General features: G+C 41.5%; 1 protein-coding gene across 1 annotated transcript; it reads right to left on the bottom strand.

The window, feature by feature from the left end:
• Positions 1 to 26564: 26564 nt before the first annotated feature.
• On the bottom strand, positions 26565 to 122013 carry bahcc1b (BAH domain and coiled-coil containing 1b). Its single transcript, XM_066666584.1, is given in 30 exon segments — positions 26565 to 27286; positions 27373 to 27609; positions 27703 to 28883; positions 29471 to 29623; positions 29770 to 29886; positions 30086 to 30194; positions 32500 to 32575; positions 32748 to 32865; positions 33319 to 33487; positions 34317 to 34394; positions 34522 to 34754; positions 34843 to 35007; positions 35866 to 36075; positions 36411 to 36594; positions 36852 to 36972; positions 43852 to 43959; positions 44353 to 44489; positions 44834 to 44852; positions 44854 to 44986; positions 48987 to 49835; positions 51833 to 52187; positions 53450 to 53646; positions 56476 to 56628; positions 57410 to 57600; positions 57709 to 57823; positions 58361 to 60418; positions 60554 to 60676; positions 71325 to 71501; positions 119080 to 119365; positions 121902 to 122013. Coding segments are annotated over 29 exon segments (8103 nt in total). The 5' UTR covers positions 119207 to 119365; positions 121902 to 122013; the 3' UTR covers positions 26565 to 27076.
• Between the last annotated feature and the right edge of the window lie 22166 nt (positions 122014 to 144179).

The raw sequence follows: 144179 nt of genomic DNA, 5'->3' as shown, positions 1-144179 counted from the left end.
CCGCCACACTTTGTCTGTCTCCCTCTCTCTTTCTCTCTCTCTCTCTGGGGCTCTGTCTCACTCCTTCCCCTGTTTCTCTCTTTCTCTTGTTCGCCTTCTCCCCATTGCTGGATTTGCCCCCTCCCTCCCTCAGCTCTGTTGTTCTTGCTATCTCACTCCCCCCTCCACATCTATCTCTCTTTCTTCTCATTCCTTCCCCCATGTCACCAACACCTCCACTCCCTCAGCTCCCCACACTGTCACCTCTCTCTCTCTCTCTCTTTCTCTCTCTCTCTCTCTCTCTCTCTCTCTCTCTCACACTGTGTGAACAGCTCATAATGAAAGTCCAATAGAAAATATAATTCTTAAAATATATATATATTTTTAAATAATATTTATTGGGTTAGTATTTACATCCAATGGTAGATTGCACTGTTTTTTCCCTCTAATCCTTTAAAGTGGCCATTTTAGAATTCACAAGGTTTAGTTCCAATAAAGCATCCAAGTTTGAGTGTTTATTTTGACCAATTTGTGGTGCAGTTTTATGATGTGCATAAATAACTTGAATCAATCACATTGCAATTGAATGCATTGATGCTCTTATACTATAGCACGTTATGCAAATGTCATAGCTTAATTATGTACGAGTCATTGTGCTAAATAGCCTATTGTCTGTCACTTTTGTAGCACACCATTTGATTTTATTTGATTTCATGTTCCGATTCTGAAATACTTGCTCTTGGCACTTGATTAATTTGGTGAGAAGCTCTAGAAATGTACTAGAGTTCTCCATGCATTCATTTATCCCGCATTTTTCTTTTTTCTTCCCAAGTTACTAAAGTCAATTAGAAATAAGCTAAAGGCCAAATGGCTGTAAAGAATTTGGTTGCCTATAAAAGTTGCTGCACCTTTAATATGTACATATACAACAGGAATTTGTAAACGTAACCCTAACCTTGACCTCAGTAACATTTATGAAATGATTTTGGCCTTTTAGCTTTAAAAGTATAAAAATTTAATTTTTAGAACTTTAAAATGTCAGGGTCATTTTCCTGTCCTAACCAGGAAGGTTAGATCTGATTTTCTCGGTCACTCTGACAAAGTCAAGATATATTTCTCCTAAAGAACGTAAGAAAAAGCTAACACACACACACACACACACACACACACACACACACACAGTCACACCCACAAACATACAATACCCAGCAGGCAGGGCAAGCCATATAAGTTCCATTAATGACATTGCTACAATCTATCTTTATATACAGCAGCACTATGCCTCTCAGTCATCCAAGCACAACCACTGCTAGATGGCCAGCTGTCCAACCCCCAGTGGATGGCATGTCGAATCAATCAATGCTACATGGGGCTAAATGAAATATTTCAGAAGCAGCTTTGAATTTAAATGATTAGTAATTAGATTTATTTGCTAATTTTATGTCATTGATTGCCCCATGAACACACTTACAAATATAATCTTGATTTATAAGATAACAATGCTGGCTTATACAGGGGGAAAAAAAACCCACTGCTTTGACCCCAGGTGTGCTGACATTACAGGCTTTTGTGTGCATCTGTAGAAGGCCGGCTGACTGAAGGCTGTGAGGAGAATCACGTGAGGGGATACTGTCTCTGAGCAGAAGTGATATTTTAAAAGCAGGGTGGCATAAACGCTGAGTTGGTGGAGGAACTATTTGATTTAGATGTGTTTAAGGGCTTGGCAGAGCGGCGTGCTGCGCTGGGCTTGGCCGCTTCAGCGATGGCGCGAGGGATCAGCAGCTGGCGGGGGGTCTCATTTACACCCCCTCGGGAGGACTTGATTGACAGCTTAACATACTCCCATTATAAAAGCGCTGTGACATGTTCCACATGCTTTCGAAAGGCAGAAGGGTTGGCGAGGCAAAAGGGGAACTGTACCTCGGGGATAACGAACAGAGTGGGAGAGAGTTACAGGGGTGCAGAATATGCCCCTTAGGTGAGACCCCCTCTCGCAGCCCCAAGGCTGCATTGGAGAAGGTCAGACAGACACACACACACACACACACACACACAATTAAAATGGTGGTAAATCAACCTGTGAAAGAAGGAGAATAAAAGTCCCATAGATTTTGTGAGATTTTATTGCTCAGGACTGGGTTTTTTCTGCACTTACATTCTGAGTTTATGGTAAAATCATGGTAGAATAAATTGCAAAAGAAATAACTGTTAAACCTTGTATTCTGCCTTGCGCAGTATTTCAGCTTTTTTATCTGAAACACTGCATTAACGGTGTTTTGAAAGCTGAGGAGAATACAGCAGCTCTCTGGTATAGGCTCGAGTTTTGCAACTCCCCAGGGAGTGATGCTCTATTCAGTGTTTTTAGCGCAACATAAAAATGATCCCCAGTGCACACCCCACCCCCACCCCCGTCAATTTCAGCAACATGCTCTTAATGTGCCGAGTGGGAAGTTGCAGTAAAATCCAAACTGAAATGGATGTCCTTGTCTGAGGAGATCATCTTGTAATCAATTGCTTAATGTTGTTGTGCAAACCTGTCAGTGAATGTCTGAATGCGCGGAGGACTCTTGTGTGAGCAAAGGAATGACTGCATACAGAAGCAAAGCCCAACCTGCATAAAGGAAGTGACTCAGGGACAGTTAGTGTTAAAATATTTGCGTGCGAGATATGATACAGCAGCTTGCCACTGATGACAGCCTCGCCCTCTCATAATAACCCAGGCTCGCTGACAAACAAGAGCCTTATGAGGATTGTAATGATTACAGAGAATGAAGGCTTTACGTGAAGATAGAGGTTTAACTCTATTGACAGTAGATTTACTGAATTCTCTTTTTACTATTGGGTTAGTCTAAGTCTAGTCATATTACACTGTGTAATCAAATGATAAAATATACACTATATGGCCAAATGTTTGAGGACACCTTCTTATTCACAAGTATTTTTTAATGAAGGGTAATTATAGGGAGTATTCTTTCTTTACTGCAGTAATACCTTCAGCTCTTCTGGGAATTCTTTACACACAAACACACACACACAATGAAGTTGTAAAGAGTGTTTCAACCACTCCTAAAATGTATAATGAAACAAAATGTCTTTATATGTGATGCCATATAAGAACCGTGTTTTGTTACCTAAAGAACCTTTTGATTCCAAGTAATTCACACACTCTGGAAGAAACTTTTAAAAGGTGTCTCAGATCATTTTACCAAACATGATATTTTTAGGGACCTTACTACATTTAATTACAATTGAGGCATCTTTTTTATCTTTTGGAATGAGATCAATTTCAGTGAATCACTATGTAATTGTACAAATATTAGTCGCTGTGATAGATACTCTTTTAAATCCTAAGTGCATCAGAGATGATCCCAAATGATAATGTAATTAGAAACATAGGCTCTTTTTAAAATCACATAAAAACGTGGACTGAAAGGAAAAACAAAAACAATAGATATGTGGTCCTTTAAGGAGTTTTTAAAATGCAAAAAGTGTAAAAATGCAGGTGCTGTCTCTCCACTGTCTCTCAGTCTCATATTGAGGCTGGAGCTAACTCCGGTATAATCTGTGAATAATAGTATGATGATAGTAGGCATGGTGCATGAAGTCGCCCAGATCAGTCTGAGCCCATGGAAGTGAAATCCCCACCACAGTCATCAGACAGTTTCTGATTGTGCTTCCTCCAGGAGGTCCAGGATGGCCAGACCCCTGCAAGGGCTTCCTCTGTCATCAGTGTTTGCTGGTGGGTTGCCATGGAAACTGCTCACAGTGATGGCCACTGCTGTGTGGGACTTTAATGAAAGATGTGGTGGGGGTGGGGAAGTGGTGGAATGGCTTTTTCCCATGCATTAGAATGCCACCATCATAACAACAGCATGAAGAGACTCACTCCCCAGCAGCACTGGTGTGAATGTGCATGTGCGTGTGGATAGATTTTATCATTTAAAGTAGGATCCTTTGTTGAGTACACCATCAGGAAGAATGATTGATGGGATCGGGAGTGATTCATTGGGATGAAAGGATGGAGAGCCATCACTTGCAACATGAACACACATGCGTGCACACACACACACACACACAAATGCATTAGTGCTGACAGATAAAGTCAATACTTCAACAGTGTTTTATATATATAATTCACTATATATAGTATTAACTACATGGTTTCTCATTTTTCTTAATTACTCTGTATACTTTTATTTATTTATTTTCTTTACTGTATTTCAGTTATTTTGTAAGTTGTTCTTATATATTTTCTCTTATATTTTATAATTATATTTAATAATTAAAGAGTTTAATTTAAGGACATTGGGCTGCATTTATTTTTTAAAGTAACACATAAAATGTATTATTATTATTATTATTATAATTATTATTATTATTACTCATTAATGCAATACATATACCAGTACTGAAGATGTACATTTAACATTTTGAAGTGTTGTATGCTTAAAGTAATTGCTTTTTCCAATAGTTTATTATTATCATGCAATGAAAGGTATCATAGATACGTTTAATAAGGTTTTAAACATGGTAATGACTTTTATTGTTAATAGATATTTATAAAAAAAAACATAATCCGTTATTAATAACTCTCTGTGACAGATAATTATAACAATGTGTATTTACTCATTTTATATTATACACGTTCATATCAATTTTAGTATTTATATTATCCAAACATTTTGTGAGGTCTGGGCTCTAAAATCACTATCGGCTTCTGTGTGTAATTAGCTATTGTTCTTTTTGTCTATTTTATGTTTCTCTATGATGTTTTTGTCATAGCTGCACAGCCTTTCAGACGTATATAGTGTTGGGTTGTCTACTCTCAGTGGAATGATGAATACTTGTGGGTTTTATCGGATCTGCAGCATCTCCCAAAGATGAAAATCCTACCTTGTGAGAGTTATGGTGGTCTGTCAGGTCCTGCATGGTTGTTAGGGGTCCTGCTTTCTCCACATGTTACAAGATGATGTTTTCTTTGAATGTCTCCTTGCTTATGTGGAGTATCATATGTATCTCCTCATTAATGCACTCTGAAAATATTCTACATTTTTATATTCTCTCTCTCTCTCTCTCTCTCTCTCTCTCTCTCTCTCGCTCGCTCAAGCTATTTCTCTCTCCATACACATACACATGCATAAACACACTGTCATCTGTCATCGTAGATTTGATTGATTACCTGCCCAGGGTGTGTGTCTGTCAGCAGCAGAAAAAGAGAATGGAACTGAATGGCTGGGGGCTCCTGTCGCTTTCCTGACTCAGCAAGCCAAACACACACACAAACACACACACACACACACAGAGACAGCCATTCCCCCATGGGATGGGAAAGAGCTGAAGGGTGTCTAGCCACTGCTGATGCTGCCCCCAGTCTCCTCACTGAAGAAAGCTGATGCTGTTTTAACCCACTTTCACTTGTGTCTTCTTTCTCTGAAAGTACTGTACATATACATATGGTCAGGGATTAGTATAGGATTGAATGATTTATATACAGCTTTAAACTTGCTCATCTGCTGAGAAGTACGGGATGAGTGCTGTATGATGATGGGATGGGGGAATTGTGACACACTCTGCTGATAAAAGCCTCTTTGATGTTATGCAGCGCACCCTCCCTTAATTTACCTCTGTGTGTAATCTATACTTATAAGAGAGCGAAACACGCACACACACACACACACACAGAAAGCTCCAGCTGGCATTACGCCTAGATGACATGTCCAGACCAGCCACCCCATTGACTGGCCTTCAATTGTGCCTTCAGCATTGCTGATGGGGAATGATGGACATGATGACAGAACCTCTAGGGTTTGGAAGAGCAGAGAGAACAGATAGAATTAGAAGAAATAGAAAGGTCAAAAAGATGAATAAGGAAGAGAAGAGAACAGAAGAGAGATTCCATATATACTGGCCATAATTCTGGCCACACCTCTGTTGATGAGGAGAGGAGAGGAAATAAAGTGGGGGGGGGGGATTTAATCACTCAGCATCACAGCATTCTAAGTCATCAGTTTGTCTACACTCTCCTCACTCTTCCTTACTGCTGTCCAAGCCAGATGTTCTGCATATCTGTTCTCTGTTTCCATAGATTATTCTCTCTCTCTCTTTTTCAACTTTGGCACTAGCCATCTGTTTTTGGGGAGTGGTTTCCTGAAAAAAAGGCATAGAGTAGGAAAGGAGCAGCAGATAAAACAAAGTGAGCCGAGTTACAGACATACGTGTGGATTAGTAGCCATGTAAACAGAGGCATCCAGAAAAAAAACACGCATTGAACACATCCCAGATGCGGTAGACTTGCGAGTAGCACTGGTGTGTGGAGGCGGTGAGTAAACCAGCATATCACTGACTGGAAACTGCTATCCATTATCATGCTCTATTGCAAAAGAACAATCACTCGTCAGCCTATGATGAGTGTTTACAGCCAGAAGCAGTGGCACACACAGATGTCCAGAAACCTTTCATCTGTCTGTCGTTGCAATGCAAAGTTTTTACAATAATCCAATATATTACGTATTGTTCTGAGCACTCTCTCATTACTCTTTTATTATACATTCCCATTGCCAGTCGTAAAAAACAGATTTAACCAGATATAATAATATCTTATTAAAAACAGCACACTTCAAAGCCTAGTGACTACAGGCTTCCTACTCAATTTGTATTGTATACTACAAGCATGAGTCAGTTGTGTAGAAGTTTTTAGCTTTGGTGGTGAAGGGTAGGCAGGAGTGTGGATACCTCGCTTTGATGAGGGAGATGCCTGGGAAAGCCACTCTGGGCCAATTTGTCTGCGGTTGCAAGACACGCTGAAGAAAGCATAGCCCTCGCCCTCCCAGAGCGGCAGCCTGGCATTGCAGGGGGAGGTGGGTGGGGGTTTGGGGGTGGCAGGCAGAACCTGCCAGTCTGTGCCAACATGTGTGAGTGGTTACACAGATCAACCACCACCAGATGAGCTCAGCACAGGCAACTCTGATGTCAGATAAACACACAAACACACACACACACATTTAACCCAATTCTATGCACTCTCTCTTTTTCTCCTTCATGCTCCCAAATTGTCTTTTTCTCAACTCAAGTTGAAAGGATGTTCCCAGCACAAAGGGAGAGGACTAGAGTGCATGTCGAAACACTAATTCAAACACACATGCACACGTTCTGTGCAAATTAATTCAAATGTACTATTGCAATTAGCCTAAAGAGCTTTTCCCCCCTTCACATCCATTTACACTAAGTAGAATAAAACTGCCTCGTACAAGGAAATGCATTAGATAGCAACCACATCTGTTGCAAGCCCTGCTTTCTCTTTAGGACAAAGAAAATTCTGAATATCAGAGAGATGCTGGTGCTGAGAGGTCTCCTTATTTCTTGCCTGTGGTTTCTTTGGCAGAGTCATCTTCCAGTCTTAGTTTACAGTAAATATATTTTTAGTTGTTGGGCTGGGCGGTGGTGGGTCATGGGGCTGAATGGTGTTAACGGAGCTGCAAACATGACCATCCCCAGGGTGACGGTGCTGAGTTAGTGTTGCACAAGCAGTGTGTGAGAGATCAAATATTCATCTGTGATAAATCTACAGGGGCTGAAGCCTCCTCCCATTAAAAACAGCTTCCGTCTGGACTCTCTCGGCTAAACCTGGTGGGAGGAAGCCATCCGTCAGCACACGTGCATGCACACATGCTGCATGCTCAGTAAAGAGGAACGTACTAAACATAAGGTTAGAATGCCCGTTCTTGAATATCCAACTGTCTGTATCCTGACAGGGAGTAATATCATACTACTCATTTTGTGGACAGATCTTGTGGACATGAGAAAATTCCAACTTTGCTTTCTATCTTTGTGTTCTATTTTAAACCGTCTGAGCCAATGCTCTGTACTTACTGTGCACAAGAGCTGAGAAGAGAAAAAAAAAAAAAAATATGAGAACGAGGGGAAGGGGGAGTGAGAGAGGAGCAGGGGTGAGGAGAAGAATGGCAGTCAAGGGAGCTGTAAGAGAGGTCCAAAAGACAGCAAGCAGAGTAATGCTAGTTAGAAATATAACTATGAGGTCCACAATAGGCAGAGCAAAGCACAATGAATCCTGTGCAAGGGTCATGATCTTGAAAAAAACAAAGTCCTGCAGTGAGAGCATGTGTGATTCTGCCAAAAGTATTCCACTTGTACAAAAGAGGTCCTCAAGGAATTGTTATTCAGGTTCAGAGTGACTGACATTTTTGGTGGCGACTTGGAACTTACACTCACAATGATTCAGCTCGTATTGTATCTATAAGTAACAGTTTGTGTAATTCCTTCTGACTCTCAGAGCCTATATGAGGCATGATGGATGACAGAATACTAATAAAGTCATAAAATGAATAAATAAATAACCTGAGATAAAATGGAGGTAGTCCTTGGTAGAAACCAGTGACAGAGGGCAGAAAGATGACCAAAGAACTACTGCCCTGTCATCCATGTTTGTAGCCACTGACAAACACACCACAGACTTATAACCCACTCAAACTCTTACGATAAACAAGATGGAAATATTATACTTGGTGTGCATCACTAGATCACACGTCTCGTGTCTGCATAGCCCATAAGTTTTGTGCTGAGAAACGTGTTTCCACAAGCTCTGGTGTCTCATCATAGAGCCAGTTTGCTTTCCGTAGCAGTGGGAGTAAGCCAGGGAACATTGGTCATTTAGTGAAAGGAGTGTGAATCCAATGTTGGCCTGGTGCTGCTGCCCAGCTGGGTACAGAGCTGGTGGCAAGTTTTTTTGTTTTTGTTTTTTTTCTAGACACGGTATCTACACCCATCAGGATGTTGTTATGGTTAAATTGGACTGAAGCAAAACTCAATGGCATTATGTCAAGTAATAAAATTTAAATAAATGTACTAAAATATTCTGGTAGCTGGCTCTATGTGCACAGATCAGAGCAGAGAGTTCAGTGTGGTTATCACAGTATGCTGCAATACCAATGACCTTAACAAGGGCCTTGCCTGTGTGCCTACATTCAGCAAACTCTGCAGCATTTGGAGGTGAGGGACCCTTTGGAAGAGGCATCCAAGTATACACAGCTTTGCAGGTTTCCATAATGTCTGTTACTCTTGCTTATATGCTAGCTCCACTCTTTAAAATTAAAATGTAATTGTAAGACAATTATGCTAAGTTTAGAGGACAGGGAATGCCTGACTAGGCTTGATTCTTCTCTTTTCCTTATGATGTGCTACTCACTGAAAACACAGCAAGAGTGGAGCTTCTGCTATAGCCAGTAGGCGAGCTACGATGCTACATAATGCTTTTAAAGTAATAAAATACAAGGTGGGGCTTCTGACATTTGTGTGAACCCACAACAAAACATAAAACACATACAGAGAAAAAAGTTAAAAGGGTCTGTCCAGGTGTTGTGCCGGATGGAGGACTCGGAGCTGAAAATCTGGATTGTCCATAGCCAGTCATCTGGCCACCTGACACATTGGTCATTTGGCAAAGGCAAGTAGATTTACATGTGTGATTACACTTTGTAAGAATGACTTCAAAGTGTTGGTTAGAAACCAGAAAAGTGCTCTTGGATTTTGATGCTACAATCCATGCACCACTTGACCAGTGACTCATGAAAGCATAATGAGCATAATGAGTTAAACATTGACTGAAACATGTGACTGTAACAGCACAAACTAGCACACGAGTGGTAGCTTGAGCTAGCTTTACCAGGACAAGCATGAATTCATTTAGACAATAGTTTGTTGTAGCTGCCCAAGCTAATGTTAAGCCCACGAGCATATGTCCTTCTCTGAATATCCTAAGGCAGCAACCTGACCTAGAGATATTCAAATAACCCGAGCATGTTACCAGGTCTCACAGCAAGCCTAGGACAGAGTGGGATCTTGAAACTATGAGAGTGTAGCAGATTTGTAGGAGAGCCATTCAAACTGTCAGCATCTGTCACTGTGGAAAGAGAAAAGAATGTTCTCCCAGTGAGAAAGAAGGGCATTTGTATTAATGGCACTGTCCTTTTGACATCTTCAAGCCTTCCATTTCATCCTGGATGAAGAAGCATGATCTGCTGTGTTTTGCACAAACTGTGGCAATAAGTTCATTCATTCATTCATTCATTCATTATCTGTAACCCTTATCCAGTTCAGTGTCGGCGGTGGGTCCAGAGCCTACCTGGAATCATTGGGTGCAAGGTGGGAATACACCCTGGAGGGGGCGCCAGTCCTTCACAGGGCAACACACACACACACTGACGGACACTTTTGAGTCGCCAATCCACCTACCAACGTGTGTTTTTGGACTGTGGGAGGAAACCGGAGCACCCAGAGGAAACCCACGCGGACACAGGGAGAACACACCAACTCCTCACAGACAGTCACCTGGAACGGGAATCGAACCCACTACCTCCAGGCCCCTGGAGCTGTGTGACTGCGCCACTACCTGCTGCGCGACCGTGCTGCCCTGTGGCAATAAGTACACTCTCATAAATAACATATTGCACAGGTAGGTTCTTAGTTCATAAAGTATAAAGTTAGAATAATGGGCTTAAGGTTTAATCATGCATGTCAACAAATCACTACATTCAGATTCAAATATATTTATAAAGAGAAACACCTGGCATCACGTCCATTCATACATCTTCAGTAACTGCTCCTTCCTGATCAGTGTAGCAGTGGATCTGGAGCCTACTTGGAATCATTGGCGTAAGTCAGGAACACATCCTGGCACCTGTCCATCACAGGGCACACACTCACCAAGTCACTCACACTCAGAAAATTTTGCATAGCCACCTATCAGCGATTTCAATGCTATCAAGTTTTTCAACTGTGGAGGAAGCAGGAGCAGGTGGAGTAAAATTACATAGTGACCCAGGTCCAGAATTGAAAGCACGACACCGGCCATAAGTGTCATAATCAGGAAAACAAATATATATATATATATATATATATATATATATATATATATATATATATATATATATATCACAATTATATTTGGAATGTAGAAAAGTTAATTAAAGTTGAAGGTTAATTACCATTGAAGGTACCCCTCTAGTGAGAGTTCAGTACGTTATCTAAGTATGTTGGAATAAAACAACAGCACATTTATGATGCCAAAACCCATTTCAGCTCTCCTACTGTGAGATTTTAGTGTTCTGTATTTTTCTCTACACATTTTATTCTCTCACTTTCTCCCTGTCCCCACCCCAGCTGAATTAAATGTGAGAAAGCGCAGTAACACACCTGAATGTTTTCTGTCTCTGACTGTGACGGTACACCAGTGGGGAGAGGGCTCTCAGTGGTGGGTCTAGGGCAGTGAGAGTGGGGAATGGGCAGGTTGCAACAGGCCAGAGGTGGAGGTGCCGGGCCATCCTGGGGCGGGGTTACAGGATGCTTTAGTGCTGTGATGAATCACCTGTGTGCAGATGGAGGAGGCTGGAGCAGAGGCTACAGCCTTCAGACAGGGACTATGATGGATGAAGTAAAGAAAAGTCTTTTCCCTCACACACACTTTATGTCACACACCTCCTGTACTCACAGGGCACTCTCATGACTGGCCACACACACACTTGAAAAAAAAAAGCAGAATACACACAACAATGCAGAAATTACATGTACACAAATCATACCTTCCCCAAGGTTTCTCATCTTTCCCAAATGTAAGATGAGAGCTGTATGACATTAAGTGTCATGGTCATATGTGTATGAGGCAGACTTTTAACAATGTGAAATTTGGAGGAAAATACATGAAAAAAAACAAAAGTGAAATAAAAAAATTCGAAATGAAATGGAACTCCTAACATGACAGACCCCCAAAACTCTTACCATGAGATAAATTGTAAGCTTTCATCCAAAGGATGACAAGGAATGACAAAATTAGACACACAAAATATTAGAAGAAACTCATTCATTATCTGTAACTGCTTATCCAGTTCAGGGTCGCAGTGGGACCAGAGCCTACCTGGAGTCATTGGGTGCAAGGCAGGAATACACCCTGGAGGGGGCACCAGTCCTTCACAGGGCAACACAGACACACACATTCACTCACACACTCATACATTTTTTTGAGTCACCAATGCACCTACCAACGTGTGTTTTTGGGAGGAAACCGGAGCACCCGGAGGAAACCCACTTGGACACAGGGAGAACACACCAACTCCTCACAGACAGTCACCCGGAGCAGGAATCGAACCCACAACCTCCAGGTCCCTGGAGCTGTGTGACTGCGACACTCCCTGCTGCGCCACCGTGCCGACCTTTTACAAGATACGAATATATTTATTTATTAAATATACCTTGGTATTGAAATGTGTTTAGAATTTGAAAAGAAAGTTGCTTATCTTTTTTCCCAAAATGCTGAAAAATGAATAATTAATAATAATTTGGCTGTTAAAAGCAGATTTGGATGGAAATTAATGACTGTATATTAACAGTCAAACAGAAACATAGACATACCTTTCATCTGCGCCCAGCAAGATAAAGTGATCATGGTTGCTCTGTCCTGTAAGACCAATGTGAAGATGCTGCTTGCCCCATAATCTCACAATGATACTTTCCTTTATTACCTCTTACTGCTGTTCCCAGAGAAACCTCCCTCCAGTTTCAGCCCTATGCAGCTTCCCTGGGCTGGAGACCCCCTGCCTGGGGACATGAGTCAATTTGCATAGTGGGCTTGTCAGACAAGTCTAGAGTGTGTTGTTTGGCTGGGGGAGTCATAGACAGGATCTGGAGCACTATGCCATGACTGGGCTGTTGCTGCCCCACTGTGCCAGCTCTACCCCTGCTGCCCGGCTGATTTACTGCCCACCACAGGGGTCCCACAGCTCCAGCCACCAGCCTCACACATTTCAGAACTGGGTGGGAAGAAACATGGTGAGGAAGACAGCAAGAGCTTGAGTTTTATAGCAGTACATACATACATCTCTCATGAAACACACACACACACACATACACACGTTGCATGAAAGTTGTATGTATTTGCATGTTTATCCCTCATTTTCACAAGAATGGCATTTTATTTTATTTAACATTTATTTATTTATTTTTTGTCTGAGAGAAGTACAAAGAAATGATTTACAATGCTTTCACTGACCAGTGTGATTGTGTTTTTTAAAATATGAACACATTTTAAATGTTGCCTGCAACACACACCAAAATGTTGGGACAGAGACAAAACACTGTGACTGAAAAGTTTATAGAAAATAATGTTAAACTGTTCTGAAGCCTTACACACTTCTAAAAGGAGCATTCAACCGAAGGCTTAGTCTTTGTGAGCAAAAACAGGCCATTGCTATAGTTATCTATCTAGTTATCTATATATAGATAGTTCAAGTAGAACATTTTTTAATTCAAGATTGCAAAAAAATGTGTTTTATCATTTACCCCTCCCAATATATTAAAATGAATCAGGAAATCTGGACAAATACTAGCCAATGTAGAGTAAGGCTGGCCACTAATATTAAGCGTGACCTCAGATGGCGCTGCATAAGAAGCTGTCAATTGCATGCAAATCCGTTAACAAGTTCTCTAGGCCCAAGCTCATCTGAGATGGTAAAAAAATGTGCTGTGGTCAGAGGAGCATATGATTTAGCTTCTATTCATGAAAAGCTTATGTTGTGTTTTCCTTGCTAATAATGAAGTGGACCATCCATAGTGTTATCAGCAATTGGTGCTGATGTTTTGTAGCATCTCGTGGGCATCAACAATCAGTTCATTCATTGAAAACATTGGAAATCTTTTCTTCACCAAGTGAATCAACAAATCACAGATTCTTGTTTTTATTGCATTAAATATATTCATGTTGCATGAAATTTGTCAGCATGTGGCACATGTAGTGTCATGTAGAGGGAGGCAATAACAGTAAGGATGGATTACTGTAAGGTTTATATTAATGACCAGGTATTGGTTTCTTCATGGATTTTAATGCATGTAAGAACTGATCTAGTGTCTTGGGCAAAATTATATATCACCACCATCACACAAAATACCTTGCATCTCCAAAATAACTTCAAAAGAGGAGGATAAAACATAGTGCATTTTAAGAGTGAGTCACAAGTGAAAGCATTGTATTCTACACAGATCGCAAATTATACAATGACAACTGGGGGGAGTCAACCTTTTCTCCAGGTCATAATGGGAAATCAGTACAGCGCAGATACGTTTTTCAGTAAACTGAAGTCTTACAATCCTTACAGAGTGTTTACTGTAATGTCTGCAGTACAGTAATGATAAATACATTACACCAGCTAATGTGTCACATACCACACAACAACCTTTACACTCGGGGGCACCAACAATATATTATAGAGCAATGTAAAAATATTATATAATTACAGCAACATGTTCAGTGTATTTTTTATTAGAACAGCCCCTAAACTCTTTTAGTTAATCACGTTAAATTAAACAAGTTATTAAAAAAGTAACATTTTGACCAATGTACAATGTTCTTCAAGTTTATCTATCAATGTATTGCTTCACTGCAGTATTATTTGTGTTTACTGTAGAACTTCACAGCAACAACTAGTAGCGTAGGGAACCCAAGTTCCAGCCACTTGAAAATGAAATATCAGGAATCCTAGCTAACTGTAAATAAATATAAGAACTTTACTCATTCAAATAAACGTTTTTCAGGAGACATATGTGTGTAGATTAATGTCCAAGGCCTGTTTGACTTTGACAGTTTATATGTTTTTATATAAAGACGTTTTTGTTTAAGTAGGTGCCAATACTGCTAAGATTATTGGCGCCCCCTAACTGCGGTCACCTCCCCTGCTTGTGACAGTCAAACGAGACAATTGCTACCACATTCAGTGGTTTTGAGAGGTTCACAATGAGATCATGTTTGTCCTGTGTTAGTATCCGTACTCTACATGTAAGGATTACAATGGCGGTAGATTTTCCCCTCAGAGAAAAGGAAGCTAACCGCTAAGCAAACTTTTACACTGAGGGAAATATCTGTCGTAAAATGGAAATGTGTTGTGTTCCACATGCAGTTTTGCAGACAACGAATTACAACACTGTTAGAGATACTTAAATATTGTTTAGATATGTGATTTCTTGCAAGACTGATGTTTAAATGCCCTACTAAGGCTTGATCTTATGTTTTATTGTTTTACCCAATGCGATTGGCGAAGAGAGAGAAGAAGAGACCAGAATTGCACCATATACAGCAGTGACCGGAAATAGGGGACAGTCGGAGTTACGTTCAAAGCACCTAAAACACATCTTCAACCTGAAAGCTGTTTGTCACCACTGCAGTGGTAAAATGGAACATTCTAACATCTTCATGTGAGTGATTTACTGAAGGCAATAAAATGTTTTTAAAAAGCTATATAGCTACTTACACATAATGCCTTCTCTGGCAATATGCGTGAGGCAAACTTAACATAGATAGGTATGGTCCAGTGTAGGGGTGTTTTAAATTGTATTTTAAGATCTTTCCAGGCATGGATAATGTAAATTTTTTGTAATATTTAACATTATATGTAAGAAGGATATATAAATGTTTTGACCCCCCCCCCCCCTCCCAAAACTATTGCTTTTACCCTCTTTTATGGGGTGCAGTTCTTAATTAGGGGGTCAGACCTCCCCCAAATCCACCTGCAATTTAAATGTTGTGATGAGCGAAAATATAGAAATGACTGAGTTTTTTTGTTGTTGTAATATAAAGAGGCTTCTGTTTCAGCTGCTATTTTCTTAATTCAAGTAGGTTGATTACATGAATAAATTCACAAAATTTGATAAAATATATGAGCAAACAAACAAACCACCTCCCAAGTTAACAATCTTAGTATGATACAGTGGTGGTCTTGCCAGAAGCCCCACTCTGCCCTGGAGACAGCAGGTGAGGAGATATTTATATTTAACACACACACCAAACCGCAGCCCCCCCCCCCCCACACACACACACACACCACCCCCATCTCATACTAACACATTCCCCAGCAACATCTCAACAGGATTTACAAGGTGTGGAATCAAATACACTCCCATAAAAATGTCCACAGTATTCAAAAGCATATCTCAGAAGGGCCATTGCAGAAAACAGTATCTCGCTGTCCTGCTTAACACACTTCAGATTAAGTCCTTCTGTACAGATCAGCTGGACAGAACCAGACAAGACAAGTGGCAAGATCTGAACAGTTTTTTTTCTCCCCATGCCCCGAATGGTCAGATAACCTTCACTAAACCACTAAAGCAAAGACCATGGAATCATCTGAGAGATAAGAACCTAAACCCAAAAGGAAGACCAGGAAAAATTTGTAGAGAAAAATAGACCAACACATGCTGTGTTACGAATGAGCAATGTATACTGCAGCTTGCAATATAATACTGCAGCATGCAGCACATTATGCACATTGAGTTGAATGTGCTGAGGATGGATATGCTGTGTGTGCAGGCCAGAGGAGCTCGGGTTGAGGATGGATGTATGGGGTGAGCTGGAGGCCTTCCATGCTTTATACCCCACCCTCCCCTTTATACATGCTCTCTCTCTCTCACTCTCTCTCTCTCTCTCTATGTCTCCCCCCCCTCTCACCCTCTCGCCTCGCCAGAGTTGGTCTGGATCACCATGTCCGGCACGTATGTGCAGCTGACAGCCATTCATTCACACATGTGACTCATAGAGCGGGGGGAGCCAAGGTTTTTGGATGGCTCCTTCACAGGAGAAGGCGAGAAGGAAACATAAGGAAAGGAGAAGCAACAAGTCACAGTCCCTTCCTCTTGGAAAAGAAAGTGCAAAGCCGAAATGTCCAGCGCCATGTTTTTAAACATTAGAAATGTAAGAAGGGAGGTGGTGAGAGTATGTTTCACATACAGTTCAAATGTCAGGAACTATTATTTGTGTTTTTGTACGATTGCTGACACAAACCAGATACACTGTGAACAAAGTTTTGCTTTAACCTACCAGCTCACTGCTTCTCTAGGAAAGACATTTAAACATTGCTGTGAGGATTTGGTGTGTTCAGATAAAGGTAGGGATATTGGATGGTTCATTCTGGATCACAGATGCTTTCAACACTGGACTGTGGAGCAGTGGGGCACTGATGTTTGATGATTTGTTCAGAAAAGCCACTTCAACACACCTCTGTACTGACTGGTCAGCACTACAGAGAAAACTTAATGCAGTTCTGTGTCGATTATATAAGCTGTGTGCACGCAGTATCTGTATCAGGAAATGAGTGCAACAAAGGGGGCTGATTATAAGAGGTATCCACAAAAGGACTTAAATGAAAACTGATTTCTTCATTACATTTCTTCTGCGCAAAGTAATCTGAATTTGTACATAAAGTGCTATTGTTCAGAACGAGAAATGAATTTAGTAAAAGAAAAAGCCACTCCAAAAGCTGGGCTTTGTGAACTCGTTGACACAGTGTATAGATTAGACACTTCTTCCATTTAATGCCAGTGACACACTTACCAAATGTAGCATATGATTCAGCGACTTTGCTTCGTTTGGTCAACATCAGTCAGCTAACTCAGTCACCCTGAAACAATGGCCCAGTTTCTTCATCCAGTGTAGGGAAAACCCAAACTATTTACTGAGTACACAATAAATATGATCACACCATCCCTTCCAAAGTATTCAGATTTCAGTGTAAAGTCCCTTGAATGATGTGCTGTAACATACAAAAACTGCTGGGACCAAACCAAAAATGTTTTTCTCATTTTTCACTGCCCTTTACATTGTGTGAAGTTATCATTATGAATGGCCCAATAGAAGAGCTCCAATCATTTATTCATTCATTCATTTTTCTCCACTAACTTCATCCTGATCAGGGTCCAGCTGGGTGTGAAACCTACCTCAGGCCCCGTTTCCTTGCAGGTTATCACACACTCACGCACTCATATTTTGGACAATATCACACAGCTAATCCACCTACCAACATGTGATTTGGGGTTGTGGGAGTCAACCAGTGCACACAGAGGAAACCCACGCAGACATGGGGAGAACTCACCAGACGCCTCACACTGTGAGCATTGAACCCAGGATCCCAATATGTTTATGGTATGTTTAAATATTTTCTATAACTTCCTGATTATCAATGATTTTCTTTCTCTTTTTGTCTTCTCTTCTATTTATCTTATTTCATGCAAATTAATATATTAATGCAAGTTTTCTCAAGACTGGATTATTTAAATAAGACTTTTGATTGTGGACCTTAGATTGAAATGACGGTAAGCATTTTAGTTTATTTGTCTATTAGCCTCTTTGTTTAGCAAATAAAAACACATATGGTCTATCCCTCAATGCAAAGTCCTTCAGCACCTGAGCTATTTCCTCTCTTTTTGTTTATATTTGTTTGTTTGGGTGTGGTTTAAACAGCAGGAACTCTACAACATCAGGAAACACAGTGGATCTGTGGAACTCCAGAAAAAAGAAAGAGCAGTTCCTTTGGCCATTGCTGTAATCAGTAAAGGTCCAGAGAGATAAGCAGAAGAAAGCCAGAGGTTTAGTTTAGCCCATTTAAATTTACAAAGTCATTAGCTTACACACCAAGACAAAAAAGCTCAATAAATAAAAACGATTTACACATAAGAATGTAATATATTTCTTATATAAAGAACTCATTTTCTTCCATCAAAATGAGAAATAGAAAGAAATTGACATCTGACAGATGAAAGGTCCTTTTCTGAGATTAAAATAGCGAGTAAATCACTTTTTATCTCATTTCAATCAAAGATACTTTGGGGCTATTCAAATGTTTATATGCCTGTGTGCATTATGTATTAGTACGTTCAGTTTCATAATCCTTGAACATTTTCAATTTTCAAATGTTCTGATTATAGGGACCTTGAAGCATAATTGCAACCATAAATCTAATTTATTTTCCCAGCATGGAATCTTTTTTCCTGTTTTATCATTATCTGTGTTATTTCTCTGGTTATCATTAGGGCCAGAACCATGTCGAGAGTGGAAGAGAGGAAGGAAGAGAGAGAGAGAGAGAAGTAAAAGAGGAGGGGAGGGTGGGGTGGGTCAGGGGCAGGACCGTGGAACATTAATAACATATTTGTGCCATTGTTCGAATGGCTACACTTGAACAGTGCTGAAATTAAGCAATGATGTTTGAAATGGGAGACATGGAATAGGCCATTACAGCCCACCTGAGGGCCTTTTCCCCTGAAAGGGGTCGGAGAGGGTCCAGGGGGCTCATGAGGTTCAGTTTTCTACTCTGATACAGGAAAGGGGAAGCAGTCTTTCTCCTCTTGCACCCCCTACATCTGTCCATTTTTCCCTCTCACTTCTGCAGATTGTGTGTCTTTGTTTTAACAGAGAATGCAGGCCTTCTGTTGAAGGATGTGGAGGTTGCTGTTTAGGTCAGCTCTCCAAATCTGTTTTCTCTCATGTTAGCACAAACATACACATGCTTTGCTTATTGTACGACTTCAGAGAGTCTTCCTCCATCTCTGTATTGTTTTAATGTTCCCTTGTCAACTTGCCATCGTCATTTCCTCTTTTGGGAAAATCCCAGATGCAGTCTTAAGAGCAGTAACATTTATAGTGTTTTAATTAAGGGAAGGTTTTTAGATGACACTTTGCAGTGAGCATTAATGTGGGCTCAGGAAGGACTTACGGAACTTACACCCAAAAGCCCAACTTACACTGAAATCTTTGATATTTCCAAAATGTAAAAATCAAACCATAAAATCATAAAAAAAAGTTTATATAATCTTTACTATATATAAACATATATAGTTTTTTAAATTATTTAAATTCTGATTAAATGCATGAAAAAACACTAATGTGCCTTTTTGAAATATCTAAATATATATTTTAAAAACATTTTTAGCAACTAAAATGCAACCTCTGGAGTGATTAAGCATCATACCATAATCATATCATTCTATTGTGAGGAGTTGGATTGACGTTTGTGAACTAAAACTCCAATACCAGTACCTGATCTCACTAATGCTCATGTGGCTAAATGCAATCAGAGCTTTACAGCAAAGTTCCCTCATGTAGTCTAAAGCCTTCCGAGAGAAGTAGAGGATGTTGCTGCAGCAACGGGGGTCTTTCTCTCTATTAATAAAATTCATTTTAGGAAATAAATCTGATAAGCAGTCATCCACAATTTTGGAAATATCATACAATTTATTCTTTTGTTCACAGTAGACAATGCTAGCTTATTATTTAGCAAACAAAGCTTTACACTGCTAGCATCAAACAAAGTGGAGCATTGCATTAGAGAGTTTGCTTAGCCAGATAATAATCTCAAACATAACTGAGGCTAAGTGTGCTCCTATTAAAAAAATATATGTTTCTTGTCTCCCTTTCACCAGCTTGTAGCATATCTACAACACAATAAAGAAGGTGAGGTCATGTTATGTGTTATGAACATAACTGAATCACAGGGTCTATGTCCTCTTTTGTCCCTCCTACTCTTAGCTCCCCCTTTATCCCATCCCTCTCTCTCTCTCTCTCTCTCTCTCTCTCTCTCTCTCCCACACACACACACACACATTCAGGTTTGGGAACTGTCAGCTGGTTATAAGCATATGATGGATGGGCTCTCAGGCCCCTTAAACCAATCCCTCCATCAGAGAGGTAGGCACCCATTCCTTACTTCACTACTTCGCTACCCTCAGCACCTCCAGTCAAACAACCCCACCCCCTTCTACCCCTCCCTCAACACCCAGAGCCCCTCATAGCACAAGCCACACAGGGTCATGGTGAGGCCACAACGTTTATGAGGTGAAGTTATTTGCCTTCTCTCACAACAGCACACTGAGAGAGAAAGAGAGAGAGAGAGAGAGAGAGAGAGAGAGAGAGAGAGAGAGAGAGAGAGAGAGAGAGAGAGAGAGAAGAGAGAGAGAGAGAGAGAGAGAGAGAGGTCATATGGGTTACCTGTCAGTGAGAGGCTAGACACACACACACACACACACACACACACACACACACACACACACACATGCTTCCCTAAAATTTCCAAAAACTGTCTAATTTTTCAGTACATCCAGCACAGATTCAAGCTACTCACGCTTTACATTTTTAAAGGTAAACAGCATTAGGATGCAGTCAACAATCAAGCCAACACTTGACTGTTGTGTTTTGACAGAATTGGATGTTTATATATGTTGAGTAACCGCGACCCTGACGTGGATAAGCGGTTGCGGATAATGTATGAATGAATATATGTTGAGTATATTGTGGAGTCTTAACTTTCACACAGTGAGCACCTGGTGGATCACTGGTTTAGTGATGGTTGCTATAGTGTAGTAACACTGCCAGAATATGAAGACTGGGGTTCAATTCCCTGCTTGGACAACCACTCAACTCTGCATCAAAAACAGTCCCCTGGGCAAAATTCCTAACATTGAAGTGTGCAGTAACATGATTAAAACTGTAAGCTACTCTGGATAAAAGCATCTGCTAAATGTCATAAATTCATTCATTCATTGATTGTATGTAACCACTTATCAATTTTATGGTTGCAGTTGGTCTGTAAAATAGTGGCACACCCTGGACAGCTCCAGTCCATCACAGGGCACAACAACGTCAAACTTATTGACAGTTTTGCATCGCCAATCCACCTTACAATGTGAAGCTCAGTGTAGTAACCTACAGAGATGATTCATCTTCAACTTACGTCATGAAATAATCAAGGTGTAATGAAGCAACAGTTAAAACAAATGACATTTCACTCTGATGTGGCATTAAAAGTCTTGCACTTTGAGCTCACAATAACCATAGTCTAACTATTCCATACCAGATGCACTTTCCTTATAGTGTTCACAAACAAAAAATCCAGACTTTTAGCAGATATTCGGTACATTTCTGATCAAAATGAACACATTAATATTGAAACTGAAATATTGTTAGCATTTTAATAAAACACTGAAAACACATTACTTCATTAATGCTGTAACTCTCCTGTCTCCTGTGATGAAAAAAATGCAACAGAAATCCAAAGGACTTATAGAAAGTGGGGACTTCCATACATTTTGTTGAGACTTAAGTACTACTAGTTTAACCCTATCCATAACCTTAACCCAACATTAAAACATCTTCACCTTAAAATGTGATCATTTACAATGTGGGGACCAGCTGGTGGTCCCCACTAGGAGTGTATAAAATGGTTTTGGTCCCCACATTGTGATATATTCCAGGTACACACACACACACACACCACCACCACACACACACACACACATTCCTATCACACCTTTAGTGGATGCTGCTTCAGACCCTTATATGAGATATGAGCTGATTAACTGAGGGGCTTCAGGTCAGTCTTTCCTTCCTGAGCTTGTGTCAGTGTGAAGTGAATTGAAAAGGTGGAGCACTCTATGGCTCTCTGTATGGCCCAGGTCTGGCTTCTTCATTTGGGTTATCTGAGTCTCCAGGGCAGAGAGATTATCTCTGTCACTCCAGATAAGCAAATAGTTTCTTTCAAATAAGAGGCTGGGCTGGACCTTCATTTGACTTCTATCCTTATTATTGTTTCTCAGAGGCCACCAGGGAAATGCTCTGCTGTGACTTAACCCATAAAATGCCAGGATTCCCTCACTGTTAAAATGGAAGACGGGAACATTTTACTGTTTACAATTTACATGCTTATTTTTACCATGCAGACAATAACTCAAACAAACAAACAAAGACCTACAGATGTATGCTACTACAATATTAGGAGTCATGCCCAAGAAGTGTGTCTGGTAGAAACCAATTTTCTTCTGCATAGGGCAGTGGTATTACTCACTACACTACACCAACCACTATTAATAATTCATTAACATGAATTGTGTTTTTCTGTAAGCAAAGCACTGGATTTTAAATTAATTTGCCATTTGTTTTTCTGATATTGTGTGAGGTATGTAAGATGAGTTGAATTTTCTGCTACTTGCTGCCAAACTAGTGTCAGACTGATGTGAATGGAGTGGAAAAAAGGTTGCTCAAAGAGGCAAAATGCATCATATAAATGCAGCCAAAATGACTACTAATGGATTTCATAGAAATAAAAGTAGACATATTCAGGAATGTGCTTTGTAATAATGACCTCACAACAAAGGCAGACTAAGATTTACACTGAATTAGTGAATGTGAGGGAGATGAAGATATGGAGGAATCATTTTGTCAAAATTATAATAATTTCAAAATGGACTAAATTAATATTCTGGTTTTTTTTTTATTCATAGGTGCCAATATATATAATTGAAAATGATCCATTAAAGTATGTATCAATTATTGGAATCAAACTAAGAAACAGAATTCTTATTCTTACCACTACTTGAAAACATCACTTTAGCTCATTTGCATTCTGACTGGATTATATTGTTATTAACATTTAAGTTTTAAACAGCATTTATTCCCTGCTGGGACACGAGGGAGGACAATGTAACACTACAGTGATATTCCATTTGACAAAGGAAAAAAGGGAATTGTTAAATGATGTTCAGCTGGAGCCATTGTGATATTGTTTTTTTAATTATTTTTTTTTTAAAGAGGAAAGCTTACTTTCCTAAATTGAGAAATAATAACGGGTGTAAATCTCATGCAGGATGTATTTAACTAAATGTTCTAATCCCCTCACATTGTTGGTGGCACTCAACTCTCTGTGGGGAGTGTATCAACTTTCCTCCACACATACAATCCCCCTGCTCCCCTGTGCTCCTGCAGTGGGTGGGAGAACATAATATGATTACATTATATACTTAATGGGTCTATTCCGTTCTAAAATTCAAACATTTATGCCACCTGCAGTGCCTGGAGGCAAACTCACATACGCTGCTTTTTCCAGCCTTGATAATTCACTTTCTGTTTTTCTCCTTACATCCAGGTCCCACTTCTAACCCTCTATTTCTGTTCCTTACACACACACACACACACACAGGCTGACCTGTATAATATATTGGCCCAAGCTACTTTAAGCACATGAAGAAATGAACTCACCCACAAAACCATAAGACATTTAAACATCCTGGACAATAAGGGTTAAATTTAAGAAACATTCCCTTCAATTATTTGTACTAGCTAGGATACACATCCTGTCTGAACACACAGCACTTTTGTGAGTCGCTCTGTATAAGAACGTCTGCTCAATGCTGTAAATGTAATTATTCAATTTTTTTAGTCAAAAATGTAATGAATTTTTCTGGAGATATTTCTTAGGAGGTTTGATCCATGAAGTTCCTAAATGATCTCAACACCCAGTCAGTCTCTGAGTTTGACCCTGTGGAGTGAAAGTGACATGTTAGGATGCGGCAACCATGCTGTCCTCACACAGTCCCTCCTCCATACCTCCAAGGAATGTAAGTGGGCAGGGCTCTAAGGAGCAGTTATCCTGTCACCCCCCACACAATAGTTAAGGGATTGTTTATGTTTCAGAAAGTTCAGGGATCAGTAAGCGTGCAAGCACTGTGTGTGTGTGTGTGTAAACACATGTCTAATATATTGTTTATTTAAGCAGAGCACTGTTGCCCTAACCTGAAAAAAAATTGGACTCCTCAAATCCATGCCTGGACCTGTAATGCCATCAAACTGTCAAAATCTGAAAGTACACGACTGAACAGAATGGAATCTGCAAACAAAACAAAGGTAGGACACACTAAATATTAAGAATGACATATTGCATCTAGCTATTGAGGATAATTCTTTATGAAAACGTTTCATATACCGTATTATATTTAATTTGTTGGTGATGAGGTAAAATGCATATATTCCACTGAAAATGTTGTGAATATAGGTCTCTGAATTTTGCACATTGTGGGTTTTGTTTATGTAAAGGCATCAATATCTTTTTGCAAATGAATCACAGTGAATTCAAGACTTTTACACACACTTCGAAGTTTATGATTTTGGAATCATTTTTTAATGAAATGCAACACAAATGCAATAAAATTAAGATAAATAACTTGTCTAAACAATGCAAACATCTTAGAGTTATATTCCCCACGATGTCAAAAAAAAAAAAAAAAAAAATTAATTCCCAGTGGGTCTCGTGGTCAGGATGTACATTTATTTCACTTTTTTCTCTGAGACTTGAGCAACTTCCTGGCACACATCTGTAGCCAGCGTCACAATATTCAGCATTGAATCCAGTGTTTATGAAAATAACATCTTTTTTTCTTTTTTATAGACCCAAAAAAAGTGACATGGATTTTCACATCTGATTTTAAAGCTTTTGCTTCTGCAGTGTAACAGCGACAAAGTCATTTAAAAAGTTAGTCATACTTAAGAACTGAAAGGCATTTCTGTCCTCTTCCAAAAACCTACACTGAACAGTCTTTACAGGCTTGCATATCAAACAAAAAATGTAAGACAAAGACGATGGAGGAAAGAAATAAAAAAGCAATTTTTGGCAAAGCAGGAATAAAAAGTGACGAGAGGCAACATTGAGATTTGATCTATTTTAAACCACCCTCTCATGCAGGTTCTGATTGTCCTTCATGATCACGTGACGTAGGCCTTCAGAAGCCTTCAAGTGCCTGAAGTGCCTGTTAATGTGCTGCATCACCCGCCCTGTTCCCAGCACTAAACCCCTGGCAGCAACAGCACACAAACATTGCAGAAATATTACTGAAACCGAAAGTTGCTTCAGCCACATTAACGCAAATGAAACTTTAACTGCACCATCATGAACATTGTCCATTTTCTGAAATACATCGGCCAATAAAATTGCAGGGCCCCCATACCTTATAAACTATTTACAGAGACTTCATTCATTTATTGCAATCTGTAACATAACCCTAAAACAGGTGCTTTGGTTTGTATTTGGGAGGCCAGGTTTGTATTTATTATAGCAATAACTTTTTACCACATATTGTATGGATCTGTATATAATGTGACCTACTGATATTCTACCTTAAAAGCATTAGTTGCCTTTGTTCTACTACCCACACAGAGGACAATGTAAGATGCAAATGAAACCTGATACAAAAGATGTGGGTTAAAAGATCATAAGCGAGTGGACACAGATAGCAGGTTCCCCGTTAGTTACCCCAACCCCAAAAGCTGTGTGGACTGTTCGGCTCCACCTTTGCAGTATGACTCCTCGTGCCCCAGTTCCCAGAGAACAGATTACATACAGTGCAGGGATGGAGTCTCCTTGATCACACATCCTCTCAAAGCAAAACAAAGATCCCAATCTAACAAGTTCTCATAATTAAAAAAATAACACATCAAGAGTAATAAAGAGGAATAGAGTTCTCTCTTCATTTATATTATATTTACAGTTTACACCTTTGAAATTCATATATATATTTATAGATTTGTATATATATACACACAGATACATACATATATATATATATATATATATATATATATATATATATATATATTTACACATGTCAAATAAAACAATTGTACAACTATACACCTGAATAAGAAGATACAGTAAGCAAGAGGTACTGAAGTGTATGGCTTGATTAAAAAAAATCTTGTTTTAAAGGGAAACAAAATATTAACTTAAAATTATTTTAACATTTAGGTATCTGGGCATTAAACAAAATCCCTGGAAAATCCCTGGATGCTGAAAAAGACATTATTACACTGGGCTGTACACATATAGCAGTGGCCATCTTCACTTGAAGTGCCATGAAAGACTTTGAGTCTCCAGGGTCACACCAAGGTCCAGCTTTCTGTGACTGATCTCCACACACACACACACACACACACACACACACACACACACACACACACCCACACACACACACACACAGCATGCCACAGTTTTGGTCCAGTTGAGATACAAAAGTCCTTGTGAAGTAAAGTTGATTATGACCAGTGTAAGGTGAACACAGTTCTTTTCAGGATTTCCAGGAGTTTCACATCTGTCTCATGAAGTCAGTATAAATATCCTGCTTAGAATACGTCCAGTGCCTCTTTTTCTGAGAACTAAAATATCATTCCTTGGCTGTTGAGTCTATGGGGTATCTCCCCGTGTTGTCATCCATTAAAGACTTTTCACTATTACTCTATTAAGTTCTGACTACCAAAGCCAAGATGAGTGAAGTGCTGCCACTAAGACAATTGAAAGCAGCTCCAGCTCCTATTCCATGGAGTGCTAGTTTAGTGTCCAATTACGGGGCTTTATTTGAAACCATTCTGAGCACAGTAAAAATCGATTGTCAGCCCTTTCAGGATCTTCCTCCAAGAAGGCAAGATTTCTCAGTAGTACATCCATATGACAGACCGCTAGCAGATGATTGATACTCCTTCAGCTGTGACCAGCTGGCCACTGGTGGGGTCATATGTTCCAGCCAGGTAGTACAGGTCCTGGTTGTTGTTGTTTGGTTTTCTCATTTGGATGAGGTGCTCATATTCAGCACGACTGACCACCTGGCACTTATGGGAGATAGTCTGGACATCATTTTCATCTTCATGGCAAGACTGGTACAGCGCGTGCTGAGAAAGCAAAAGAAAAGCGTAAGGTTAAACACGCACATACGGTAGCACAGGTTAGAAATGTTCATGGAAGGGAAGGTGCGTACCTTGCCGTCCCGGTGCCTTTTGCCCAGTTTAGTTTCCTCTGGGTGATAGAACCACTTCACCTTGACGACCATATTGCTAGCCCAGGATTCCCACAGGCTCTCAATGCGTCCGATGTAAGGGAGGTGTGGTCGGCCAGAAGAAAGAAACACTGCACAGTCACCCACCCTGATGGTGTCTTTTCCCCTCACAATGGCCTTGTAGAAGAGTTTCCGTGCCTTTCCTTTTAAGCCTCGTCTCTGATAACAAAGACATAGCACCATCTGAAGTGATGAAATCTGTATATTAATGCATAAAACAAATAAACAGTAATGCATCATTAAGACATTTACCTGAGTGGGGTTCCCAGACCATCTCCACAGCTGACGTGCTGGTAAAAACGAAGATGAATTGGGTGACCTGCCTGAAGAAGACATCTTCTGCTTTTTGGATTGTGCTGTAGACAAGGAGTTGCTGGGGATATCTTTTCTCCTTTGATTTTTGCCTGTACCGCAGTTTTCCATGGACTTTGAGCTGGTGACAACCATGGTTTTGGCACTAAAAGCATGGCGTGATGGGGCAGCTGAATGCTGCTGCTGCAGAACTCTATGCCGGGAGGACAAGCAACCCTGCAGGAGGAGTCGAGATGCCTCCTCTTCATCCGAGCTGTAAGAGGAGTCATTGTCAGAGGAGCAGACGCTAGAACTGGAGAGCGAGCCTGAACTTGATGAGCTAGAAGAACCAGAGGATGAGGAGGAGACAGAAAGACGTGAGAGGAAGCGTCCAGTGTTGCGCATGGCCGCTCTTCTAGCATCTTCTTCCTCTTCATCTTCATCCATGTCTGAGTAGGAGCTGACGCAATCACTATGACAGTTCAAGCCATAGTCTGCATATTCGCCAAGACTGAGAACCTGAGACTGCTTCCTCATGCCGGATGACCCTTTGAGAATGTGGCTGCTACTCCTCTTAGGATTTTTCACCAGTAGCATTTGTTGGGAGTAGTCCATATGAGAGGTCATCTCACCCATGCCTTTGGTCCCAGAGCCCTTTTCTACTCTTCCTGGTTTGGATTCAAATTCCGTATTTCCAAGAAGCAAGAGTGCTTTTCCATTCTTTGTCTTCGGGGAAGTAACTCCTTCATGGTCCAGTTTGACCAGGTACTCTTTCCTGTCTCCTGTCCTTTTACCCCTAATATTTGAGTTGCTCTTTGGACCAAGTGATAAGCCAGAAGATGGTTGCTGATTACCAAAAGAAGTATAACCATTGGCAATGCTGCTAAAGGAATCAACCTCAAAGGACGTGGTGAATATGCCTTTAGCTGGTGTGGCCATGGTGGAGCCAAGTGAAGGGCTAAAAATGTCAGTCTCCTTCTCTTTCAAAGTTCTCCTGGACAGCCCATTGAACTGGAACAAATCCAAGGAAGGTCTTTTTTTGGACATTGCCACTGCTGGCCAGGTGGGAAGAGAGGAGGAACTCCCAGTTACATTCTCAGACAGACATTTCTTTGTTGACACACTGACTGATTTGGGTCTTCCTGTGATGGCAGAATGGAAAAGTTAATGACATTAAATATTTTAATCAAGTCATCACATTATCACCTATTTGCATTTGTTACATTCCTTTAACCAACAAAGTTCTTTCACAGAGCTTTGGAAGAACAGGATGAAATCAATATGTCTGAGAACTTCAAATGATGGAAAACTGATTCCAGTCTTTTGTTGGGCCTTTTGAGATAAGATCTGGCAGAAATACAGGAAGTCGGACTAGCACAGTTCAGCCTTCAGTTAGTCCTAAGGCATTTCTGTGAATTCTACAGTTGAGTCACACACAGCCCCCAGGCACCTCCATTATTTTAATGCATAGAAGTTGCTTCATCAGTCACACCTTGTTCCTCTTGTTAACCAAACATCATGTGATACAGGTTTATTAACACAGTCATTAAGAAACTGGGTTACTGAGAAACTCAGAGATTAAACCTTTACACGTTGATTAATGACAGTTCACGAAAATGAGATGACACTGTGGTAGCGAGTGGAAAAACTCCACAAATTACAATTAGACTGCATGGTTTTACGAATTACCTGTGGAAGTGGGGTATTTGTCACACTTATTTCCACTCACCTGGCTTTGCCTTTAGAATAGATCTGCCTGGGTCTGTGTTGCCGCCATGCCACTCTGAAGGTGTATCAATCTGCTGTGGGTTCTTCTCCTGAGTGGAGCTCTTTCGTCTTCTACGAGTTGGAGAGGTCAAAAGGGCTGGAGATGGCTCCGCACCTGCAAATACCAGATCAAGATGAACATTTTGTAATATATATTTCATAAATTTCTGGCACAGAATTCCCCAAAGATAAACACCTTTACACTGTAAAAGGTTCTATTTTGCCGTTGAATAAGAGACTCAGAATTTATTGAAAACTTACAGTATATCTGGTAACCAGGAGGAAGAAGGCGAATGTTAGGCACAGAAATCCAACCTCGATCCCCATCATCAAACTCCACCATGACACACCCTTCTTTCTGCTCTTCTCCAGGGCCACCTGTGGACATCGTCCATGTTCAACTTCCAGTAAATGCAAAGTCATCAAATAAAAGACCTTTCATCCCTTAGAGATCACTTATAACCATTTACATATATGAAGCCTATACAAATCACAAACTGTAAACTGAATATAAAAATAATCTTCCAAATTCCAAAGGTTAAGACTGGTGTGTGTGTGAATATATGTGCATTTTTACCTCTCCGGACGTAGCCAGGATACAGACACCTCGAACGTTCACTCCAATAGGCACACACTCTTGTTCCATCAGTAAGAGCCTCCATTGTCTCCAGTCGCACATCTAAAACCTAAGAAATGCATGCAACATTAGGAGAAGACTGCAGTAATAAAACCAAGTGCTGAAATTAGTGAACTGGTGAAAGGCTGACTGAATGTACAGATGCGGACACAGTTGACTCTGTGCCATGGCACTGAAATCTAACACACAATCTCACACAGACTGCATCTCACACATCCCTCTGAGCCGCCCATGGGCAACCCTGTCTCCTGAGAGATTTTGTTTTGTGATTTTGTTCCACCGGACACTTTTTCAGTCTGAACTCAGCATCAAAAGGCAGGAAATCAGCATCAATGAATGGGCGTCTGCATGGGAACAATGAAGTAAAAGACAGGGGGAGAGCCTAAATCGATGACTTTATTGTGAAGCTGCCAGCTTCCCTCCTACTACACAGTCTGCCCTGGCACAGACAGTGGACTGAGCACTCTTTCAGGCCAGGCTCAAATGGGCTGCTGTGGCGAGGACCCTTTGACTGAGCAGGCAGGTGGGAGATTTAGTTCTTGGCCCAGATCTGCAGGTAGAGCAGTTGAAGGCAAACTGCTGATAAGAGACTAAAAGGCAGCAAAGGAATGAAGAGATACCAGGCAGTGGGAAGCAGCAAATGGGTAGAATTACGCACGCATATATAAACACATCGTCTCAAAACGTAATGGTGAATAAATCAATAAAAAATGTTCTCAAAATAACTTTGAATAAAATCTTGTTACATTTACTTGCATTGATGTCTCCAGGACATGGGCTCTATAAATACACTCAACAGTAAGTAAGTAGAATTTAAAGAGGAATGTTTGCATGGGTAAATATAGCTCTCATCCCTCTTTAATTACGAACTATTGCCAATAATGCTGACGCACTGACACAGATACACACACACACACACACACACAAACACACATTAGGCTACTGATGAGTACAATTGCAAGATTGCCAGTATGGTGAGCTGTAGGCGAAGCTTGGTATATAAAAATACATCAAATATATATATATATATATATATATATATATATATACACATTTGCACACCCATACAGAGACAAAACTAACAGCCTTATTGTAGTCACAGTCACTCTTTGTTTTGCTTTTTTGAATAATCATGTTCGGCAGCGGTGTCTGGCTTGTAGCGTGATGCGATACCTTTAGATGTTTGATGTACAATGTTGAATTTCAGCATTGCGTTTCATAATCTACTCCTGTCTCTCTAACATATCAGTGAGTGAAAATAGGGGGCTGGGAAACTGGGCTTGCGATAGGCGGTCCCTCATGTCAAAAGCTCGCTGAGGCAGTGAGATGGTCTCTTTTTCCCCCATCATGCAACAGAGACAGAGAGAGATGAATGAAAGAAGCAACGCATGTAATGTATTCAAATGAATGCGTGCCAACAAAGCGCTGTTGGTTTACGGTGTATAATCAGCTCCCCTCTCCCCCGTCGGCTTAGATAAACTATGCGTGTAAGTGTAACCCACAGTTCAACCCCAAATATGTTCATAAATAAATAGATAAATAAATAATAAAACAATAAAACAAGTTCTACTGTAAATCTCCCTGGAGGAGTGGGGCAGAACTAACGGTGAACAGTCATGTGCAGCCAGCACCTGAAACAGTATATGGAGGGGTACAGTGAACTGCTGGTCTGAATTAAGAGCAAGTCTCTAACCTGGAGAAACACACTGACAGCAGTGCCAAAACATGACCTGGGCTGTTTCAGTAAAATACAACGAAAGACACACTGCCACACACACACACACACATACACACACCAACATACTGTATCACCATAATCATTACAACCAGATGTTGGAAAGACTCTCGTTGACAAATTTGTTAGCAATGAGATTAAAAAAGTAACTGCAATAAAATGCACATATGTAAAGTGCACTGCATGCCTGAAGTCAGATTTGAACTCCTCCTGCACCAATCATGACAACTTAAGCAGTTAGCAGCCAAGTAACTGCCTCTCAGCACATGCACACCTACTGCACACTTACACAGATGTTCTAACTGCTTTTGCAGTGATGGTGTGTATGTCTGTTAGGTCTGTAAATCCTTAATTTCAAGACAATACAGCCATTATTTTTAGCATAATAAAAATATCTTCACCTAAAGATAGATTTGCTATTTAGTGGACCCTTTGCTTTAATTACACATTCCATTCTTTTGGGGAGGCTTGCTTCGAGTTGTTCAGTTTTGCATACACATTTAATGATGTAGAGGTGTGGGTTCTGGGAAAGCCAGTCTGTTGCTTTCAGAACACTAGCAGCTTCTTTGTTTGAAGACAGTGGACAGGGACTGTATTAAAAGGTTTAGCAGAGTCTCACCGCTTCCTGAAGCAACTGTTCCAGAGAGTAGATCCTTGGCCTGTTTCCTCTCTCACCTTCAATGACAATACTGTAGCTGTAATACAGAGAATCAGAGGAAGGAACAGAGAGTAAGACTACTGTAAATCTAGTATGCTTTTAATAGCATGACCATTCTTCTTTCCTTTCCATTACAGTGTATTTATAACTGGCTTTTCATTGGTTTAACAATGAAGATTAGACAGCACATGAAACCTAGAGATCCTTACATATCAGGCAGGTCCAGTGTGTGCACATAGGCAGCATAGAGCAGCTCGTCCTCCTTTGAGATCAGTACTTTCAGCCCGTCTCGCAGAGCCTCTTTGGTAAGGACACAGTTGGGCAGAGCTGAATGAAAAAACAACAACAAGACATGAAAACATATACACATGATAGTCATATCAGTCTGGAGCCTATGTGGAATCATTGGGGGCAAGGCACTTATACACGCAGAACAGTGCACCAATCCATCACAGGGCATTGCACATTCACGCATGCAAAATGTAAACAGGTACCATGTACCAGTGTTTACAAAAAGCAACAAGTACGAATGTATAAGCTTAATGGAAGGACAATGGGTGGGCAAAATTAAATAATAATAATAATAATTATTATTATTATTATTATTCTCTTAGTCCATAAAGGAACACGTTGTAGTTCTACAATCACAAGACTATTCCCTCCATTGCCTGGCATACATTGTTTGCCCCTTTCACCATATAAGTGCATAAAACTGTGAAGGACATTACAACATCCCAAACATAACAACATCATTAGTACATTGCATTTGTTCTGCCTTACCTGACACTGTATTCTTGTGTTGTTGTTTCTTCTCTCCTTCCTCCTCCTCCTCCTCCTCCTCGTCATCCTCCTCCTCCTCTCCTTCTGAGAAACTGCTGTCATCATCCATACGGAATCCCTCATCCACAGTGAAGCTCTCCAGCAGCTGGCTCATGGCTCGCCCTTTGGCCTATTAATGCCGCCACAAACCAAAGTGTGAGCCCTGAAGCATATCCCCACACTCACAGACATGCATATATGCATGAACATGCACGCCTATTTCTGTTAGCACCCCTTTAATAGACTTTAATACACTAGTTCTCAGTACTCTTCATACAGCCTTATTTATGCACAAATATATTATTGCTCCATTCCAGACACCCTTAACAGGTTTATTCTTGTGTGCAATTCTAGTTCATAGCACTGCACACAAACATACCATATATTCTACTGACAGAGGTTTCACCATTGCAGAAGATGTCTAGTCTCCATTTTACTACTGTGTCTCTAGGGCAAGGCGTAGGTGATGAATGATGTGTGTGTAGGATTATGGCTTTGTTCTTTATGCATTTCCTTGTGGGGAGCAAGAATTCCCATCTACACACCCTCTGATTGGGCAGTCAAAGTCCTCTTGCAACACCTTGATGATGACCTCACGGAGGCCGAGGGTGACAGCCTTGACGCCTCGGAGGTAAATCTTTTCAAAACTATTGACTGTTTTATTTAGACAATGCATGATTCAGCCTGTGAATTAGCAGGCGGATCCCACCTTATCTTTATTGTAGGCAGATTTATGAGAGGCCGTGATGGTTCAAAACACGCGAGGTTGCATAATCCCTCTCAGCACGATGAGTTTTTTATGGCTAGCATGAGGGCGAATCGGTGAGATATAGGCTGCTGTGGTAACAGGATGATGACGATCGCTGTGGGGTGCTGCAGCTGCGTTATTTTAAGCTGTAATCTCTGGTACAAAGACACTTAATATGCACTGAAATGCACTGAGAGTCAGCGTTTCTCACCTGTTGGTTTTTGAACTTTCGGTTCCATATGATGTCATCGCTTTGAGATGGCACAGTTTCTAGCCAGCTGTTTCTCCTCTGATGATCACATGAAATGAAATGCATCAACACAAGTTAAGTAAAAGGTCCATATAATTTAGTAATAGTCATAATTTGCTGATTTAAATACATGCATCACTTTAAATGAAGAAAGCATTTGACTGACCTTTCCGAGCATTATGGCACCCTTCCTTGTTGTCCTCTCTAGTTGACTGGGGATGGATTTGAGCACAGTGTTACAATATATGCTGCTGTCCTGTGAATCTTCTCTCCACCTGAGCCCTCCTGTCCTTTTGTCCACCTGTAAATGATTCCTGTCTGCTCTGACCAATGTTGACCTACAGGGGGCCTTCCTCCGAGACTTTGTTTCCAGCTTTGGAAGTGCCATATTCCTAGACCCTAAAGGGCAGGAGTTGGGAGAAGGGGAAAGTAACGATCTGGCCTTTGTATTCAATTTAGACATGAGCTATAATTATGCAGAATTTACCATGTCCTTGTCTCTCCTTCTTGCTCTTGACTTTCTGACCAGCTTCTAGCTCGACACTGCAGGAGAAGGATGGTCCGACAGCTCCAGACAGCTGCTCTTTAGAAGATAGATTCTTGATGTCCTCTGGCACATCGTCGCTGTCATAGACGCCATCATCTTCCTCCTCTGTGGGATGAAGGATCAATTTAATGGATTGACATCCCGAGTGGACTTCGATATTCGGAGGGCACTGGAGGCAATTACTGTAAAAGCACTGTGATGACTCTTCTCACTGTATGATTTGTTCAATACTTAGCAAAGTTCACATTATGCGAGCCAGACGTGGCTATAGTAGTCAATGTTCACAGGAACTGTTACCGTCATTGAGGCAGAGTCACTGACAGGTTTGACCACTTGGCTTTCACTGACCACTCACAACTAGCTGCCCCATCTCTGGCCCACAACCGCATACACTTACACACACACATAACCATGCTTTGGAGTCACAGATCCCTATTGGCAGTAGCCCACTGTGGACAACGTGTCTCACAGAGAGCAGAGATGGCACAGTAGCAACAGTGTCGAGTGTCAACACAGTGCCGACACACTTGTCACTTACAGGGCACTCGTCAACACTCTCACACGCCTGTGAAATGTGAAAAGGATAACTTTCAGGGTAATTAACACAGTGGCAACAACAAGGACGAGTTGAACAGCAAGCCTAGATCACATTAACATGTATTACAACTTTGGCTTTGTCCTCACTTTTTTTCATATATGATCCATTATTTCTTACAAGCACGGATTAAAACGGAACAGGTTAGTAACTTTGACCTCTCCTGGGTTTTTTTTTTCTCTCAGGGTGTGACATTCTAAAACCAGAGCAAATGGCAGCTCATATTGCAGCCCAGGTTTTGGGGAGACATGCCTGAGGAGAAGTCGTTAATATTTTTAATGGCGTGACAGATGGGCAGGGATGTCTGGGTTCACTAGTCAACATGGTGGGATACATCTCATTCCCTCTGCGGACAGGCCATAACTCACCCGGCTCGGACAACTCGCTGTCCAAAGGAGAGATGTCCTTCGCTGTCGTGTCCTGCCTACTGCTGGTCAAGGCTGCATTGGACAACATGTCTGGGGCTTGAAGCTGCAGGTGAGGAGAAGCTGGACCCAGGCTAACCTTTGACTTCCGGCCTCTTCGCATCAATATCTGCTGACTATCTACACTCTGAACGACTCCTGCCTCGGTATTCCCTGTAGGTAGAAAGCATATAAGATTAATGAGAAAAAAAACAGTGAGCAACAATCACTAATGACCAAAGAACCCCTGATATTGCTTCAGTGGGAGAAGACTTTGATTGACTGCTGCAGCAATTGTTTTGAAGGACAAATCATATCCATGGAAAATTTATGCAGCGAGGCCTATTCTGTTCACTTGAAATAATTAAAAGTATGACAATATGATAATTGCTTTTCAAACCCTTTATTACTTTGTCATGTTCATGCACTACTCCAGCATTTGTTTATGATTTCACCACCAACTGTTTGGATGTGCCATAGACAGCAGCTTGAGTGGCTGTGCTCTATACCTGCGTCACTGTGGCCTCCATTCCTGTTGCTATGGGTGCTCTCTGCAGAAGTGCCAGGAGCCGCTTTCTCTCTGTGACAAAGCATGCTCTCCACTCTGGAACCACGCTTGGCTTTGGCCTTCTGCTTAAGCTGGGCCATCTTGGAGCTCAGCAGTCTTGGCCTGCCTCTCTGCCTACAGGGAGCCTTCAAGTGTAAAAAAAAGATGAAGAAAGAGAAAACGAAGAAGAAAAGGACAAGGGGAAAGGGTGGATGAATGGAGAAGAATTGAAATTGATCACCAAAAGTGAAAAATACCCGTGGGAGTTCATTTTGAGCTTACTATACTAATATTGTGTTAATACACATACCTAATATACTTTGTTCTATAGTCCTTATTTTCAAAAAACTGACAGAACTGTAACTACTCAGGAGAACAATTCATTCAGCAGAAGTCTGCCCACCTGTGTGGTGTTGATGTGGTGGTAAGTGCTATTGGCCATCTTCTTCTTCTTCCTGTGTTTGTCCCCGCCTCCAGTCAGTTCCTCATCCACAGCCAGTGAGGCTGGCCCTGCTCCCGCCGACCTGTCCATCACAACAGAGAGAATTCATGAGCAGAGTGGGGAACGAAGGATGAAAAGGAGAGATCAGAGGGGAGCGGAGGGCTTGCCTTCCCTCTTTGTGGCTTTCTAATAACCCTCTTTTCAGCCTTTGATGAATGGAGAGGCAGGGGCCCCTTTCCCTGCTGCATGCTTGAAAAATTGGGATCTGACGGCAAACCGAGAAATATCTGAGTGAAGTGCTGGTTAAGCAACCTCCCACTCATAATTTTGTTTGTTCTTTTTTCCCTCTTGTTTCTCCCTCTGCCTATTTTCTCACTCTTTTTTTTCCATTCAGCACCGATGGTTTTAGGGCAGTGGATTCCGGCGTTACATTAATACAAGCCCCTCTCTCTCTTATTACCATATCAATGCATCTCTTCCCATACAAAGGAGCACAATTCAGTGGCCTTCGGGAGGGCTACTGAGTTTGAGCGAGTGTGTATATGTCTGCCAGCCATCTAGCAGACCTATTAAATTGAAATTGGGTTGAGCTTACACACACTCCATGCAGCCCATGGCTGGGCTCTCGTTTTGCTGTGTGCAAGTATCAGCGCTGCCCCCCCCCACCCCCACCCCCCCTGAGAGCTGCAGACAGCCACTTCAAAGGCGCCACAGGCTTGCCTTAGTCAGTGCTCATAGGGGCGGGGCTGCTGTCAGACGGCCTGTCACTCATGCTGTAATGATTGGCAGGCCAGTGTCAGAGGCTATAGTGGCGTGTGTTTGGTGAATGCCATGCCCCCATGTCCTAGCGACTGTTGGCACAGTGACAAACTGCAGCAGTGCCCGGCACAAGCGATCTATCTGTATTCTACACACTGAACATGGAGTGTGCTCTTGTACTCAACATAGAGAAGCCTAATTACAGCAGTTTATCCACTATTGCTGATTTCAAATGCTGTTGGTTAGTTGTAAATACAAACTAAAATATGGTACATGATTGTCCATATGTGTGAATTTCCAACATGTCTCTAACCCTTGATTTGTAAGCATGACACAAGAAAATACATTTGCAATTCCATTCACTTCCAACTCCTGAAGCTATATTGTTATCAGCCATGGTGTCCTAAAGTGCAGTGGTGCAGCAGGGAGTGTCACAGTCACACAGCTCCAGGGACCTGTGCTGGGTCCAAAAACATACATTGGTAGGTGGACTGGCTACTTAATAGTGTCCATAGGTGTGAGTGTGTGAGTGAAGGACTGGTGCCCCCTCCATGATGTGTTCCTGCCTTGTGCCCAGTGATTCCGGGTAGGCTCCAAATACACCACAACCCTGAACCGGATAAGCGCTTATAGACAATGAATGATGACCAAAAATAATTACATATTAGGCCACAGAAATTTTGCCTGGATCTGGAATCACTGGGTACATTTTTTTCAAAAATGTAATTGTTCAAAATTGAGGTGAAGATGCCAACATAGATTACACTGGATAACTAGCTAACCATGAACCTTTCGGGAATGTTAGGAAGACACCAAACTATATACAACTAAATAACAACTTATAGTTAACTGCCATATGTGTAACTACAGAGCCATGAAATCCAAACAACCATTAGAGGGCCCCTTAAAAAATTATTTGAAACAGAGTTCTCGGCTGGCCATAAACAACATCACAGGAGTGTACAAACAGAAATACCTCTTGTTAGAATACACGAACAAAGCCACATTTGCTCACACACAAGGCCCAAAAGAGGACAGCGTTGGCTGTGTTGCACTCCACTCTTCCGCTCAGCTGTCTTAGTGCTGGCTGGCTGCCCTTTACTTTGGCCAGTGCTGTCAGAAGGCATCAGTGTCCTGTGTACCCAGAAACCCCCATGCCCCCCAGCCCTGCTACAAAGAACCTACGCCAGTCCCCTAGAAAGGTGGTGGTGGTGGGGTGGGGGTGGGGGTGATAGGATGGAGGTGGTGGTGGGGGGGCTGGCTTGCCTGTGGAGAGAGCCAGGATATTCATGGCCAGGACAGATGGGTGGGGGGAGATGAGGGGAGGTAATGCATGGAGTGCAGTCCAAAAAAACTCAGTGGGGAAGCTTTCTTTTGCACACAAGAAACTTCTCTCTGTAAAATGTAGCCAGAGCATGTGCCCACACTAGCCGAGACTTCCACAGAAAACATACACATAATTGGGAGGTGACAATTTTTTGTACACCTTGCACAGAAGCTGTTCCATGACCAGTCTAATTCGAATCGACAGGAAAAAAAAGACCGAATATCAGGAAGGATTATTTGCATTTTTTTCATTGCTGATATGAATGTAAAAACACCCTCAAGTAATGTACACTCACACACACATTTACATACATCAGTTGCCTGACTGACAGATACACAGCCCTACCCCCACACCATGGCCCTACAGAGCAGAAAAAAATGTACTGAAAGGAAAAGTGAAAAAGAGATGTGAGAGAGATTCTTACATACAACTAGACTGTGAATGAGAGAATAAGTGAAGTGAAATAGAAGAAGATGGTACAGAGAGATAATGGGAGAGAAAAGGAAAGGGGGAAGTAAAAGGAAGTAAAAAGGAACATAAGAATGTATGTGTGTGTGTGTGTGTGTGTGTGTGTGTGAGAGAGAGAGAGAGAGAGAGAAAGAGAGAGAGAGAGAGCACTGTGTCCTGAGGGAGTCTGTTGGCTGACCTGAGCTGCAGGGCTGGATCGATAGACACTAACCTTTATCGACCCACACCGCACTCAGCATAGATGCAACCATCTCGCCCTCATACCCAAACCAAGTACCCCACCACCCCCAAACTATGCTCTTAGGAACCCTATAAAACAACTCCAATAACTACGGCCCCTACATTCCCACTACAAAAATTATTTGTTAAAATAAAGCCAAGCATTATCAACCATTAAAGCTACAGTGAAAAAAACATTGAATTTACTAAGACAAATGTGTACATCATTCCCTCATGAATAAAATATCAACCACATCAAAACTCCTAACTCTGTTATTGTACGTTTGTGTGTGTGTGTTTTAAATAAAGCTTTTATATTATTGAACATTTCATGTAATAATTCTCCAAAATTGTGCTGTTGTACATTAAATCTTTACCTTTCCAATAAAGTTCAAAGCACCAGTCACATCATACATCAGCACTGTATCTTTCTGTTTACAAACTTTGTTTTTGAATAACTGTTTTGATTTTATATATTTAATGAATGCTAAAATTTGCAAACACATCAAGATCAGGTAAATTCAGTAAATTAAACTTTCACCTTTCACTTTCTGTAGTGACATCCATTCCATATTTTTCTTTCCTTTACACATTTTCCCTATCTCTCTCTATCTCTCTCTCTCTCTCTCTCTCTCTCTCTCTCTCATGTTAGTGTACTATGCATGTTTCCATCTCTCCAGTGCAATCCCCACCTTTATTCACAGGTATGGTGGTTTCCAGTTTTGCTTCTTTTTTTATCCCCCTCTACTACACCACAGCTTCCATATTCCCTCACACAGTGGCCATTAGGGGCCAGAAAGAGGCATTTCCTTATCTAAAGGATAGAAGAAAGGAGCTTTGCTCTGTGCAATGGAGGCATTCTCTCCTTGACACAAAGTGCATCTGTATTCCACGTCTGCTGCATCTGAATACAGTGTCGAGCGTCTAAACCTCGCCCCCCCCACCCCAGTGCCACGAGAGAACAGGTCGCTGTGGAAACTCGAGCGTAACCTGACACTGGCTCTGAAGCAAGCTTGGCTGGCTGATTGTTTGGGCTCGGTGAGGACCATGGCGGGGCTGCCTATTAAAGCCCAGTGTGTGAGCGGAGCTGACAGAAACGGCCCTGCCCCCGCCCCGCCTGTCGCCACCCGATGACGACCTCCTGACCCCCTGACCCTCCACGACCCCTCCAAGTCACATTCCTGCTGTTAGCAGCCAAGCGGGGTGGGAGTGTGTGTGTGTGTGTGTGTGTATAGAGAGAGGGCGGGTGTCTCAGACACACTGCTGGAGAATTCACAGCCCCCTAATTACAAAGGCCCTTCTCCTAAGAGAGGTCAGGATTACACAGTAATGCCATTCAGAGAAGCGGATTGATTAGAGAGAGAGGGAGAGAGAGAGAGAGAGAGAGAGAGAGAGAGAGACAAGATTGGTTGAGAGAATAGTAGCAGTGGCAGCATGCACTAAAATGAGGTTTTCCCCTCCTCTTCAAGCAGGCATAATCAAAATGAGCTTTTTTTTTTACAATACTTTTTTTTTTTAAGAAAATTTTAAAAAAGTAAATCACACACACACACACACATACACACAATATATATATTTAAATGGTTCAGACATTGTACGTTCCATTTTGTTATGTTTTTTTCTATAAAAAAAAACATTATTTTGTTACAAAATTGTACAATTCTTTCTAAAATCTTTCTGCATGTTTTAAGCTAGTCTGAGCTTACCCAAATGTATCATACAACTTATTGGGGTCAAATCATGTAAGAATGGTCCATATTCATGGGTTTATTATAATTAAGCATATGAATGGAGAAGTGTGGCTGCAGCATCACACTCATATGCGAGTCACATGACAGGCCAGTTCCTCACATTTGAGCTCAGTGGCAATGGCATGACGACCTGTCAGCACTCCTAACCTCTTCCAATGATCTCTGGCCTCTTACAGCCTGTGTGTGCAACACTCTGCCTGGGGATGCATCACACCACAACAGAGAGACCGAGGGAAAATTTCATGGTAGAACATTATCATGACACAGTACAGTGAATAAATATGCCTGGCTTTCTATAATACAAAAGTACACATTGCAAGGACAGAATAAACCCTTAGATCACTTAACAGTAAAAGCATTTTTCTGACTGAAACCACCAAAAGAAAGTCAGTACTCAGTGTTTCCCTCTTTTCCCGAGGCACTGTGAAACAGGACTTTACGACTCTGATAAATTCCAGTGGCAGGAAGTTGTCATATGTTTTATTTGGTGGAGGGCATTAATAATGGCGTGGATAAATGCGGAGTGGGTAAAGCATGTGTAATTAAGCTCCAGCTCCCGCTTCTCATTAGCGCTTCGCTAATCAGCCTGGCCCATAATAAAACAGGAATTTTCTTAATCAGGTAGGGTAAACTGGTTTGACCAAGTTTATCAAAATGTCTGAAGCCCGATGTAAACAGAGGCGCATCTCAGGAGAGAAAGCACATTCATCATGCTGATAACTTCCTGCTCCGACTTTTGGAGGCATTTGGACACTTCGTTATATCAAATTAATATCGTTGGCGCGACAGGGGTTAGGAGGAGTCGCAACACTTGTAGATAATCAATGGAAGTTATAAATATGATTAATGGAGAGCTCTCTGCACTGATTAAGCACTTAGTCTGCCTCGTTTAAACTGATACCAGCATTCGAGCCTCATTTACTTACATACAATGAGTGCCAGGGACTATCCAGCGAGTGCCAGTGAACAGTGTTGACTCATGTCAAGGGAATGCCTCCATCCACACAAACACAAATACAGACACGCGCACACACACACACACACACACACTCTGATGTATGCATGTGCACATGCAGCAACCTCAAATTAAGGTAACCAGAGGTACTCTGCCCACAAGTAGACAGAGAGTCTGATGATATTTGATGCATTAAGCTGAGCTCACTGTCAGGATTCTGCCAGTTGCATTCTGATTGGCTCTCTGTACTTCTGCGCATACACACTTCTGTGTATGCTTTTGTACTGGCTCTGGTACTGATCCAATGTGAATCAAAGATGGCCTCCTTCTACACGTCATGCCAAACTAGCAGACTTGTGATTGGTCCTTTTATGAGTCAGTCCAATTTCCATTCATGCAGTAGCAGGAGGTTTTTGGCCGCCTTAAGTTTCGAAAGGTACCAGAAAGTCTGGCAACAAGAGACTAGGAATCCTAGGGTGAGTTAGTTATTACTGAACTTACTGTAGTTCAGTCAGACCTTGATTCGCTCTTTCTGCACTAATTTACTCTCACAGTCAATCTCTGGCTGCTGTTCAACACACGCTGTGTGACAATTGTTTCTCATTCAGAAACAATGCTGGCTTATAAAAATTGGCCAAAACAATCTAAAATAAAAAAAACATTTAAAATAAATATGTTTTCAGCTATGTTTAATCAGCATTTGAAATCATTTTATTAAAGAACAAGAGTACATCAAAAAAAAATAAGCATCTGTATTTTGGATCAGGATTCAAAGGGAATGTCTATGATTGTGGGCAATCACTTCTCTCTGGTTGTTTACATTCCGAAGCTAAGCATCTTTTAATGTGAAAAGGTGTGTATGAGGGAAAAAATGACTGTTCTTTGTACATGGATGAAGTTTAATGTGTCTGTAAGTTTTTATTCACTTTTTGAATTACCACAGAAACTCATTTATAACTCGTATTGTTTAGTTTTGTAGCACTTTGTGTAATGCAGTTAGCATCTGGAATTTGGGGACATTTCCACCTTATAAAGATGGAATAGAGCAATATCCTCATTTTGGTTCCTGCTTTTCAACATTTGGAGTTTTCTCTGTTGTCCAAAAATTCCCCACATGCCTCTGCCATGAGCAGAGAGGGAAAGAGAAAAAGACTAGCGTACCGGACAGAGACAGTTTATTTTTCTTCTCATTTACAGACACTGGGGGTTCATGAACATATCAGACTGGTTCCAGCACACAAACAGACTGGAGAACTAGCAAATGGTGAGGAAACATCTTCTGAATTTTATAAAAAGTGTTTTTTTTTTTGTCTTATTACAATTTTGAATTACACCTTTTTAATTTTGCTTACGTTTTACTAAAAGGGGAAGAGGAGAAATCTCAGTTAGTGATTTCCCACACTTCATTCATTCATTCATTCATTCATTCATTCACTCTCTTTTATTCATGCACAGACTGTGACACACATGCCAGACACTCACTTGACCCTCTTGAGGGTATCTGTAGGGGCAGGGGGTCCAGGGGTGGGCTTGCGTTTCCGTGGCCTTCCCGGGCCTCGACGGGCTGGGCTTCTTGAGGTGTCCTCTTTCCTATGAGAATACACACATACGCAAGACCATAGCTTGTCAATCACTCTAATTCACATTAATGATGTTGTATAGAGGGGAAACACTAAGCTGGCCTAATTGCTAGTGTGGCCAGGGGAAGGGGCTTAAGCTGGCATGGGGGTTTTAACCCACTGGTCAATGGCTTAAGTAAAGAGGACGCTGCACACACTGGGTGGTCTTAGCTGTTGAGTTTGAGTAGAGAGAAAAAGGCTTGGAAATTGTCGAGAAGAGTCTGTGTGTATGAGTGTGAGAATGTGTGTGTGTGTATGTGAAAGAAAGCGAGAGACAGAGAGAGGGCTACAGATTGGGAGGATGTTGCGTGCTCTTCTGACACTGTATGTGTGTTAGTGTGAGGGTGGCCCACAGCTCACTCACTGGTGGTCATGTTTTCTCTGTAGCTTGGCCAGCTCTTTCTGTTTCTCCTTATAGCGCCTTTGCAGCTCGGCTAGACGTACTCTCATCTCTAACTCCTCTCTGTCCAGTGTCTCCAAGATGCTCTTCACTGGACATACCTGCACAACATACCCACAAGCAGCACACAGTCAGCCAATACTCAAGACATCCACAAATCAGAGCTTGCTGTAAATAAATTAAAAAAAAAAGTTATATGTTGCCAAATTGTACCATTAACATTCAAATGAACCCCTTATCATTTACCCTAAACTTTTTTACCATTTCTTGTTCTTGCCGAAAAACTGAACCACTTGGTTGGGGTTCAAGGGGTTAGGCTGGCCGTAAACAGTGTTTATTGCCTTTTCTCTATGTCCTCATGGAAATAAATGGCAATATGACAAGGAGCTAAAGAAGCCGGTGAATAAAAACCCTAGATCCAGAAGCTTAGGAGAAGCATAGGTACCGGTTCATGGCGTGGCGTCCTTGCATTTTTTGCGCAGATTAAGTGTTCGACGTAGTGGTGGGGCTATGTCTGTCGTAGGGAGAGTCTGCTCCAGTGCCCTTGCTGCTGCCAGAGTGGCCAAACTCTCCAGGTCAAAGGTCAGCTTCTGTTCTCCTGCAGGGACATCCAATTAAAACACAGTCTATTAGGTTACTGTTGAATACTTCCATATTTGCAAATCAGGGCAGAGACAGAGAATCGGTGTGTGTGCTTGGGTACACGTGTGTGTGTGTGTGTGTGTGTGTGTGTGTATGTGGGGGGTGGGGGTGTGTTGAGTAAGAAAAGTGTGCAGAGCAAGAGGTGTTCAGGCTGGAACAAGACGGTGGCCTACAGCTGCATGAAAATGTTTGCACTTCTCTTCCTTTTTCTTTTGAACCCTCCTGCTGTCTGACAGTGGCAAAACCACTCTCCTTCCTCTCTCTCTCTCTCTCTCTCTCTCTCTCTCTCTCTCTCTCTCTTTCTCTCTCTCTCTCATACCCTCGGACAAGTGACCTGATGGGGTTGCTCTATGCCTAATGATGCAAATAAACCTAATGAGTGAAATGAATGAGTAAAATAAATACATTTATGGAGTTCTGGACTGTGTGTATGAGAGTGAGAGAGAGAGAGAGAGAGAGAGAGAGAGAGAGAGAGAACGAGAGAGAGAGAGAGAGAGGGGACACAAGAGAGAAAAGAGAGAAGAGAACAGGGAGAAACTGTATAACAGAGACAGAGACACAGATAAAGAAAGAGCAGACAGAGAGACAGAGCAAACAAGAAATATATATATATATATATATATATATATATATATATATATATATAGAGAGAGAGAGAGAGAGAGAGAGAGAGAGAGAGAGAGAGATTGTGTATGTAAGACAGAGAGCAAAATAGAGAGCAAACAGCCTCTGAGCACGTAGTTGTTTCCTACCGGCACCTTGTGCTTTCAGACGCTGAATGAGCGATGATGATAGCTATTAACCAGAGAGCTTATCTCTGTACACGAGGCCTAGACGCCAGGAGCCATGTTACACAAAGAGAGAGAGAGAAAGAGAGAGAGAGAGAGAGAGACAGAGAGAGAGAGAGAGAGAGAGAGAGAGATGAAGAAGGGGGGATTTCTCTACATTTATCTCTGTCATTAGGGCAGGCCACACGCTCACAGCCTCCACTCAGCAAATGAGCCTTGAATATTCATGACAGCCCAAGCTGGCCTGGGGACACTGAGGAGACTGCGGATGCATATTGTATGTGAGTGTGTGTAAGAGACAAAGAGAGATAGAGGGAGGAAGAAAGACAGAGAAGGAGGGAGAGAGCTTGTAGTGTTACAGTGACACAGAATCTAACAGAATTGCAATGTACTCTGCAAGCAGCTTTGTGGGCAAAGAGTGGAATTGAGAGAGAGACAGAGAGAGAGAGACAGAGAGAGAGAGAGAGAAGGAGGAAAGAGAAGGCGCGAAAGAGAGGGAGGGGAGAGAACATAAAGAGGGAGGAAAAGGAAAGGGGGGGGCAGAGGGTGGTGGGAGGGAGGCAATAAGAGGTAAAGTGTTTATTGAGCCATCTATTTATTCTCAAACATGCCCTCATTACTGACATGGAAAGAATCCAATTTCCTTTACAGAGGGGAAAAAACACACACTGCACGGGCAGGCAACTGTGCTGGTGCAGGATGGGAGCACATGGGAGTAAAGAGTGACAAAAAAAGGGGGAAACAAGGCTGGCATGGATGATACAGATGTATCCAGGACTGATGGCCTCATGAAAAATCCTGACAGTGTGAACTAAAAAAAAAAAAAAAGAAAGAAAAGAGAGGGAGAAAGAGAGAGAGGGAAAGAGCATAAGAAAGAAAGAAAGAAAGAAAGAAAGAAAGAAAGAAAGAAAGAAAGTTCTTCAATTCTAGTGGGGGTCTTAGGTTTCTCGTGGGTCTCAAGTATCCCATCCTTCTGACATCACCATGCCAGTTATAGCCCTGTGTTGGTCGTTGGTCAGACTGAAATCAATCTACAGCCCACTTTAATGAGACCAGCGGGACCCTCCATGCCAGCCATAACTTACATAGCCTCACAGAGCAGAAGACTGAGGAAGAGGGGAGGATAAGAAGACACAGAGAGGAAGAGCAGAGAGAGTCCAGAGAAGAGGATTCCCTCTGGACACACAGTCTCACAGTGCAACAACGGATTCTGGTGGAATTCTCTGAAAAGTGATATATAAAGAACTGACCGCTGTACGTTTTGTTATTGCATGGAAATTTAAATGGGGACATTCTCAATTGTAACTTTTCTTTTACAATGATAATGTGAAATCTTGTTGTAAAAATTGCTCACATTTAATCTGTGGGGACCAAACAGAAATGATGATATGAAGATTTCGGTGATGAAGGAGTGGCATAAGACAAATGGGGATGTCATGGTTTCTAGAATGACACAGTGTACACTGATTTACAAACTGTTTTCTAATCACCATTACATGCATTAGATACATATAGCCATTCAGAATGCATTACGCCTCTAATGAAAGCAAATAGTGGCATACAGTAATAATGGCAATAGAATGGGCTCCTAAATGAGTGACAATGAGCCCTGACTGTGTAAGCAAGTAGCAAGAGTCCAAATATTACCGCACTTGCTAATAGATGTTATTGCCTCTTAAATCTCCAGGAGTATGTGGTCAGGACCTGACAGCAGAATGCAGGCCATTGTGTGCATTTTTGCCTCCAGATTTATAATAATTCAGTGGCGACCTTTATTAATGGCATCTGCCCTACTGCAATAGGTTCCCTCACTCTGCTTTTATTAATCTACACACTAAGGCTTGCTCAACTTTGGGGAAAAATAGGCAGAGTAGATTATGATTTTAACCGTGGGTCAGGACACATACAAATGCTCAGACATAGGGACTAGCGCATCTACCAGAAATGCTGCTGAGAGTACAGATGACGGCTGTTTTTTTTTCATTCTGTGCCAGAGACTTTTGGGATTCCTTAGCTGCTAGAGGATGTTAGTGTAAATAAAAACATCCTTTGGCGGGGAGGTGCAAAATGCTTCATGGAAAAGCAGCAAGGCTTTCCAGCAGCTCTCACAAGAATGGAGGCTAATTTGCCAACAAAAGCAACGCAATCCTGAGAGGGAAAAGATCAGCTGTTTTTCCCATTTCAACAACTTTTCACAGAAGGATGGGGAGAGCTGTGGGAAAGCCGGGCCCTTTTTCCATCTAAAATGAGACTTATAAAAGTGATCAAACAGGTTGAGGGGCATAGGCAGGGGAGCACTCCCTCAGGATGACTCAGTGGACACGGTCCAATCCGAAAGACCCAGGGGAGCCAGCTATCATTATAGCTGCCTTTTAAGATGGGCTCAAGCCCTTTAAAAACAGCTCCCCCCTCCTTTCACTCTGTCTTAGTTTCTCCCATAGGATGCACTGGACCCCAAAAGACTGTGGAGCATTTGATCTTTGGACAGGAAAAGGCAAGAAACATTCGAAGTGCGACTGAGTGTTAGATTGTGAATGTAGATGTGTATATGTGTAACTGTGTGTATGGATTTTTGTGTGCAAGTGTATTTGTGTACAAATGTGTGTGTGTGTGTGTGTGTGTGTGTGTTTTAGAAATAAAGCTGGATGGTCATTTGGGAGTGGATCATTGTGGATATGTGCATACATGTGTGCGACTGTGTCTGTCTTCTGGTTGGAGGTATGGTAGGAGGGGGACTTTGTTATCTTTCCCTTCCACAAAGGACAGAAAGCTGGCTGGGCTGAAAAAGCCCTTTTTTCGCACCTCTTTTTGTGCAGAAAAGCAAAACAAAATGAAAGACACAGCCGTAGCACTCCCCTGCTGCCTATATCACAGCTCGACAAGACCGTGCATGCAAAGCACTGATGAGAAATTAAATCATGTGTATGATTGAGTGTGTGAGGCTGTGTTTGCTATTCTGATAAGAAGAAATGGTCTCTGCACTATACCTGGCTTCGAAAATCAATTCTGGACTGGACCAAATGGAAAAAAAAAACCTAATACGTCTTGGGGGATTACAAAAAATGCATAGTGTCTGATATATATGTGTTTGGGAATTCATGATGTAGTGTAAATATATGCACTTTATATATACTCCAGTGAAGGGGAAATGTATGTTGGTTTGACTACCTTCACTTTCCTCACTGGTGCTTCTCTCTTGCTGTCGTCTCTCCAGGTCAGCAAGTTCACTCAGAAGCTCCATTCCGCAATGAAAGGGTACAACTGGGGCAGGAGCCATTGCTGAGGAAGCCATCTGAGCATCTCGTGTAGCACAGAGGGCAGCCGCAATCAAAAGCTCCAAACTCCAGATGCATGAGCCTGGATACTGGTCACCCAGTGAAGAAGACTCAGCGCAGGGAGAAGAGGGTGATGAAGTCTGGCTGAAGTCCAGAATCTCTACTGAAGCAGCAGGTGAAGCACAGCCTTCATTAGCAGTCCTGTCATGGTCATCCTCAGTAGGCTCCATAATCTGGAGATCCTGGGAAGCAGGGGTAGAATCCTGGGGAGGTGTTGTAATCCCTTCCTCCTGCAATTTAATATCTTCAGCTGGCACTTTGGCCTCCACAACACTGACGAGCTCATGGGTGATTACACTAGCTGTGTCTGCTTGCGGTTCTGTCACTGAATCATCAGGAACCAGACTGGGGGAGCTAGATGGGAGTTGGCATGAGGCTGGACAAGGAGAGACAAGGGTGCAGGTGACATCCTCAGGTCTCTCATCCAACACGTGCTCTACCTCTGTCACAGTATTCCCTCTTTGGACTTTGTCCACTTCGTCCCCAATCGAGTCAGTAGGAGAATCCTCCTCCTGGCACTCAGGCTCCGCCCCAGTTTTGGAAAGTGGGACGGGCTGAGGTGCAGGTTCCGCAGGTTCTGCTTGCTCCGCCTCTAGGTCAGCATGCTCAGCCAACTGAACCTCTTGAGGAGAGGGTCCAGCCTTGTATCCAATGGCAGGATAAGTATAGCCTGGTGGGAGATCTAATAAATAAATAAATAAATAAAGTAATTAGTTGGTTACAGTATTCTTGCTCTCATAACGAACCCTTGTATACCACACAATGTTAAAAAAAAAAACAATGGTTAAAGAAAATAACATCTTATGGACGTACACATAACAAGACATTTATATGTCTTCCACAAGTCTACATGTCAAACGGATAAATCAAATAAAAAAATAAATATATTAATCTGCGATGTTCAAATGTCATGAACATTAAAAGAATGGAAAATTGTGACAAATTCCTGAAATCCTGAAATTTGGTCAATATATTTCCTTTGTATTAAAACCTTGAATCCTGTATCAGGCCTGGAACAGCTCCACCACTGACCAGTAACAAATCCCAGCAATGCATTATGTTTCATTTGTTACAGACATCCCAGTGTGACCTTGCCAGTTAAAGGGGCATGACTCCTGCTGCTGAAGTGTAGAGTAGTGTGATGTATATGAAGTATACTCCATCTCCTGTGACAGTGTGTACCATTCAGACACTGCGTCGCATTTATCTATTACCACTCGCACACATAATGGAGCTCGCACCATAAAGACTATGGGGCAGGCGTGAGTGAAATTTCCATGAATACTGAATTATGTTCAAGGGGTTAGGGATGTAGTGTGTGTGTGTGTGTGTGTGTGTGTGTGTGTGTGTGTGTGTGTGTGTGCTGTTTGGGTGCCAGAGATTGCACGCAGAAGTGTTTGCGTATAATTTAGTCTCTGAGTGAGCATGTGTATTCATCTCATTTGGGGTGAGAGTGAAAATGATTGTGTGAGTAGCAGTGCATGTGTGTGTGTGTGTATATGTGTGCTGCATGTGTGTGTGTGTAATCCGCAGGCATAGCAGGGTATATTGATGACAGCATGGTGTCTGGATGTGATTGCAGAGCTAGCCCTGTCACACCAGTGCTGGGTTATTGATGGTATCCATCCGCTCTCCCTGACAAAGCAGCCAGATGAATTCGTATCCTTCCGCCGGCCAGGGCTCAAGGACCCCTGAAGGATAAGAGAGCCCTGTCTCCAATCTCTCCCATGTCTGTCTGCCTCTTATAATAACACCCAGCTTTTGCTTTTCATCACACAAACATGCCCACAACTGCACTCACAAAAAGACGGCAGCTCTCACCAAGGTGTGCACACTGCTTTGTAAACAAACAGATGATATATTCACCTCAGCACAAAAGAGAAATACATTTACATAGACTTCATATTTCCATAAAAGTAAGCTGATTGTTGGTCATCAGTAATCAAAGGGCAGCGTGGCTCTTCAAAGGCTCTGTGTCTCTTATCTGAAGCTTAGAACATTTCTTCCAGTCTGACTGTCCCTGAGCCTCAAAGGAAGGCCAAAGCCTCCCCTTCATAACCTCTCTCCCCTTTCACTCCCATTCTATGGGGGCTGCAGAGCCAGTCATGTTGGCCAGGCCCTAACCTTGAGAATGATAATGCAATGCTCATTCCCCTCTATCTTCTGCAGGCTGTTTTATCCCAAAGTATGAATGGTGCAAGAGAAATGTCCCTTCCCTTGTATCCCCTCTGATCTTGAAAGACCTTTAATACACAGGAAGCATTGTACTGTGATGTTGCACTTAGGTGCAAAGAACTGGCTCATCCGTGCTCCACTAACACACATGCTCAGACGTCAACATCACTGAATATGACTGGATATAACGATTTGGGTAAAAAACAGAACCAAATTCTAAGAACACAAATTACTGATATCAGTTTGTTAGGTCTTGAGGCTTATATGTTATATTTTGCTGTTATATATGCTTCCCGTTTGTTTCTTCATGTAGGCATTTTCAAGTGTAGCATCTGACTTTTGCACAGTACTGTAATTACAATGAATTAATATCACTTCTAAAACCGGAGCGACTGAACTGAACCTGCAGAAAAGAGCAGGTTCTGTTATGGCTTCTGTGGGCAGGCATACATTTTTAACTAACCCCCCCGGCCCCCCACACCCTCCTGAAGTTACTCTACTCACCAGGCTCTAGAGACTGAGGGTAGTCCTGCGGCGGTTGGCCCTCTCCTCTCTTGTCCTGGGACTCTGCTGCTTTGGGGAGGTGATGTGGGGTAGAGTGGGAGCTGAGGGCAGGGGAGTGGGGGGCCGCTACAGCTGGACTAGGCTCTGGGCAGGGGGTGCATGGGGTACTCTTGGGATGGGGCCGCGGGGCAGGAGAATGGCAGCAGGGTGAGAGGCGGGAGGCACAGCCCCCTGGAGAGGAGGAGGAGCGCGGAGGTTTACTGGAGGAAGGGAAGGAAAAGGGCTTTGCTGGTTTTGGTGTCCGGGGCTCAGGGGATCTTCCGTCTAAGTCAATAAGGGGGTCTTCTGGTTTCATCTATAAGAATGAAAAGAAGAAAAAGAAAAGTCATGAAATGTCCAGCAGTACTCATGAAAGTTTTATAGTTATAGCCCTTAGAGCATGAAATAATTACTCAAACTATAGAGGACCTATTTATGTCATGATTGAACATTGTTACATAAATATCTTAGAGCTTGGACAGGCATTATATTCACATTTGAATTGGTCGGCTCATTTTCAGATTTTGTGTATATACCTACTATTGTTTTTAAACCTATTTTATACTTCCTATATACCTTATTATTAACCCTAAAATCCTAGGCTTACTACATTATACATTATAATGCATTATTAATTACATTAAATCAAGTTTACATGGGAGTTTAGCTCAAATATTCTGGATTTTTAACACATTCCACAATATTTAACCTGCCACATTTAACACAATGAGGTCCAGTATGAAATGCATTGGACTAGATTAAAATCTTCTAGGATGTTGCTAGAGAACACAGAATAAACACAGTGAAACATACATCTTTTTGTGATGTGATTAGATGTAATCTGACTTAAATCTGATTATCAGTAAAGGTTTAAATCAGATTTGATGATGGCTGTCACTATCATTGCTAATAAATGAACCATTTAATTCAGTCTATTAGCTGTGGTATATTTTTTGGTCAAGTTTGGATAGAATTTTGCCAAACTTGGATCAGGTTCAGATTTTAAAATAGTACTATGTGTCAGGTTAGGTTTGGACTGGATTTGGCTGAAAAGTTATGGGACTATATTCATTCCATTCAAATCTGTCATTGAATAAATCTCCACAGCAGGACATAATTTAAGAAATGTCCATGATTGCGTACATTTAACGGCTGTCTGTGTTCATCATATGAGGCAATGCTCAATCCTAAGAAAACAGCAGGGGCTTTGTGTATAGGATTCTGCTGACCCCAAATTCATTGGCATGCTTCAGTGTTTCTCATTTATTTTCTGTGCAATATGAATAAGAAAAGAACTTACATTAATACACTGCTACATTTCTTTTTTTTGGATTAGTCCAGGTTTTACAAAAGAACAATCCATTTCTCTGCTAAAAGTCAGGGCTATTGACTGGCCACTAAAGTAAGCTTTCGTATGAATTCTTTTCCTCTTAAATATCATCTTTTTGAGAGAAGCAGTAGGCTTTGCACTGTACTGTGTTCAGGGACACTGGGTGGCCTTCCAGAGACTATGAGCCATACATAAGGCTGTGTAGAGTAAGACCTAAAAAGGAAAGTCGTGTATTGTGTATATGGTACCTGAGAATGTGTGTGCCTGTGCGCTAGCTCTATTGCCTGCGCTGCTCTGTGATGTTGCTGGTGCTGATGCTGCTGGAGCACATAGAGCTCCTGTTGCCGTAGAAACTGGCGAGAGTAGACAGAGGGATGCTGCATGTGCGAGGCGGGCCCTCGAGGCCCATACACAGGGGGCCACAGTCCCTGCTGCTCCATCACATCTACAGAGAAAAAGAAAGTGAGGAGGGTAGGTGAGTAGGGTAGAAAAGATGAAGTTTTTTCACCTTAAGATAGAATGACACTTGTCACACTTTTGGACTGTATTGATTTAAGGGGCAAGAGGTATTCCTCTCCTCTTCTTCAACTTCCATATTGTCTCTTCCTTTTACTCAGATAGCATCTACAGACAGCATGAGCATATATACATGCTCATATTCAGCACATTTGTCATTTCCCGTCTACGAGGTCAAAAAAATATTGCACGTTTGACCCGAAGGCAGATCATGCATGTAAACCATTCTATTTCACATTACCAGTCACTTATCCTCACTCAGAGTCATGGCTTACCTCTGTGGATTAACTCAATGTGACGGTCACCAGTAAGCTCACCAGCTACACTTGCCTGCTCCCTACTACCACACAGAGTAATGCCAGTCAAAGCAATTCAGCCCTGCTCCCTCAAACTGTCACATGAATGTGGCTTTCTCCGTGAGCTCTTCCTGACAGGCTGCTAGAGGCGAAGAGGAAGGCTGAGTCCCAAATGCCACACTCCTTCACTTGAACCAGGATGGTCTCAAGATATAAAAGTTTTTAGGGTGAAATAAAAAGTAGCGCACTTCAAAGAGAGTGCAGATGTCTAAGGAAACAAAGGCACCGTACAGTGTTAAGACTCAGGCCACCCTGCAGCTTAAAATATATGTAAGAACTCAATTGGAACCCATGTATTCATGTTGGGTGCATTCCGGTTCAGATATACACCTATAATTTTAATTATTTTTTGTTTTCGACTTCCCAGCTATTTTTATGTTTGTGATCATTGCCATGGTGACATAGCGGATTTGAAAAATGCTGTCCTGTTCTGTCTCTGGCTTTTTCTGGTCAGTTTTCTTTAGAAGTTTTGTCAGACTTGGGTAAAATTTGAATTCAAAACGGTGCTGTGGGTCACGTTTGAACAGAATGTTCCCAGACTACATTTGGGTGCTGACCAAAATTATAGGCAGGTTTTCCAATACATGGTATGAACTTTCTACTCTGATCAGGAAAGAAAGGCACACCATGTGAGCTTGTTTTGTAGGATTGGGGTTATCTAAGGGACGAGTTTACCATATTATTTTCTGCGCTTTTAGACAGATGCCTTTGAGAGTGGGAGGGAGAGTGAGAGAAAGGAGAGGAAAAGTCATGAGGACGGATGCACAACAGCTGTGGACTTTGTCTCAGCCTTGAGATTCAGCCCACAGAAAATTTCAACACAATATGCTTCTTTTACTGCTTTTCACATGCTACTCATTCTGAGCCTCCTCCACCACCCGCTCCACCCGTTCCCTCCATCCCCAGCGTATGGAGGGGCTCTTTGTTTAGGCAGGATTACTGGGATGGGGGTAATGTTTCCCTGGGGAAGGGTCCAGTGGGTGCACTTCCCCTCTCGGTTGCAGCTCCTGCAGAGCACGGAAGGAAAAGTGCTGCACTGAAGAGCAGAGAGCTAATTAAATTTCACAGGCTGAGCTGGGAGGAGGGAGTCCACACACAGCGTAGAACGCTAAAGCAGTCTGTGCAGGCACAGGCAGCACAGAACCGCCACACTCAAAATTAGAGTGCCGGGACGGCTATGTGAGCAGGTGTAGGCCTCAGTCACATAGGCAAACTACTGAGTGTGCACTCTGTATTTTAGAGGTTAGGCTATATTACATCTAGTGTGCCAGTGTTCTTTCATCAATACATAATTTTACTTGTAGGGATATTAGAGGATAACAAAGACATGTTTAGCTAGAGTTTTTTAGTTTAGCCTAGCGGTTGAAAATCTAGTTCCTCATTAGTGTCTCATTAATATTCAGCATTTTAAATGATATTAGCTTCAGCTTGGTGTAGTTTAAGCCAAGTACAAAGGATCAAAACAAGTAATATCAGGTATATAAGACATTCTTTTAGCATAACATGCTAATAGTCACCATAGCAAAATTTTGCCATAGTAAATTTTACCAGTACAACTTAAAATACAATTCAAAGCACAGCACAGGACAAAACACAAAGCACAGAGCATGTGGCTGCACAGCTCTACAGCTCTCCACAGAACAGACAGCTTCATAGCTAACAGCTTAATCCACATTAGCACACCCTAACACCACTTCCTCTCACTCTCCCTGACTCCCACACATTCAAACATGAGGGATTAGCCTGAAGAACAACAGCTTCTTGCCCCACCTTTAAGAACACATACTATATGTGAATTCTAACTTGCTAACATTTACACATTCCCTCACAGAAATATGCAAACAATTATACATTCATTTGCACTGCACTTCCATGACAAAGACTCAAGAAAACTCCCACACATACTTAAAGCAGGCTCACTCCATTTCTCCCTTTCAGTCTCTGTCTCACACACAGTCAAGGCATGGACACCTCACCCCAAGCAAGCATTCAGTCAAACACACCAGCTACCTGCTTGAAATGATAATTTGTATGAGCGCTTTTTGGAATTCCACTCCGTGCATTCAGAGTGAGCATTAGAATTAGAATTGTGAGACCATTTCCATTAAATTGATAATAAGCTGTTCTGCAGCTGCCAGCATGGCTTAGTGAAGCATTTTACAATGATTACGGAATGATAAGGGAACAAAGTGGGGAAGGAGACACCTCGTCATATTGGTAAGACAAATGATTTGTGAGAAGATAAACATTGAGTTCTAGGGCTGTAGAAAACCATAGTGAAAGCGTAGACTGTTGAAATTTAAATAAATCAATCATCCCCAATTTTCTATTAAATCACATCCTGAGAGACCCACCTACAGTTATTTAATAAATGAAAACAGTCAAATAATTTGCCAGTGTACCTAGGTGATGAGAGGCAGGGTGGGCAACTGGTTCAGTGGGCAGGACCACCAGTGCAGCAGAGGGGTCTTGGGGAAGAGGCAGGACAGGCTGCAAGGTACTGGACATGGCAGCAGAAAAGCCAGGGGGAAGATTCTGGTGCAGGTGACTTAGACCTGATGAGAAACCACACAAAAGAGAAAGAAACAATGGAAAGTTTGCACAGGCTTTTGTAATAAAGATAAACATAATGCAGCTCCAAATAAAAAGGCCATGCAGAACTACCTTATGCAGTCTAATGTAGTCAATTACTCCAAAGCTTGCAAGTGTTTAATGAATGTTTTAGAATACAGAGACAGCCCTCTGTACAGATACAGGGAGGGTTTGTGTGTATGAATTATTTCATAGATTATTTATCATATCTAATACAATGTAGATTAAACAAAAAAGACATTAAACTGTATTACTTAGGGGAACGAATGACAAGATAAATACTCTGTATACTTTCAGTACAGGCAAAAACAGTGAACAAATGAGATACAAGGAGAACAATGCTCAAACAATGATCTGTGAAATGGTGGGAGGCTACAGTGGGGTATGCCGGATTCAGTGTGTTTATCAGCATGCAGCAAATTCATGTTTTGATTTTTGGAACTCTTGGCCTTGTATGTATAGGGAAAGCTGACTGTACATAAAAAAGACATACAGAACCATTCTGTATAATCTACTACCATCTCACTCTACGTGTCCAAATTACACATAAGAAAAAAAAAAAAAGAATTGTAGTCAAATATAATTCTAGTCTTCTTCAGACACACAGGCTTACCATGCACATTGCCAAGAGAGTCCACATGATTGTAAGGCTTTCTAGACATGGATAATGTGAGGATTTTGGTGTCAGTGGCCTGGAGGGTGGAGATTTATATTGGGCAAGTGAGAATTAACTGCTGTGTTTACCATACGAGTGGCCCATCCAGAGGGATGGACTTCCTGTCCGAGGCATCCAGTGATGATGAGCTGGGTGAGCATGTGCTGAAGGATCAGTTCCTAACTGGCTGCCACCTGGCACGATAAGGTGAGAGGTCAGATCTCCATGGCAGCTGCTGGAGGGGTGGATCCTGGCAAACTCAACTCGGTCCTTGTTTTCCCTAAACAGAGCAAGTGTTGAAAAGCCAGATCCATTGAGTGTAAAATCGTACAAGTCAACTTCTCCACTGAACAAACAGATGATTGTCATTAAAAAATAATCAAACAACCTGAGGAGAATTTCTCTTTCTCTGTCCAGTGGAGGCAGAGCCAGCTGCTCTTCACGGATCCTCTTCCTTTCCCCCTCCACCTCCTGCTCCAGTGAATACAAGGAGCGTCCAACCTCTGATACAAAGAAACAGGTCAGAAAGGCAAACCTTCAATCCAGCACTAATAATAACAACTGATGACAAACTACAGGAAGTATTTATTTACCCCTGGTTTGATTACTTTAGATCAATGTTTGGAACATTCACTTGACAAATTTAGCACTTTAGTAAAAGAGGTATGACATGAATTAAATAAACCAGTGACAGAAACTGTGGTCGACCTGTGCAAAGTAAAGCAATTTGGCAAACAATCTCCGACTGGCACTAAAATGACTAAAACACCCAATCTGGCATGTTACACTTCTGAAATGTCAGAACCAATTTGCACGTAGCTGATTACGTGATTTAGCAACCAAAAATGACTAATTGGAGATCGTTCCTGTAATCACACATTCAGCTATTCACATGTGTAGTTTCCAAAGTTCACAAGTAGCGCTGCTAAACTGGAAAATGATGCTTGTCTTGTTAGCACAAATGGACACACACACACACACACGTATAGCACACAGAACGCACATACGCACACACACAAAGCCTCCTGCTGGTGGCTTACCCTTCATGCTGGGCAGCACTCTGCCGTGGCGGCTGTGGGTGGCATGTCCGTCTGGCGGGCGGCACAGTGGCTCTCTCTGCCTGGCGACTGCCATAGCGATACCCACAGGGGGCTGCCGCACCTCCCCCTCCCTCTGCACTTCCCCCGAATCCCGGCCCACCCGTTCTAAGCGCTCACTCTCCCCAGAGGATGAGGAGGCTCTCCTTGAAGGCAACGTTTGCTTGCCCTCCTGTTGGGCACAGCTTGCACTTCCACCGTTCCTCTCGTTTCTCATGTCTCCATTTGCAATCCCCTGTTTCAGGCTGCCCAGGCCACCAAACGGGCTCCTCTGGGACAGCAGGAGTGGCTGTTGGTTGCTGTATTTCATTAGGTTCTTCATGGCACTGTTCTCTGATCCCTGAGGACCTAGCGAGGGTTCTTGGTAGGCTGAGAAAGATGGGTGAGGACCATGGTCTCCTGATGTACCCTGGGCAATAGAATCGCAAGCCTTGCGTCGCTCATTGTTATTATGAGCCTGAGGTCCTCTTACTTCCCATGATGACAACGCCCCTGCCTGATGTCCACTGTAGTCTTGTGCCACAATCTCAACATCTGTCTTCCTCTTTTCTTGAGAAGCACTATTCGAAACAGGTTCTGCATCCTGTCCATTGGTTCCGAGCCTGTTACTATGCTGCTGATGGTGTATCCTGGCCACCCTCTGGCTGTCCCGCTGGAGCGTATAGCCACTTTCACTGCTGGTCTTGCTTTCAGATGAAACCCTGTATGGAGGACCTGTGTGAGAAAAGTCCCGGAATGGCGGCGTGCTGGCATAAGGGCTACTTTTAGCCTGGCAGCCATCCTTGGCCCCCTGGGGCAAAGACGGGCGATAAGCATCACTCTCCGAGGAATTCTCTGTGGCCTCCAGGCTGCAGGAGCGAGTTGGGAGATTTGAATGTTGCTGGTGATTATGAATGTGCTGTGCCTGCTGTGATATATGAGGAAGGGGGCCCAGGGACCAGTCTGGACCCTTGTCCGCTTTTCCGTATACATGCTGCTGCTGTTGATGTGAAGGTTTTCTTTGGCAGGTACTAGGCGATGGGAGGGGAAGTGCAGGAGGAGGTGGAGCTATTCTGCTTCCATTACTTGTCTTTTCTTGACCTTTAACTTTGACGACTCCTTCCCCTCCTCCTTCTCCAACTATTCCTCCCCTTACACCCCGACACTGGGGGTTACCCAGCTGGAAGGGTGCACTGGTCTTGTCTCCTAGAGGCCCCACAGAAGGTACAAAGGTTGGCCCTGTTACCTTGGGGTCCCTACCTGCTCCTGGGGCTAGGACCTTATCCTGAGCAGAGGACATTGTAAGTGGGGCATGAGGAGGGGGACAATATAGGTCTGGATGTGGGTGATGCGGATGGTGGTGGTGAGGGTGAGTAGGGTGTAGCCATGATCCTCCAACTGCTGAGCCCAAGCCAAGAGGAGGGGGCATAGAATAGGGCACTGGGTGGGTATGACCTATCATGGCACTGTGGCGCAGGCAATCTGAGGAAGGCTCACTTATTCGCATTTCACCACTCACTGTCTCTTTGCAGCAGAGGTTACCTCCACTCCGCTGCCGACCAGTCCCTAAGATTGAGGCTCCTGGCCCTACACAACTAGGCAGAGAGTCCCTGGCTACCGTCCCTGGCTCAGACCCATTATGGGTCTTGGTGGTCAACAGGCAGGCACTGAGGTGCTTGGGGTTGTCTTTGTGTCGGGGATCCTCCTCTGACCCCAAGGAGTGAAGCTGTGGATGATGGTGAGGGTGGAGATGTTGGTGGGGGCCTGGTGAAGTTGGGCCATGGTTCGGATGCTCTTTCACCTCCTGTTTACTGCGATCCTTCTCTTTTCCCAGAGTTGACGCACCTCGCTCTGCTATATCTGGCTCTTTTGAGCTTTTCTGGGCAGCGACTCCTGCTCCAGGGTCCCTCTCCCGACTGCAGGAGCCCAGAGGGTGGCTGGGGGCTGTTCGAGTCAGTGGTGGGAGGCTATGATTGGTGGACAGGAGGTGGGGCTGCGACGATAGACTTCTGATATAGAAATCTAAAGAGAGAAAGAGGAAAAGAGTGGGACAAGGGGAAAGAGAGTAAGGGAGAATGTAAGTTAAACCTTTTACATGACCTGAAGAATGTTTTTAATAGTGTCAACTGTAGTAAGGAAGAGATGAGCCGCATATACCTTTCGAAGTGTCGTAGAAGCGGTGCTGTCCATAGAGAACACTGCTGTTTCCATGGTGATCTAGGGGACTCATGGGTAGAAAGGTGGGGGCCAGACTCCCAGAAAAGCGGGAATACCCTGGGGCTATAGAGAGACACACATCAGAGAGAGAGAGAGAGAGAGAGAGAGAGAGAGAGAGAGAGAGAGAGAAAGAGAGAGAGAGAGAGAGAGAGAGAGAGAGAGAGAGAGAGAGAGAAGAGAGAGAGAGAGAGAGAGAGAGAGAGAGAGAGAGAGAGAGAATTGTCAGGAGAGACAAACTAAATATAAGAGTGACAGACTTGGCCTTTTGCTGTGCTGCGGCCATGGCAGAATGAAGGTCCATGAAGCCCTAGAGCAGGGCAGAACCTTTCCAACAGCCCTGATAGAAACATGCAGATTCTGGTCCCCACTTGGCATTCATAAGGTAGGCATAAACCAAACATTTACTTCAGAATACAGCTTAATGTGGCTGGAACAGTTCTTGAACCTGAAATACACTGCGTAGTGTATTTTCTAATGGCTGTGAACCATATTTGTTCAAGGCAGAGCAGTGGATCTCAAACTTTGTTACATGTACATCTTAAAAATGTACTACATTCACTAAAAAAGGAATTATTTTAAGTTTTCATGTGTAAATGAGACCATTAGTTTCAGAGATTTCAAAATTTTATGTGTTTTGCTACAAATAAGAGGTGGCACAGTGGTGCAGCAGGTAGTGACACACTGTTCCAGGGACCTGGAGGTTGTGGCTTTGATTCCTGCTCCAGGTGACTGTCTGTGAGGAGTTTGGTGTGTTCTCTCCGTGTCCGCGTGGGTTTCCTCCAGGTGCTCCGGTTTCCTCTCATGGTCCAAAAACACACATTGGTAGGTGGATTGGTGACTAAAAAGTGTCCTTAGGTGTGAGTGTGTGTAGCCTGGTGCCAGCCTTGTGCCCAGTGATTCCTGGTAGCCTCCAGACCCATCGTGACCCTGAACTGGATAAGCGATTACAATGAATGAATGAATGAATAATATAAATAAGTACCATGTGGGGCAAACATCTTAAATTTAAAAATCTGAAACATAAATAAAGAATACAGTCACCATTGTTTTCAGATGCCAAGAAATACCTTACAGTGCTAGCTGGAGGACTGTAAAAGTTGGTAAGAACTTTGTTCACCATTTGCCAAAAAAACGATAAAACCAAGACCAATTAACATAACAAAATGGACACTGAGCCATGTCTGTGTTTAACATGGCTAGACTAAAATTGTAAGCAGTAAATCTCTAATGTGTACTAGATGTGTGTGTGTGTGTGTGTGTGTGTGTGCGTGTGTGTGTGTGTGTGTGTGTGTGTTTCTGTGATATGACTTATCAGTGGTCCTTGGAGGTTTTTTGATAATGGTGGTGGTACTTGGTCTAAAAGGTTTGAGAAATTTATGTCAAATAAATTTGTTAATAATTTGGAAAATAAGGCTACGGTGACCAGACGTCCTCTTTTACCCGGACATGTCCTCTTTTTTAGACTTAAAAAAATGTCCAGGCGGAATTTCACAAACGTCCGGGATTTTGTTTTTCTAGAGCTTACATAGAATTTCGAGAAGCGTTTCGTTCACAAACTAGTCCCGCCCTCCCCTACTCCGATTGGTTCGCTTGAGTGAGATGGGGGCGTGGTGAAGTAGCCTAAAATCTTCTGATTGGACGGTCTGACCGTAGCACTACCGTTACTGGACGATAACCTTCTCTGTAAACATGTAATTGGACAGTCTGCACGTCAGTAGTCCTTGTTTACGTCAGGCAAAGCTCATGTACCTACCCTCATCTCGAGCAGCTATGCCGAAACGTAAATGTAAGTTTGAATGTAAGTGTAATGTAAATGTAAGTGAATTAAAAAAGATATTCCCATGTTTTTGCATGTGTAGCAAATAAAGGTGTAAAGGACATAAAAGCACACATAGGTTCAGCTAAGCATAAAACGGCAGCAAGGCCCTCCGCACAGAGACGTGTCCTCTTTTTCACCATCTCAGATCTGGTCACCCTACATAATGCTCTTATTTTATCTCAGGTGCTGATCATGGTTTTTAGGGTAAAAATATTCAAAAAGTTAATGTTTGTTTTCCTAAGCATTGTTTTGTGTACAACACCTATGCAGACAGTTAACTACTAAATCCAGCATTTTGTTTTGTTTTGTTACTTTTTCTTTCTCAGTATATATATATATGAAGAAACCTCATATACCTCTTCCTCTTACACCACCCTCTACACACACACATGCACACATGTACACACAAAAGCAAATAAGAAAAGGTCTCATCCTTCAAGAAGCAGTTTTGTGGATTTCTCATGGGTTCAGCGGAAGGTAAACAGCCGTTTTGCTCGATTCTGCCCCTCCAAGGACATTGAACTGCATCCTGGGATAGTGGAGGCCACAGCAGGGGGAGGAGTGTTCATGTGGAAACTAAACACATGGCTGAACTGCAGACACTGAGCAGCAGAGGTCAACGGCCCAGCAGTAAAGAGCCACACACTAGAACTGGCCCAAACACACAGAGGTATTCAACCACAATGTGTCCAGCGCTCTGATGAGCAAGGTTGCCTGTCTGATGCCTTTCAAGTGGATACTTCTTTATTTGAGCTAAAACTGTTGTGTCTACTTTTTATCACTGATACAAAGAAATGCTTTAGTGTTAGCATGAATGCTCGAAGATGTTATGGAAGTGCTTGATTCAGTCTCATGCCTATACTGACCTGTAGCTCTGTGTTAGCCTGCTGCTAGCCCCTCTGAAAAAGTGTATTCAAAATCGTAATACTTTTTCCAACAGTTCTAGCAGCATTGAGGTGTGTGTGTGTGTGTGTGTGTGTGTGTGTGTGTGTGTGTGTGTGTGTGTGTGTGTGTGTGCTAATCCTTAAAGTTGATTTCTGTTTATTTTAAACAGCATGCATTTAAACCATTTACTGATCAAAGTAACACCAGGCCAGTAGTACCGCTTTCACTTACAAACACAGGCCTGCATGTGCAAGTACACACACAAAACACACACACTCTCTCTCTCTCTCTCTCTCTCTCTCTCTCTCTCACACACACACACACACACACACACACACGTGCAAAATCATGTAAACCCATTCACATGATTAAAACAAGCAAGGCAATTAACTTAAGAAAATGGATAATAGGTGAACGGTTTCATATCACACCAGAGCACAGTCAACGATACTCAACCAAAAGCCAAGACACAAGTGATGGAGAGGCGGACGGCTGGGAAATATACTGGAGTGTGTGTGTGGGAGAAAAAGAGTGAAGAGAAAATGAGCGGGTGTAAAACATGCTGTTGAACAAGAGGCCGATCATGTACAAGAGAGAGCACGAGAGAGATAGTGTGTCTGAGAGGCAAAAGTGAGAGTGGGTGAGGGAGAGAGAGAGAGAGAGAGAGAGAGAGAGAGAGAGAGAGAGAGAGAGAGAGAGAGAGAGAGAGAGAGAGAGATCCCCCTTTCTCTGTCTCCGCTGCTAATTGACAGCAGCAGAGCGTCTTGCTGACAGTGACATCACAGGGGAGTCCAGATGGTTAATATGAGGGCCTTCTGGCTGCACCTGTTTTCTACAGCCACTGAATTTCAATTTCCACTGTACACCAGCCAGAGCAGGAGGACAGCAACACTGCGAGCTTCTAGTCATTTGTAAACAGGTGTGTGCCTGCATAGGTGTGTTCATGCACAAGAGAGAGAGAGAGAGAGAGAGAGAGAGAGAGAGAGAGAGGAGAGAGAGTAAAGAAGAGATAAAGAAATATGAGGAATGAAGAGAATGAGAAGTGCAGGCAACGAGAAGAGAAGAACAGAACCGAGAAGAGAAGACCATGGAAGAGAAGAGCAGGAGAGGTCTCCTCTCCTCATCACCATTTCTCCTTTCCACCAATTAATTTAAATGCCAACAATTAGAGGCGAGCTCCATGACAGTCCAAAAGCAATCAGATTCTAATGATGTGCAATAAAACCCAGTGAGCCTCCGCCAGACCGCCACAGCCTATTACAGAGCAGAGGGGAGTGAAAGCTCACTTCATATGGAGCCCTCAGAGACCACACACACACACACACACACACACTTGTGCGCACACACATTCACTCGCAGACACAGTTACACACATGCACATTACTCTAATGTATGCGTGCATGTGAGGGGGGAGGATGACAAGAAGGAGTCACTGAAAGAGTTAGTAGTGAGAAAGTGCTACTGGTCTACAGTCAGTATATACAACCTGTTACGAGAAGTAAATGATTGTAAAAGAGCTAAAATAACTGATCCTACATCATTCGACAGACTACAGAGAGAATGAAGAGAGGGATTCAGCAAGAAGGAATGTGTGTGTGTGTGCTGTGAGCGAGCCAGAATGACTGAGAGAGAGAGAGAGAGAGAGAGAGATGACAAAAGTGTCCCCAGCCACAAAGCCATCATCACAGCCAGGAGACGCACAAACACATCTGTGTGTGTTTTATGCTTAGCATTTCATCTTTACTGTGGGAAAAAATATTAATGACCAACTTTCCTTTTGCTCTTCTTCCAATTTCTCCCCCCCCCCCCTCTCTCTCTCTCTCTCACTCTCCCCCCTCTCTTTTCTCTCTCTCTCCATCCACTTGGCACATCATCCTGTCTGTTAAACTGGCTTCCACTCGCTCTGCCTCCTGACTGAGCTCTCGTGGGAGTGCTGAGCACTTCAGCATTACACTCCGCTTTATATCCACCTGTCACGCTCCTCACACACACATACACACACACACACAGACTTGTCCTACTATCCCCCATTGCTCCAGTGACGTGTAAGGATATGAATCAGGATGTGTGAATGGATAATGAGTTATAGTTACAGCTCTGCCCTACAACCAGTCACTTACAGGTCAAAGCCACACTTGCAGTGTAATTTAACACCAGCCCCACACCTCCCCAATACACAGCACTATTCACTGGAACACAGAATTATTCCTTTCACTGCAGTATGGCTTTACATACACAACACAATGCACTGCAATGTATGCTACAACAAGCAGAACAATCAGCCAGAGTGCACCTCCGTGTTACTTACAACACATCATTCATCTTCTACAGAGGAGCACACTGAACATAGACACACACGCACGCACACGCTTACACACACACACACACACACACACACACACACACACACACACAGTCACGCTCACAGTGGGATGTAACACATACAGAGAAAGAGTGAGAGATGGTGTAGGGATTGTGGGGTGGGGTGGGGGGGGTGTTGAGTGAAGGGAAGAGAGGCAACTTGCCCACCTCATTTTCTAATTGAGGAGAAGTGACAGAATGAAGCAGACAAATGAGAAAAAGAGATGAGGGCAGGCCAGGAAAAGAAAGAGAAAGGGAAAGAGAGAGTGATTAAGAAAGATGGAGTGACACAATACAGCAAGAGGTAAAAAGGAGGAAAAAAGAGTCAGAAAGAAGGGAGACAACAGACTACGAGAGAGACACAGCCCTGCAGCAGAGGAAGCACAGGCAGAAGCAGAACACATGCAACGTGAGGGAAAATGATGCAGAAAAGGACAACAACAGAAAGAAGAACAAGGAATGAAGGGAAGAGGGAAAGACAAGTAGGAGAGAGGGAACATATACAGGGACAAACAAATAACTTCATGAAGGGAAGTACAGCAGTGATATGGACCCTTTAGAGATGGTTGAGGGAATGGTATGGTAAGGAAAAATAGAAAATAGGAAAAGGAGACAAGAGAATGTGATAAAGAAGTTTGAAGTCCTAGGAAAATTAAAGAAACAATGTGTAACAGAAGGGAACAGGCAAAAGCAGGAGAGAGAGAGAGAGAGAGAGAGAGAGAGAGAGAGAAAGAAGCCACTAGCAGATCAGTGTTGGCTGAATGCCAGATGCTGGAGCTAGGCCAACTGGCAATGCGCCGATTGGGGCTTCCAGGCTTCAATCCCTAAAAACAATCATTTGGACAGTGTGCGTGTGTGAGCGTGTGTGTGTGTGTGAGAGAGCGTGTGTGGGAGTGTGTGTGTGAATGAGAGAAACAAAGAAAGGGGGGCAGAGAGACAAAGTGAGAGCGATAGAGCATCTAAGTGTATATACATGTGTTTCGGTGAGTGATTAGTTCAGAATTATATTCCCTACTCTTTCTCTCTCTCTCGTTCTCTCTCTCTCTCTCTCTCTCTCTCTCTCTCTCTCTGTGTATGTGTGTGTGTGTGTGTGTCTGTCCATAAACACACGTGCTGGCACACACTCTGCACTGAGCCAAGTGTTGCTTCCTCTACCAGCTGGGACATCAAAGGTGATCCCCTCTCTCTGTTCTGAGCCAGCAGACTCTCTCTTTCTCTTTCTCCACATTCTCTCTTTGGCTCCCTGACTCTCCCTGCCAGTGTCTCGTGCGCAAACATCACCATTCAGTGCTTTGGTCTTCTACCATGTCATTCAAGCCCACACTGAGTTTTTCCACATTCAGCACCCTCTTGCAGGAATTTTATATTAATGATGTGCTATACACACAACAGGTAGGTTTCTGCGATTCACTTTCAGGCAATATTAGTTTTCCTGTGTGTGTGTGTGTGTGTGTGTGTGTGTGTGTGTGTGTGTGTGTGAACTGGAGAATGAGAGTTTATATAAAAAAGAGAGTGCTCTCTCATCAGAAGAGTTTACCCAGATGGGAAAACAGGTGTCCTATTCACTTCGACTTCTAACACAGATTAAAGCCATGCAGCCCTAAATAAACTCCCTTAAACTGGACCACACTGGTTTGAAAAAGAGAGGAAAAAGAGCCATAACTACGAGGTTCATTATGAAGAAAACTGGCCTACTCCACATTATAAATGAGTGTTCATATATATGGATATAACACCTACCACCAGTGTGTATTCTGCCCGTTTTCACCAAATTACTGCTCCAAAATGTTATGTAACTTTATCTTTTCATTTTGTTTCACGTCCCACCTCTTCATTCTCTTATAAATCGCTATTACTGAACTGAAAGTCCACTTACAAAGTTTTGACCTAACTGTAAATAATTATGTAACTATATTTACCAAATTATTTCCATCTGATTTTACCTGAATATGTGGATGTTTAACCTTTATGTTAATTTTAATGTTAAGACATTTTTCTCTGACCTTGGGAACATCATATAAGGTATGACCGCAATGTTAAGTAAAAGAGGACTGGCTTTCTCTCTCTTTCACACACACACACACACACACACACATAGTGTTCATCTGCAGAGTTCAACTGCAGAGGAAAGACTGAAACACACGTACAGTTTTAATACACGACCATGACCACTGCTTTCAATCAGTTTGGTTAATCTGGTATGTAGATGCTCACAGTTGGTCTGTTTTACATGATGATACAGGACACACACACACACACACACACACACACAAACACAGACATACATACACACCTGACTGGGAGAGATAAAGTGATCGGAGAGACCACCTGCCCCACCACAAACGGTTCACAGCCAAAAGAAGAGTCGAGGGGCCAAGAAAAAGGGGAAACGCTCACACACACACACACAGATACACACACACACACACACACACATTCACACACAGAGAGCTCCGGAAGCCAGCTCCTCACAGTGGTGATGTGAGCAACCCCAACGTTTACCGCACACAGGCAGAAAGAAACACGCTCAAAGCTGGTGTGTCACTGTTAGTTGTCTATGTAGGAAGTAGGCCGTTGGAGGTGGCTTTAACTGTTAGGGTCATAAGACCCAGGGGCCAGACCGGGGAAAACCCTTCTTAACCCCCCAAATGCTGCTAGTATTCACACTCAGCTTTGTTTTTTTTATTGAGTTTTTTCACATCCCAAATATTAATATAATATAATGTTTCCATGTTTTCTGCCACAATGAACAAGTCTGTGCTAAAAACAAAGCGCTCCATTGTTATCACTGGCCACATAAAAGGGGCTGGAACAGTAAGTGTATGATAAAATAATTCATTATATATATATTTTATTATTATTATTATTGTTGTTGTTATTATTTTATTCAAAACCTCCCAAAGTGAAGCCTACAGGCCAAAGTCAGCTTGTGAAGACGTGTGATTTCAGCAGACCACAAAAGTCCCTCTAATCCAACTTCTCAGCTTGTTACTTATCACCATCTATTGCTATCGATACTTAAAGCTACAATGCAGATGTGAAATGTTATTTTCTTACCTAAGAATTAGATTTCAAGACATTAACACATTACTGTTGTACACACAGTCAGCTTAGGAGGGTGTTGGGTTTACGCAGTAATAATACCATCCCTGTAGCTTATTTTATGTGGGTTACAACTTAATTTTGCAGTGCTCTCTCTTTTCCCATATAGGAAATATGCCTCTGTACACACAGGCAGCCATAAACATGTGCCATGTGAGTCAACACGATATTATGCAAACAAAAAAGAAATATGTTACTAATGCCAGACACATGCACGTCACCCAATAACAGAAACCATGTACATTTACAAAAGCACACACACACACACACACACACACACACGCAGACAGAGACAGACGCACACACACATCCGTGTTTAAACACAATAACACTCTAAAGCAGCTCCATCTGTCCCAGGCTCCACAGGGGTTTGTGTGGATCGAATCAAATTCAAATCAGAATTAAAATCACGCACTCTCCATTTGCCTTTCCATTCTCACCCCATCGTTCTCCACCGTGCCCTTTCTGCCCGCCCCCTCCCTACTCTCCCCACCCCCCAAACATACACACCCTGTGTCCTTACAGGTCAGGTTGGCCACTGCGCTGTCAGTAGAAATGCTGTGGTCTCTGGGGGTAAGCAGAGCTGGGTAATTGCGTGGTTCATTTTGATGACATGCTCTTTATGCAAATTGAGAAGGGCTTGGAGTGGGGAGGGGTGTGTGATGGGGGGGTAATATGCAGAGGACCAGGAGCGAAGAGACATGGAGTGTTACCGGGGGAAACGGAGCCATCCAATCAACTGCTCCAAGGGGCTAAATGCAATTAAAGCCTGATTCCAATAATGACCTCTATCAACATAATAGGGCCATCTACATCATTACAGACACATTCTATTATCATTATTATTATTACAATTATCATTATTATCATTATTGTTGTTATTATTGTTATTGTGCTGTTATTATTGATTAGTTTTGTAGCTGCAGGAGAGCGTCACACCGAAACCAGATGCCTTACAACACGACTCAACTTATCTGTTATATTTCTTTTCTCTTCTCGCTTCTCTGATATTACTCTCTCTATATATATTTCTCTCTTCCTCTCTCTTTCTAAAACTCACTCACTCTCATCCCTTTCTCAGCCTCCTCCATCTCTCTCTCTATCCATCACACCCTACCATAACACAACTCCTCTGCACTCCCATTTGCAGTCCTTCTCATTCTCTCTCTCTCTGTCTCTCTCTGTCTGTCTCTCTCTCTTTCTCATGTGCACACACACACAGATTTGTTCAGTCATTGAGTTACAGTAGCTCTGGGTGCCAGCAGCAAAGCCCCACTGTGCAGCCTGCCAACAACAATTACTGTTCCACCCTGCCAGCTGCCAAAAGCTCCGGAGATACCGAGCACTTAACCCGCACTGTACCACACGCACGCGCGCGCACACACACACACACACACACACACACACACACACACACACTGTTACAAAGTCTGACATTATACAAAGTCATGGGTAATACACAGTGAACCTGTTCTATAGTGTTACATTTTGATCTGATTTTAAGAAGAAATATATCACACACACACTCTGTGCACATACAAACCATTCGGCTAAAGTAATATGTGCCAAATTACACAAGACAATATGTTATACAGTTATTTTTGTAAATTATTGGAATTATTGAAAATTTGCACAATGACAAACTATCAATAGATCAGACAAACTGTACAACAAATCTTCCCATTAGGACAAGCATTCATTCATTCATTCATTGTCTTACAAGGCAGGAACAAACCCTGGAGGAGGCGCCAGTCCTTCACAGGGCGACACACACTCACTAACGTGTGTTTGGGCTGTGGGAGAAACCTGGAGGAAACCCACGCAGACACAGGGACAACACAACAAACTCCTCACAGTCACCCAGCATCAAGAATTAACATATTCTTTTTAAGAATACTGAAATGTGTCTTTGTTTTAAAACAAGATTGTGACCACACTTTATATTTTGTTTAATGGAAAGACCAATAAACATGTTTAGCATAACTTACGTTAAACAGAACATTTTATTTCCGTTTCAAATTTACCGGAGGGTGTATGGATGGCATCAGCACAAAGCCACAGAAAAAACGAAACTGCAAATATGTCTATATATCATTGCACACGTCACCCAGAAAACATAATAAATCACTTCTAATTTTCATTTGCAGAAACATACGCAGAGTGTATGGCTACAGAAGAAGTTAGGACAGAGGGGATTTTCTGTAATACACATCTGAGATCAGGATTAGGCAGAAAGACAGCTGTTATAGAGACTTAACCACAGCTCATCCCAAACACTGCCACGCTGGGCCTGGGCAAGAAGCTCTATTTACACAAGACTGCGATGAGACACACAAAGAAATGCATGTATGCGTGTTTGTGTGTGTGTGTGGGTGTGTGTGTGTGACAGAGCGTGAGAGAGAGAGCTTGTTCAAGTCTTTCCATCAGCATTCCTGTATTGGGACTTGTCTTGACAATAGCCAAGTCAAGTGAGCACACTCAGCTTCACTATCCAATGCATAACTGGGTCTCAGGACCAGTGAGAAACAAGTACAGATGCCTTACCTTCATGTGGGTGTGGGAACCAGAGCTGTGAAGGAGCACTGGAGTGTGGTCCATTGCGGTAGGGTGGGGATGATGGGGAGGATGGGGGTCCAGAGGGGTGAGAGGGAGGTGAACCCAGACTGCTGGCCAGGAAAGTACCCATGAAGGATGCAGAGGAGTTTCCCATCAATCCAGTGCCTGCAGACCAGAAACAATAAGGCGGATGAGATGCTAAGGAGTAGAAACATCACACTGGACTTGCACATTGTAATAAACTTGACCAGGACGGTCTCCATTGTTTACAATATCTGACTCATGCAAAACTCCAAAAAGGGAGTATTTCAGTGTAGTTCCATTTTGAGAAGATACATTCCTATTGGATAACTGGAGAAATTCCTAAAATTCACAAGAACCTAACAGTGCCTCAATTAGATAAACAGAAGTCATCAGCAAATGAATGCCTGAGTCAGAGTGACTGTAAACCTGTTGCTCTCAATCAGAATAAAAGGCTGAGCTGTAAAACACACTATAAAAGAAAATAAGGGAAATAAATTATAGATCCTTCACTTTTCTCATGGTTACACTTTTTAAGCTTTTTAAGGTAAAACTTTCCACAAGCAAAGCCTGGGGAATAGGAAGAGAACGAAAAGAAAAAGTGTGGGAAATGAAAAAAAAACTCAAGGAAGAAGGAAAAACAGCACCCACTGGAGAGATAAAAAGTACAAGAAACAGGAAAAGAGAGAGAGAGAGAGAAAGGAAGTGAGAAAGAGGAGCACAGTGAGAGGGTGGGTGCGGGAAGAGACAGAATGTGAGAATGAGAAAAAGAGAGCCAGAGAGAGAGAACCCAGAACAAGCCTCTGATCGTTCAACCACAAGTGAGAGGTCTCACACACAGAAGTAAGACGTTTTCTGCATCACACACTCATCAAAATAATTAAATCAAAAAAGCATCAACAGAACACACCTTGCATCAAATGCTATTAGTTGTGTTTCTTCACACAGTGCTGATCATCATAGATGACACACACGGAGCAGAGCCTTTTCTTGTGCTGAGTTTTGACAGAAAACCTATTAACTTGAAACACACTAAAGCAAATACACTTTGGTTTTCCAAAGCCTTATTCCAAAATGCTGTGTCCCCACATGTAATTATGCTACAGCTTTGAAGGAGAATAAATAAAAACACTGACTGAAAACACACTTATACTAGGAGTCTGTGGGCAGGAGCCGAACCATCTGCCTATTGGTTTTCTATTGTAAATCTGTTTCTAGTCATCTGATTTTCTGTTCTTTTCCCAGTGCATGAAAATCATTGTCTGTGGTCATCAATCGCATGATAGAGATCCCCTGGAAATGTTGCTTTAAACCAAAATATGAAGATTACCCAATATGCTTGCTATTCTCCCATTGGCCAGGCTTGACTTCAGGCTTATGTTATCTGGCTTACTGTGAAATTCTACTTTGTCAACACCCCCGATATTTTACAAGCCAGTGAAGAGGGAGGAGAAGGAGGGGTAGAAGAAAGAAACAAAGAAAGAAGAAGGGCTGAACTCTAGGCAGAGAGAAGCACAAAGGTGAACTGTAAGAGTTGACAGTGAAGCCAGACGGCTAGAGAAGAAGAAAGCAGGGAGAGAGAAAGAGAAAGGTAATGAAGGGATGAAAGAAGAGAGGCTGCTCTCCTCCCCTGTAGTGTGGGAGTCCCATGGGTGTCGGCCCCTTGGTGAAGGGGGCAGATTAACAGTCTAACGGCCAAACGCAACACCTGCCCGCTCGCCCTTGGTGAGGGCCGAATTACCCAGTCAAATGCACATCTATTATTAACACTGTTTACTACTACACAAGACACACACACACACACACACACACAAGTGACAGACTGACACACTGTACATGTGTGCACACTCATTCGGACTGTAATAAAACAAATGTACACACTGAATTGAAAGTGAAACTCACACAGCCATGAACACAGTATTGATGCTGTGGTCTGCACATGGCCCCCATATTATCCTCACATGGAATCCATTAGAAAGATATACAGCATAGCTTTTTTTTTCAGCTTCCTCTAGAAGATGGAGGGATGGCAAATCAAGCGCATGGTCCTCGGTAAAACCCTTCCTGTAGTACACTAGTCTGTTAATATTGACTAATTCACAGCTAGTGTTCTCTCATTGCAGCTTTGATCTAATGTTCTCTGAGCTTTCAAAATGGATGATTCTGATTGGCTGAGAAACCAATTGTTATTTATTAAACAGTTTATTTCTATATTTATTTACACAAATACATAGCTTATCGTGTTCTCCCCGTGTCCGCGTGGGTTTCCTCCGGGTGCTCCGGTTTCCTCCCACAGTCCAAAAACACACGTTGCAGGTGGATTGGCGACTCAAAAGTGTCCATAGGTGTGAGTGTGTGAGTGAATGTGTGTGTGTCTGTGTTGCCCTGTGAAGGACTGGCGTCCCCTCCAGGGTGTATTCCCGCCTTGCGCCCAATGATTCCAGGTAGGCTCTGGACCCCCCGCGACCCTAAATTGGATAAGCGGTTACAGATAATGGATGGATGGACATAGCTTATCACAGGGTATACATACATTTCACATACACATATTTATATTCTGATCACACAAACACACACACGTACGTGCATTTACACAAAGAAGAGACACAGGCAGACACACACACACATTCCTATTCCAGACACACTCAAATTCTGTACAAACAAGAAGGACAGGTGGATCAAATGGATCCTCTCTGGAGGTAAAAGGAAGAAAGAGTGAAGAATGAAAGAGGCATAATAAGCTGGAAGAGAAATGGAGTGTGAATAGACCTACAAAAATATACTTTGTTTTATCGTCCCCCCCGCCATCTAAGAATGAAAAAGCCCCACAAGCTAATGCTTAAATACGTCAAATTAACATTTATGCAAATGCTCCAGATGCTGTGCAAATGTTTGTGCTTTATTAAGCTCAAAATCTAATCTAATTTAGCAATAAGGTGTTCATTATAAATGATTTACGCATGGCGTAGTGCAGTGTATAGAATAATTAAATCAGCCACTTAAATGTAGAGGAAGTTGTAGTAACATGAATGGATGAACTAGAATGGCCAGGATTCCGTAACTACTAGAACAAGCACCGTGGTCATTTTGACCGTCTAATATTGATATCTTACAGTGTAAATAAATAAATAAATTGTGTTACAATAGGTCATAAAATGTCAGAAAGACAATAAATTGTATTAATGATTATTTTATTGATGATATTTAGTGTGCAGAACTAGTTAGTATAATATTGATATAAATGTTTATATAATGTCTTATATTATATATAGATTTACTGTGAAATAAAAACCATAACAAAAATAATTTAAAAATTACTTGCAAATATAAAGAACAATAACACTTAAATATGAAGCACTGCTTGCGCATTCTTCGCTTTCATGTGATTCGCACAAAGTGATTCACTCTCTTTTGTAGCTAATTCAACAGAGCAAAGTTTTTTAAGGATGCTTTCTTTTTGAGGTAAACTATAGCCACGTTGTCAAGGTAACGACTGATGTGCTGGAAAAGCAATAAAAACAGCTGGTTTGGGGAGACGAGAGATCGTTCATAATGTAAACGGTCGAAATGGCCTGGTCTTTCCAGGTTTATGTGCTCAGAACACTTTAGTAATTTGTAATATTAATATTGTAATATTAAGTTCAAAACAATGTTAGACTAAAATATGCTCCAATATAATTAATGTCACAGCTTTTTGGACATGGGGGGGTTTAATATGTGAAAGTTATTTCAAAAAGGTCAAAATGACTGTCTCTGCCTTTCTAGTGGTAAATTCAATTTATAGAATTTATAGTGCTTTATAAACTGTATTCATTTACAGGTTTATTTCATATTTACAATTAAATTTTAAGACTTTACAATCTATTTTTTATTGTCTTTCTATTTTTTAAGGGGATTAAAGTTTAGGGTGTTTTAGTCTAGAAAATTATGAAACCTGGTAGCCTTGAAAATTTAGGTAAAGAGCAGAGGTTAACAGACCTGAACAATAAAACCCAGATTATTACTCTTTAAAAATACTATTGGAAGTTAAGCAAAAGTAAAAATACAAGGCAGCAAAGAACCCTGCTCTTTACACCTCTTTAATAAACTGTGTATTGTGCCTTGCCTTCTGTCATCGAAAGCAGCTTGGTTCCTGAGCTAAGGTGAGGTGAAGATGAGGGAGTTTTTCATTTCCGAAACCGATAAAAGTTCATTAAACGACGAGGAGAAATATGAGGAGGAGGTTAGGGGAGATGTTTAGAGGTGTGAAATTACCAAATGACTGCTCTCTCAAGATAAACAGTGCACTAGGCCACCGCTGAAGCCTCCAGCTGGATACGGCAACAGCTGGAGGAAGGAAAAAGAAGAAGAGAAGAGAAAAGGAAAAGCAGTGTAATTGAAGGTTTGAGGAGAGGCTGGCTGTTGGAGGCGAGGCCAGTACAGACTCACAGGGGATCAAAGCTGACAGGACACCTCGTCTCGTCACACAGACACACACACACACACACACACACACACCCTCATACACTCCCTCCCACCAAGGCAGCGGTAAGCCACCACTCTGTGGGCAGAACCCGCCTCAGAACACTGATCTCGGATCAGGCTCCAGTCCCAAAGTAAACCCAAAGGACTACAACAGAAACCACACGGCTGCTTTGGGATCAGCATAAAGAGGCTTTTGTCCCTGCAGCCGCTCACTGCTCTCATCTGCAGTGCTCACAAGCCCAGCACCTCCACCACAGGCTCCACTACAGCCCACAGTGGCCTAAAATGACAGGCCTGAATCTTCCAGCACTACTGAAGTCCTGCCTCAAGCCTACAGCACGGGTGGAGCTCTTCCGCCAGAAAAGATCCCTTCAAAACACTCAGATCACTCACCTTCACACTTACAAAAATAAAAGTTCCAAAATGGTTCCAGGCTTCTAGGTTGTAGAAAAAAAATGCTTGAAATGGTATAGAAACCTTGCATTATGTGGAGGTTCTTTAAATATTAAAACGTTTTGTTTTTTATTCCACATTCAGCCACACGTCTCCTCGAGTAAAATAAGGAATGTTTTTAAATGTTTTTTTAAAGTGGTTTTAAATGCCTAGTTATTTTAAAACTGCAGTACTCAAAAATGTGAATGTTATTTGTGGAACTCTGGACCAACTTGTGCTGATCAACTACATTCAGCTAAGTGTAACATTTGTGCGATTTTTTTTTTTTTTTTTTTTTTGCTTTAAAGCTGAATGGATGCCTGCATGAAGCAGAAATCAACACTAAGATTAGAGACTGGAGCAAAGTACCATTTGCTTTGGATTCGTCTGTGCTGGGTTTGTCTGTGCACAATGAATGTGTAAAGCAGCAGCAGCAGCGGCAACATCTGTGTGTCCCCCTCATCCCTCTGTGTGTGTGTGTGTGGCTCTGAAGTCTGGCAGCCAGCAAGAAGCTCTCCGCTTGCCAACCTTGCTGCTCCCCAGCTCAGCTCTTCAGCAGCACACACACCGAGCACTCCCCTCACTCTCTACAGCCCTCCGCCAAGTCCCCTTTAATGAAACGTTTCCTCTTGTTTGCTTTGCTTTATTGACTTTTCTCTCTCTCTCTCTCTCTCTCTCTCTCTCTCTCTCTCTCTCTCTCTCTCTCTCTCTCTCTCTCATTTTTCCATCTCCAGTGTGCCGGTGGGCCGAGCGTCAGCTGTGATGCCTGAAATGATTGCCTATTGCCTGGGCCCATCCCACTCCTTTTCCCAGTACCCTCCTCTGCCTCTAATAAACCCACCTGCAGAAATTAAACGCTGTTGTTACTGGAACGGTGGGACAGAGGTTGGAAGAAGGAGGGAGCGTGAGAGGGATAGTAGGAGGTCTAGAGGTTTCCCCCACAAATAGAGAGAAGCAACTGCCAATGCAAGCGAGTACCAAAGCCAGACAAGCACAACCAGCATGAGGCGTAGAGTGGTGCAGAACCAGGGGAAGACCACAGAGCAACAGGAACTACACAGACAAAACACAACAGTGATGTGGGCTGCAGCAGGTAGGACCACTGGTCTCAGACAGTGGTTTCTGAAATTACCTATAAAGTAAAATCTGTAAAGTACTGAACAGAATAGAGCAGAATAAGTTTATTTTCCAAATACATTACAATGAATTCATAATTTCCACTAAATTTGTTAAATATTACTTCCTCTAAGTATTCCTGGTGTAATATTGAAAGCTGATGAAATACAGATAAAAGCTGCTCAGAGTGTGAATTAAGAGGGAGTAGTGTATCTATTATGATCTGTAGCTACTCACTGCCTTTGTTTAGAGCACTGTCCTTATAGAATTTCATACCCAGTAAACATTTAGCCGTTGATTCAACGTTGAAATAACGTAATGACTGCCGTCTAATCAACGTTCTCTTAAGGTTGAAAATGAAAGTTGAAAAGACGTCCAAACACAGACACTGAAAAGACGACTATTAAACGTATTTTGGATGTCCATTGACGTTATTAATTGGTCCCGAAATAAATTACTTGTATAAAATGAATTTTGGACGTCCACTGACGTTATCGATTGGTCACCACTTGATAACTAACTTTTTAAGATGGAGTTTGGACGTCTATTGACGTTTAAAATATGTCCTTGACGGACAGACTACTTTTAGACCTATTTTGAACATCCAGAGACGTTCCTTGTTTACTGGGTAATCCTTTGACTCCGTTTGTGTTGTACCCATTATGACTATCCTCATAAGCTTTCAGTAAAAAATTCGCAAAAACCAAATTCTAATGACACAAAACATTTTCAACAGGAGAGAGATATGCTAGTGCTACAATATCCTGACAAACCTCAGATCAGGTTAGTTATTACAGCTCTGTTTTCTCTACAACAAACTTAATTTACTGAGTCTTTTTTTCTTTAATTTGATCAGATTTACACCTACTTACAACTGTTTTTACCAAAATCTGTTTACAAAGAAAATCTGCCTATTCTTAACCATACACTATTCCTCCATTTTTGCACAAAGGCGCCAAAAGTAACAATAAGGTTAATAGACTACTCTAGGTTCCCTAAAAAAATAAGTGAATGTGTGGTTTTTATTTTAATCCATCTTCGTAGATGACAGGTGGAAAGGTTGCAATTACATTTTCCTCAGAGCTGTAAATTCAAGCTTCACCCAGCTTTTCTTTTTTTTTTCTTTGGTCTTCCATTGAGGAAAATCTTTTCCACTATCCAGGCAAAAGTGCATAAAACAACAAGAAATCACATGCAACATATATTCTCCAGTCAAAACAGACTTCAGATATTAAAAAGATGCATATTTTACATATATATGAGAAAAGCAACTTTTAGTGAGACACCAAGCAGAGAGTGTACAGTGTCACAGTTCTGAGAGTATTCAGAACATGGCGCAAGACACAAAGCTTTCACTAAACTAGTCTTGACTTCAGTCTGAAGAGTGTGGCTGCTGGATGCTCTGTTCTGGACACTGTGTGGGTCATGCTGAGGCTGTGCTGCTGTCTCTCTGGAGACTGTGATTATTTACACAGCCAGCACAGCAGAGCAGAGTGAATCTCACACTGCCGCTGCTTAAGGAAATCGGGTCATGTGCATACTAATCGCTGCCATCCTTGGCTCAAAGCGACATTAATCCAATTAAGGAATTAAAAGAAGGAATCCTGGAGTGGGGAACCCCTGAGTGCTCGTGCCACACACACAAATGTACACACACAGACAGAGAGCGAGAGAGAGAGAGAGAGAGAGAGAGAGAGAGAGAGAGAGAGAGAAAGAGAGAGAGAGAGCGCATAACAGTCTAGACTAAGTTCAGCAGTGTCATCAAAGGAGAATCCCACAATGTTGCTTTGTTTGATCAAACGTAGATTTTTGGAGAAGGAGAGGGAATGATGTGTGTGTGTGTGTGTGTGTGTGTGTGTGTGTGTGTGTGTGTGTGTGTGTGTGTGTGTGTTTGTGTATACACAGACAGTAAGAGAGTGGGCAGCTGTCATAGTGCTATGCTGGCTGATCTGTTTCTTGTCTACTGCGGTGGGTTTAAGGCCAACCTTACTGAGGCTGAAATTAAGTGCCATCCATCAGCATGTGGAGCAGTTTTGGCCTGTAATGACTGCATGTGTGTATATTAACACAGCTCTCTCTCTCTCTCTCTCTCTCTCTCTCTCTCTCTCTCTCTCTCTCTCTCTCTCTCTCAGAGGATGTTTACATCTGCCAGTACTGAGTATGCAGCTACACAGTGAGACAATACAACTGCTACTAGAACCTTTTGCTGAGAGTGTATGAACAGCTGAAATGATGGAAGACTCCATTCTAAAACACACACACACACACACACACACACACACACACGCACACGCGATTCTGAGAGCTGGAGCTTATCATAAAGTACTGATAGGCTATGGAAGTTTTAAGAGAGGTAATATTTTGGGAGCATATATGTGCATTATGAACAAAGTATGGATGGGTGGCTGGAGAGAAACCTAGTCACTGACCAACCTTTCATTTATTAAAACAACTTGTCAAAACAGCCAATGTGTGTTTTGAAATGGAGGTAAAAAAAGAAGTAAAATTTAAAGAAATTGGGGCTCCAAACCACAGCTACAGAAGAGACTTTAATAGTCTCTAACCAAACTCAGTTCTGATCTTCAGATAAACTTATAGATTAATAGAACTGAAAGAATACGGAGCTGTCAAGAAAAGGAAATAAAAAAAAATAAAAGAAAGAAAGTCTGAAAATTCGCGACCCTGAAATGGAAAAGCGGAAAAGAAGACGATGATGATGATGATGATGAAATCTGAAAATCAGATTTTCCTTTGTTTGAGACTACTTGAGAAACTGGTTTGTTGCACTGGGGTGACACAATAAATACGGAGTAACATGGCATTATTTTAAATTGTTGTCGTGGCTCATGTGCAATTTTCTATTAAATATATTTTCTATGCTTTTCCTCCTTTAGCTGAAAAATGAATAAATTGTACTTGATGGCAGATTTGAATGGAACTTAAATAAATCAAGTCTGATCACTGATTTTTCCTGAGTCCATTTGTTCATAGGCTGGCAGAAAGACACAGATTAATACATACATAAACAGATACATACAAAGATCGATAGATGTATAGACAGACAGACAGATAGATTGATAGATATTTTGTGTACACAGCTGGATTTTATGCTCTCGCATAGCAGCAGTGTTCTAGCACCCAAAACACGTGCTACTCCAAAAGCAGAAAACCCCAATATTATTCCTCACCACAGCTATAATAAATAGCATTTGTGGAAAAAGATGGGTTTGAAGAATCACAGCACTGACTTCTCTCACTTGTTGTTTGTTTTGTGTCTCCACTCCATGACTCAGTGAAAAAGACACATTTAGGATCCCACCGCAGAGCCACGTATTTTGCGCCAAATCACTTCCATGTATGACTGTAAACCAACTTGGGAGGCTATTTAGGGTAATCCAAAGTAAAAGTGGCATTAGTCATTAATCATTCCGTTCTGTCAACACAGAAAATGGCAGGGAGAAAAAGGATTAACTTGAAATTGAAATAGCATGTGTAGCTCCGCACACTCCCCAGAAATACCGTTGGACATAAAGCCAAAATAAATGTATTACATTACATTTTGAAAGGCTTTGGAACGGGTGCTCTCTATAAAAAAAATTAGAGATTAACAAGCGTATAGAGGAGCTTTTAGAAACCTCAGCCTCTAACATGTAACTGAGCAGTTTATTTTTATTTTATTGTGGATAAAAGCACTGTTCTGCAATAGCACACCATCACTTCTCTTGTAGATGTATTAATTTATTTTATTTATTTATTTTCCGTAGTTTAAATGTTTCCTGCCCTTTACCCTGTGTCAACATTTCATGACGAATTGACCAATAGAAAGGAACCAAAAAACTTTTTTTACGACAGTGATATAATACTTTCTGAGCGTATAACTAACCAGGGAAGGATGCTTGACCTTTTTGTTATGCTTCCCACCATTACAGGACCTTTTGTGTGTGTGCGTGTATATGTGAGCATACATCACATGATCAACCAGGACAGTGGACTCTAGAGAGAGTCGGGCCTGTGGAGACTTGTAAAAGAGCACTACTTAATATCTCATCCTCAAATACTCATGTGGGATAATACAATAGAGAGAAAGATGGAGAGAGAATCTGAGAGGACGTTCCGCAGAGAGAAGAAATTGAGAGCAATAAAAGACCAGAGGAAGTGCAAAGAGCAGCAGGAGGAGCAGAAAAGAAAAGAGAAGAGGAAAATGACGATATTTCAAGTCCAGTTGCTCATTTTCTTGTGTTTTTAACACAGAGACCCTGTCACTGCGATGGTGGGAAAGGTCTAGCTTCTTTTGCTGGACAGTAAAAGTGTCCCATGCATGAAAATAGTACAGTGAGTACAGACCTGAATATGGATAGCTACTCAGAGCTGACTCCACACTCCCACTCAGAGTTGACCCACACCTTAATCTGGTTCTAACGTTCATTTCCCAATACCAAAATGCTTTACATGCTTTACATTTTTTCCCTTTTTAATAATAAAATGGGAAATAATTTTATAAATACAGCTTAGTATTAGTATTAAATAACCTGACAAAATTCAGACTGTTTATTACTGTAACTTTACTTACTGCATATGTATGCAATAAAACACAAATTCAGTTTAATAACAGACAGATATGCTGTTACAGCACGTAATGGCATTTTCAAGGTAGGACTGATCCTCAAACGTCATCATAGGAACTGGAAATTTCAATACAGCATTAGTCCACCCAGGGCTGGTCTCTACTGGACAATGTTAAAATTACTGCAGTAAGAAAACCACAGACCAATCAAATCAAATTGTGCTCATACTTTCACCAAGCCGCCTTCAGTTCGTGTTTGAAACAAGGTAAAAACAGACAGACAGATGTGCGATGCTAGACTGAGTAGGATAGAAAGAGAAGGAGATGAGAAAAAGAATTGATATCGCAAGCAAAATTAACAGTCTAATGTATAGCAATGATGAGCAGAAACACACACCCACACAGCACTTCAGTGTCATGGGCTATCATCCATTTTAAATGTTTCAAACATCCACTGATGTGAGTAGAAACAACTCAGGCCTCATCAAGACTCTCAGATCTCTCCATCCAGAGTGCAAACATGATCAGTGGGAGTGGCCACAAAGAGGACAGGCCAGACAGACAGACAGACAGCCTACACAATACACACACACACACACACACTGCTTTACAAGAACACACAAACTCTGCTGTCTGGTTCATAATCGGGTTCACTTACAGGGCAATGGTGTCTCACACACCCTGCTTGCATGTGCATACATACACACACACACACACACACACACACACACAGGGATCTATTCTCAAGAAGCGAGTGTGCATTTATATGTTAGCAAAGACCAGGATTGGATTACTTCCTAGAAATAAAAATAAGTCTTTCTAGTCTGGGCTTAGAGTATTGAAGTATAAAATCAAAAAAAAAAAAAAAATGAAAGAATGATTATCTGGATGGATGGATTTTTACTGCACCTCATTCAAACCAAATTCCCAACAGCAATTTGCACTTAAATCTGCAATGTTCAGGACAATTAATGTAACCATATAGATCAGCCGGCATTAATATAATACATATGCAACCAAAACAATTAAAAAAAAAAAAAAACTGAATGTGAAACTGAATAGCTTTTTATTACCTGGATTCTAGGTTACTCCTCCCAAATTAGTTTACACTGCTACTGGTTCACCCTACATTGTACTGTGTTGGTGTGGTTTTGTGAAGGGAGATAAAGAGAACTGCATCTCTGCAGCTGAATGCCTGGCACTGTTATTTCACCAAACAGCCTTAATGTTGTTGTTTTTTTTTTTGTTTTTTTTTTGACACTCCACCTTATTAAATCTCCTCTCCTCCCTTTCCCAGCACCCGCAGCTTCTCTCTTCTGTTAAAAATGCTGCGCTAGTGGCTAGTGTGCCGCGCTCCAGTGCTCCCACTAAACTCACAACCGCACTCTCACACACGCTTGCAGACATATGGATGCTGTCATCCCGGTGCAGCTAGGCTAATTACATGCAACAAGCAATGCTGCCATTTGTTCCAAACAGGGAATGATTCAATTGTCTGCTACAAGCATTTGTTTCCATGTTAATCGGCTCGTTGTCACGAGAGCACTTTGGCTCAGGGGCGTCAACATGTTTCCATGGTTTTCCACTGCTATTTTCTCTTCTTTACTGTTTCATCGCAGGGGAAATGTGTGGTGAAATCTGTGTGGGTGACCGGAAGCTGAATGGTGGCATTCTGCAGTGGTCTAACTAATGACCTTCATTAGGACACTCTCCAAAAAATCAGGCATCAGCAAGCAGGCCAATGGGACTAACAGGAAGGCACATGGAGTCAAGTCTTCCCTTGCTCTTTCCTTTCTTCCTCTCTCTCCCCTTAGGGCTTAAGCCGGCGGAAAAAAAGGCCAAAGCATAACAAGTCTCAATGGGCCTGGGATGCACCCAAATATACACGGGATAGTGTGATTGAATGAGTGTTTGTTTGACTTGACCAGAAAAGACCTAGTGCTAGTGGTAACAGCAGCGTCAGGACAAGTCCCAATACAGGAATGCTGATGGAAAGACCTGTACAAGCTTCTCCCTGCCTCTCTCTCCCTCTTTTTCTCTCTCTCACTCTCTCCCTCTCTTTCCCCAACATTCTCCTGCGCTGCTCCGAACTGCTTGTTTTGATTCCCATTCCATTTTCCGTTGGCACTGGACAGAGAAAATCATATTCCTGCTCCCACTGGGCTCATGCAGTTGCACTGATATGGAAAATTATTTCAGAGGCAGCCTGAACCATAAACGTTATTTTTGTTTTCGTTCTCTCTCTTTCTGTCTCTCTCTCTCTCTCTCTCTCTCTCTCTCTGTGTGTGTGTGTCTCTCTCTCTCTCCCGTTCTTTTTTCACTCCCTCTCTCTGACTCTTTCACTCTCAGTGGGGAGGATTTATTCGAGGCCTTGAGAGAGCACTCCGTGTGGGAGATTTGGCCCGTCTGTCCGTTCCACGCGTAGCGAACGGTGAGAAACCCATTTAGCATGTACAATAGCTCTAACACACACCTGAATGACACACGCTGTATGCTTTCAATGTTGCCCAGTCTACCACCGCTCTCCATTCACCGTGTTCATAATGTACTGTTAGACTCACGGTGCTTCTCTTTGACAGATTATGTTTTATATCATCCAGAGTGAATAGTCAGAGCTGGAGAGTTTGACCCATTGTAAGGAGAGCACACACCGTGGTTTAGAGCCACCCTGCCGGGGAAAGGCCAGGCTCTGGCACCAGCCACTGGACACAGCCTGGTGAAGAAAGCTGCACTATTTCACGGCTGGAAATTCACAGAGCTTCCAGTGTGACTGGAAAACACGAGCAGCAAGAGCCCCGTTCCTGTAATAGATGACTAATACACTGGTCTTCCCAGTGCACGTCTGTATATGTGTGTGTTGGCTAAGTGTGGTTTTAGCTTTACCACATTATGCATGTAAACCTGGTCCTTGCAGCATTTTTTTCCATGCTCTTCCATCTTGTTCTCTCACAAACATTCATGCACAAACGCACAGTAGGACTAGCACTGATGTTTAAAAGTTTAGATTCACTATTGAAAACTTTGGAAGCAATGTTTTTAGTAACAAAAACAACCAAAAAAGCCAATTGTAATAGACTACATATTTTAAACTAGGACACTAGGAAGCTGTCAGAATAATGACCAGAGCCACATGCAATTCTAAACGTATCTGGCATTAGAGTCATATTAAAGAAGAGACTGAAGTGAAAATAAATGCAAGTTCCTCATATTTTAAAAGTCAGGATCAAATCTCAAACACATGATGGCCACGCTCACGTAACGTTACTATTTTATCAATCTGTTTAGTTGAGGTACAAACTCAAATGTTAATTCAGTACAATCATATACATTCAATCATTCATCTTCTATAACCGTCTCATCTTGTATCAGGGCTGTGGTGGGACCTACTTGGAATTATTGGGCGCAAGACTGAAACACACCCACGACTGGACTCATATAAACATGCGTCATCAAAATTGAAAACATGTTCTTAACTTCACTGTATATTATTTTGACAAGATTCAATTCAGAGTCATTGCAAACCATGGCTGTTGAGCCATTTATCAGGACAGGTTCACACAGCGTAAAGGGCAGCTGGAGTTTTCAAATGGAGAAAAAAGAAAGAAAGAAAGAAAGAAAGAAAGAAAGAAAGAAAGAAAGGAAAATATGAGATTTTTATATGACAACATTGATATAGTGCTTCTGATTTTCCTGTGTAGGAAACTGGGAACTGGGAACCATTTCAAACACAGCAACAGACTTTGCCCCTCGCCTTATCAAAAAGCTGCTGATGAGAAGAGGTCAGTGTGGCTGAGTCTGGTGCTGGGCTGAAGTCTTTGGTCACAATCTACTTTCAGTACAAACCCACAAGGCCCTGAAGGACCACACAGCAATACACACAGATATTCATACACATATGTGCAAAAACAGTGGCAGCAGCTGCACTTATTCACACAGAAAGAGGTCAGTCATACATAGACTCTCTCTCTCTCTCTCTCTCTCTTTCTCTCTCTCTCAAATGTACACACTTTCACGTCTGGTACACGAGACCAAATTCTCCCCAAAGAACAACATATTTCAAGAGCAAGGACACACACTGTCTGGGTAAAGAGAGAGATAGAGTGGGAGAGGGAGGTGAAGGATGAGAGAGAGTGGTAAGGGAACAGAGATAAAGGCTCTGCATGTGTCTCTGTGTTGGAAAAGGTCTGTCTGAGAACCGTTTACTCTTTAGCTTTGTTGGTCATACTTTCTCTTGCTCGTTGCCCAATCCAAGCATTTCTGCTTTTCATCAAACCAACCACCAGCTTCTACCGGTTATACACATGTGAAACCTTTTAACTAAATCTGACCATTTAGGAGCATGGCATTGTTTTTGTAAGTGGATAGATCTTGATTATATTTTATTCCAGGTAATTAAGGATGATTTCTACTGTCTCTTTTATCATGATCACATAAAAAGGTTAGCCATGTCAAGCAGCTGTTTTGCTTTTTCCCAGGAACTGGGAAAGAGCTATGAAATGCTGATAGGGATTTAAAAACGTGTATGAGTAATACATTTCAGGAGCTTTTTTTTTTCAATTTAATAGTGTTTACCTGTATAGGAAACCCATGCTGAGGTGAATCATAACCTAACCTACTTTGCCTTGAAAAGGAAGGGCATCCCAGACTAAATGCATGTATGAGCAAGCCACTGAGAGGAATATGGTGATCTGCAGAATTGTGGCCTATGAGGCATATTCCATAAGTCCTTGAGCAGATGTGTGTTTCCCAGGCCTCCCCTGCTTGACCCTGAGCCACGTCATCACTCCAGTGGCCCGTCTGCAGATCTGCAGCCCCACAGGTTCCAGCAGAGAGCCCACACAGCCCAGAGAAATCCCTCCTACTGCTGACTCATTCACAGGCCTCCAGAACCTTCCGCAGATCCTCTAAGAGGAGACGTGGCTAGGACCACAGCAAGGTCAGGCCATAGTGAGAGAGTCCAGAAGCCTGCACTTTAAAGTGTGAAGAAATAACCAGACACCAGCGCAGCTCATATTGAGCGTGGCTTGCTGTGTTGAATCAACGGTATTCCATACCCCTCCTCCATTTTGTATATTAATTTATTATTACAGAGAATATGAAAACAGTGATGGTGAAGATATCTTAGATGCATTGTTTGTACACTTTTCATTGGCTGCTGCTTATGTTGGATGGATTCAGTTATTACCCCTCAATCAGGCCACTTTCTGCAACATGGACAAACTATCCCAGGGATCAAGGTGTGATTAAAATGCCTGGATTTATCATAATATCAGTGTAGGTGTATTTGGTGACTGCTTTGAAGTAAAAGAATGAAGTGTAGTAAGTTTAATACCTTTTCCTGTTAAGCAGGCACTCAGCAGTCCTTGTAAACACATTCATGTCCAACATGGTCAATTCACAGGAGGAGGCAAAAAAAACCTTCTTACGTTCTAGTCCAATTAAACTGTACAAAAATATTATTCAAGGTCATTTTATACCTTTTTACTGGTCACACAATCCTGACATTTTCACCCAGTCCAGTGTAAGACACGTATCTCCACATTGTTTACTGTGTCCAAATGTAGAAAATTGAAAATGAGACAAATGGGTACATGGTTTCTTTTGGACAGTGATGATGGTGTGGTAAGGGGTGTTGGTCACTGCAGTGGTAAGCAGAGGTTTAGCATATAAACATATCCAGCCATTCACACACATAACTCCGACTTCACTTCAAAGTAAGTCTCAATCAGTTCAGACCAGACAGCAAACATGAGTCTGTCTTGTGTTGGTATCAAGGCCCCAACACTTGCAGGCACTCAGACGCAGTGTGTGTGTATGTGTGTGTGGGTGTGTGTGTTTGTGAGGAGAAGCAGAACAGATCGGAGTTGAGAGGCAGCCGTGGCTGGGCCTGGGCCTGTTTCAGCTCAGTGCTCAGACCCTGCGTGGAATCTCCCCAGGAGAGAAAGCACGCAGATTGAAAGCAGAGCAGTGGAGATAAGGCTGGAGCGGCCTGGCCCTGCCTAGGTCTCTCTGCCCGCACTCCAAGGCCTTCTGCTGGAGCAGATTGAATGTTTTATTCAGGGGGAGGTGAGGGAACGGCTTGGAGGGGGAGAGCAGTATAAAGAAGGGCCGAGAGGAGGGTAATAAAGATGACCTAGAAGCCGGATGATGAGTTAAAGATGACAAGGTTCAGGAAGGATGATTGTTGTGTGTGTGTGTGTGTTTGTGTGAGTGTGTGAGTATGTGCTTGCATATGTGCTGGTTTTTAAACAGTTTTAGACCAAAAATATCCTGGATTTGTAGCAAAATCAGAGAAATAGGCTAAGCATTTTTAACCTAATATCATTATTAATTCTCATTAATAAATACAATTCAGAAAATGAACCGTACTTAATTGACACCTTGTGTGACAGAATATATTATATACAGCATAACATACATAAGATATATGCATTATATAGAACTTGCCATTGTAAAATACAAGTGTGTGCATTGCCAGAGACACTCCCTTGTTTTTCTCTGGGGTAATTCCACTGGATCACACTGGTCAGACAAATGTAGACAAAGAAGTTAAGCTTTGCTTTGTGATAACAGAGAACAGACTGTAATTTTATCTTCCTCTCATCATTTGTACCCCATTATTTGCTCACACCCCTTTATATTGTTGTCTTCAAAGTGGACCAAGCTGGCTATATGAATCACAGACTGGACCCTAGCTGGTGGAGGTGGGCAGCAGGGGGCTGCTGGTAAAGCATTAACGGATGCTGGTCTGACAGAGGCCGCTCTAACCTTGAGTTACGTCTCCCATCTCACAACTGCACTCATCCATGGCATGCAGTTCCGACGTCTGCGGGACATCTGGTGAAATAGTGCCGGCTAGCCAACACAGCTGGGGTGGGGAGGGGAGGGATATTAAGGGGCTCTTCCTGCAATCTGTAGCGGCCCAGCAAAGGTCATCTTCACAGGGGAGCGCTCACAGACGCACACGTCACCTGACCCCATGACGTCAGCAGCCAATCCATACACAAGTGATTGGCTTTAAAGTGTGTGGGTGATGGGGTCAAAGTTAAAAGGAGAGAAGTGAGAGTGGAGGGATATGTTCTAGTCCGCAGAAAAATTCAGAGCACGTAGTTTTTCAAAATGTTGTTTTATGCTGCTTTATAATAATTTGCACTAGTGTATAGTATTTAGAAACTTTATCAACAGCCCATTTGTTTCAGTCAGAATTGTTGTTGGCAGTTGTGAAAATGCACTGATTTGTGTACATTTCCATGTAATCCACTGAAACATACATTTCAACAGAAGTCAGTGTAAAAATACATTTAGAAGCATTTATAGTGGTTCATTCATCATAACATTTTCACAGTGTGAAGAACAGCTGCTGGGTTCAAATGATGTAGTGAACTAAAAGTCGACTAAAATTGTGATAGGTGTTTTTTTTGTTTGTTTGTTTTTGTGGATAGGAACAATATGTAAACAAAGGCAAATCTGAAAATTCACCAAAATTCTCCTTTAAATGTGCAACAATATTAATGAATTTATTTTCAAACCTGACACATTTTATGCCACTGTTGTCTTAATGGAATTCAACGTATAAAATAAAACATTATTTAGATTTAACCTATCTTTATTACACTAAGAAAAAAAAACAGTATGCTATTTTAAGATTAAGATTTTTTTTTCTATTTTGAATAAAAAATTGCCACGAGGAAATTAAATTAGAGAAAGAAGGCAAGGTGTTCCCAAATTTAAGATGGGCATCATATGTCAGGGAAAAAAAACAGAAAAGACAGAAAGAAAGATACTGTATTTCTATAGAACTGGTGTAGAATCACTGTCTTCTTCCTCTTGTGGGAGTTACTTGAATGGACTGCTACTGATGAATGTGCTCCTGTTACAAACACACAAACACGCACACACACACGCCTTCCAGGCAGTCCTTGAGAGTTTAGACAGTAAAGGGAGCGGCACCACACACACACACACACACACACACACACACACGTAGAGAGGGGAGAGAGAGAGAGAGAGAGAGAGAGAGAGAGAGAGAGAGAGCTGATCTGGAATCAATATCAGCCTGTGTTCTATCGTCACATATTCCAATTAACAGTGACACTACAAATGCTCTCCCTTTCTTACACACACACACACACACACACGCACACACACAGTCTTATCCATTCTCACACTCACACCCTGCACTCTAATAGTAAAGAAAAACCAAAGAGGAGATTTTCTTTATATCTCCATAGTTTCTCCTTAAGAACAAGAGTAGAAGGAAAAACACAGGAGTCTTTTCCTGAGGTCACTTTTCCAATGCTGTAAATAAGAATAAATACTTTTTTTCTTAAACAAGACATATCCTTTTTCTCCTTGTTGTCTAATGCTATTTCTCCTGAGATTTACGTGAATATACATTAAGTCTCTTGAGCCATCAGCAAGCAACTACTGAGCAATAAATTCTTCCCTGGCCTCAAATTCTACTGAATCATTTTACCACTCCATGTACTGGAGGATAAATAAATCAGGTCAAATAAAGCAGTTGGTTTGAATAATAGAAAGAAACTGGAGCCATGTTTCAGTAAAAACAAAAACAGACAGAAAAACCTCCAAATCCCATTTACAACACAAGAAGCCCAGGAGAAAATAATAAAATTTGGCATGTTGTGTCTTTAAAAGGTTTTTCCTCATGTTGCTGAGCTGTGTGTGTGTGTGTGTGTGTGTGTGTGTGTGACAGCAGTGCTGAGGGCTGTGATGCTGTGTATAGCGGTGCTCAGATCAGCACCTTCCTCGAGCTCTACCTTTCAACAGCCTCCAAATACACTAGCCCCAAACACCCAGAGATTTGGCACCACACTGCACCAGAGACATTGAGCCAGAGAGAGGGGAAGAGAGAGAGAGAGAGAGAGAGAGAGAGAGAGAGAGAGAGAGAGAGAGAGAGAGAGACAGTGTGGACAGTGTATAAGTGTGTAAGTGTGTGTGTGTGTGTGTGTGTGTGTGTGTGTGTGTGTGTGTGTAAATGTGTATGTAAAGGAGTCAGAGCAGTCGATCCTTTGAGATGTTTTGACATGAAGCAACAACACAAGTGACAGGGGCACTTAAACAAGGCGGGACTTGAATCTCTCTCTCTCTCTCTCTCTCTCTCTAACACACACACACAGACTATTTTAATGAATGAATAAACAAGAACATTTCTGCAGATGTAATTGCAGAAACTCTGGATTTTACAAATGTATAAATATATATTCTCACTGTATCTGAATGATGCTGCTATACCTCCTCCAGAATGCTGCTGCATTAAGCATGAGTCATTGTTATTAAGATCCATTAACCTCTTACTTCTGATGTCACACTCTGTGATTCATGTCACAGAAATGCCAGTTTGGCCCATTAAAGATCAAATAATGCCTTTTTGGCTGAGAGAAAGGAATGGCAATGTGCTACACTGTTTCATTTAGACTACACTGTGCCAGCTTTGGATAAGTGCAATTGATTAGTGTAGATGGGGAAAAAAAAATAAAGTAGAATATCATAAATATAAATAAACATCAGCTGAATCTGAATCCTTACATATGTAATATACAGTGGCCCCTAAACGTATTTGGGCATTTTGCCAAATATTCATTATAATCTGGCGGTGAACACAATGTAAAGCCAAGCATGTATTTGCAATGCCTTTGTTTATGACCATTCCAATGTTGTCATTTTCAAGGATGGGGGGGATAGCCGTTGCTAATTCATTTATTTACAAACTTCTGCAGGTTTGCGCCAAAAATGCCTTTGTACACTTTTGTCGACACAAGCCGACTAACCCCACTGTAAGAAAATCAGCCTGACTTTTCTACTTCTGTCTTTTAAAATAGCCTTAATGCTTGGTTGTAATTAATATTCCATCAGTCTAATATTTTTTTCGAAGCATATATCTTTCTGTTAGACATTGGATGAAATTTAATATAGGGTGACCAGACGTCCTCTTTTACCCGGACATATCCTCTTTTTTAGACTTAAAAAATGTCCGGGCGGAATTTCACAAACGTCCGGGATTTTGTTTTCCTAGCGCTTACATACAACTTCGAGAAGCGTTTCCTTTACAAAGTAGTCCCGCCATCCCCTACTCCGATTGGTTCGCTTGAGTGAGAAGGGGGCGTGGTGAAGTAGCCTAAAATCTTCTGATTGGACGGTCTGACTGTAGAGCTACGGTTATTGGTCGATAACCTTCTCAGTAAACATTTAATTGGTCAGTCTGCACGTCAGTAGTCCTTGTTTACGTCAGGCAAAGCTTATGTACCTACCCCTCAGCTCGAGCAGCTATGCCGAAACGTAAATGTAAGTTCTCGGATGAATTAAAAAAGAAATTCCCATGTTTTGTGCAGCAAATAAAGGTGTGTGTGGACCAGTGCTGTCAGAATAAGACTGGGATGACTGTATAACAGTACAGAGTAAATTAATGAAATTTAGTCAACTGGAGTGGGCTGCACTCACTGGGTTGTCTTGGGTTATTTGTTTAAAAATACATTTACTGATGATATCGGACAGTAACAGTTTTCAGTCTTTGTCATCCAGAAGATCACTGTTTAGCTGAATGTTGCCAAAAAAATGCAATTGTTTGTGTGTTAACAGACAAGGAGGTCAAATTTAACAGAATCTCTAGAGCAGTGTTGAATGTGATTTTTTTTTCCCCTCATATTTGACTGGATGTGTGGAGTGAAAATAACACGTGCCCCTTACACAGTCTTGTCAACATCAATATTATGTGCGAGCACTGGGGGTGCAGGTAGAGCCTGGAGAAATGAGGCGGTGTGTGTGTGTGTGTGTGTGTGGCTGCTAGTACTGAGCAGACTATCAGGCCCATGCAGACTCTTTCTGTTCTGAGCCGGGTTGATTCTGGCCCAAGGCCTTACACACAATGGTGCTGGTGTCATCTCTGATAGTGCGTCTGCCTGGTTGAGTACTGTGGGTGACTAAGCATGCCCATCCACACACACACACTGATGTAAATCTATCTTTAGGGGTATTTCCATTAGCTTATTTAATACTCATAGCTCATTACTGCAGTGTCATCAATAGTAATGTTAATTATAAACTTCAGTTTAAAAAAAGTAGGAAAGGTACTTTAAATTGAATTAAAATATGGATTAATTAATTACTTACAACACATTTCATTTTTTCCTGGAGCATCACATTGATTCTTGTAAACAAATGTAAAACATTCAAAACACCTTAAACCAGTGATGGAGACATACTCGAGTGTAAATGGTTAGGTATAAAATATACGTACAGGTGCTGCCTTTAAGAACACAAGTACAGAGAAGAAAAGACTGATGCGGTCCAGACCAGTCAACATATCAGAAACATGTGGCACTTTATGAAGCACAGAATACAACCAAACATTCTGTAATCTATCACAGCTGAAGGCTTGTATAATGGTAGAATGGCAAACAAGTAAGTTTCAAAAACAGTTTCCGTTTCTAAACCATTATTACATGTTTTTAAAATGAGGATATATCAGGGATAAACATGCTCCTGCACCAAGGTTTTAGAAAATATAGCAGGCTAAATAAAATAGGCTAAAATAAAATCAACCCACATCTTGGGAATATATGCTCCCCACAAAGCAATCAGTACATGTCCACACACACACACACACACACACACACACACACACACACATCCACACTGAAGGATGCAGCAGGCTGTATAGGCAAGCTCACCATGTGAGAAAAAAGATCTGATTTTCCTCATTAGTGTGGGCCACAGTGACTCTCTGTCTCTCTCTCTCTCACACTCTCACACATACACATACACTCGCACACACACACACACGCACACACACACAGGCTTCCTGTGTGTTCAGTGTTTACTCTGTGCTGACCGTGAGCTGCACTCTATTCGTTTTCTCTGATAAGAGTGCAGTTATGTCAACAGTGGACACTGTGCGGCCGCCAGCGAGCATGTTCGCCAGTATTTGCTCTCCAATCTGTTTACAGTAAACACTTTGACCACATGTCTGAACCCCTTTTACACACACTCCCAGCAGCTCAAGAGAGAGCCCAAGAGTCGCCCCCTACTGATCCCAGCAAACCTTAAAACTGTACCATGCTGAAACCCATGGCCATCCAACACAGCACTAAACCATTCCTTTTTTTGGCTGGCTAGTGTACGAAAAGTGTTTACAACCTTTGTGACTTCACATATCAGTCAAGCCGCTGGAAACTGAAATCAAATAAAGGATTAGTAGCAGTTTTAAATTTCAGTGGCAAAAATGCAATGAAAAGTGTATTTGACGAGAACACAATCAGGAAGAGTTACTAGACATAACATGCCAAAGCAATGCAAGCAAAATGCCACAGACAAAACACTGACCACAGCCTGTATCTACTAAATATGCAGTTGACTTTATTACAGTTCTGGTGTCTATTCAATGCAGACAACACTCGCTTCTGGTGGCATATAAATAGCCAAGGCAAGGCAAACACCCTCAGGCTCACAGCGAAGGGACTGTGGCAACCACAATTTTACATTCATGACCCTTTAAATGTATGCTTTCCATATTTTTTTTCTTCCTTTGGGGAACCATAAGGATATTTTCAAAGAAGGCTTGATGATTGTACTGAATAGGATCTTATTCACTGAAGAAGTCTGTTTTAAAAAGTATGTTAACTGTAATTTATAATCTCCTCCAAAGTTAGTTGTTTAGTTGTTTGCTGTGCAGTCCGGTTTGATGAGGAATAGTACACTGAACGGGGAAAAAAAGCAAGAAAGAAGTAGAACTGAGGGTTTGAAATCACCAAAGCCTGCATTTGTGATGATCGACCCTACCACAACTTTCCAGCCCAGAAACTCAGGAGAAGCCAAAAATCTCAAAGAAGAAGAGGCAATCCTCTGAGAAAAGTGCATCATCCAAAAAGGGTGAATGTGCAATGGAGAGAGGAGGAATGAAAGAGGAGGGAAAAGGGGGTGGAAAGCTCTGTTATTTTGAATTATTTAGAGGCAGTTGAAAACAAGAATAACTAGTGCCATGTGAGTCTAGCAAAAAAGATTAATACATTTCAGCCATGTGTGAACATGAGAGTGTTTACAGAAATACAAGCAGCTAAAGAGGTCCTTTTTTTTTTCCAACAACATTTACATGGCTTCTGTCTTCAGTGTTTGTGCACTTTTTATATTGGCTTTTCCCCCAACCCGGATTTGTTACATGGGGGGGGGGGGTGTGTGAAGTGAATGAGAGAGAGAGAGAGGGAGAGTGGGCCAGAAGGAGTGCATTGCCCAAAAGAGTATGCAGCCCTGAATTACATTAATGCTGGAGCAGAGGAAAAGACAAGGAGTAGGTGGATGGGAAAAATAAAATAAGCGTGAAAAAGAGAAATAAAAGTTGCAAATTAGAGATCTTCTACACAGTGGCATAAATCAGTCCAAAGAGGCAATTTGCTGTGAGAAATGGAGGTACTTTAAAATCCCAGACCGTGTCTCACTGTTTCACACACACACACGGTCAGGCATACACACGCGCACATGCTCGAGGTGGGACGTCCCGGTGGGCCGCCGTTGGCCTGGCACAGGGATGGAGGCTCATAAAATCAATCACTCCTGGGAGCACTGTAGAGCTTCAAAGAAGACAGCTGTCATACTGGGGGCCTCCATAAACAAGCCCCATGCTCAAATGAAACACACACGCACACACAATACGCTCATGCAATACAAACATGCCATCATCACAGCTGGCCCGAGAAAAAAAAAATGCCACAGCCATTTGCAGCACAACCAATGACATCACTGACTCCTCAAGAGATTCCTGATTCAAATATTTGATTCTCCACACAGACTCGTTCTCTAACAACTGATTCATCTCTCTTCATGCTGTTCAGAGCAGGCTCTGATGCGGACAAGTCTGGCGAGCCGGGATTGTTGGGCATTCCAAGAAAAGGCAATACGCATTTCAAATCTGATTAAGGTCACAGCACACTGATTCAACACACAGCTATACTATGGCTGTTGTTTTCAAATGTCCGTGAAGGGACAATCTAGTGCAGTGCTAATAATACAGAAAATGAACTGAGAACCGATTAACCAAACGTAGCAGTGTAAGTATTTTAGAACATCCCAGCAACCACATTGTGATGTGGCACATGTGGCAACATTCAAGAACAAAGGGAACTGATGAGAGGCTTTGATTTTGCACAATTACACTTCAGTAAGTACATAAAAAGAAAATAAATATTTACTGAGTAAAGGGTAATAAATGCTTTCCAACCCAACCTCTGCCACTCCATCACTGGCAATGAGCATGGGTGCATGGGAGTGTCAGTCAAGGGTCTCTTGCTGTTGATTGGAGGCTCAAATAGACTTCGCCTTAAGTGCATACCCCCTTTCTCTCTTAGCCAAACAGATCTCATGCAATTCTCCGTTCATTAATCTTTCCGTCTGTCAGAGAGGTGTTTGACAGACAGCTGAGGCAGGACAGTCTCTAGAGCCCAGAGCAGGGGTGTCCCAGAGGAGAGTGAAGTGGGAGGAGGGGGGGGGGGATAATATGTTTCTCTCACATCATATTGCATCATACATATCAGAAGAATATAAGACACACATACACATACACACACACAATGAAATATAGAACAGAACAATGAAACAGAACAGAACAATGAAATATGCATACACAAAGATTTCAAAGTGCAGGACAAAAGCACTTCTTCTAGTGTTTCATCTCAAGCTGTCTTCTCCCCACCAAAAGAACAGTAATTTTGGACAATAAAATGAATCTGTACTTTCTCCTACTATCCACACAGAGGACACTACTGATTGGCTGACAAGCCTAACGTTTGTGTACTTCCTGTGAAGGCAGAGCACCAGAGAAGAGCCAATCAGAGACAACCACAGGGGGCCATGCACAGCTCTGATTAGATTCAGTAAAATGGCAGTTAACAGACAGAGGTAATCACAAATACCACATCAGCCATCAGCACATTCACGCACACACACACGCACACACATACAAACACACACACAAATAACACATCTGCCTCAATCATTTCTGTCATCAAGATCCACAGAGGATTTCTTTATTGAACATTTTTTATCCATTTTTGGCAATTGTCTCCCAGCAGTAGTCCCAGCTCCTATTGCTGTAGGTCTCTACCCCACTTTACTAGGGCAGGGCTTTGCCACAGGACAAAGAAAGTCTACTGTACAAACAGGACACATATATTGTTCTGTTAAAGCATTGCTAAAGACACATATTGTCACAGTCAGACTAACCAACCTAAAAATGGCAACTTAACTTTCAAAAAGAGTTAAGGAAACAAGAAAGTCCAATTACTTTTGGACTCCTCCTTTTCGTCTGTTTGTTATGAAAGCCTCACACTGTATAAAAAGGCAACTGGTGGTTTCAAACTATGCAAATATAATGGAGACATGAGATTTGTTCTGTCAGTGAAAATATATATTAAAAAAAAAACATCAAGGGAATAATGAAGTATTACTGTATCTTTAAAATAGCAGATTCACAGCAAAAGGAAAATTATATTCTAGTTTTAATGTAAGTCAGCGTAGCAGACTTTCTTCAGATATTTTTGGAGTTTTTATATTGGTCCATTCATCAATATATATACACTCATAATATGAAGGGTAGCGGATATTTTTACATTATGAAAAAAAGGTAAAAAAAACTTTATTTACAATGATTCAGAAGAGTATTCCCGCTCACCTCAAGCAGGTTCCAAAACTAACGTTATTGTCCCATACTCAAAGCAAACTTAGGGCTGAGAATAGTGCCATTTAACATCTTTGTGAGAGAGATGTTTATAAATAGAGGCCTTTGGTTATTAATACTGCATCTCTCCTGCTCCCTCTTTCTCTTGTGTAGTTAATTGCTGATTTGTGAATAAAATGAGTCCTGCACAAATCAGCCAGACTGGCACATTCCTGCTCCTCATTCACTTCAGCCAGTCTGAGCATGTAGCGTGAGTCAGCTTTAAGCAGCTTTAATAAGGCCATAGCAGAGCAGTGACAAACGCTCAGACGCACTGATCTACATCGTCTTACTATAAGCTTCAGAACAAGTGAGTTCAATGGGTCAAACAGGCAATATGTAGAACACAGAAAGATACAGAATGATACCCGCAGGTCTCTGTGGTCTCATAAGAGACTAGGAGCACAGGAAAATAAGGCAATAGTAGTGTGTGTGTGTGTGTGTGTGTGTGTGTGTGTGTGTGTGTGTGTTTGTGTGTGTTATGATAAAGCTCTGACTGAGCTGAAGGGGGATCAGGGGTCAGCCACCTCATTAAGCCAAGAGGAGGGGGGAGGAGGAGAGGGCAATTAACTACAATGAACTAGGGGGAAGCAAACACACTCCTTTCACACACTCATACACACACACACACACTGGCTCTCTAAACTAAAGCAGGGAGTGACAGGATGGGACCTGCTCATTAATGAGTAATCACAGAGACAAATGACTTTTTCCGCTGCCCAACTTTCATCTACACACATGCAGTTTTAGCAAATAGGCACGCACAGACACGCAGACCAATCGTTACCCATGGCCATCTTTGCTCTCTTTATTTCAATGGAGATCTGTATCAGTGTGTTTTTGTATGTGTATTTGTGCAAGGCTTGAACACCCTGATAAAGAAATATGTTGTAAAGAACCATTAGGCTCAGACTTAGTCCTGTCCTTGACTCTGAACCCTTTTGTTCACCTCAGGGTTCAGCCCAAAGAGGTTATGTAGAGCACATCAAACCCTTTGGTTTCAGACAACTTTCCACACTCCACTCTGTCCCTCAGTACATCCCTCGGCACACAGAAAAATAAAGAGGAAAAAATGTATCTATATATTAAAACCATAAAACAAGAAGCAGGGATTTTACTCCCAGTTAAATACAGTTAGGTTTAACACAAGCAATAACAACATAACACAGCATGATTAAACATTAATAGGTTACAGCCTGATCTAGTGGAATCAATGAATATTGTAATGCATCAGGTATCAGCGATAGTTAGTGCAGTCCACTGACATATTATTGTGTGCTTGCTCTTCATAAATGCCACTACCTAAACGGAAAAAGTGAACAAATTTAAATTGGTAATATCTGCTGTCCCAGTGTGAACTAGCTGCCCATTACGTAAACTCAGGAGCTCTCTTTTACTCCTAGTCAATTGTCTCGGATGTACCGCAACGCAAAGGCTTCAACTGTGGCAGCTAATCATGTTTTAGAACTAGAACTCTCTGGTTTGTGACACTGATTTGGACAGAATGAGGTTCCAAAGCACAACAAGAAGAGGAAAAAAAAGGAAGTGGAATGGGGGGTACAGAGACAAGAGGAATGTATTAGTGGAGGAATATGAGCAGCAAAGGGCTTTAGGGTAACTTCCTGTCCTCTAATTGCCCTCAATGAGCCACCACCCCTCACTTTACCAGACATGGGTGGGACATGAGGCATGGTGAGGGTTTCAGAACACACACACACACCCACACACACACACACACACACACAAACACACACACACACACACACACATTCACACTCCCTCCTTCTGCATGGCTCTTTGAGCTGAAGCCACACAGCCGGTTTCCTGTAGCGGGGAAATAGCAGTGGTGCAGAAGCAGAGGGGTCCGCTCTGGTCTGGCTCGATGTCTTACCCACAGTGGGACAAGCTTCTAAATTTGGCCTTCTGTAAGAGAGCGTGAAGCCTACAGAAAAACCCCAAACCAAAAGCCTGACAAAATAGAAGCAAAGAAAAGACTTCTCATGTTCATATAAGAGGGAGAGAGGGAGACATGTCAGGGGGTTAGAGCAGATGTGTGATCCAAAACCACATCTGCTGCACTCACACAGTTGCGCGCACACACAAGTATAAAATGAGAAACCTACACTTTATGTCTATTTCTGGATGGACATTTGCTATTGTTCTTTTGGGAGATGGAGGGAAGTCAGAGCTTTGGAGGGAAAAGGGAGTTGAAATGAGTGACACTGCAACACAGGAGGGGTCTGACATTTACATTCTACCATGGTTACTAGGTCAGCATAATTTTGAGTTTGTGTGGTGTTACACAAAGGGTGAGATTTCCCACCACAGGTCACCATTTCCTCTCCTAACTTCAACGCACACATCAACATACAGGAATATGTGACAGACTTGTGTAAAAGTCCATCTGAGTGTATAAATATTACCCTGCTAAAAACACACACACACACAAAACACACAAAAACACATTTTCTTTCCACAGTGAATCATCTCAGGGCTTTTGCAGAAGCCCCAGAACGGATGTAGCAATGTGCTACTCAGCACTGCTGTGGCTGAACCTTAGAAAAGATATCTCAAAACAACAGACTACAACTATACATGTGCTCATCTCACACACACACACACACACACACACACTTTTAAACCTGGTCAGGGCACAAAGTCATGATTAAATAAATAAATATATTTATCTCTAATATGCACCAGTTCTCAAGTCAACGTCACAAAACCTGCATCCTTTTAGACTGAACTGCTTTTCAAAATTCTCACAATCCAAATAAAGCCCAGTATATTTTGTCCACTGTTTTAAAAGCAAGTATTTAAAGCATGTATCTGCCAAAGATGAAAGTGTTAAAGAATTGCACTTTTGGTTATATATTTAAATATATATATATACATATATTTATATTTCAGTTTTGTCCATGATCATGTAATTGGATACTATCCCTTGAAAATTAATTTGATTTATTTTTTATCACGGTGTCGCAGTCACACAGCTCCAGGGACCTGCTCCGGGTGACTGTCTGTGAGAAGTTTGGTGTGTTCTCCTTGTGTCCGCGTGGGTTTTCTCCGGATACTCCGGTTTCCTCCCACGGACCAAACACACATGTTGGTAGGTGGACAGGTGACTCAAAAGTCTCCATACATGTGAGTGTGTGAGCAAATGTGTGTGTGTGTGTGTGTGTTGCCCTGTGAAGGACTGGTGTCCACTCCAGGGTGTATTCCTGCCTTGAGCCCAGTGATTCCGGGTAGGCTCCGGACCCACTGCGACCCTCAACTGGATAAGCGCTTACAGACAATGAATGAATGAATGAAAAAGTTTGATATCTGTGTTTTGTATAGTACCTCAAAGCTACCATTATGCAGTAATAATATGAAGAATAAAAAAGAGAAATAAACAATGCATTCAGTTTTTAAATAGAAAAACATAAAGAATTTCACATAGGTTTCCCCTGCTTTTCCCACAGACTCAAAATATGTCCTGGTAATATATGAAAACAAACAAACACACACACACACCAGCCCTTGTCCAATACTCAATTCCAAAGAGCACACAGGTCTTCAGCGAAGCTCTGAGAGACTCGATTTTCTCTTAGTTTCCCCCCGTTTTCCTCTCTCGTTCCCTTGTTCATTCCCTCAGTCCTTCTCCTTCATCCATCTGCCTGCTAAATCAATGTGTCTAATAAAGTCATCAGCCTTGCTGAAATATTGGACAAACACACGTTCAATCAATGCATGCAAATGCCAGCCATCCATTCTAAACCCTTCTGAATATCGACGTGCCATAGCACGCCACTGTTCAGTGCATGTGTGCATTTCACAAATAAAACAAGCGTGCACCCGACGAAGGGATAAGAGAGGGAACCCCAAGGTACACACGCTTCTTCTTCCTGTCTTGCTGTATCAGAACCAATGAAATAAACAAGAGGAACACAAGCTTCCTTCAAGCATGATCAAAGCGTAGGGCTCAGAGGCACGGCTCCATGACGGCTGGCCTAGAAGCAGATTCCTGTCCACGGATCTAGCCCATTATAATTGCAGGTGAAAAGACTACGCTGCTCTCAGATCTGCGATAAGGTTCAGTTTCAGACAAAAGCAGGGTTGGAAATGACTCATGGTAAACGGAAAAGTTCGAGGGGGATAGTTTGGCATTCTGACCCTGAGCAAACACCTCACACACCCAAGCTAAATGAGGCAAAGGAAAAAGGCAAAGTGTGTATGGAGGGGACGGCTAAATAACAAGACCATTTCTCCCCACTTTTAAACAAACCCCCCTCCTCTGCACATTGTGGAAGACTAAGAAAGATTCATTAAAGGTAAACATGAGCTGGGCTTGAACTCTGGTGAGATACACTGTGTGAAAGAGGAAAAGGAGAAAGAGAATCGGCCACCTGCGGCCACTCCTTCTGACCCTGGGCCACAGCTAATGACTTCTACCCTGAGAACACACCTAAGCAATGTATTTCATACTTACCAGTGTTTCGTCAATACGCAAAAACACACTGAGTAAAACTTACTGTACAATTGTTAAAGTTACATAGTTTAAAAAGTATGGAACTGACGTGTGAGTCCACATTCAGGCCCCTGGATGTATAGGTGGTAAAGATTGTCTGGGATGTACAAAAAAGAGTGTTGTGTAAAGTGCACTGAGCTCAGCTGGTCCCACTGAAACACAACAGACCCCAGACCCTGACCCACCACTCAGCTTAAGAATGACATTGACATTAATGAAAGCTCAGAAAAGCAGAGGGAGAGAGGGAGAGAGGGGAGAGAGAGAGAGAGAGAGAGAGAGAGAGAGAGAGAGAGAGAGAGAGAGAGAGAGAGAGAGAGAGAGAGAGAGAGAGAGAGAACTTCTGTCAATTAAGAATCAAGGCTAAACTAAAAAGCTATGTCTTTGTGTGCATGTTTGCTTCTCTGCTGAAATCTATGCATTTATGATTTATGTTCTACAGTCCGAGAAGTGGAGGGACAAGGGCAAAACTGGTTGATGGTAGATTTGCTACAGGGAAAAACACGTGGAGAATTGAATAGATTCTGAGAGAGAGAGAGGAGAGAGAGAGAGAGAGAGAGAGAGAGAGAGAGAGAGAGAGAGAGAGAGAGTGGGGGGTGGGGAGAGGGAGAACTGACTCTGGGCCAAAAGGAACACAGTGTGTATTAGCAAAAGAGTAATCATAGTCTGACCTTCCTGCTTTTAAGTGTATTAAGGGCTGATTCTGCAGTCTTTTAAGTGGAAACATAACATTGTCCTATCTTCCAGGGTTTGCCCACGCACTACACACACTTACAAGAGGCATGTCAATAATCAGGAGAAGAGAAGAGAAGAGAAGAGAAGAGAAGAGACCAGAACAGAGAAGAGAAGAGAAGAGAAGAGAAGAGAAGAGAAGAGAAGAGACCAGAACAGAGAAGAGAAGAGAAGACAAGAGAAGAGAAGAGAAGAGACCAGAACAGAGAAGAGAAGAGAAGAGAGAGGACATCAGAACAGAGCAGAACAGAGAAGAGAAGAGAAGAGAAGAGAAGAGAAGAGAAGAGAAGAGAAGAGAAGAGAAGAGATTAAAAGATCAAAGGACCTGAATCACAATCACATCAAGTCACAATCAAAGCTGCACTAGGCAGTGTCTCCCTCTCTCTCTCTGCCACGCAGCCCCTGCAACTTTCATTAAAGCTCCATTAGAGTAAAGCACAGCTCCTAGCACTGGGACCGAGGGATTACCAAAGCTTCCATTCATTCTTTACACTTGCCCCTTTTTCATCAGCCTGGACAGGCTCCACGTCCGTGCCTCTGTTTGTGTGTGTGTGTGTGTGTGTGTGTGTGTGGAAGGGGAGATGATGGCATGGACTGTGAGACTCTGACTGCCCCTGTGTTGTGTCCACAGCTGTGTGTCAGGCTGCTGACCCCCAAACAAAGCTCAGCACAGAGGAAGCCCTATCTGGCAGGCGTGATAGAGGACAGGCCAAGCCAAGGCAGCCACGCTGAAGCCCTGGAGATAAAGCCAGCAGGACAAAACAACACCAGCAAGGCCTTTGATAACAACCGCTCACTGGAGCCAGCGTCGAACGACACGCACCAACAGAGACCAACACAGAGCATTCATATTGAATCTCTCTCTCTCTCTCTCTCTCTCTCTCTCTCTCTCTCTCTCTCTCTCTCTCTCTCTCTCTCACACACACACACACACACACACAAATTGGCAGCATATGTGTAACAAATGAATGACCATGCACATCGTAACGACTACAACAATTCTCTTTGTCTCTGTATCCATAGATAACATGTGTAGTGACATCTACCAACATAGGTCAAGCACTAAGCTCCGCCCACTAATGTTATATTGGTAATTTAAAAAAAAGGTCCTTATTCAGCATCAAAAATTTGATTTAAGGTTTGATTTTGGCCATGTTTCTCAGCTGGACTCTTGTTGCTGTTAAAGCTACACAGTGTAAAATACAGTATATGCCAGGTGTAGTTACTGTAATAAAATACTGCAAAATTTCTTTACAGTGATAACCTGTTTCAATGTAATGAAGGAGCTATTTTTCAAAGACGATAGATTCATAGGTCCCCACCAATGTCAAGAGCAAATCTACAGCATTGTCTCAAATGCAAAGAGTTAAATGAGTCTAAAATTCCGATATTGCTACAGAAAAATCAATTACACTATTAGAAGCCTCTCAGAAAATATCACAGAGAAAGTGATGGACTGCAATTATGTTTTAGTTAGAATTATTATTATATATTTTTTATTAAATATTTTGTTAAAGTTCTGCCAAGCAACAGTTGATTTAAAAGAGCACATCTGTGAGCAGGGCATGGACAGGTCACTTGTATGTTGATATGCACTATATGGCATGTTATTATATGCCTCCCTCTGTCAGGGTTACTAAGAAGGATGTGGGAAACTAATAAGTTTATTAGCTAACTTCACTTTGTGTGTATACTGCAATAAAGAACTTGACAAGAATCATGTGGTTATATGCAAAACATACAAGGAATGACATAGGTGTAACAGTATGAATAGTAAAACATCTTAACGCAGGGCTAATGATAAGTGAGGCAACAAAGGCTGAAAACCAGAACTAAGTAAATGAGTGGAGAGTGCGCTGGGTAATGAAGATGCAGGGAGCGGGTGCTGATGTCATTGGCATTAGTTGGCCCTATTAGGGAGCTGTGTGCTGGGTGTCACTATCCAGCATTGGTCCTCATTAATCAGAGGGCTTGTCTTTCTTTCCTCCTGCTATCTCTTTCTTACTCTTCCTCCCCCACACTCTCTGCCTCTCAGTGCATCTTCTCTCTCTCTCGCTCTCTCTCTCTCTTTCTCTGCTGTATTTAATGTGCAGTCACTGTTTACACCCCAGACGGCGCGTACAGCACTTTAATCTCGGCAGTGTGTACATGACATCAGCACTCTCGCCAGTGCATAAACCATGGCCCAGAGAACACACACACACACACACACACACACACACACACACACACACACCTCTAAATACTGCATGCACAGCACACACACCTCTGCTGCACTGCCAACAATAACACTTTGCTCTTAAATATATCACGCTTCATTTTGCATAATAGTATAAACATGCAGTATAATGCTCAGTTTTATATGCTTGTACACACTATGTAATACTGTAAGCAAATGGTTTGCTGAATTCCGAGTTTCTCCCATGGATTTTATTAGCAAGGTAGGCTTAGTGGGCCTCATAAGTAGGAGCTCAGCTTAGCTCTGAGCCCCCACTCCATCGTTCACTGTAACCCCTCTGTTTATGCCTGCACATGGATCTCCTGCATGTTTGAAATGTCTATAATCAGAAGTGAATATCAAAATCATAATTTAATGCACATTTTGGCCTGTAGTTTGTCAGTGGTATCTACAGGCACTCACTCAAACACACACACACATATTCATTTATTCATTATCTGTAACCCTTATCCAGTTCAGGGTCGCGGTGGGTCCAGAGCCTACCTGGAATCATTGGGCGCAAGGCGGGAATACACCCTGGAAGGGGCGCCAGTCCTTCACCGGGCAAAACACACACCCACAGACACTTTTGATTGACAATCCACCTACCAACATATGTTTTTGGACCGTGGGAGGAAATCAGAGCACCCGGAGGAAACCCACGCAGACACAGAGAGAACACACCAAACTCCTTACAGACAGTCCCCCGGAGCGGGACTCGAACCCACAACCTCCAGGCCCCTGGAGCTATGTGACTGCAACACTATACTGCACCACTGTGCCGCCCACACACACATACATACATACAAATAAATGTATATTCTCTCTCTCCCTTTCTCACCCACATATGTAATTTAGCTCTCTTTTTAAAACATAGACATACTGTCTCTCTATTTGTGGAACATAAACATTCATTCTCTCTCATTACCAAACTCACACATGCTATATATAATATCAGTTATATATGTATGAATTTACACACATCATAAACTCTCTCTCTCTCTCTTTCTGTAAACTACACATATATGATTTTCGCTCCCTCTCTCTAATACAATCATATTTATTTATTAATTCATTATCATTCACTTTCATCATTTCTGTCCCCTTCACTCTCTTTCTCTTCTCTCTCTCTCTCTCTCTGGGTGGACTGTGTATTGAAAGCTGCTCTAATCTGGCAGCAACTAGAGCTATAGCTCTCAGAGTGGAGAACAGCTCCACAGCACACAGAGAGATTACAGCAGGGAATGAGCCCCACTACACACACACATAAATACACACACAAAATGCTGAGGTTCTGACACTAGAGGAGTAAGGGTATATGTGCGTATCAGTGTATATGTGTTGCTACAAATTAACTATTCATTTCAGAATAGTTTTAGAAGACAAGGTCCATCTTTCAACAACAGCATTCTTACAACAGAGAACACATAACACACACACACACACACACACATACACACACAGGCTCTCTGTTAAGAGTCACGCATTCCTGTTCTGTCTAAATCACATTCATTATGTTGCCATGCTGATGGTCATTGAACATGTTTGCTGCCTAATCGAGTTGACTGGGATCATTACTGGGCCTCATGACTGGACCTGAGCCACATCAATAGTGCACTGCTTCAAAAGCACCGACGTGAAAGCCGCTGGAAGGGTCAGTGCTGGGAGGGCAGAACAGTGGGCAGATCATTCACACGACTTGGTGTGCCATTGGTATATTTGAGGTAGATGAGAGGTGAAGAAAACAAAGGAGGGGAAACCAAAACATCATTGTCCTAGAAGAAAAAAAAGTTTTATTTTCCGATGAGAGTTAAACCTTTGTTATCATTTACAGGTTACAGGGCTTTTTCACTTCTAGGGGATATCTGTTTGTGGGTAAACGCTGATCTCTCTAGGTGTTACATTCAGAATTTAAGAAACTTTTAAGGTTGGAATGGCGTGTTTGATGGGGTTAAAGTCAACTGTTGTTTGTATGTTGCTTAAGCTTGTCTGTAAGTTTTTATTCACTGGTTGAATTAGCACAGAGACTCATTTGAAACTCAAGCTGTTTAGTCCTGTAGCACTTTCGGTAACGCAGTTAGCCGTCTCTAGAGTTTGGAAACATTTCTACCTTAAGTAATCTGAAACAGCTAATATAAGTCAATATTACCCACCTATGGGTCAGTCATGAGCAATATCCTCATTCTGGTTCGTGCTTTTCAAAGTGTAGAGTACTCTCCTTTGTCAAAAAATACTCCAGGTGCCTCTGCCATGAGCAGAGAGAGAGAGAGACAGAGAGACCCTAGCATACCATATGTAGACAGTTGTATTTTTTAATCTTTTACAGGCACTGGGGAATTGTAAACATATAAGTTCAATTCAAGCATGCAAACAGACTTGTGAGCTAGCAAATGGTGAGGAAACATTTGCTGAATTTTATATGTACTGTATATATAAAAAGCACTTTTGATTACAATCATCCACTTTGCCTTTAAGTCCAGCCTCCTCAGATACATCTAGGGGAGAAAACTAAATGTGTGAAAAAACAAACGCTGTGTCCGAAATCGTGCCCTATTCAGTATATAGTGCACTATATTGGGGTTCCGCCATTTTGTAGAAGTGTCCGAAAACATAGTGGACTATTTTCATTTCACTCAAACAATCCCACAATGCACTGCAAAAAGTAGTGTACAACACATGTACACTAGCAGATAGAAGATTACCCATAATCCTTACCATTGTTTGGTAAAAACCTGAATGAGGTAATGTCTGAAATCGTTCACTACCCTCCTGAATTCAGCTCCCAGTAATAGTTCACTATATAGAGAATGATACGGGGAATAGTGAATAGAGAGCAATTTCGGACACAAGCAAAGTCTTAATTTAACTGGCCAATAATGTTGCTCCTCTTTTGGGCAGTCTGGGTAAATATGGTGATTTCTATGTTAATGCTCGTCATTGTGGACGCAGGGGGCTTTCTTTCTCTGTTTCTTTCGACTCTTTCATAGCCTTCCTCTTTCCTTCTCACTCTAAGTTAATGCGTACTATCGTGGAGGCTGTGTGTGAGTTCGCTCTCTCTCTCTCTCTCTCTCTCTCTCTCTCTCTCTCTCTCTCTCCCCCGTTCCTCTCTTTTCCTCTCCCCGCTCTAAAGTCCTCCCACTGAGCGGCTGAAGGGGGCTGAGAATCAGAGAGGGGCTCGCTGCCGGCGCGACAAAACAAACATGTTCTTGCCAAAAAAAAAGACGAAAACAAAAATAAAAGACGCTAAGACGTTAAGAGCGAAATGAAAGCGAGCGAGGAAAACCCAACGAGCAATCAAAGCGCGCGAGAAAGACAAAGAGGCGCTCGCCGACGACAGTTTTGTTTTAATCAGAGAACATGAGAATATTCGGTTGCGCGCGAGCTGCAGCAACAGTTGTCCCTCTCGAATTAAAGCGAGGCTGCGGCACGAGGGGGGGGGGTAGATGGAGTAGGAGAGAGAGAGAGAGAGAGTCCCTCGAGACTGATTAATATTGAATTCCTGATGCTAATCTTTGTTTTGCACTTTTTTCTTTACTGGTGTCGAAGCTGACACGTCCTCTAGAAGCTCGCCTTATGTATATTTAATGAAGGCGCTGCATTCATTTAGCTCTTTTCGTCTCGCTGTGTGGCGTCGCCTTCTCAGGAGCGCGCGCTGCTCCATACACCCCGAATAGGCCTCCCTTTATATCCTTTACCCTCATTAGTTCGTAAGTCATACACGCGGTAAACGCTGGAGCGTATAGGCCTACATCTGTACTGCGTGCAGTCCCCGCCTCCGCTGACAGACAGAGAGAGAGAGAGAGAGAGAGAGGGGTAAGGTGAGGTGTTGCATGTCAAGGCACAAGCCTCATCAGCTGACATCATGTCTGCACCTGATTGTGACGTCATCACAAAACAACAACACAAACAAAGGTGAACAGCACGTCTATAACCTTTTAACCTTGGCAAAGACACGTGGACTGATCAGCAGAAATGCCTCCCCCCCACACACACACAAGCATAGAGTATGTGTAATATTCTTCATTTCTCTCCAGTCAAAATTGCCCATTGTGTAAATTTATTCACAATAAATCAAGGGGTAAATTATAAGGAAATACACTTCCAAATGTTCCAAATTTGATTAGGACACAGAAAAAAAAAATGAATTCTAAAATTTTTTACAAATTTCAAAGAGTGAGGAATGAAGCTCTACACTTACTTAAGATTTGAAAAAAAAAATAAAACCTATGTACTGATGTTCTTAGAACAATGGACTGGCCACCCCAGATTCTACACCTTTTTGTTTGCTTGTTTTCTTTGCACAACTTTGGAGCTCACACTTTTATTAATACTATCTTACACACACACACATACACACACACTCAAACATGAAGCTGACAAGGCCTCAAAAGGCAGGAGAAATGTCTACATACACACTCACACATACATGCGCACATGGAGTGTGAGAGAGAAAGATACTGAGACAGAGACAGAGCGATGGGGAGAGCGAGCACTCTAAAGGAGACATAAAAGGAAAACTCAGTATCACTCAATACAATTCTCTCTCCCACTACAGAGAAATAGAGAAACAGAGCGAGAGAGAGGTGCACAGACCCCATTACTATAGCCGAGTTCCCTCATCCTGAGCTTTCTAATCAAGCATTCCCTCTTTTTCCCCACTAGTACAAAAGCTCTTTTAGCGTTTTGTTTTGCAGCCTGTTTAAAATGTCATTTCTCTCTTGTTATCAGACATCAAAGCCAGCTCGGAGGGCTTTTATTTTCTTAGCCAAATCCCAAAATTGTTTCTGATTTGAGAGCTGGCCACAGGCCTGGCAGCATTTGGATTTAATAACAGCACAGTGAGAAAGAGAGAGAGAGAGAGAGAGAGAGAGACATGTAGAAAAAAGTCCTCACGGTTATGGTTAAAATGGCTGCTGTATCTAGGTTCATCAGCAAAGTGTCAAAATGAAAAGTAGGATGTAGCAAGCAGCATACACACACACACACTCAAAAGGAAAAGAGTGTCCTGCCTGAACAAGACTAATGAACAATTGGAAATCTCCTTCTCTTCATCCAATTCCCTCTTCTACCCAGAAAAGGCCAAGACAAACTAATCTGAATGGGTGAAAATGCAGCAGACCTGGAGTGGTAAAGTGCATATTTCTTTCAGCAGCTGCCCAAACACTGTGACTTTCTCAAGGAAACGTGTGTGAAATATGTTTTAAACAGAAGCTTAAAAATGACAAAGAAATGACCATAAAGTGGGAATTTAAAAAGGGGGAAAAAGGAAAGGAAAATTGTGGGGTGGTGAATTGATGGAATCTAAACAGCAGTGCTGATGAATGAGGGGGGCTGTTTTCATGTGAAAATGTGAGCTGATAGGCAAACAGTGGGAGAGAGAGAGAGAGAGAGAGAGAGAGAGAGAGAGAGAGAGAGAGAGAGAAAGAAAGAGAGAGAGAGAGTGGGTGACAGCTGTATAAATGAGCTCTGAAGCTCACAGCACCCCAGTGCACCGCCTCATTGTTGTACTGATCCAATGCATGGCAGATGAACCCAGGGTTTAAAGGGCTCATAGCCTACATTTTTCTTGCATTTTTTTTCACTTACATTCTCTTATGACTTTTACACAATGATATGTGCCACATTTAGCTGTATTTTTTTACATGACACTTTTCCATTGCTGTTTAGACGTAAACACTCTGTTTTTGTTACCGTGCCTTTAAGACTGATATGCCTTTATGCAAATGATCTCCTTACTTGGGCATAGATTGGGCCTATACATTTTAAGGCTGATCTGTGCATCTCTCTCTCTCTCTCTCTCTCTCTCTCTCTCTCTCTCTCTCTCTCTCTCATATATATATATATGTGTGTGTGTGTGTGTGTGTGTGTCCACGCACTTATATTTAACTGGTCAACCACAAGATCAAAACCACTGACAGGTGAAATGAATAAAACCAATTACAATGGCACCTGTAAATGGGTGGGATATGAGTTTCACATGTGAACAGTGAGTCCTTGAATTCAATGAACCGTGAGGATCTGAGCACATTTCACAGGTACCAAACTGTGGTGGTCATAAACCTTTAGGTCAGAGCATCTCCAAAATAAGCAGGTCTTGTGAATTGTGCAGCAGGTAGTGTCAGAGTCACAGAGCTCCAGGGACCTGGAGTTGTGGGTTCGAGTCCCACTCTGGGTGACTGTCTCTGAGGAGTTTGGTGTGTTCTCCCTGTGTTCGTGTGGGTTTCCTCTCATGGTCCAAAAACACACGTTGGTAGGAGGAAGTTTCCTTATGTATATGAACATATATAGGAATGAGAAGTGCATGTGTTTATGTGTATACACATGTATCCATTGTTTGTTTAAGAAAGCTAAAGCTACTTTTCATGTGTGTTTGTGTGAGTGTGTGTGTGTGTGTGTGTGTGAGAGAGAGAGAGAGAGAGAGATAGAGAGAGAGAGAGAGAGAGAGATTAAGGGCATGATTGTGGTTCCAATCGGGTCTTCTGCATTCACTCTGTGTGTTTAGCACATTTATCACAGTCAATGCTCTTGTATCACTTTTATAAATACAAGGTGAGAGGGTGACATCGTTTCAGATTTGGTGTGAAAACACCAAGGTCGCGAGTTAGCATGTGTGTTTGTGCACATACGTAGGGTGTTACACTTTCAAGTGTCTCTCCCTCTTTCCTAGGACCTCTGTATATTGAGCTAAGCTTTAGTCTAAATTACACTGTGTACAACATAACATATACCAGTGGAGCATTGATCACATATCTACTCAACAATTAATCCATCATAACTACTTAATAATCGCTCAATAAATTCACACACACACACACACCCACACACACTCACACAGTGGCCAGAAGCCACATTAGTACCAGTGGAGCAGTTGGGGTTAGGTGTCATGCTTGAAAAGCATTTCAGCCATGAATGCTGAGGGAGAAGAAAGCACTGTTTCTTCACTCCTCCCTGCTGGTCCTGGGGGTCACTTCTCGAACCATTAAGCCAGGGCCACAACACATGAATGAAAATTGATTTTCAGTTTCCACACTCACACACACACACACACACACACACACACATATATATATACTCTGTCACAAGCAGATGCAATATTCATGGGGTATGTCTCTAGGCATTGCTGATGTACAGAGGCATTATTTGAGCTCAAAGCCAGTGGTTATACACGAGGCAAAGCAGCAGAGCTCTTAGCGTGCTGGGACAGATGAAAGCCCTTCGCCAGCAGTGATCGTGTGTGTGTGTGTGTGTGTTTTGTTTGTGTGTTGAGTAGAGGGACTCTGCCCAGTTATGCCAGCGCAGCTCTGCTGAATCATCCTCCACGCGTGTGCACACACACACACATACACGCACACGCACACATACACACACACACACACACAGAGTGCTCAGCTGGCAGGGAGAGTGAGTGGCGACGAAACGCGCCGGGCTCTGTGCTACCAAGCAGAGGTAATTGGGCCAGATTACCAACCAGGTGGAAACATTCAGTCTCTCTCTTTTCTTTTTTTCCTTCTACCCCCTCCCTCTCTATTTCTCCCTCTGTCCCTCCCTTCATCATTTTCTCACTGTTGTGTCTCTTGGTGTGAAAGGGCTGATCTATTTCTGCTCCTTCCATAAAAATATTAAATACTCCTTGAAAGTTCCAATATGCTTTTGAAAAGCCTTAATCCTTAAGATTGTTTGAATGGAAACATACGCCCAACAGAGGGAATCGTTCTATGATCATAAAGTAATTACCCCACACATTTCTATTCAAGCAAAAATAAAGAAAATTCCACAGACTATGAAGACCTTGTTATCTCAACATAAAACGCAACAGCAATTTACGTCGACATGTTTTCAGTTTGGGAGCCAAACGAACCCAGAGTGTAGGATAATAATAAACACACCTCAGTCTTTAAGAACAAATGCTTTACTTCACAGCATGAGAGAGAGAGAGAGAGAGAGAGAGAGAGAGAGAAGGCTCAGGACAGAATGGTGCACCTATTTAAACTACAAGACCCTATCAAAGCCTGAGGCTCTTAACACGTGTGCGCGCACACACACACACACACAGAGAGAGAGAGAGAAAGAGAGAGAAAGCAGAGCAGCAGAAGAGCAGAGGAGGGAACGGAAGAGCATGGTTTGGAACGAGAAAAAGCAGTGGAACCCTAAAAGAGGGGCAGAGGAAGTGAAGGTGTGAAATGGAGGGCACAAGAACAGCACAGGAGAGGCAGAGGTGGAGCACAGGAGTAGAGGTGCAGCAGAACAGCAGATGACAAGACAAGAAAGCAGCATAGAAAGAGCTTTAAAGGAAGAGAAGAAGTGCAGAAGGAGGTAAAAGTAAAGAAGGAGCCAGGGAGCAGTAGAGGAAGAGCCAAGGAGCAGCTGAGGAATAACAGAGAGAGAGCAAAAGAGCAGCAGGAGGATGAGTGCTGAAGCAGTGTGGACAGTAAAAAGGAGTATCGCTCACAAGTGTCTCAGAACAAATCAGAAAGAGAGGGCAACACTCTTTAACACATACATGGGAATGAAATAGTGCAGAGCTGGCCTTCGATAAAATGAAGGCCTGATGGGGTTGTTTGGATGTGAAATAAATGTATGCAAGAATGAGAGAGAAAAAAAAAAGAGAGAGAGAGAGAGAGAGGGGAATGGGGGAGCAGAGATGTGGGTGTCCAATTTAGTGCAAAGCTCAAGGTTCACTGCAGTGTGTGTGTATGAGTGTGTTACAACTCTGCCGCGCCCACGAACACACCCCACACAGCACACACTGGTCCTCAAAGTGTATCCCAGAATGCTCTTCTCATTGATTTTCAGAAATATTCAGGGTCTTTTAAGCATTCCTCCCACCAACCATGTCTCTGCTCTCTAGGGAGGCGCGCGTGTGTGTGTGTGTGTGTGTGTGTGTGTGTGTGTGTGTGTGTGTGTGTGCGCATGTACACATGAGCATTTGTGACAGAGACAGAGAGAGAGAGTGCAAATGACAGTGAAGGGGGTTGGGGTGGGGGATGACAGTGACTTGTAGCATGTTTAGCAGAGCCACAGCCATGGAAAGCCACTTATGACACTGTATAAATGTATACAGTGTGTACGTGGACTTGTCTTGAAAATTAGCAGCCAAATGAAGGAACGGGAAATGACTCTACCATAGTTATTTTCACCTATACCATGAAAAATCCAGTGTTCCTTCATTTTAAGTAAGTTTGATGTACTACACAAACATGATTCACGTTTCCAAATATTTCATCCAAACTCTAGCATAATCATAATATGAAGCATCCTGTTTTGAATGTACTCTTTTTGTGATGTCATAAAACGCTATACATTTATATACATATATCCAACATATTCAGTCTGCAGCAGTTGTTTCTTTTTTATTCACATTGAAGTTACAGGGAGTGTTTCAGTGTGCCCTGCTTTTAGAATGAGATATAAATTAAGAGGAAGCCAATAAGGACAGTCATTATCCAGAATAATGCACTAAGCAAGTTTGGCAGGTAGTCAGAACAGAGTTCATTTACATCCATCAGTTACATATTAAAGGCAACGTTCACGGTTTTAAACAAACAAACAAAACACTTTATTTAAAATTCAGAAGATGTTTACGAAGCCCCAATATCTGTAAATTAGTTAAAAAAATTCAACTGTCTCTGTCCGGTAGGCTTTCTCTGTCTCTACTCATGGGAAAGAAAGGGCATTTGTTGGGTTTATTTTAGACAGCACAGAGAAATTCAAATGTTGAAAAGCACGAACTGAGATGAGGCTATTGCTCTATTCCTGCTCCATAGGTGAGTAATATTGACTTATTTTGCTGTTTCAGACTTAACATGGAAACTCAGGAGACGACTAACTTCATTAACAAGTCTCTGTTGTAATTCAAACAGTGAATAAAAACTGACTGACAAGTTAAACTTCAGCTACATTCAAACAACAACAGTTTTTCTTCTCAAAAAAACAAAACAAAACAGAGAGAACTGGATTTTCTCACTTTAACTTGTAAAAACAGCCGATTTAATTCTCAGAAATATAGAGAGGTTTGAAAAAATGAATCCAAAAATATGAATGAATAAAATAAACGGAAAATCAAGGTTTGGGCTACTTTACAACATTAATTTTACTGGTTTTAATTCAAAAATGGCCTTAATTCATGCCTTCATTGGATTATGCCCATTTCTAAGGAAACTACAAAAACAATTCACTGCTATCATTTCAAAATTTAAACCAAGGTGTGACCCAGAATTAACACCTGCTTCCAGTTCAACGCACTATTTGGAGGAAATCTGCAAAGTTTGGCTATAATTTGTGGCTATTTGTGATCTGCAGTAAGTGAAAAAAACATGCTCAGCATGATTAGAGAATGTCTGCATTTTTTGGAAAGGAGCCTGATATTTGGGACAGAGCTGCAGTGAAGCGGAGTCTGAAGCCTCTGCAGAAGAACAAAACATTTCCCCACCCCAAGCATGCATGTATGCATGTGTGCGCGCACACACACACACACACACACAGAGTAATTATGCACCTGTACGGCATGAGTTGGCGTCCGCCTTCAGGCAGACGTTACAGACATCTGCTGAGGAGATGGAGCAGAGGAAAGAGTGTATGAGAAGGGAGAAAAGGAAACAAGAGGAGGAATGATAAAAAAAAGCATCACACTGTATATAGTACCCCCCCACACACACACTAAGAAAAGCAGTATCATTTGATCTGCACATGATCCGGTGTATGTGTGTATGGCAATGCAAAAGACCCAGCAGGATGCTGCTACCAAAAAACTGACCTTGTGAAAAAATAAATATTTGTTCTAATGTACAATCACTGTGTATTAGCTGAATGCAACATACTGGGGACAACACTGTGGCCTTTACTAGAGTTGTCTGGGGGGAAAAAAACAATCATTTAAATTGTTTGTTAATTTTTGCCACAAATATTCAGTGACATGTAACCAGAGGTGTCCAAACATTCATACAACTGAATGCAGTAATTTCTTTAGAAAGGGTCTATGAACTAACACAGCGCACTAGAACAGAGCATAAGACAAATGAGAGAAAGCAGCGTTTGCACAGGAGTGAGCAGAAATAGAGACGTGTGTGTGTTTTTGTGGAGTTTGCTTTGCTCGCTTTATGAATTAGACTGAGGTATTTGCATGGGACAAACAGAAAGGATTTGGAGGCCCCAGAGGGAGCCCACAGAGCCTCATCAAGCCGAGCTTGCAGCCATCTGACACCTACTGGGGCATTCACTAGCAGCAGGGTTACAGGGCCTATAGGGCATTTCTGATTTTAAAGAGCCTATATCATGGAAAAGTGAATTTTACTCACTTTTCTTGTAATAAAAGTGGTGGCTGTGGTATGTTACTGTTGGACATTAGGTAAGTTTGTTAAAAGTTTCATGTACACTTACTTAGTCCATAGACATTAGAAACTAAATAAAACCTGGTATTAATGCAGTAGTTTGCGATGGTATGAAAGCAACTGTATTCATATATATTCACCTATTCAGTCCACATGACCTTACAGCTCAAAAGGCTTTTTGAACCAGTCACAAAGCAGTCCAGTCAAAGCAAATCACAATATTGATTGATAATTTGCATGGAATAGTATGATACCTTACTTTTAGTGGATAATACAGTGGTGGAAAATAATCACGTAAAAATATAAGAAAAACATATCAACACAAGAAAAAGAGGACGGGTATAAGTAAGCAGTCAGTACAGCCCTTACGGTCCAAACACATAGAGCCTCATATTAACCGTCATACTAACCGAACAGAATTACGTACTCTGTAACCTCCTAGCCTGCTAGTCCATTATGACGTCCCAACACTTTCGCCAAACTAGAAACGTGTCCCAAACCGCTTACTGTACTACACTGCGTTTTGAAACAGTACTCAAAAGTATTAGCATGTATTTACATTTCCGTTTAATTCCTTACTCGCATCTTATGTATATTTTGGAACACAAATTTAATTTGTGAATTAAAAAAAAAATTTAGTCCACAACAGATTCAGCGATAGAACTGTATTATGTGATTAAATGCAGTTCATGGAAATGTATTTTCAGTATATTAAATAGCCCATTTTGCTCATTAAGAGCATTAATAACAACATATAAACGCTTTCCGGATTCTGAAATTAACATTGAGGACAAACAAAGCAATTCAAGAACTGTGGGGTTTTATAAAAAACATAAACCTACATACAGACGAAAAGAGGCTCAAAAACAACCTTTCTAAAGACAACTCGTTCTTCTCTCTCTCTCTCTCTATTTCTCACACACAATATTGGCTGATTTGGAGATCAGTTAAACGTTAAGCTTGTAACGTTTCCGTTAACGAAGAGCAGCATCTGAACCACCAGAGTCACAAAATGATTCCTACAAAAATGCGAGAAAACAATGACACAGCTCTAACACACAGCACAAGCTGCGCCCCAAAAAGAACAGCTTTTCTCCTTTTAAGAAAAATAATGGCCTGTGTCCGCATTGCTCTCTGCATTTACATCTGATTAATAATGAATGTGATTTAACGCTCGTGCCCGTGGTCTTTATGTGCGCGCACGAGGCAGACTTGTATCCTATCAGTGCGCATAAAAAACGCAGGCTGAAATGCCCTCGTGTCCCAAAAGCACTCGGAGTTCAGAGCCACAGCCACTTGTTAAATGTAATGCGGGCCATTCACACCCCGCCACACACACACACACACACACACACACAATCATACACAAACACGCAGGATTTTCTGCTATTACAGAAGCTTCTATTACCAAATCACGCACACACATACACACACACATTATATATATATATATATATATATAGAGAGAGAGAGAGAGAGAGAGACAGAGAGAGAGAGAGACTCACACACGACTACCCCTAATCTTGGACACTCTACGAAGAACTATAGCCCACGGCGCGCACGCACAAGCACTAACACACGTACACGCACAAATATACACTCCTCATGTACACACACAGACACACACTCCAAACTTGCGCTCTGAAGGCGCTGCGGCTGCGATCAGAAGAGCGCAGTCAGTGAAACAAAGGAATCTCTCCAGAGTGAGCACACAGCGCAGGAATAAGTGTGTGTGTGTGTGTATGTGTGTGTGTGTTTGTGTGTGACAGAGAGAGAGAGAGAGAGAGAGAGAGAGAGAGAGAGAGACCAAAACCAAACAAAGACAACGTTTCCTTCAACACAGTGTACAGCAATTCTAGCATTTTGATTTTAATAACATGACACAGCGCCGCTGATTTCCCTAACACTCTAGAAAGCGCTTCACACAAAGAATAATAACTGACCTGACACAACTACTGTCCAAGCTTACGGACCCACGGCCGATTGTTCAGTGCAGCAAAAAATAAATAAATAAAATCAATGTAAATAAAAAAAAATAATACACACACATAAATCTGCATACAATGTGCTGTGTAGAGTTGTTCCTCTCTTAGCATTTCAGACCAACATTGACGCTGTGCGGTTTATTCATACAACAAAGGGTAGTGTTTAGCACCATATTTATTATTACAGCTTTATTACATTACTAAATCCATTTTTATTAATTATACGTCAACATTTCAGTGCATTTCAAAGACTCGCTATACATAAAACTGATTAAAACTGATCTACCCCAATTCTGGAATTGGACATCTATCCAATAACATTATAAAACAATAAATTGCCCAGTTTATATAAACAAAGCATATAAAACAATAATACAATAAATCATGTACACAAATGTATGTATATTTTGCGGGAATATATATATATATATATATATACACAAACAAAAACTATATATATATATATACACACACACACACACACACAGAAGTGTGTATACATATATAAACAAAACCAATTTCAACAAAATGCAAAATATTAAAGGAAGCGCCCATTCTCAAAACATCCTTAAAATGACCATTCCATTTTCCAGTAAACAAAGCGCGCGCAGGACCGGTAGAAAGAGTGTCAGAGTAAGGTACACATTACAGACCTGAGTGTGCGGGCGAGGGGAGGTGAGGAGTTGTGTAGTATTTTCCAGGCGGAAAGTGTCCGCGCTGCAGCAGTGGGCCGCGCTCACACAGCACGTGCGGCGGAGGAGCGAAATCCCGACCCTCCATTCCTCTGCAGCACGCGATAAATCCACAATCCACAGAGGCGCGAGCTCAGGGCCGCGCTGCTGCTGCTATAATCCCGTTAGAGGAACTGCGCCTAGCGCGCGCATTCAGCGCCACTTCTGCAGCGACGGCCGGAAGAGCAGCACGAGCCGCTCATAGTTTCTGCAACAAAACACACACACACTTAGTCCCAACTGAAAAGTAAAGTGGAATAGAACACAGATAAATACAAGCGCGCGGAGATCACCCGCGATGTAACAGAGGCTGAAACGTAGGGTGAAGAGAAATCTCATCTCGTTTTCACTCATCAGCAAAGCTAAAAGAGAGAGACTTGTACCCCCCACCACACACCCACACACACACACACATTCACACAGAAAATTCAAAGACAACGTTCTGGTAATTTAGGAAAAGCTTGCGTGCATCTGTACGAATTTTAGTTTCATTAAATATCAATATTAATTGTAGCACTAGATGTGGTCGAAATATTAATACTATGGACATTCATATAATAACAATAATAAAAACAAATCAACAAATATAAGAGTAATTATATATATATATATATACACGCACACACATTTATTTTTGTTTTTGTTGCTACTAATATCACTTTCCAATTGATTCATTAATTCAAGCACACCCTCTACATCTAACCCTCGGCAAAGTTTTCAAAAGACATGTTTCTTTCTAATTTACCTTCCAGGAAACATATAACAACACATCAAATTTGACATAATTTTTTGCACATGTCATTATTTATCCCACGCTTAGAATCTCGCTTCCAAAAAGTTTGATTCTGGAAATGTTGTATTTCAGTTACAGGTGCAGAGTTGTGTGTTTTGTTGATAATATGCTGTCCTTTTTACTAAGAGAACTTTGGAGTGTGAACAGGGGTTCTAGATTTTTTTCAATAAAAACATATTACGTAATATAACATACATTTTTGGCACAGTGTTTTTACACTGACAGCTCTGCCTCACCAAACAACAGCACTGATGTGCTTGATGGGAGCACCATAATCCAGATCTTATTTGAAATTCATCTGGTGTCGTCAGTCATTTCAGTTAAAAGCGCGTTCACTTAAATTGATCCCTGACCATCCTTTGCTCTAGGTCCGCGTCCACGGGCGAACGAACAGATTAGGCCTCGTTGCCGTAACCTTTGGCCCTTCAACCACCAACTTTACCAAAGCTCGCAAAATGTACGTGAAAACAAACAACATAACAACAAATAAAACCCAATGCTGAGTTCAGTTTTACAGTACAGACTGCGTGACCTGTGCCAAAAAAGTCACGTGAACTCACTTCAGCCAGAGAAGTGATGGTAGATGAACCAGCGTTTATCACAGCATCTAAGATAAGGCACCAAACACAATGGCAATGAACTGCAGCACACACTCAACCGCCTCAGCACGCCAAGCTAAACGACCAGAAAGAAAGGAAAATACGTGCAAGCCTTCAGAATGTGGCTTTAGAATAAACGCATTGTTCGTTTATGCATCCAGTGAAAGCCGGGAACCTGAGTGTGCTGCAGCAGCGGATGAGTGTCTTCTCCCATTAAAACATCTGCTCACCCAGAATAACGCGAGACTGGGAAAACACATCGCAAATACTGCGCCCATCTGCAACTCTTGGGGGTTCGGCCATGATACAGCAGCTATATCCGCGTTAAGACGCACGGAAGACCGGAGCGAACAGAAACGAGAGGATGTAAACAGCGGTATATCTCCCCATTGTTAGTCAAGCTCCAGGAGAAGGCGACATCCCGATTCCTCAATGACACGGAGAACAAATAAAGCGTCTGCTTTAAGAAAACACTTCACTCTTGTAAGATATTATCGCGGACAGTATATGTGTTCTTTTGGGGATTGACTGGAGTGGTTTCCTCAGGTACAGAACTCGGAGCTGAGTGGGGAAACGTTTCCCTACTGCTGTACAGTCCACATGCGTATCGCTAATTCTTCCGAAGAGCGACCGAAACCAGGCACAGAAACACTAATCGTTCGCGGTAACAAGGGCAGAGGCAGTACCACGTTTAAACTACACATCTGGCTTCCTCAGACCCCTTCGCGTCCGAGTCATTCAAAACAAAAAGCCCATTGCTAGAGAAAACGGCAGCAAGGAGGGTAGAAGCAGAAAAAGCGCCGAATCTCCACATGTAAATGCGCGAGGACCTAAAATACGACAAGTACTTATAGAGTCCTTAGTCATTTGACAAATACAGCTGGTTATACGAAATTAAACGGTGTCCTGGTGAAAATACACTGCAGACTAATGTTCTTTAAGTACCTTTCATTTAATATATGCAATAAACCTGTTTCCCACAGTTCGCTTTTATATGAAGTCAAGCTGAAGCTCACAATGTATCTCAGTAATACAACAAATCGCATTTATTTCAATTGTATTATTATTATTATTATTATTATTATTATTATTATTATTATCATTGCTGTTGTTGTTGTTGTTGTTGTTGTTGTTAGTAGGCAGTGATTTGAAGCACGCCATTAATGTCATACAGACATTCTCAGTCACTCCTTCCCTTTATTACTGTCAGCATCACAGCCTCACACATTCTGCACAGGATTAGATATTCTATACAGGAAAATCAATAAATATGGTAAGAAATGTAAAAAAGCAGCTGTTGAAAGCAAATGTTTATTAGTAGAAACTGTATCCAATAGAAATGAATTACTTACTGGTAAATTATTCCTTGCATAACAATAAATGGTTAAAAAAGCATAGAAAAAAGAGCAGAGCAAAGGCAGATATTTAGTCTTTCTAAAAAATGAAAAATAAAAATATAAAAGCGGTTACATCCTAGAGTGCAGTGTGTGAAGTTCTCTGGCGCGCGGAACTGAAGCGAAGCTTCGTCCATGCAGGCTGAGGCTCTTTTCTTTCCTGAGTCTACTAATGCTACTGGAGGAGGGGGAGGGAGGGAAGCGCAGTGTGTGTGTGTGTATGTGTGTGTGTGTGTGTGTGTGTGTGTGTGTGTGTGTGTTGGGCGGTCCAGTAGGCTCGCCCATTGGTCTAATACCCACACGGCAATAAGCTCGTGCAGCGCGCCCCAGCATAAACATGCAGGCTGATTGGCTGTTGCACGGAGCCAATGGCGTGTGAGCTACAGGCAGCTAAACAAAACGGCGGGCGCCACATTCAAGCTCCGCAGTAGAGATCAGCCCCCAGCACGAGCACATGGCTCTCTACTACTCTCCATATCTCCACTGTACTGCAACTGATCCACTGCTATACAACAGCAAGCAAAACAAAACTATATTGTTCTAACACGTGTCAGCCTTACAACTGTTTGACAAATGGCTCCAAATTAATCTAGCAACTTAACTTCAACAGGAATTAAAGCGCAGTCCTGTACAAAGATTCGAGGGTGATCTACGAAGATGAACTACAGAGAACACACTTCCCCCTTTTGAGTGTACATTTACTGTTATATATTGTGTTTTATATATATATATATATATATATATATATATATGTGTGTGTGTGTGTGTGTGTGTGTGTGTGTGTGTGTGTGTGTGTGACCTGCGCAAATGCTATTTTGTGTTTTATATTTTCCAACCTTTTACTTTGTACCATTTTATCTTAGAATATCAACAAAATATGTCAATTATGGTTGGAAATAGGTGTTCCAACTTTACATGGGACTGTATACATCCATTGACATTCCCCTTTTGGTCCTAAACATTACCAGCATGGCAAAATAAACACTCTCTAACAATGAAGAAAACTAAATCTAATAATTTGATTGTGACATTTTGTTGGTTCTTTGATAAATAAATAAATAAATAAATAAATAAACTGAACAACATCTATTTTTTTAAACACAAGATGCTAATCTCAAAAACACCTAAAACATAAAAGCCCCAAACTTGCATAACTCTTGAACTTAAATAATACTAGCTATAGGTCTGCATATTCAAATCTGCCTCTATTTAAGGTACAGAAAGGGTTAAAACTGTGGGCCTCTAGCTGGAGAGTGTTTGATTGGTTGGCATGTTGCCAGAACGATGTCAATCATGGAGTGTAAACAAGGCTCTGATTGGCTGCTGGCCAGTCCGCACTGGGCTGCCTGAAAAAAGCAATTACTGGCCTTGCGGTTTCAAGGCGGCCCGGAGCTGGATGATGAAAGGAGATAAGGAGGGGCGGTTTCAAGGCCCCCCCTTCAGGCCAACCCAGCTGGCCCCAGAGCTAAAGCAGAGTCAAGAGTGACTTAATCAAAGGGAATACGTTAAAAAGGGGGAAATTACATGTTGTATTAAATATAGAGTCTAGATGCGCGGATTAATATAGCTTAATACAACAGCAACATAATAAAACAGCACAGCAGACTGCGTGGAAACGAGTGGACTCAAGGAGGAATACCGGACTACGAGTTTCGCCAAACAGGAAAAAAACACAAAACTAACTGCCGAGAGCTGCGACTGCAGGCGACCTCCAGCACAACCAGCGTAGAGCCGGGGTTCCCGAAGAAATGCTCTCGTCGCGGTTTGCGGTTATATCCTAATGAACGTTTTATCTTTTCGGTAAATGGACCATTATCAACTGTAAGTCTTTTTAGAGTTTTCGAAAGAGTTCTTACAGAGAAAACATTTAGGTTTGGCTTGTTATGTTTTGTAATATTTAAAAATATCTTTAGAAAACGTTAGGATATATAGTAGAACACGATATTGTTATTATTATAGACGTTTTTGCTGCTGCGGTTGTTATTGTCGTAGCACTAAAGCAGTAATAACAGTATTAACCTTCAGTTTATATTTTAATCATGCACAGGCCGCGGATTAATAGAAATATTAAAGGCTGCACGCAAACGTTGGACCGTGTTCAGACGTCATTTAGCCTGCACTAAATGTTTATACAGTAATTATTTTTGGCGGTTCAGTCAAAACACTTTTTCTTTGCTGTACATTCTTTCAAATTTTGATTAAAGTAGCAGTGAAATGAATGGAGGAGATAAATGCTGATTATGTCCTTGAATGGCCTGATCTGTTTTCCACACAAATGCGCGCGGACAGACAGATTTGAAATAAAGAATGTATAAAGAATTAAATGTTGTTTATTTTATTCCTTCTCTCTTTGTTTCATTTCCTCTCCGTCTAAGATAATTGCTAATTATTTTGCAATAAATGCATTCAAGCCATTCAAACTGCCCGAAGAACATGACTATGTAAAGTGTGTAAAACGTGCCCAACATTCAGCGGTCTTCTAGTCCATTTTCAATTCAATTCAGTAAGCTTTATTTTTCTAGTCCATTGTTGTCCCGGTATGAGGCGACAGCAGTGGTTTAGTAGTCCTGCGGTAACCACACACACACACACACACACACACACACACACACACACACACACATATACATATTCCTGAACAAGCCTCGACTTTAAACGCGTTTAATTCTGCACCAGAGTGGGAAAACCAGCGAGATCTCGAACAGACAACACAGCACCAAGCACAATTCTCCACACAACAACGTTGTTCACTTAAAGGGGAGGAAAGCACGGGTCTCTTTTACAACAAAACAGTTGTGAAAATACAAATAAACAAAATATATTTATTATTATTATTACTATTATTATTGTAAATTATCAGAAATAAATATACACGTGTATGTGGATATACTCTTATTATATGTGCGTCAGATAAATATTTTTAAAGATAAAACAAAATTTAATTCCAATTCCATTTTCCGTTCAATATGTAAACGACATCTGGGAACGTTATCCCACGTTGCGTAAAAAATAAAAATTAATAAAAAAAAAAACTTAGGAATATAATACAAAGTTTTATTGGGGCTGCTAATGTAGATGTGTTTTAAAACTGAAATAAGTAAAAATGAAACTTTGGAATCAGGATGAAGAACGTGTTCAGAGGAATGTACGAATATGCTTAAATTATATTCTCTATAAATGTACTTAGTCGTGACCATTTCGTACACGTATACATGTATACATCAGAGCATTGTACAGTGACATTTTAGGACCTTTTTCTCTGTTTATATGAAATGTGGGTGTGGGATGCAAGTTTGGCCTGGAGAAAATCCACTGGCGTTTCGGTCTCTCACACATAAACTCTCATTCACTCACTCACTCTCTCTCACACACACACACTCACTCATACACACACACACAGAGAGAGAGAGAGAGAGAGTCCGTGTGGCAGCGCGCGCTGCCCCGCTGTGGGACGCGGGGATAATTAATGCGGAGTGACTGATTGCTCTTGAAACAGAGCAGTCCCACCAAGAGCATTGTCCAGACTCAGTGAAGCGGCTCTGACTGACACTTTCCCTCCATCTCACAGCCTCAGCGCCTCAGTCAAACCAGCGCAACGGCCCTTTATCAGGAGCCCCGCCCACAACTGCTGCTGCTGTCGCGGCGAGACTCCCGTTACTCTTTACTCAATGTAACTCAACGTTACCGCCAAATCTCATTCTCTGGTAACGGCTTATCTTATTGTTACTGTTCCTGTTACATCCACATTACTCTGATGGTTCTGGTTACTCTCAATGTCTCTGTTACTATTACAACGGTTACTCTCAGTTATCTGTTCCTCTCTCTACACCTTACTCTTACTTATTTTCAGAACTGTACTGGTAGCCTGCTTTTATTGTCATTGTTAATTTATCTGTCATTGTTAATCTTAGGTTGACAGTTATTTTCATCGTTACGGTTACTCCTGTTGTTAATTACTCTTATTGTTACAGTTACACCTACTGTTCGTTACTCTTATTGTAACTACTCTGCCAATACTCTTTGTCAGTACATTTAATCACTGTGACTCCTATATCCAGTAACTCATTGTCACAGTCACTGTTACAACTGTTGCTCGTTTTAATTGCTAACAGTAACGGTTATTGTCACTGTTGCTTAGTGTCACAATTACTTTTATCTTTACTCTACTGTCAGTGAATATTAAAATCTCTTACTGCTGTGCCTCTCCCTCAGTGTTACTCTTATTGTATTTCTGTCTTTTTACAATGACCATTGCTATTAATATTCCTGTCTCAGTTCCTGATGTATGGGATTTTGTGTTACATACTGTTATTCTAATGTTAGTTACTGTCACTGCTACAGCTACAGTAACAGTCCTCGCTCCGGGGGGGACTCTGTACCTTCACACAGGTCGAGACTTCTTCAGTCCGACGTCAGCTGGAGGATCTTCGCACGGAAGACGACTGTCCGCAGTCTGAAGAGAATCCTCCAGTTCAGTTTACATGCACAAACACGCCCGTGTAGAACTGTTTCAGCGCCAGCGTCAGGGACACTAAAGGCCTTCGTATTCACGTGATCAAGAAGGAAGAGTTTCACCGGATATGAACGCTAAAGTTTCCAAAACCATTTTATAAAAGATAACTGATTCAAATGTGTACATCGGCTTCGCGTGAAAGAAATATATTCAGCGTACATACAGCTCTTTATAAAAATAAGGCTCAAAAGGAAGCAAATGTTTAGATATTTTTCCTTCCTTGTGAAACCCATGCGCAGTAAGCAAAGTCAATTAAATGTTTTATTTTATTTTTAAGGAATGAGGTGTGCAAATGTGTAATACGATTCTCATTGCTGTTATTGCTATTTAAACAGTAGTAATAATAAGTAAAAACATAAAATAATGTCACTTTTGTTGCTATTTTATTCATTTGTTATTTTAATTAATTATCTATTATATAATGTGAATAAGCGATTTAGTTCTGACCCCTCAAAGATTTTTATCCAATGTGTCCTCATCAGTTCCGTTCTGTCAGCTTGGTTTTGCTATAAAAAGTCATTTTTAAAACTCACAATAATTAAACAATAGCGTATACAGAGTAGAATCCGGTCTCTGCATTATACTGAATAACTACATTAGAGGATTTAATCCATGTGTTGTTCTGTTTGAGACCTCTGACCCTCGACTCTTGCAGTGATGTGGAAGATAACCATAGCCGGTCAGTATTGGTGAGAAATTAGGCCTAAGAGATGAGGGTTCCACCGGACCGAGCAGGTATTTGTGTACAACACAGACACACACACACACACATACACACACACACCTGTTTCACAAGTGTGTTATTTTCTATAACGTAGTACCTACTGTTAGCAACTTAGAAGACCGTTGAAATGTGTATGAATACTTGTATAATTTAAAAGTATTCTGTATGACAATGTAACACGTTCAAATCTTGAGTTCACAGAACTTCTAACACAAAGTTAACGAATGTGGGAGAGTGGCAGCCCATTGTGGACGTTCAGTTCAAATGTACTTTTATTAGTTGTTTTGATTCAACACTTCTTTTTTTAACATTGTATAGGACGCAGAGCTGAGTAAGGCGGTGTGTTAAACGCAGACACGCCGCAGACACCGGGCTGGCGTGTGTGAGTGTGCGTTTGACCGGGGTTATGGCCTCATGACACGCACCGATCCGAGTTGAGCTGCTGCGGAAGGCGCGTTAGCTCCAGTGTCTAGTTCCGAAGTGGGAGCCCGGTGCGCCACTGCCTTATTACAGCACTTGACTTAATTGAATAAGCATACGCGCCCATGAGGGAGACTCCAAACCAATCGCCATCTATAATTCCCACAGAACCGCGCGCGCTTCCAACGGCGAGGTTATCAATAGAAAGAAAAAACATCTGTGTCCAATTAGGCCGAGTATGGACTCAGCCCCATAAATGACACGAACCTCCCTCATTACGACCTGTTTTATTGAAAAAGCTAAAAGTCCAACTAAACGGGACTAGAGACGTGAAACAGAAGACACTGGGCATATGGACGAGGGTGGTTTGATTAAAAAAGTCGTTCGTTGTCTCCTTTGCATTCCTCTCCGGTGATAAAGGCAGCTGTAACATACCTCAAAGAAACACACACAAATCAGACCTGCAGCTGGAACAAACTGGAATGTGCAGCATCAAGCCTGACGTGAAAACTATCACCAACTATAAAGATTATGCCCGTATGCTTGTGTCATTTTATTGCTGTCTTAATTCCACATTATTTGCTCACGTGAGTTTCCTAAATTGTGTTATTATTTTAGTATAAGTGTTGAGTGTGTAGTTATTTAGATTGTTTGTTGGAAAGTAACAAGACACAATATATAAAATCAAGAAAGTATCAATAAAACAATAACACCACCACTTTTTTGTGTGTGTGTCTATGGGCTACCCCTCGCCTCACGCTTTGGGCTGCTCCAACATGTCCCAGCTACAGGCCTTACTTCTTGGGGTTTTTTTTCCTCTCAGTGGTTAAAAATTCTTTTAAAATATATCGGATTTGCGAGAGTGTGAGAAAGCTGCATATTTAACTGAAGTGTGAAACGCAGCGTTAAAAAGAAAAGTGCCATTAAGGACTAACGCCGCTGTCTGTTCCTGATCGATTGCACTTACCCTGAGATAGAGGAATTCCTTCTGCAGTACAGTGCCTTGATTTTATTTTTAGATAACTAATTATTGATTTGGCCCCTTATGTGTTAATATGAACTAAGGTGAAACTAAATAAGATCTCTTGGCTTAAAACGCAGTGTAACCATATTTCACAATATAAAGACGCATTCCAGAATTAATCAAGTGGACACTAGCGTGAATATCCTAAACATGTTCATGGGGGGGAAAACATTTATTGACTCACTTCTTTATTTCACCATGCAAGGTACTGTGCTGTTTTGCACTGAGTGTGTGAACTTCGTATGATTATTTCTTCGCTGTGGAAATTCTATAGCGTGTCTTCAGCCGCGAGCATGCTGTTGTCAATCAGCTCCGCATGAACATCGAGCCTTAAGAGAGAGGCCTAATGTGAAAACCCAAGTCAGGCTCTGGCTTAAGAGAAAAAGAGCGGATTAACCGCGGGCTTCGATTGGGGGACTAAACAAATTCATAGCAATGCACGCCACAGCACACGGCTGATAATAAAAAAATACCACTTACAGCACGTGTTTCACGGCACAGTGCGCGCGCTCTGGCCTCTTAAACCAATAACCTCCACATACCCAACAACGCAGGATTCACCTCCGTACAAAACTTCCTGGAATAGCAACGGCACACGATCAAAGAGTGTGCGAGTCACTGTGTTTTTCTTTTACCCCTGAGGTGTCCCCTGCTTGCATCGATGATTTATTAACGTTGCAATAAAACGACAAAATGTCAAAGTAGTGTGCAAAAGTTAAAGAAAGTTTAACCCAAATGTGGAGCACGGCCGCCATGCTCAACAGACTCATTTGACACATCAAATGGCTGCTATAGGGGACTTACGAGCTCAAAAACTATTTTAAAACAGAAGCGTGTCAAAAATCTCCATCCAAAAGGCTGTCCTTTTAGCTTTAAGCAGTCGCCTGACTGTCCGCTGAAAAGCTAAGAAACGCCGGGGGCATTTTCACTAAAACCCAAAGCTAAAAAAAAGCCTAAAATGTGTTATTTAAGGGTTATTTAGTGAAGGTAGGGGTTCTATATAGAGACACGAAAAAACAAATATCATCTAAATGCATAAAGACCTATTTGTCTAAAAAAAAAAAAACCGATTTTAAAAACAGATTTTAACGCAGAACCCATTGTAAACGCGTTCTTTACATCACCTTTTAAAATCGTTATATTTCTGCCCCCTAAAAAAGGGCTCCTCTATTGTTACGAGCCAAAGAACACCATTTTAGTATTATATCCTACAGCCTGGAACCAGGTTCGCTAAGAGCATGTGTGTGCGAAAACGAATTACATAGTAGTTTTCAAACGACAAACGCCTAATATAAATAACACACATCGTGTAAAGGCTAAAACACTACAGTTGTCCAAATGATTAGACAATTCTTCCTCAAGCAGTAAATAAGTGAATTAATTTCCATGAAGCTGTGCGTTGTAGAGTCCCTCTGTATTTATTCATCACACCTGCAAAACCGACACGAACCCGAGTACGACCTCGCATTCTTCTTCTTGAAATCCTTGGCGATTGCGATAAATCACAATGTGAGGAGTAGAAAACACCTACCTATAAAAACGCCAATCCGGACAACAAATCCGCTCGAACAGACCAGCGGCTGCCTATTGATTTACACCGAGTGAAGCAAAACGCAGAAAGACGCCAGTCCCGCACATTCAGTTCAGATAATGAAAATCCTTCTGAAGTTCTCTCTCTCTCTGTCTCTCTCTCTCTCCTTCACATCATCATCATCCTCAGAGTCGAAGACAGGCAGTGTTTGGAAGAGAAGTGCTTCAGTTTATGTTCTTGGTTGTATAATTATCTCTAAGTTAAAAAAAAGCCCACTGTGCTCGGCCCCTCTTCTAATTGCAGATAAAAGAGGAGTTGTGTGGTGTGTGCCGCTCACGCTGTAATGTAGTCTACATGTAGTTTAGAGCACGAAGCAAATCCATCCGAATAGAGCCAACTGCCTCTGCGAGCCTCTATAATCACAAATTTATGGCTGGATGACGCGTCCTTGTCTCCCACAATGGAGCTCAGTGACAATAAAGAGAAAATTGATGGAGAGACTAGAGAAATTTAATCTCTTTTCTACACGCAGGCCATTGCCTTTTAGTCTGTTTTTACACGTACATTTCTTCTTAAACATAGCACCATACCCCTCGACACGCCGTATGGTGTTATTATTTTTTCCCTAGCTGTAGTGAACAGGACCTTGGAGGGGATTTGAAGGAGGGGGTAGCGACCCCCTTTCTACCTCTCTGGGGAGATCTGGGACGCATTCAATCACTTCTGCTCCTCCATATTGGACTTTTCAGCCCCCCTCCCGCATTTTTTTTCTTTAGAAAACAGACCCCACCTTCATCAAGGCAATCAGGCATTTTCTCTATAAATTACAAGAGGAAATTTCCCCAGAAGGGATGAATCCGTCAAAAATAAATAAATAAATACAAGGTGATTCTGAACATTCGACGCGGTGGAGGAAAACTTCCAAGCTTTAAACTCCTAAAGCTCATAACGTCACATTCAAAACATTTCCTCAGGTTCCAACACGCTCCGAGAACCTACTTACATGTAAGACAAACGTCACTCTTTAGACAAACGTCTAAAATAAATTCGAGCGCGAATATCACAAAAAGAAACGTCAGGAACACTTGCAAAAACACCACAAACACATATTAGCTTCGATTAACTGTTTACTTTAAGCACTTACAGATTTACCTTGCAGTAAAAGAAACATAATCCCTTAAACAGGCATTGGTTATCCATAAATAAAGCAATGCCCGTCTTTAACAGCAGGTTAGGAAAGTATTCGTATATTTTTACATCCAAAATAGGTGATTTGCCTTGAATGCGAGGCGTGTTTTTCCCACTCATCCCCGGAGCAAAACTCTGGGCCCTCCCCAGTCTCCAAGGGCGCCGCCCACTGACTATGACATCACAGCGTTAACCCTTTAGATTTCGTCCAGAGCAAGAGGGAGCACCGTTTGGCCTTGGTTTAACTCCCAAGTATCATAACTGCTGGCTGCCTCTAAACAGCCTACAAACAGTAGATGAAGTGTTACATGAGAAATTTAACTGAAGTGCTAATGCTAATACTGTTTGGGCTGTAGATATATTTTCTGTTTCTTTTTCCCAAAGATTTAAAGCCACAAGGGAAACGTTCAAACTTGTCTACTAACATGGTAACCGAGGAAAGTTCACAACGTTCCGTTTTTAGTTCATACTCCGAGGTCATTAGGCTATAGCGAGCCTGGTATATTTATGAGACCTGTGCTTCACTGAGTTTCCAAAGTGCCAAGGGCTCCAGTAGCTACACACTGGTTGTCTGAAATGTGCACTCAAAGTACTTTATTGAACACAGATATTAATGCTGTGTCTTAGCTGGGAGAATAAAAAATATGTAATGAACCAAGAATGATATCCCTATGCCAGAAAAAACGTATATTGTAGTACCCCAAGGTGCAAACAATGTGAACTCTATTCTTAAAAATAAAACCTATTGTGTACTGTATATTAGTTTTAAAGGTACAATGCTTTAACTTCACCTGGGGATTTTTTTTAAATTTCTTTAATTTTCAAATAGTAAAATAATACTAGGCCAGGAATCAAGACAGGTTTTATGGAGTTTTATGGAACTGCAGTGAGACATGGTACAATTATGTGCCCTAACTAAATGATGCAACAATGATGTTCACCCCAGAGACAATACTTAATATAATGTAGAACAGAAATCTCTTTAGAAACACTGAATTCAGTTTAAATAAATAAATAAATAAATAAATAAATAAGAGCATTAAACAAGTACTGTCAGGTGTTATTTATCTTTCTCCTTTAGAATATGGCTCAAATACAAACTCATAACTCTCAGTGACCTAAAACTACCTACACAATGTCAATAGGAACGGCATCCCTCTTAGGCTTGCTGTAAGAAACAGCAATCATTTGCTTAGGAAACAAATACTCTTAATGATTGTGTGTTTAGGGTGCTTCCATGTTTGTTTCCTAAACGGCATGTGAATGTGAGGGGTTACAATGTGTGTGCGCTCTCGAATAATTAACACCATTGTCTGAGCTGAGTAAGCTTAAGTGCAGCCAAGGGGAAATAAAGGCTTCAGTAGAAATAGAGCTATCCATACTCACTGCACATAAATATCCTCACCGCCGACATAGTCCCTGTTTCTTTTAAGGTTCTTATCAGTTTTTTTCAATTTCCCTATTTGTTTGCTTGTGTGTTTTGGCCTCTTTTTGCAACACGATGAAATGCAAATTAGCACACTTTTTCTTAATTAATGAGCAAAGCATCTGCAAACTGTCCAGCAATCCACAGAATATGCTTGCCCTCATTCATATAGTTTCAGATCTAAGATGCCTGAAGTAATGTAATAAACGTTGAAACTATTCAAGGAGACAAGCCCAGGCACTGACCTGCTTTTCAGCCAAGATAGTTTGATTACTTGCAGCATTGGTGTACATTTCAAATCAAAAACTGACAACAATGAGCATTTTAAGACTCTTATAGGAAAAATACTGATTCAGAGATCTTCTCAAACCCCAAACAAACATATCAAGTGTGAAATGAGTAATCCAAATCATGCTACAGAGATTATAATAAAGCCTGTCTTCTTAGTCCAATGTGATCACAGCTGTAATAGGTTAGGAAAAAAGCCTTAAAACTTTTCTGCCTTCAATCTGCACTCCAATACAATTGAACAAAAACCCAAAAGGTGACCTGGTGGTCAAAACAGCGATGGTTATACATTAGAGCGTAGAAACCTACTGTAGACCTGCCCTGGTCACATGAGCAAGCTGTGGGTTGAGACAGGCCTATGCATACAGAGTACCTCTGGGAAAGCTGCTCTCCTCTGCCAGTTCCAAAGTGCTGAGAAATGCAAAACCTGTCATGTCAGGTGCACCAAGAGAATAAAATATGGTGGCCAGCAATTTCTTGTGCAAGAACTGAATTTTTCATCTGAAACAAACAAACAAAACCTGCAGAGAGGCTTATGGTGTGGAGGCTGACTGGAAGATTGCAGTAATGGTGCAATATTCAGTAGATGCAAAGAAGTTTTCATTGCCTCTGCAACTACTTTGGAAGCATATGCTTGTAAAAAGATGGTGGAAGGTTGGTTATTAACTGTGCTTAATTTTTCAACTCCACGAGAGTCCATTACATATCTCCTGTCATACACTGTGCTGCAGATTACCCATGTGTTTTTAAGGAACAAGATTATATAAACATTCTATAAGGTTTTAATTTCTACATGTTCCTGGAGGCAACTTGTTCCTCTGATATAAGCAAAGCCATCGAAGGTAAACCAGGGTGTAAATCTAATATATGGATAGAAATCAAATCTGACATCTGTGATTTATCACATATAGAACTCTATCTAAATCCAAAGGTGAGTGAAAGTGTGGATAGTAGCTTTACAAGGCAATCATGATGTATCATTTTTGCCTGTTTGACAAAGAAACATATCAACTCTTTACAGTGCTGGTACATTTGAAAGGGACACAATGTGTCCATGTTTTATTTGTTATTCAATATATCAGTGAAACAACATGTGCCTCTGGAGAATTTGTATGTACAACATATACAACATACATAATAATAAGTGTTACATTTAAAATACTATGTTCTCTTTTGGGTCTATATTGTTTTGCAACACCCAGTATGTACCTTTCCACCATGAAACGTGTGTCTAATCGTAATTTTGGATTATGAATAAAACATGAAAATATATATATATAAATCTCTTTTCATCTATTTTGAAGAAAGTATCCTTATAAAAAAAAATTTCTGTGAGCTTTTAGAGGCATTCAACTTTTTCAATCACTGCCATTGTAAACAAATGGCTCTGGTATATCCTACAGAAAGGAACATTTCTACATCAGTTCTGTCTAAAGGACTTTGTTTCAGAAATATCTAAACTGTAAGCAGGGTGACTGTACGTCATCTTTTCCCAATTTTGGGACCAAAAAAGTGCTTTTGCTCTAAGCACTAAGGCATGCCACCACTCTGCCCCAAGTGTCCTCTTTTTTGACAACCAAGATATGGTCACACCACTGTAAGTATTCAGTCAAAGTTTTGACAGAAAAAGTTGGAATTCCACTTCAAGAGGTGGTTAAACTGCAAGATATATTCTCAAGTGCTACATCATGTCCCTGTATCAGAGAGAATGTCCTCAGTCACCACAATTTCAAACCTTTGACATGTGAAAGTGAGCAAAAGGTCAGCGGAAATGAACATGACTGAATTACGTCTTGACTTTATTTGAAGGAACAGAGCAAGGGATCTGAGTATTACACTCACATACATATGCATGAGGTGTTACATGCTAAAATAGGGAGAAAAAAAGGCAAACAGAGACATCTCTTTAAAAACTCAGTGGCATTCACACTTTAAATTTTTTTTCCAAGGTTTTCAAATAGAGCCCTTTTATTGCAGCTGTTAAATACAGCAGCTGGGTGCAAGAGACAAGGTCTGTATTGTGACCGCCTGGCCTTTTCTGACGCACTTGCTTTTTGCCCCGACTGCTAAAAAACTGCCCTCCTCACATCTGCAGCGCCATCACGTGGCAGGGCAGCAGCTCATGTGATCCATGGTGCAGTAGCTGTTGTTGTTGGGGAGAAAAAGGAAAGTTTGTAAAAGCATCAGGACACAGCTGCAGGGTTCTGAGTACTTCAGTCAAGTGGTAGATCTGTCCAACCAACAATGAACCATCTCTTTCTCTCTCCCTTTACACTCCATCACACTTTTTGCTGACTCTTATCCATCTCCAGGCCCTGGGCATCTTTAAAAAAAAAAACGAAAGAAATGCAGATAAAACCAGTGCTCACACAATGTGTTCAAACATTGACCTGTGCCAAGATCCCAAGACCACAGCTATGTCAGTTTTGTGAGAACAATAAATTACCCATTTGTTTGACTCTATAAATGTACCTTTTGAATCTCGTCATCTGCTTGTCATTCCAAGAATGACTCTAAGCTCATCCTATCACCTAAAGCCCTGAAGTACGGACAAACAACCCAGAGAAAAATACAGTCAATGCAGCACCAGACCTTTGAAGTTTTTGGGAAAACATGGCACACATTTTACTGGCCTAACAAGGGGTAAAGCACATATACATACAAATGATATTATCGTTACACAGCCAAGTAAAATCATTGCACCGACCTTAACCAGAATCTGAAGTTTCATTATTCATGAGCATTTCAATGATTTACCCTTCCAAAGAGAGTATTCTTTGTAAAGACTGCTTTACGTGACATGGATTGGTTACGTTATATGACGGGTCAAATTAAATGCATCCTGCAGGGGGATAAAATTATGGCTTTCATTGTGCCTCCCTGTTCTCTATAACAGGTGGCCTCTACTTTAGATTAATTCCAAATCCTGATGGCTGTTTTACCACAGAACAGGAAGCCCATGAGTGATATTTCATAGGGAAGCCTTATAAGGTGCCCAGACATTGAGTTTTACTGGTTACAAGAGCAAACATCGCCCTTGGCAAAAGGTAATAGAGCCATCACACACACGCACAGTTACTCCGTAACCTGACAATGTGAGCTGGAGATAAAATTTTAGTACCAACAGTCATAATGTAGCAGTACTGCTAGAGACCTGTGGACATCTGTGCACAAGTATACGCACACACAAACACATACACAGACAGAATCAAACACATACACAGACACATTATCCGCTCGTCTCGATTCTCACCAGAAATGTGAAGAAGAGTATAAACCAAAGGCTAATGAGCAGAGCAAAAAACTCAGCAGTATCATTCCTCAACATCCATTCAAAATCATCTAAAGGTCAAAAGGTCACTGCGAACAGAATGACTAGTATTTAAAAAGAATAAATGGCTACTGGAAGGATGGGCTGAAAACCAATGTAAGTTAGAAGCATACATTTAGGAAAAAATAAAACAAAGTATTTCTTTCCTCAATCTCCAACTCACATTCTGCTCAGGAAGGGCACCTGTTTACGGCTCATAAAAGAAGTTCTTAAAGGCTGTTGCAGGGATTCTGCCATTTGTTTGTGGGTAAATAATGATATTTATAAAAACTAATTTAATTGTGTGTGTTCAAAATGAAGACAAAACAAAATATTTTGTTTAGTACACAGGAGTATTGTGTGTCATGCACTGATTAATATTTACAGTGAAAAAAAGGCTTTTATTCAAAATAAAAGATAAATAATGCTGTAATAGCTGTTAAACAAAACTTAAGAGATGTTTAGGATGAAGAACAGAAACGGTTAAATCAAATTCCAGTAGTGTTTTGACCTCTTCAGCAGCAGGTTTATAGTTCACAGTTGACATTTGTTGTCTATGGGCCAAAGTTGGTCAGTAGGTCATTCTGATTTCATCCCAAAAATCACATACCGAATGGGAAACAAGCACCTTTTAAAACTATTAACCACTTTTTGAAACCTGTATTTATTGAATTCACTTTTTGATGCCTCCTGAAAAAATGTACATAGTGGAGTTTCCCAGTGAATGGGAGAATAGCAGAGGCACCCAGCAAATACTGAAAAGATGACATCTCAGGCATTGTTGTTGTTGCACTACAATGCACGCTGCACCACCGCACAAGAATATATTTGTTGTATTTTCTTTAAATTATATGTAAGTGTATATCTGTACTAGAGAGACACCATCAACTGGAACCAAATTCCATGTGTGTAACCTACTTGGCCAAATAAATCTGACTCTGATTCTGATCTAAATATTCATTTAGTTGAAAATGAAAGATAAAAAGACATTAAGTAAAAGATGTCCCTCTACGTCTAAAATTGGGCAAAATTTGGTAAATGTTCTGAAAATCATGTCTTGGGTTAAATTTGGACCAAACAGAACCCACATTTCGACATTTATTTTTGGAAAATGACAGAGAGAGCTTAGTATTTGAGAGTTATCTATGGCAAAAGAAAGAAAGAAAGAAAGAAAGAAAGAAAGAAAGAAAAATTCCTGTTTAGATCAATCCTCGTAGTTTTAAAGATTGCTGATAAAGCAGTTTACAGTTGAGCCAGCTCCAGTTAATCTCAGCTCTTTCTCCAGTGAGATGGAAACTCGTATTCAAAGTGGGTGCGCCAAATGTGCGCCAAATTATCAATTGTCATGTAGTTGGTGACAGACGGGCTCGGAGAAAAGCAGATAAACCCGGGCGTCGAGTAATCACCCCTCTGCGGAGTTAGCCATTAATTCAGGGTTAAAGTCTATTTGCATTTAGACAAAGGCAGATCGCCCATCCATCACCAAGTTGAGGGGAAGAAGGAGGGGTAAAATACTTCTCTTGTTGTCCTCCTGGGTGCGTTTACATAGGTGCGAGCAAGAAACCCCCAGAGTTTCTCATCTGAAATTCGACACTTCACAGAAAATCTTTCCAAAAAAAAAAAAAAAACAACCAGAAATATTACTCGACATTCTTCTGTTATTTCAGGAAATAAACAAGACCAACAGATCAAAACGTTAGCCAGTTTCCCGTGTTGTAGGCAGCTGTTGGAAACGTGGTTAATATTTCATGGCGGACAAAAAAGGATTAAGCAATTGCTACGTTTATATAACGTAACATTTTATGCTATGCAACAACACGGAGTGAATAAGATAAACGTCCAACCACTACACTTCTCCTTATAGGTAAAAAAAACCACAGAACTTGTTACGATTTTTTTTTTATTTCATTAATAAAACAATACTTTGTTTTACGTGTACGATACTTTTCCCATCACAAGTAAATGGACTTAATATTGTCTTTAAGAAAGACTAGATTTCATTTAAAAACTTTTAAGGTTATGCCACAAGGAAACTGCCATGTTCAAATTGACTGCATTTCATAAGTTGGTATTTGCAGTGTATGTTATTTGGGTTAAACCAATGTCCAAAATAGAATTCTATTTCTCAATTTTCTGAAATTTCCAATATGGACGTTAATGGGACAACACAGAAATAACACTGGCTTCGCTAACATAGATACTACACAGCAGAGTCGTCTTGCGTGTATTGCATATGCAGGTCCCCCATAAACGTGCGTAGGGTTTAGGGAATTCCTCGTAGCCCTTTTTTTGTGCAGTTGGCCAGGGGCTGCTTCCCTCCCCCCGCTGGTGCACCTCCTCACCGCAGCACAGCTCCTCTCGTCTCTGCTCGAGCTCAGCTGCTTCCACCACACTCCGGGACAAACCGAGGACGAGGCGGGGAGGACGACACGAAGAACGAGCCGCACGACCACGATTCTTTTGAGATTTATAGGACAAGGGTGAAAAATGAAAAGGGAAGAGGCTAAGCTTGGCTTCGTACGTGAATTTCTTGTTCCACCTTAAAAGGGACAACAGCTGAAGGCAGCTTCTTATTCAAATTCTCCGTTCCACCTTAAATGGCAAAGAAGTTGGACCCTATAATGTAACTGACGTACCGTTTAAGGTAAAATGGAAATTCTAAAAAGAATCTGTCGATAAGTTACAACTTTAGCTTTGTTCCTCAGGCGCCACAGTGTAACTGCTGCACCGTTTAAGGTGGACCTTAAAATTTAAATAAGAGACTCCGTTCGGCTTCGTGAATAAAAGGAGGGAGTCTTCCCTTCAACTCCAAACCAGCGATAAGGACGAAGACTTTTGTCATGAGCGAGCATCCAGCACATACGTGGATCAGTACTGTTAAAAATCTGCTCACTGTCCACATACAGCCTTGTGTATGTTTTTTTTTTTTAGTTTTTTTTCCCATTGAATTCCACGTGGATACCTCCGTTCTGTTACGTAGAAGCCTGCGGAGATTTGGCGCCACTTTCAAAAAGGAGCCTGGCTTTCATTTACACTCGGCGACGAAGAGCACGAAAACAGAACATTTTTATTTATAGAGTGAAAGAGGGGAATGTTCAAATATATATTATTTCCGGCGAGGATTTTTTTTATTCTCTATGAATCTGTGCTGGTGATTTCATTGTGAGAAGGTGGGCTAAAGCTTTTTAACATTTAGACTAATCAATAAATAATTCAGCCTGACTAACCAATAAATAATTAATTGCATTATTTATTTATATATACATTGATGTTTGATTATTTCTGTTACATTATAATGAGATGCAGCTCTTTTTTATATAATTTAATGATAGTACATTTGTTGACATAAATATCTTAAAATGAACATAAAAATAGACAAAAGTACACCGTAATTTTATTCACAAATAATATGTGATTTTTGTCATATTTTATTGATAGTATATTCATTACAATTATTTAGTGAATTTGTCCAACCAAAGTGTATTCGTTATAAAATGATAAACTCGCTGTTATGTAATTGTTCTCTCTTTGTGAAACGCCAATATCCGTTAGACGTTCCATATATTTGTTTTATCCGTTTTTTTTTAATGGGAACATATTTATTATAAATTTCTACTCTACATTAATTGTTAAAATTGTATAGTACAGTTCAGTACATCATTTACAAAGGAAAACATAAAGGTTTGGGAGGGGGAGGGGGAGTCCAATCTCAATATCACCAACACGTTTAACTACGTAGGACACCAATGCTCTAGTATATGGACAAATTGCCAACTGTAAAACCCCCGCTGATAAATGTAATGTTTTTGTAGTAAAGGTTGTAGTACCTTTTGTTGTTTTAACTGTGATTAAAGGCTCCGTATATTTAAGCGATAAGAAACATTAATTTAATGGAATATCAGTAAGCACACTGACAAACAATTTTCTATAATTGTGAAATATACTGGTTTTAACAAAAGCTGTTTCACTAAATGATGCATTCCTGATGAAATATTCATTTTAAGTCCATTCACTGCGTTATTTGGCCCAGTTACATAACAGAAACATAGCACTGATCTGTTGTACAATGACATATGACATTAGGATTCCCTTATATTTTTGTATGCTGAAAAAAATAAAACACCTTCACGACATTTATGTTTTGTTAGTGGATTTAATTTATTGATTAAATTGTTATTATTTTATTTCCTGCTATCCCCTGAAAGTCGTGTGGGGGCTATTGGGGGTGGGGATGTTTTGATACCAAGAGCTACACAGAGCAAAAGGCTATAAAACGAAAGCAAATCTACATTTTTTTAAATTATTATTATTTATTATTTAACTGACAATATAAATTATGTCATATTTTAAACTGTAAATTGTCTGAGGCAAACACCGTGGATTTGTTGGGTTTATAATTTAGTACGCATTAACTACTAAGAAGATTGTTATAAAACTGTCAAGATTATAATTTTCTGCTAGAAACGATGATGTTGAAAGAATACAGTTTTGTAATTCCTCTCTTTTGTATATGAAAAAATATTCAGCCATTTTTATTATTATTTTAAATGTAAAAATATTTACCTAAAACTATATATTAAATATTATCAGGCAACTAAAAAAAACATATTTTCAAATTTGTAAATCTTTACCTATCAACATATAAATATGTATAATTCCCACATGACTAAAATAAAATGTTATGCTGACTAAATATCGACTCTGACTTTACTTTTTTAAAATGGCTATAATCCTACATTGTGTACTGATTATACAACAAAAGTATTTCACATATTTGAATCAAGTAAGTTCCATGCATATATTTTAGTGGCACTATCAGCCTATGAGGCGAGTAAGTCTAAAGACAAGTTCTTTCCTCGTCCCAATAAATCACTACATCACAAAGTGTATAGAATTTAAACTAACACTGGGTTACGTAAATCCAAGTATCTCCGCATTTTTTACATAATATAATTGTAATGATAATACCACACTGAATCAAATTGTTATTAACGTTATTATTAATATATGGCAATTAGCACGTTAAAAAAGCACGTTATCCTGATTTTTAAAAAGATACAAAAAGCTTGGTACACACTTCTTCAAAAGGAGACTAGGAAAAGGAAAGCAGGCGGGCCGTACGTTCACCGTGTGCCCGGGTGTTTTTCTGCAGCCGGTCTCGTGTTGGCCTGGAGCTCGAGCGCTGCAGCAAGGCGGCCACTCTGTGAACTTAATCCATTCTCAGCAGAGCACGAGGACCACAACAACAGCACCAATAATCCTACAGCAAAGAGCCGAGTGGAAACTAAATCAACACAGGCGCATTAATAATTTCATTAGGCTTTGTTATGGTTAATATGCGAGTGTAATCTTTCAGAATCCCTCATGGCTGCACAATTGCACATTTCCTCCTTCAAACTCGGAAGAGAAAAGGCAAGTTTATAGGCCACGACTACGGCAGCGGGAGCAGCGGCCAAGCAGTGCTTTCTTCGCGTCTGATGGGCAAAAGCACTAGCTCTGATGGAATTACCATGAAGAAAAATGGAATGAAACACATTCCGGATATTTACAACTCAGAGATCTACCGCCTTTACGTAAACCGTTGTGAGGGCCAAGCCTGGCACACGCTGCGTTGGGATCGCTGGCTATTTTTCTTTTTCGACTTGAAAGACAATTTCGAAAAGAAGCGTGTTTTTTGTGGCCTTATTCTACAAATTTGCTAAGTTTCACACATTAGCAGTTGGAGCCAACCTGTTGGTCCGGTTTTCCGGATACTGTGAATGGGGTCCCGCTCCAGTGGAAAGATTATTTAGATAGGAATAGAGCTACATTTAACCTACAGCGTACCCCGTGTCCTCAAATACATCACACGTTCGTCGGTCATTTCTAATAGACAAATTCTCATCTGATGAACGCTCTCTGGGGTGTAACTCAGGAGTAGGTCTTCGTTATTTTTAGTTAGGGATCATAATTTCTCCATGAATACAAATGCGTTATACATTTGTTTACATACTTACTCTTTCTGGAACTCCAAGCGTTCATGTTTTAGTCTGTGAAAACAAGTGAGCCTTTTCAATAAACAAGTATATGTTCAACTGGGATGTAAAACCACTTTTAAGTCTTTAGCGGTTCATATGTTCTCTGGAAAAAATACTGCTTCCAAACTAATATAATAAATATTAACAATATGAGTATCCTAATGAAATGTATTACACTGATGTTCACGTACTCTATCTATTCAAATGGAACTAAAATATACCGCGGAAGTATTCAGAGCGTATTTCCAGTGTAAGTTGTATCTTGTTTAAAACGTACATGTACGGAAGAGAAACCCCCAAAAAATAACTCGACTAAAGATGTTCAAGAATACCTCGAAATAAAAAGGAATACATGCACGTAACAAATGGAATAAATAAGATGCTTTTAGAAATGGTCACTAGAATTGGGTACTATCCAAACATTTCATTTATAAAACAAAAGCATTGGTGTAGACCTATTTGTGTAATTTTAGAAGAAACGACGCGGTAATTTACTGGTGGTATTTTTAAATTCAGTGCTTGTACACCTATAGACAGCGTGTAATATAAAGCGTCGCTCTGTGTTCAGCCTCTTTCAGGTGAAGTCACTGTTACTGTTTACTGCACTGGGCAGAGCCGTGATCAGTGTTCGAACACTGCACTAAAATAAATCACACTCTTGTTTGACGTTACGTCATAAACGTAACTGGGTGAGCCGCACTCAGTTGGTTTTTTTTATCAGATTTACTCGATGTAACTCCACGTATTTCCTATCGACTCCAGGCATCATACATTTGCTGTTATATTTGTTTTGCGCAGACTTTCATACTGCTGCATATTCTTCAGTCAGTATCCCTACGAATGTTTTTGGCGTAATCTTCGATTAAATGTTTAACCACTATTTTTTGTTGACTCAAGGTAAGTTGCAGGTTAAGTTTCCTGCTCCTGAGCGTGTTTTACGACGCCCGAGTAGCACAAATACACCTTATCTAAATTACGTACATTTAGCTTAAACTTATTTCCTGCTTGTTGTACTTACATTAGTTGTGTATAAACACACTGAGATGATCGTATGAGTAATAAAATCAAATCACCCAGTCGATAAATTAGCATTATATATATATATATATATATATATATATATAATCTCGTAACTTCACCGTTGCTTGGAACTACTTCACAGAGCATATAAAAAATAAAACGTTTAGTTTTTGTTTTCACTATGTAGCGTTATAAAACTCGTCAGCGTAGTTTTGCCTCCTAGTTTTGTTGCAAGACCTTAACTCTGGACCCCAACCTTAAACTTTAGCTTGAGTTTTGTCGAGGTCTTAACGGGTTTTGGCCTGGTTTTTATACTGCATTCGAGTCTGTAACACTTTAGTTGTTGTCATTAAACAATTTTATTTGTCTTTATGAAAGCTGTAGTAACGAGATTAGATGTCCCGTCCTGTCGCTTTCAGCCCGCTCCTAAGTAGAGCTCTGTTCAAAGGCTCGGGTCCCCTCTCGCCCCCCAGCGGCAGCAGTGTGTTCAGCAATCAACTGTACGACGGAACCAACTGCATTTCACTGCGTCGTCTATTAGTAGCTGTGACTGTTTAGTGAGTTAAAAGAAACAAAAAGTTCCTCATCCATTATATTATGATCAATATTGAATATAGTGAACCATAAACTCTTGCGTCATGCCCTGATGTGCTTCTGCTGCCAAAGTTTCAAAGCTCTAAAGAGGCCCAGGATTACAGATACTAAACTACAGACAAACCAAAAAGCTCAAGATATTTACATGACAGCAACGGCTTAATAAAGTTACGGAGGCATT

The sequence above is a fragment of the Hoplias malabaricus genome, chromosome 3 (assembly GCF_029633855.1).
Source record: "Hoplias malabaricus isolate fHopMal1 chromosome 3, fHopMal1.hap1, whole genome shotgun sequence".
Taxonomy (NCBI): Eukaryota; Metazoa; Chordata; class Actinopteri; order Characiformes; family Erythrinidae; genus Hoplias; species Hoplias malabaricus.
Note: the sequence above shows the minus strand (reverse complement) of the source record. Positions and strands in the feature narration are given on the sequence as shown.